At 38.8% G+C, this 129,501-nt stretch overlaps 1 protein-coding gene across 4 annotated transcripts; it reads left to right on the forward strand.

Moving 5' to 3' along the window:
• Positions 1 to 55,776: 55,776 nt before the first annotated feature.
• On the forward strand, positions 55,777 to 121,691 carry PPP1R1B (protein phosphatase 1 regulatory inhibitor subunit 1B). 4 transcript variants are annotated; one of them, XM_087713461.1, is made up of 9 exons: positions 55,777 to 56,126; positions 60,779 to 60,836; positions 65,469 to 65,488; positions 79,846 to 79,921; positions 104,387 to 104,554; positions 106,234 to 106,287; positions 107,276 to 107,347; positions 117,252 to 117,386; positions 120,548 to 121,691. In XM_087713461.1, exons 1-9 carry the CDS (start codon positions 56,046 to 56,048, stop codon positions 120,649 to 120,651), a joined length of 768 nt encoding a protein of 255 aa, XP_087569587.1. In that variant the 5' UTR covers positions 55,777 to 56,045; the 3' UTR covers positions 120,652 to 121,691. The 4 variants fall into 4 exon arrangements, with proteins under 4 accessions (XP_087569587.1, XP_087569585.1, XP_087569589.1 ...); XM_087713459.1 differs by having other exon boundaries at positions 55,799 to 56,126; positions 65,466 to 65,488; XM_087713462.1 differs by lacking the exon at positions 107,276 to 107,347 and having other exon boundaries at positions 55,811 to 56,126; positions 65,466 to 65,488.
• The last annotated feature ends 7,810 nt before the right edge of the window (positions 121,692 to 129,501 follow it).

Consider the following 129,501-nt stretch of genomic DNA (forward strand, 5'->3'; position numbering starts at 1 on the left):
TGAGGACCCAGGTTGTTGGGGGCAATAGGCTGACTCTGTAAACCGCTTAGAGAGGGCTGTAAAGCATTATGTAGCAATATATAAGTCTAAGTTCTAGTGGTACTGCTATTGCTAAAGTGGATTAGTATCAAAAGTACTAATTTCAAATACAGATTGATTGATGGATTATATTCAGGGTTAAAGACAGAAGTGGGTTCCTACTGGTTCGGACATGTTTAGCCAAACCGGTAGTGATTTAGTGGTCTGGGTCGCTGGAACTGGCAGCGACCCAGGCCTGCCATGCAAATAATTGCACAAATTTAATTTTTTCCCTTTAACATTTTGCATATGCACAGACCTATTTTTGTGCAAATGTGCATGCGCAAGGAGCAAAATTTTTGCGCGCACTGAACCAGGAGCAACCCACCTCTGATTAACAATCTTGGAGTTATAATGGGGTCAAGGAAAAGGGCCTTCTCTGCCACTGCCACGTTCCCACAAACATTTTGCGGAAATGTCTTGCCCTCACAGTTGAAGAAAGCTCCCAATTTCTTGCCCTCCTGCAAAGGGATTACAACCTGGTTGTGTAACCTTGTATGGGGACACAGAGCCTCACACAGCCATAGGGTTGGTTGGCCCCATGAGAACCCCACCCTCTACCTTTGTTAACAGCCCCTAGTCTCCCTCATCCTGGACTCTCTATTTTTGTAATTTTATAACGTTTTACATTTTTTAAAAATTTAATCCTAAATTATTTAGTTTTTAACATTGTATTATATTAATTAAATTGTACACCATTCAGAGCCTCTCTACAAGGGAGATGGGCATTTAAGAAGTTTGATAGATAGATAGATAGATAGATAGATAGATAGATAGATAGATAGATAGATAGATAGATGAAAGGATAACAAAATGAAGATTAATTTTGTATGTGGCAGAATGAAAAAAGGCAAATTTCATTCAGTATCATTAGGAAATGGAACGAAAATAAAAATGCCAACATTATGATGCCCTTGTACAAAAATATGATCCATCTGCATCTGGAGTACTGTCTACAATTCTGATAATCACATTTGAAACAGGATATAATAAAGCTGGAAGAAATGCAGAAGATGGCAATTAAAATTATTAGAGAGCCTGAACACTTTATGAATAAATTTTAGGATATTTGGAAGTCTTTATGCTGGCAAAATGATGGTGGGAAGGGATATGACTATAGTGTATCCAATGTAGAAAGAACGGGAGAAGTGCCTCACCCAAAAATATTAGAACTAGAGGCCATTCAAAGAATATTTAACACAATCAAAAGAAAAGGTTCCTCATACAACATTTCATTTCACTGAAATGATATAGGGTGATGGTCACTAATGAATGATTTTAGAAGTAAATAAATACATTTGACACAGGCATGTCAATGATTATTTATCTTGATGATTCAATGTTTCAGATTGGAAGCATCATGGATCCAAATAAGAGTTGCAGGGCAACAATAGTGGGAAGGAAATATCTATGCTTCCTACTTGCAAGCAAGCAAGCAAGCAAGCAGAGCTACTGGTTGGCTACTGTGAAAAACAAAATGAGAAATTGAGATGGATCTCAGCCTAATTCATTTGGGTTCTTATTCTGTTCCTATTCCTTATTATGTTTCTATTAGCACTTAGACATAAATCACTTCACAGTGCTTTACAGCCCTCTCAGTTTATAGAATCAGCATATTGCCCTCAACAATTTGGGTCCCCATTTTAGCCACCTTGGAAGGACGAAGGCTGAGTCAACCTTGACCTGATGAGATTTGAATTGCCAAATTGCAGTCAGCTGGCAGTCAGCAGAAGTAGCCTGCAGTACTGCACTCTAATCACTGCGCCACCATGGCTCTTGCAGCTTTTACAATCTAAGGATGGATAAATGATGAAGTGATTTAAGGAAATCCACTTTGGTCTAATGGTTAAGGCACCAGACTAGAAAGCAGGACACTGTGAGTTCTAGTCCCACCTTAGCTATGAAAGCCAGCTGGGTGACTTTGGGCCAGTCACTCTTTCTCAGCCCAACCCACCTGACAGGATTGTTGTTTTGTTTTATTTTTTAAATAAGAAATGTCAGATAGATGAGGCTTTGGACTTGAATAGTTCGAGATTAAGGGAAGACTCATCAGAGATTTTATGAGCTTGGCTGCATGGTAGGTATGAGTAACCTGAACAAGTTCTGTGTGTAAACATTCAGTGTTTCACAACAGAATGGCACCCTAATTTATTTGAGTATAGACCACAGGTCAGTCTATTTCCCCAACTGGAACATTCCAAATATGGAATTATAACTTCCCAAATTTGTACCAATATGATCAATGAAAGTAATTTCATATGTCCAAAACTTGTGCCAGACCTATCTCTTGTTGGAACCTCTACTGACATTGCTTATGATTTTCATTTACAACCTGTGAGTGGTTTTTGTCTGCTGCTTTGGAACCTGCAGTATCCCATCATTCTACATGAGGAGATAGGGATCCCACTCCTGGGAATCCATGGGAGATCCTAGCTAGATGGGTTTTCCTGTTTCAACCATTTCCTCCTGTCAACTTCCCCTGGCCTATAGTCATGATGATGGCATATTGCCCCTTCTTCCAAAACCACTTTGGGGAATTCTGTAGGCTTTTCATTTTCCTAAGTGTGGATTAATTAAGTAGCAATAAACACAAAGCCATGCATTATTGATGGTGAAGAGAAGAATGGGGGAAGGGAATAGAAGTGTTCAGGTGGATGTGATCATTGTAATTAGAGACAAACCAAATTCCAAAACTACATTTCTAGCCTGATGTACATAATCAATTAAAGCCTAGAGCATGGGAATTATTTTCTAGAAGGTGGTACTTCGTTCAGAAGTAACTGGGCTCTACAAAGATTTATTGCACTGATCTCCCACCCCTGCTTTTTCTGCCTACAAATAGGGTGATGAATTATTTGAAGCTATTTATATACAGCTTTCTGAATGCAGCTCCACTGTTCCTCAAAGTTCAGATATGGAGTGTGAGATTATGCTTTGAGATTTAGGTGGCCCAAGTAACTTTCTCCTCTTATCACCCATTTAAGTATCCACAGATAATGTGTCCTAGAAACTAATTCAATGTGTTGTAAATGTCTGGACATTTGTTAATGCAAAATGCAGTGGCACATTTGTTGACTTGGATTGGATACATCGAATATATATCTTGCCAATTTTTAATCAAGTGTCTTGGTGCCAGCTTTCTGAGCATAATTCAAATGGTTGGTTTTAAAACTTTAAAGCCTTAAATAACTTGGGACTAGAGTCCCTGAAGAATTTCCTCCTGCTGTATGGATATTAAGATTAACCTCCGAGGCCCTCTGTTTTCATTTGAGGCATCCTACAGAACAGCACTTATTTGTATAGCACATGATTAGGCTGTAGCTGCACAATGTTTACAGAAGTAATTGCTGGTGTCACAATTCAGAAAATCAAATTGAACGGAGATAACCTAATTTAACTTAATGTCACCACCTACATAATATCTTCAGTGAGATTTTATGGAAAGAAAGTATGTGTCCTATTGATATAAAAGCTACTTGAAACAGAGTAGACTGTTTTCATTTGAAAAAGTCAACAATATAAAAGATTAGACTTTTAATGCTGAATCCCATTTCCTAGATCTATCTTTAATTTTCTACTTCAACTGCCCAACTCCCAGCATGTACGCTGGTTGATAGGCAGCTGCATTACATCAATCCAAAAAGAGATGTCGCCAATTCTAGAATGGCCATTATTCCAGATACCCATATGGCTGAAGATTTTCTAAGGCAAAAAAGGGAATCTGTGGCTCTCTAGATTTTGCTGATGTATAAATCCCATCAGCCCCCATCAACATGTGTGGTTTTCAAAAAAGAAGTCATCATTGACAAAGAGGAAAATGCTCATTCTTAAAGAGTTCCATATAAAATGTAAATTAAAAGGAGAAAAAGGCAAATATTATTTAAAGTCTGAAGTGCAATTCTAGTCTAGGGTCAAAAGGTTGCACTAATGGAGTCAACTGTCACCTTCTTGCCACTTTCTCCAAGTAATGGACCAATTGTTTCCTTAACCTTTTTCTTGTTCCAACATGTTAAAAACAAGAAAAAGGTTAAGGAAACAATTGGTCCATTGCTGGGAGAAAGTGGCAAGAAGGTGACAAGAAACAGGGACTCATTTTTTGCATCTGTCTTTACACAAAGAGATAAAACAGTGCAAACTATCAAAAAGAGATCACAAAAATCAGATTAGGAACACAAATTGGAATAGGGAAGAAAATGGTAAGTGAGCACCTGTCTATCCTGGACGAGTTCAAATCACCAGGACCGGACGGATTACACCCCAGGGTTCTGAAGGAACTGGCAGATGAGATCTGAGAACCACTGAACTGTGTCTTTCAGAGATCGTGGAGCACCAGGGAACTGCCAGAGGACTGGAAAAGAGCTTATGTGGTTCCCATCTTCAAAAAAGGGGGGGGAAAATAGATCCAGAAAACTATAGCCCTATCAGCCGGACCAGGAAAGATTCTGGAAAAGATAATCAAGCAACAAATTAGTGAACACCTAGAAGTAAACAAAGTAATAGCCAAAAGCCAACATGGGTTTGTCAAAAACAGATCGTGCCAGACTAATTTTATTGCATTCTTTGACAAAGTGACAAAATTAGTGGACCAGAGGAATGCCGTTGGTATAGTTTACTTGGACTTCAGTAAGGCATTTGATAAGGTGGACCATAACCTACTACTAGGTAAAGTAGAAGAATGTGGGTTGGACAGCGTCACCACCAGATGGATTCGTAACTGGCTGACCAACCGCACTCAACGTGTAGTCCTCAATGGAACTGCATCTACATGGAGGGAAGTATACAGTAGAGTACTCCAAGGCGCTGTACTCTTCAATATCTTTATCAATGATTTGGATGAGGGAATAAATGGGGAACTCATCAAATTTGCAGATGACATCAAGCTGGCAGGGATAGCCAACACTCCAGAAGACAGGCTTAAGATACAGAAGAATCTTGACAAACTTGAACATTGGGCATTATCTAATAAAATGAAACTCACCCAGTTCCTGGAGACTATGCATATGAAAGCAGAAAACTAAGCTTAAGTTGAATTCTGTTCTTAGTCCCTGTGGATTTGGAAATCATCTGAGCCCAGAAATAGTCTGTTTCATTCTAGATACGGAATTTATTCCAGATAGCCCCAACTGAAGTGATTGCAATATGATGATCATCCTGGATCTCCAGCTCCTGTTTAAATAACAGGTCTTTCCCCTATCAAAGAGGAAAGAGGAACACAAATTAAGGCAGAATATCAGCAGATATCCAGAATCTGCAAAGGTGAAGTCAGGAAAGGCTCAGGATGAAAAGTCAAAAATAATTTTAAAAGTACCTTTCAATATATAAATAGCAAGGAAAAAAAGTCTAGAAAACAGTTGGTCACTAAAGAGAGAATATGGCAAGGAAGTAACAGAGAGAAAGCAGAGCTGCTTAACCCATTTTTTGCATCAGTCTTCACACAAAAAGAAACTATAGCCTTGCCTACCAAAAACATATATAAAAGACAGATCAGAAATAAAAATAAAAATAAACTTGAAAATGGTAAGAGAACACCTGTCTGATCTTGATGAATATAAATCACCATGATCTGATAGATTACATTTCAGAGTTCTGAAGGAATTGGCAGATGTTATCTCAGAACCATTGTACCAAAGCTTTTTAAAAAATCCTGGAGCACTAGGGAACAACCAGAGGATTGTAAAAGAACTGATCTTCAAAAAAAAAAAAAAAAAAAAAGGAGCGGGGAAACACAATCAGGAAACTACAGACCAATCAACCTAACATCAATACCTGGGAAGATACTTGAAAAAATAATTTTAAAACAGATCTGTGAATATCTAGCACAAATAATGTTAAAACTAGTAGCCAGCATAGGTTTGTTTAAAAAAAAGATCATGCCAAACTAATCTTACTTTATTCTTTGACCAAGTGACTAAGTTAGCAGACCAGCAAAATGCTGTAGGCATAGTAGTATACTTAGACTTCAGCAAGGCATTCGACAAAATGGACCACAACCTACTTCTTGATAAACTAGAAAAATATGGGATAGACAGCATCACAATCAGATGGATTTTTAAATGACTGACAAACCGTACTCAATGAGTAGTCCTTAATAATACTACATCCACATGGAAGAGGTTCACGGACAAATGCGCCCACGACAAATGCGCGCTGACAAAACCACGGCGAGAAAACCGCGATGTTGAAATTGTGCCCACAACAGCGCGCCGACAACAGCGCGCCAACAAAAGCGTGCCATCAACAAACAATGCGAAAACAACATAATAACCCTATCCCTATCCCTATCCCTATCCCTAACCATAAACCTGAACCTAAACCTAATCCTAATCCTAATCCTAATCCTAATCCTAATCCTAATCCTAAACCAAACCCTAACCCTAACCCTAACCCTAACCCTAACCCTAACCCTAACCCTAACCCTAACCCTAACCCTAACCCTAACCCTAACCCTAACCCTAACCCTAACCCTAACCCTAACCCTAACCCTTACCTTAACCATAATCGCGCTTTTGTGGGAGTGGTTTTGTCAGCGCGCTGTTGTGGGTGCGATTTTGACATCGTGGTTTTCTCGGCGCGGTGTCGTTGGCACGCTTTGGTCGGGCGCGCATTTGTTGGGTCACGCATGGAAGACAGTAAGCAGTGGGGTACCACAATGTTCCATCTTAGGCCCAGTACTCTTCAATATCTTTATAAATGGTTTAGATGAGGGAATAGAAAGGGAACTCATCAAATTTGCAGATGACACTAAGCTGGCAGGAATAGCCAACAACCCAGAAGACAAGCTTAGGATCAAAAAGAACTTGACAGACTTGAACAATGGGCCCTATCCAACGACTTGAAACTTAATGTGGAGAAAAGCAAGGTTTTATGCCTAGAAAAACCAAAAGTGCAAGTACAGATTAGGTGAAACCTGGCTCAAAAACAGTAACAGTGAGAGGGACCTTGGAGTCCTATTGGACAATCACTTAAACATGAGCCAATAGTGTGTGGCAGCAGCCAAAAAAGCTAATACAATACTTGATTGTATAAACAGAGGCATAGAATCAAAATCATGTGAAATATTAGCACCGGTTTATAAATCCTTAGTAAGACCCACACCTGAAATATTGCATCCAGTTTTGGTCACTACATTACAAAAAGATGTTGAGGCTTTGGAAAAAGTACAAAGAAGGGGAACTAAGATGATTAAGGGTCTGGAGACAAAAACATATGAAGAATGGTTGCAGGAATTGGGTATGGTTAGTCTAGAGAAAAGAAGAACTGGGGTGACATGATAGCAATATTCCTGTATTCTAGGGGCTGCCATATGGTCAATTTATTTTACAAAGCACCAGAAAGCAAGACAAGAAACAATGGATGGAAACTAAACAAGGAGAGAAGCAACCTGGAATTAAGGAGAAGCTTCCTAACAGTGAGGAAATTAGCCAGTAGAATAGCTTGCCTTCAGAAATTGAAGGTGCTTCATAATTGGAGGTTTTTAAGAAAAGATGAACAACCACCTATCTGAAATGATCTCCTACTTGAGCAAGGGGTTGGATTAGAAGACCTCCAAAGTCCCTTCCAGCTCTATTCTGATTGGATTGGGTTGGCATTTAGGGATGAAAAAATGCTGCTCACAAATTATGGTACATCAGACTGCTTGATTATTACTGTATTAAATGATTTTTAAAATCTTCTTATATTAATACCATAAGCTGTTCAGGCTCTCAAAATGAAGCAAGATATAAGTTATAAAAGTATGCAAATATTGGTTGAAAATGTGGTTTCTCTAGAATACTTTTAACCCAGTCACACATTCCATTTTACATCTAGATTTTTTTTTTAAAAAATCCTGAATACTTGCAAAAATATTGCATCAACCTAGGCAGATAAATATTAACCTTGAATCACATTCTGAGTGTGACCTCTTAAATCAGACTCTTATCTAGACTAGTATGCAGGATATGGTCAAGTAATTTGATTTATTTTTTCACAGTGACCAGGTTAAATTGGCAACACAGTAGATTAAGGTCACCACCCAGAAACCTACCACATGGATGGAAAATAATATTTTCAATCCTCCAGTGTTCTCATGCCTTCAATCTGACAAGGGTGCATTGTTGGGAGAAAAAAAATCAGATGCACTGCAAATGCTGAAAATGAGCTCTTTGAACCAGAGGTGGTATTCAACAGGTTCTGACCAGTTCTGGAGAACTGGTAGTGGAAATTTTAGAGTAGTTCGGAGAACCGGTAAATACTACCTCTGACTGGCTCCGCCCCCATCTGCTTCCCAAGTCCCAGCTGATCGGGAGGAAATGTGGATTTTGCAGTATCCTTCCCTGGAATGAGGTAGGGATGGAGATTTTATAGCATCCTTCACCTGCCATGCCCACCAAGCCATGCCTACAGAAATGGTAGTAAAAAAAATAATGAATCCCACCACTGCTTTGAACCCTGGTAGACCCCTGCATTGGGAATAATGTATTTCTACAGTTGTATCCCGACCTTAATTGTTCAAGTTGGAAAGACTGGCTCTTATCTGGGAATTACTACTTGCCAATCCACAGATTGCATCTGCAGCGGTCTGGAGGATCTGTCGTTCAGGTTTGCTTTCTTTGGGAGATAGATAAATTATGAATCCAATCAGCAGAACTGTAGTTGGGCTGCCACTGATCATTTTAGCATAGAAAGCCAGGCCTGGCTATTCAGTGAATCATCTGCCTGAGGAAGGAGGTATTACTGTGGGTCAGGCAGAAGGGCTCAGAAAATAAGGGCTCAGGATAAGACTTAGCCTTTATTGCTATCGTAGACTGGCCTGAAGAGAATTGATCGTCTTCCAATCTATTTGCTTTTTGTACTTGAAATTGGTGGGTAACAATGCTGTTTTGTCATTTGCTTTAGGTAGGAAATTATCATGGGGCAGCCCTAATACCAAATGGCTTTCCTCATGCATAATTAAACTGCGTGTTGTAATGAGAGAGTTGCTTCAGATCAGGGATCAAATTCAGCAGGTTTTGGAGAACCAGTAGCAGAAATTTTGAGTAGTTCAGAGAACAGGCAAATACCATCTCTGGCTGGCCCCAGAGTGGGGTGGGAATGGAGATTTTGCAATATCCTTCCTCTGGAATGGGGAGCGATGGGGATTTTGCAGTATCCTTCCCCTGCCATGCCCACCAAGCAGTGGTGGGTTTCTACCAGTTCGCATCTGATCAGGAGAACCGGATGGTGAAATGGACCCTGAAGTAACTTCCAGAACGCCTGCCCTGGCCTTGTCGCTCCACGCTCACCCCTGCCCGCTGGAGAGGTCCAGCGACACAATCCACCAGACAGCAGAGGCAAGCTCAGGAGTTTTCTCCTGGATTCCCCTCTGTCTTGCCTCCTCCAATCTCCCAAAATTCTTTCCCCAACATGTGATAGCTTTCTCCTGGATTCCTCTCTGTCCTGCCTTCTCTGATCTTCCTAATTTCGGCCCTTAATCCTTCAGTTGTCTATTTTTGAGAGGTTTTCCCCTCCCCCCCTTTCATAGGAGTTCCAAAAATTTTTGCCACATGGCTTGGGGGTGGTGGTCATGTGACTGAGTGTGCATGAGTGATGTCAAGTTGGCCAAACCTGCCCGGTCACATGACTGCCAAGCCACGGCCACAAAATAGGCCACACCCACCGGTTCTAAAAAAATTTGAAACCCACCTCTGCCACCAAGCCACGCCCACAGAAGTAAAAAAAAAATGAATTTCACCACTGCTTCAGATGGCAAAGTTAAGAAGCCACAAAGTGTGGAATATCATGTAAGCCATTCAATAAGATGGTTGACTTTTTAAAATTGTAGAATTACAGTTTGAAGTGGAAATCTGCAAAATGAAACATTCCAATGTCAATATCTAGAAAGGTAACATATCTGGGAGAAAGATGAAGACTTTCTTTGACTTGCAGACTTTTGTCCAAATAGACCTCTGACTTCCACAGCTATTGATCCATTGCAGCAGTGTTTTTCTTGGCACTATTAAGATGTTGATGAGGAATTCTGGAAATTGAAGTCCATGCATCTTAAAGGTGCTGAGGTTGTTTTTCCACATGTCCTTTCAAAGAAACAGGAACAGCATATGATGTGTCCTAAATTCAACCTGTAGTATGCCTTAGGAAACATTTCAAATATGAATTATCTCAGGGTTGAAATACATGAGATGAACAATATTTGACTTATGATATCCAGTTTCCACATAACAGTGCATTATAGTTTACCCTGGCCCTGTATAGGTTCTGTGGGGAAACTGATGCATCGTTCAAATTTCTTTGCCTCTGAATTATTTAATATGAAGTTAACTCTTTTTAACTGATGAGGAATTACTATCAGCCCTCATTCATGCAGAGGCTGGAAGTAAAGATACTCAGAACAAAAAGCACATCCCGTAAAGGGTTAGAAGAATCTTATTACTTTAGCATTTCTGTTTCAGAAAACCAACAGCATCAGCCATCAGATTAATGAACATCTTTCCATTTGTTATACTTCTATCCGTCTTGCTTACAAATCTTCAATTTCCTAAAGAAAGTTATTCAGTTCTGGGGGAATAATTCTAACCAGAGAATTGATGAGGAGGGGTGAAAGAAAGCCACATGTGTGCCCAAGAAAGAGCAGAGTTTTTAAAAAGGCAGCTCAATTAATCTGTTCCCATCCTAGTTCCCAGAGTGCCCTTCTTCTGAGCTAAGGGGTAGTGGAATTGGCAGCTGTTCGCTATTTATTAACCAGTCATGGTTAAATTGGTTTATAAATTAACAGATGTTTTAACTTTAGTCTTTCTTTGGGGACTGGAAGCTGCAAACTGGTTGGTGATTGTAAGTCAAGCATCAGGTTGGGACCAAGGGAGGAGAAGATGCAGGGAGGGAAGCCTCTGCCCTGGCTCCTTTCCGCAAGCCCTTGCCCATCAAGAGAGCTGTCTGTGGACAGCAGGTCGGTCCTGTGGGGTGACTCTGCCTGGTGTAGGCAGGCTGGCCGTAATGCATCATTAACTTTCCCCCTTTTAGTGCTCACATCTTCATCAGCCAAACATGGAACAGGATAAGAAGGAGTGCTACATTTTTGGGATATGGGATGCCCAGTTGAGATTCTTGCAGGAATCAGAGAATATTACTGACAGCCTTGTCACTCTTACAGAGAGATACAATCAATATTATTATGGGATTTGCAATAAATTTACTGAATTGGGTGATCATTCTAGGTTCTGGAAAACCCATATGTACATTTCAGAGAACAGTAATATTAATTAATAATCATTAAGTATGCCTTAGGTCTTTCAACAGTAATATCCCAAAGTTCCAGAATTTGTTTTGCTCTACAATACATCAGCAATGGGTTTTGCATTGATTTTGGCTTGGTTTCTATACCAGTTTCCTCATTAATTCTGTTTGCTTTCTAAGTCATTAGCGTCATGTGTTTTTTTTTTTTAAAAAAATCAAGATCTTTTCATTGGCTTAATTGTCAACAAAGAGTCATTGGAACCCCCCCCCTTACAATCCTTCTGAACTAACATGAAAAAAGTGGGGGGACGGACTCAAAAATTGTACAGATTTCTAAAGTTGGATGGAAAACTAAAAAACAAAACAAAAACAAGTTGGATGTCATTAATCCAAGTTGCGAAGTAGGTGGATAGAAATAGAGATCATACAGAAATAAAAAAGCACCCCTGAAAAGCATCTACAAGGCCTGTTTGATATCTTTAGATAAGAATAGGTCTTCTTTCAGTCTGTCCAATCTGTACTTAAAGAGCAAATTTGAAGGAGCAATGAAATAGTGAAATGTCACATTGGGTCATGGACATTGGGTCAGTGTTTCTCCGTTATTTTGTATGACAGTTCTCATAGCCTCTTCATATGACACAATGTCAGAATATTTGAAATCCGGGCTAACAAGAGGACATCAAAATGTTTCTCCCTGGTGTGTGGGGAAAATAGTCCTCTGAGCTCTGTGGGGACAAGCTCATCCATGCTACTATATCTTGGTACTATGGTAGATGAGAGAACCGAAGACATGCAAAGATACAGAAGCATCAAATAATGTGTTAAATAATTAGAAGTGTTATGTTGTGGGTCCAGCCTAATTATGTGGTACTATGGAATAACTGTTAATTGAGCAACTTTCACTGAATATAATCTGTATTGTAATGTGCCGACTACTATGGGATTTTTTTTATAGCAATTGTAACATCTTTAACACTATTTGATTGAGCTTCAAATAGAGGTGGGTTTCTGCTGGTTCACCCTGGATCGGGCAAACCGGTAGTGGTGGCAGCGGGAGGCTCCGCCCACCCATCCGACACTTCTCCACATGCACAGAACCTTCGTGAGCGCACGAGCAAACTGGTAGTAAAATAAATTGAAACCCACCACTGCTAACATATAGAAATTGGACCAGGGGTGGCTTTCTGCCAGTATTACTGCTGATTTGGTGCGCGCTTGATTTCAGTGTTCCACACGTATGCGCAGTTGCCTATAAATAGGTCTGTGCATGCACAGAACATTTAAAAAGGCCAAAAAAAAGAGATGTCATGGCGACCGTGGAACCAGTTCATGGGCATAGCAAGCATGCTGTCCCTACCGGTTCGGAGACCCAGTTGCCATTTCCACTACCGGTTCCACCAAACCGGTGCAAACCGGTAGGAACTCATCTCTGAATTGGACAGATACAAAGACCTTAGCAATGTCAATATATAGAGTACTTTCTATTTGAGGGGGCAACAACGAATACTTTTGACTTAATTGCATTCTAGGCACTTGTCTCTGAAGTGAGATATACTCAGCATTCTGTAGGGTATAGGAGTGGCCGAACCTGGGGGGGGGGGTGGGAATTAAAAGAGAAATCAGCCTGGAATCTCTAAGTAGCCACAAGCAGACTAAGTCCAACCCCTCTTGAATTCTGTTGAGCCTTATCTAACTCCTAGCAAATGCTAATCATTAGTTGAGAATATGCCTAAGCATAGGCATGAGTACCTGTAGCAGTAAATCAGTTTAATTGGACTTTGATGTGTAGACTTGAGTTTTAACACTTGACACACACTCCCTTATTACAAGCAAAGAACAGTATTAGAAGCAGTCCTTCAAAGAAACATATTGGCCACTATTGTCTCTTTCCTCAGGAAAAAGGAGCTTCTGGGAAATTTCCAAGGAATCCTAGTGCTGTGATGGAGAATATGCAGTATCTTACCAAACTACAGTCCCCACAATTCTTTGGGGGCAGCCTTGGCAGAAGACTGCTAGAAAAGTTGCTCCTGAGGCTACTCAGTCTTTGCCCCTCCATCGAAGCACAACATGAAGCTCCGTAGCCACGGCTGGCCTGTAAAAGCTTTGAGTGCAGCCCCTAGAGCCTTTCCAAGAGTTGCCATCATATGTAATTTTTAATGTAACAGAAGGGGGAGATGATTAAATACATGGAGAGTAATCATTTTTACTGTGTTTAATTTCATTTTAATTCACATTTAATTTAAATTAAATCAAGTTGGGTTTTGTCCTGGCCTGACCCATTTCTCTGTTCTGGCCCAAGCTGTCTTTGAAGTGCAGCCCACCGCCGTGCAAAAGTTGTATTGTACAAGCCGCATTTTAATTTTTTTGACACACTCTCGGGAACACACAGGCTTTTCTGTGTGTCCCATTCACAAAAGCTGAAGGAATGTAGTCGGGGAAGAGAATATTTACTTCTTTTGAGCTGTTATCTTTAAAAACAGGAATCACAGTATTTATTCCTGGCAGTTGTTTTTAATCTATTATTGAAATTGCACTGTGATTGCTCAATATCTGTTCTGGATTGTAAAAAAGTTTTCTATAAAATATCTGGGTTTTTTTCAGAACTCAAGTTTTAGAATAGAGGTTTGTGACCAAAATAGTGGAGTGAGTGGGGCAGGAAATATATCCCATATGTATTGCTAAATTAATAACGACCAAGAGGGCTTTGGTTCTTGTGCGGTGATGAGTTCGTGTAGCATCTGTCTGTGATCATACAATGCCTGTACAACAATGTCATAAAGTTGTATTGAAATCACAATATTACTATAAGGCTGACTGGCTTATCTGATCTATGATGGATGCAATATGATTGCGGATTACTTGGGGTGAAGGTCTGGACCACAATGTGTCCTTTTTACTCAAAGTCTATAAAATGGGGGGTCCATTAAATCTACACATTTTAATGTGAATTATATTATCAATTAAACAATTAATAAGGTGATTGCAGAGATGGGTTCCTACCGGTTCAGCCCAGTTCGGCCGAGTAGGTAGTAACTCAGCCTACCATGCCCCTGAACCAGTTGTATCGTCAGCACCACCATCTTGATTTTTACCTCCGCACATGCGCAGAACAATCTTCATTGCAAAAATGTAAATTTGTTTTCCTTTTCTAATGTTGTGCGCATGTGCAGACCTTTTTATGTGCAAATGCGCATGCGCAGGGAGTGCGCCCCCAAAAAATTTGCATGCCGAATGAGCAGTAATGCTGGCAGCATTACTGGGTGATCGGCATTCATAATGAATAACTAAAGGGATAGGCAAATCTGTCACATGCATCATTGCACACTTCAAAACTGTACCTTTTGGTAAATTGGAAGACTTACATATTGAACACTAATCACATACTATGAAAATTGCATTGCACTACTGTTCTCTTCACCTCCTCCCCACCCAAGTCAGATTTTCCTCTTTTGAGGAAAAAAGAACAGAAAGCATAGATGATGGCAAATAAATGTCATTTTCATACATGTTGTGTAAAAATGAATGGATAGATGGTTGAAGCACAAACTCCCCCCCCCCCCAAATGAAACATCTAGAATCGAAGCACCAGAAGTTAACCTGGGATTTATTTATTTTTAAAATGTACATAGGGTGGTGATCCAGTAAGTATCACCAACGTGTTTCCCTTTATAGGAGTTGATCATTCTGGTAAATCTGACATCCTCACTAAATGTGTAATACACATACCCACATTTACAAAATTTCTTTGGCTGATACTAGGGTTTCTTTTTGTTAACTAAAGGTTTTTTTAAAACAAAAGTCTTATAAGAAATAAAATGCAATTTTTTTCTCCACCTATATTTTAGCCAATGTCTCATTTTTTTTTTGTTATCCTTTTGTCTTTCATAAAAGTATTCCCTATTTATTTTAAATAAGTTTATACCCAGGGCAATAAATACTGGATTACGAACTTTTTGGTAGAAATAAGACCAAAAAATATAAGTTCATCAGGCTGGAAGGGACCTCAGAGGTCTTCCAGTCCAGCCTCCTCTCACAATAAGGGCAGGCACAACTGCTTTCCCTGGAGGAAGCTGAAACTCTCCCTGATTAGAAAAAGTAGATGGGCAGGAAGTAGATCAAACTGATGAAAAGAGAGAAAGGCAAGTAACACTTTTAAGTAAACACTAGAGAGATAGGAAACATTTAATTAGCACTCCAATATCTTAGATGTGGTAGTAGCACTTTAAAAATCCTACTATGGACGTTACTACAGAACATCTGATTATTTATATTCTTCTGCCAATCTCATTCTTCTTTGTTAATGAACGCAGTTCCTTTTGTCTGAGGCTTGCTTTAACTCACTCAGGAACAATATATAAGTCCTCCTTTAAACTTCTTTCCCATAGCAATGATGACTTCTATCACTGTTACTGCCTTTGACCATCCTCTTATAATTATTTTTTTAACTGCTCGTCTCAGTTTTTAAAGAACATTTTCCTAGCTCAGCTTCCCTAACCTGGTTAGGAATAGTGGGATTGTCCGTGTCAACATCCATGTGTGATAGGAGAATGAAGGCTGCTGTATTACTTATTACTGCTGTAATTTTACAAAACCCGAACATACTTTACCTTAGTTGAATTAAATCTTATTTAATAACTTAGGAAAAGAGAGAAGTGCTGTGTTGTCACAGTAGTAAAAAAAAAACCAGTGCAGATTTCAAATTCTGCTCTCTCTGCCCCCAGCACCTTCTCCACCCCACACACACACTGAAGCTGCTCAATCAGATTCCAGTGCAGTAGGGAGGTAAGTGAGCCTTAAAATGAGGGGGGGGGGTCAGCCTCTCAAGCTGATAGAGCTGGCAGCAACAGCCTACTTTTTAAAAAAAGTCTGCCGTTTAGGCCTCCTTCCCCCTTTTTTGTAAGCAAGCTGCACGCACACATGCACAAACCACACCCCTACACACATAAGCACTTGCTTTACATGCAGTGCTGTTGAGGGATTTGTGAAACCAACAGATGGGGCAAAAGCCCACTGGGGTGCCATTTAATCCCTCCTCCCCCCCTTGGCAAAAGCAGAGGATTTTCCTTCCCATGTCCCCTGTGCTCACCTTTAAATTCATCAAGAGTCAGAAAAGATCCACCGGGACCAGTCAACCCAAACCTTATTTTACAGTGCAGAGAAAGCAAAGAAGAATTGATGTGTTGGGCATTTGTTTTGTGTTGGATTTTTTGAAAAAAAGCTATGTATCTGTGCCATATGTATTCCTGTTCAGTAATTCCATGACTGTAGGATCCTATTTAGAATGAGATGGCAGGTATAGTAAAGATTTAGACTGCTGAAAAACACATTTTTTTAGCCTTTATAGTTACTTGCTCATTCCAGGAATGTATTATGTATTCTCCCTTCTTTCCTAAAGAAACAGTGTGAGATAAGCAGGGCTATTGATAATGGAGGGGGGGTGGGAAAGGAAGAAGCTTTAAAATTACCCCAAAAAGATCACATCCTATTTAGTTTGGGCTAACAATTTCTGCCCTGGTATTCCTGCCTGGTTTTCAATATGCACTTATTGTCTGTCTTTAATAGATATAAAAAGGCCAATATTTGTGTAGCCAACAAGAACTTGAAGAATATAGATAATCTTTTTTAAACACGCAGAGCATACTTTGCGGTGGGTGGAACAACTGTACATTGTTTGGAATATGGCCCTCCAAATTCATCCTCCAGTCTAGAAACTGCTTGGGTCATAGTTTGCAAATGTTGAGCAAGCTTCTATAGAAGCCACAAATTTTCTCAATGGCAGGAGTTCATTCTATTTTTATGCAGTGAAAAACTATGTGTGCCTCTTTCTTGTTCACATGTACAAAATCAAATTTGCAAATTCCATCAGGTTGATGTCTGAATCATAGATGTGTTAGATCTCAACAGCTTCCACCTCCTTTTTAAGTCAAAAGAAACCAGGATTTGATTCTAAAATGGCAGCCTGTATCCTAGAACGACATAGATTAACCCCATTTTACACTCTTAAAACTGCCTCTGTCTATATACCAATTCCTATATGTGTTGAAAACTGATGGCTTGGTTTCCTGCCATTTTAGATAACTCAATACCAAACAAACTTCACAAATGGATTTGAAATACAAAGGAAAACCTGAAAATACTAAGGGGGAGGAGACACAGAATCTTACACATGTGACGCAAACTCACCTATTCCAAATGAACAGCAGCTTCCAAACCCTTCCAAATATCCCATCCAATCATGGTATAGAACAAACTGGTGAAGTTTATGTATATTCAAGCTTCATACATCAGCCTCAGCCAGGGGGGTCAATTGGAACTGGGCGAGTTCCAGTCTAAAATATCTGGACTGGAAGACTGTAGCTTGAATAGAGTAACTTCTGTTCTATATCCATATATCTCTTTCCTTCCTGGCTGGGGAGCAAAATCCAGACACCCAGCTATGGTTGGAGACTACACAGGAATCTTCTCCTACTCCCACCTCCAATATCCTCTTCAATTAGGGCAGCCAATCTTCCACCCCCACCCCTCGATGAATCCTGCTACTCTGTTAATCTGAATATTTTCTGACCACATTGCATTCAAAGAAGGTAAGGATACAGAAATGGTAGAGGTGAAGCAAGGTTTGGGATTACCTTGCATTGCCATTTCTGACTGGTCCTTCAGGAACAGCTTTGTGTTTAAAAAGGGGGCCTTTAAGTAACAATACATGCACCTTTATATAAGGTCTCTTTGACCTCTAGACAAGGGCTGGCTCATCTCGGAATCCTCGCTGCACTGGGATCGGCTTTGTCTGCAGTTCCAGGCCTCCCTCGCTCCTCTCCCAGTAGGTTCCTTTCTTTGAGCTGTGCAGAAAAGAGAGAGCTGTTTGTGCAGGTTGAAGAGAAGAGGTCAAAGCCGCAGCTGACTCCATCTTGGGTTCTTGGCTGCCGTTCAAACTTGTCTGGCAGTGGCACAGGGGACTTGGCATATGGGGTGGCAAAGCAGGTCGCTCCTGCAAGGAGGCGGTGGGCCTGGCGCCGTTGCCCCATGCCCATGACACGTGCCAGGTCTTTCCCTTGGCTCAGCTCCCAAGTCCTGTCTGCTACTGATGGACCCAAAATCGGCTGCAAGCAACTGGGGTGGAATTGTGTGTGTGCGCTCGTGCATCCTGCGGGGACCGGGGGGGGGGGGGCGATTACAAAACACACAATTCTGCCATGCCAGACTGTTTTTTGCAAATGCCTTGCAATGCCACAGCAATTTGTTTTTGAGTTTCATACCCTTGATCTTATTATTCAAAGTTTACCAAAAAGCCCCAGCTCCATTTAAATAGCATTGGAAACACATAATCCTGACACTGTGCCCATTCTGAAGATTACAAAACAAGCACCATCACAATGAAATATTGCAAGTTTTAGCACTTAGGTTTCACTGGAAAATGATTCCCTGCTTTCCCCTCTGTGTTTTGAACATCTTTGCATATTTCCAAAGAATAATACTATTTTCTACTATGTTTGTGGTGTTTGAAAATGGTATCTTATACTGATGATATAAAATTACAAAATTGGGATCGGGTTGAACCTAAAAATGATGACAGTTTGAAATTGCATTTTATTTTCAAACAGATGTACTCTATTTTTTAAGATTATTAAATGGTTTTTTAAAAAAATATATCAGCATAAAAGAACATCACTCTAAGCAAGTCAGTCCAAACATCCCTGTCCAAAGGATCACGAAACCAAAAGCAAGTTATTTTAAAAATACTGGCTCACCTAAAGGATTTCCTTTGGCAGCAAGGATCACAAAGGAAAGGCTCTTTAAAATCTATTTTTCCTGAGCAGCTAACAAATTGGTAGATGCTGAGCAAAATATTCACACTAATTTATTGCCCCTTAACATATTTATTTTTAAAACCTCTTATTTTAGAATGGCTTAAAATGACTTTCAACATTTAAAACATGGGCAATATTTTGATAGCTCCTCCACCTCCCACGTTTCCCCCCAAAAAAGATTTATAGTATATCTGTTAAGGCCAAGTGCCATCCCCATGATTAAAAGAAATCTGGAGGCATTCAGAAATTGTGTGTTAGAGGCCACATCTTTCAAAATCACTGATGTATTGACAAGTATATCATTTTATTCTTCAGATCCTTCAAAAATTAAAAAAAAAAGATTTTCGGCAAGATTTTTTGATATTTGGGACATTTTAAAATCTGGCAATAATCCAATGATCTGACTGAAGATAAATATTGGCTGTCATACATGAGATTATATATGCAGATGAATAAGGCAACCCATCAATTTAGGTTTCTTCTAATGCAGTACTGGATGTAATAGTTTCTCCTCACACAAATATTCCTGGAATAACAACACTTTGGAGAAGAAAGATGTTTTTATAAATACATGAAAAAACAAGACCAGATTTTCTTATACTGATAATCCTATACTGATTCATTAATTCTGTTTTGAATTAAACCTACTGAAATGAATGTTTTGAAATGAGAATACCTTTTACATCTCTATCAACAAAGGAATTTTCCGGATGGATTATTCAGAAGGGTAGACAGTAAGACAAAGGGCAGCTTACTCCCACCCCCAAATCTCCAAACATATTTTGAAAATTCTATCCTGGAGAAGTTAATGTTTCCCATTCTGACCTCAAGACAAATTTGAAAGTTATTGTGTACTTGGCCTTTGGAATAATTGTGGACTTACTGTAACTTTTTCTTAGGATAGTTAATGATGTGATGGTGTCCACTGATAATTATCAGGGAAAAGAATGTACAATTTAAGTCTTGCCAACTTCCTTGTCCGCCTAGCAAATAATTCAGTGCACTTTGAAAGTTTGCATAAACCTTGTAGTAATTATTCTGAGAACAGTAGAAGAAATTGATGGAAATAATAGTATATCTTGAACAATAATTATAGCAACAAGAGCAATAATATTTGTTGAGGAAAGATAGAGGATTGTTATGGAATTCCAGAACTAGAGGTGAAAAAAGAAAGGAAGGAAGGAGGGAGGGAGGAAGACAATGGTGAATCCTTGCTGTATCATGCCAAGAAAAGGGAAAAAAAACCAAGTTATCAGCAGCTGAAGTCCATTAAAAAGAAATATTACTTTTATGCAAGGGCATAGAGCATGGCAGTGTTTCACAACCTTGGCATCATTTTGATGTGTGGATTCAACTTCCAGAGTTCCCCAGTCCTCCAATTCTGGGAATTTGAAAACTCACATCTTTTAAAATTGCCAAGATTGAGAGACATTATAATAGTGTACCATACATGTTTAGTATTAAAATCCAAGTATTCAGAATAGGTTTCCAAAATGAAATATGACTCTTAATAACCCTTTTATTTATTCCTCACAAACAGGTAGCTGCTACACTCCAGGATTAATCTTGGGAGTCATCCCCAAGAAACCCCTAAGTCAGCCTGCAGCTAATAGATGGGTAAGTAAAGAACTGTAGAGAAAGTAGCATCTAGGGTGGTAATTTCTTCTGCTGGAAAAGTCAATGGTTTATTCCTGACTTTGTTTAAACCAATTTCGTTGTATTTAAGTACAATGATGATAAAGATTATACTTATACATTATAATTAATGCACTAAATTATTTTCTGGGTTAACATAATGCATTGAACAAATTAGTTAGTTATTACCATAACTAACAAACTGGGTTTTCAACAAACAGAATAAACCACCAAAATTAATAAGAAAAAAACCCATCAAGCTTGCCTGTTGCATGAATATTAATTTTAACTGATGTAGTTAAACATAGTGCATTACATATACAACCACTGTATTTTCTTTGTTTCTGCAGAGATTCAGTATCTTGACTCTGTTTGTAAAAATGCCTATTCCATAGATATTCAAAATAAACCAAAGATTAAACTTGTAAAGATACATTGCATTATTCTGAAAGGCTAGTAGAGGGCGCCCTGTGATTGAATAATTCATTTACTAAACCTATTCAATGCAAATACAGTTGCTCCTGCACATACTTTGCATAAATCTCACAAATAACAAATAAAGTAAGTACAGTATGACTATGTCCATTATGTAAACAATTAATTTATTTAAAAGAGAGGAACTAAACGGTAGCTTCTCTGACACTGTTAATGAATTGTATCTAGAAAGACAATACTGCTTATATGATGTCATGTGTGACAATGTTTAATCCAAAAATACTATTTCCATGACCTTTATGGGCTGAAAATTAAATCACACCTAAAAATGGTCTTTCTTGACTTGTGCCTGCCTGATGTGTTAGATTACAACAATCATCTTTGTGTTGACTGCAGCAAGTGGGATTTGTAGCATAAGATAACTGGAGGAAAATCATAAGTTGAATGTTAGTCTAGGTAAAAAAAGCAAATACAACATGCCCTTTGGCCATAATCTGCATAGTGCAAATAATGCTGACATTGCCTTCAGAATACTGTTGTTTTATTTCAGCTTTCTTACAACCTGATATGCTCTAAATCTGCCAAAATTCAGCTCCCCAAACCCTCATACAACACCCATTGGCTATGTTGAATTATGATGTATCTGAAGGCCACTCAGTTTAGCAAGACTATTTTACTGATATTCAGGTAAAACTGGATAACACAAAATGTTAAATCACCTTATAGTTTGTTTGCATTTGTCCTAATTCGATATGTAATAGTTAAATATTATATTTGAATAAAGTAATTATGGAACCCTATTTTTTTAAAAAAAATCAGAGTTGAATGCCAGAGAAAGGTTATAGATAGACCAATAAAAATGAACCCCACTATCTATTCCTAACTAAACCTGTGTCAGTAATAGCCAGGGTGATCTACAATTTGAATACAAAGACTGAATATACAAATTGAAGAGCCAGTTGGGCCAATGATTAAGGCATCAGACTAGAAAGCAAGAGACTGTGAGTTCAAATCCCACCTTAGTCATGAAAGCCAGCTCAGGGTCATGAGGAAAATAGGAGGAGGAAAGTGTGTTGGGTACGTTCACAACTTTGAATTATTTATAAAAATAGTAAAGGTGGGATAAAAGTAAACTAACAAGCAAACAAATAATCCTGGGAACCTAGTCAATTGCAGGCTAGGAGGGAGTCAACTTCACCCTTTTAGTAGCCAAGATAAATTTGGGACTTTTATCAAATCTGGAGCTTAGTTCGTCATTAGAATTTGAAAGATTAAATCAACTTTCAGCTTGTGGCACTGAGATAGAAGATCAGAGGGAACCCACAAGATTGAGGTTACTCTCTGTGATGCTTTAGACTTTTTATTATTTTGCCTTCCAAAGACAGACAACCAAGATTTTGTGATGGCTCCATAATTGGTTTATCAAGGAACATTCTGATGACCAAATCTCTGCCTATCTCTGTTGAGAATTGCTAAACCATGATTGTGATATTGCCCAAGATAGTTACATCCAAAATGACTGGTGCATCCTTTGATCAGTTGTCTAGTTCTGAATAATTATAGTGTTAATGAGTGTGTGAGCATGTCATATATTTGTCAAAATGTGTGCTTCCATGTACCCATGGATGTGAATAGATATATGTGTGTTCAACCAAGCTCACAACTTACAATGGCCAGAAACAATTATCCTTGGCCAAAGCTGATTGTACTGTTAAATAGAACAAAGCTGACATTTCAGGTAGCTGCTTGGAGTATAATATTTATTCATTAATTTTGCTGTGAATGAGGAACATTATCTCTGGATATTTATAAATCAGGTCCTAACAACACTAGTTTGATTTTAAATGCCAGGCATTTGAGGGAGTGGGATATTTGTTGTTTTGACTTCAACAACCTTTGACCTTGACTTAGAAGCCCTTCCTATATTTGTGGATGAAATGATGTAGGAACAAAATGACGGATTTCTTACATTAAACTCAAAAGCATTTCTGAGTTTCCTTCTGGCTCAGGCAGAGTCCTGGTCTGAAAAAGACATTAGAAAGAGGTGTTTGTTCTGCTCTCCTTTGAATCCACAATTTGCCTATCTTAACGGGAAAACCCAAAGAAGGACCTTGATTGCCCAGCAAGGCTTGGCACAGCCTAGCAGGTTGCAATTTGCCAAATTCCGTCTAATCCAACCCTGTCTCCCATCCGCATCTCTGTCTGCCAAGGTCATTGATCTAATGCCCAGCTCTTAACTTGTGACATGGGGGCTCTGCCAAAAGCCAGATGCCTGCCTGTGTCCTGCCAACAAATCTGGCCACACAGTGACATCTGCTGGATGTCTGTGATAATGTGTATCCTTGGTATCTAGATGAGAAAACACATTGCAGGGAGACATGCAGTCTGTTCTTTGTGTAAACAAACTATAGCTCTGTTTCTACAAGGTCATCTAACTTAAAGGATCATGTTTGTGTCTGGAGCAGTGTAGTGTGTTGTGATATCACAAAAGGGGGTTAATTAACAGTCAATTAACCTATACAGCATTACATTTAATTCTCATCAGATCCAGTCATGTATATGATTGAACTGTTTTTACCCACTCAGAGAAAGTCTATAAACAGTCAACTTACTTTTTTACATACATCCACCAAAAACCCTAAAAACAAGAGATAGAGCCATTTTTTCCTACTGCAGATCTCATTTACCTGATCCAGCATCAGAGATCTCTGGGACATTGGTTGGCTACAGTGGCCAAGGTATGCTTATTGCCCCATGACAACTGTGAAGTGGCAAATGATGTATTGAAAGGACTTTAATGGTGCAAGACCTCATGTAACATTAGGCATCTCCTAGTTAAAGTCACAAGGAGCCTGTATTCTCCAAGTTATGGTGTTTGGTGCAATCAATGCGATGACAGGCTACAATGGCCATCAATAAGGAGCATTTGTTTAGGAATTCATATGAAATAACTTGTGATGGTTTCCATAATGTGATTATGTATCTGGTGGAAGCTTATTTCCAAACTTGTTGATGATTGTCTCAATTTTCTCTTCCAATGCCGTATTTAGAAGCCCCAAATATAAAACAATCTTCCCTTGACCTCAAAGGAAAGAATAGGCAAAAGACCCAACGGTGCTTTTACAGGAGGCAATTGGACTTTCTTTTTTCTTTTTAAACATTTGCTTCTCATCCAAGAAACTTCTTCAGCTCTGACAGGATAGTGGGGAATGGAATTCTATCCCCATTATTCATTCCTCACTATCCTGTCAGAGCTGAAGAAGTTTCTTGGAGTGAAGCTTTTTGGATGAGAAGCGAAACGTCTTCAAAAGAAAAAACAAGAAAGTCCAGTTGCCTCCTGAAAAAGCAGCTTTGGGACAACCATGACCTGGATAACTGAGAATCTCTACAAAATAAGCAAAAGAAAGTTCATCTGCCACCAGTATTGCATTGTCACTTCGTGTAAGACAATCCTTATATTTTAAAGAATGGTGAAGAATGGATGTCCTCTATTTTCATGTGCTTCTTTTTAGATTTGAGAGCCTTGTTTCCACAAAAATAAACTGTTGAGTGAGACTGCTACTTACCCTTTACTGACAAGAGGCGTGGTAGTGCAGTGGTTAGAGTACAGTACTGTAGGCTACTTCTGCTGGCTGTCAGCTGTCTGCAATTTGGCAGCTCGAATCTCACCAGGCTCAAGGTTGACTCAGCCTTCCATCCTTCCGAGGTGGGTAAAATGAGGACCCAGATTGTTGTGGGCAATAGGCTGACTCTGAAAAGCGCTTAGAGAGGACTGTAAAACACTGTGAAGCGGTATATAAGGCTAAGTGCCAATCCTATCTAAGGTCAGTATGAAGTTTTGCAGCCCAGCTGGCAATTCTGTTTTGCATGGAGAAACATTGGAACAAATCTGAAAGGGGACCCTGCCGCTATCCAAGACACCCCCCCCCCCAATTTCTTTCTACCATTCTTTTCTTTCTTTCCAGGACTGCCAACTCTTAATAAATGCATGAAATATGGCTTTTTAAATTAAGAAGAGGGAGACTTTAATTAACTCAAGAGCCTCATGAGCCTCATGAAGGCCCAGGATCACAGGGAACCATTCCCTGTAGTTTGGGACTGAAAACTATTGCATGTGTATTAACATGCAGCAATTGGCTTTGTCAGTGGAATAGGGAATGTGTTGATCCACAGATCTTGTTGGCTGTAATTATCATATTCCACTGGCCACAGCAGTTAGGATTGATGGGTGTTGGAGTTTACTAATATCTGGAAGAATACTCTCTGTGTTCTATCCAGCATTTGAAAATCTGTATATACTGACTAATAGTATATTCTATAGACTAATATTTGCATATCTCCTAGAAAGGTTAACTGAATACAAACCACCTTAATTTGATACATATAAGAGTCCTTGCTTGTGTGTATGTTTCAACTTGATATGAAGCTCATCAACTAAGGTGAAAAGTGGGAGGCTGGTTTTTAGAATGAGAGTCAAGTACATTTTTTTTTCCAAACTAAAATTTGAGACTCATTTCCGATTAGAACAAAGCAAACATTTTAGTCAATTCCAGGATGTAACAGCAGAGGGCAATCATGGCCCAAATACTATTTTACTTAGATTCTTTCCGATCCTGTAGAATGTTGAAAGAATTATATAAAGAATTAGGATATCGAGTCAGGAACTCTGTCTATAGTGTGGAGGATAACTCTCTTAAAATGCAACAGACTGTGTCAAAATTTGACACAGAAACCAGCAAAGGAGAATCTGAACTTGAAATGTAAGTAGTGGGCTTATGATCAATTGGTCTGCCATTTTGGTGATTAAATGATGATGCTGTTAAGCAGGTCATATGTGATTAACTCAATTTTATGACTATTGTTACCAAATCTAGTTTCTTCAACAGACTTTTCTTGTCAGAAGCTGGCTGAGAAGGTCGCAAATTGTGATTACATGATCACAAGACTCTGCAGCCATCATAAAGGTGAATCATACATTCCGGGACAGTTCATAGGTCATTTCCCCCCAAACCTCATATCTTCAAATCATTGTTAAACAAATGGTCCTAAGTCAAAGACTACCTATAGGCCAAATATAACTTAAGACTGGAAAGGGTGGGGGGAATAGAATATTTGTTCCAAAAATTTCCCTTCCCTATGGACAGGAAATTAGGAAACAAATCAGAATGTGCTCACTCTTCCATGCTAAGGCTCCCTCTCAATTCTCTCCTGACCGACGGCAGAAATAATATCTTCGCTGAAGATGGGCTCCATCTTCAGAAGACTAAATCTCTGATCCCAGTGAATGACCCACATTGAATCCTGCAACATCATCCTGGGGTACATGTACAATATTTGCCTTCATTCATGAAAAAGCACGAAGTCCACCCTGTGCTTCTCATTACACATATACATACCAACATATACAGATGTAGCATAAGGAGACAGCCATTGCTAGTAAAGGAGTTAGGAAGAATCCCAGAAACTACTCCTGTTTAATGTCCCCTATGTGATCTTCTTAATGGAGACATTTCTCAAATGATTCAGTTAGTTCAAGACAGCTATTCTTGATTCAGAACATGATTAAACTTGGTTGATGATAAAACTCTAGTAAGGTTAAGCCTAATTTAACTTGGATAGAGAAGACTAGGGAACTCCAAGTCTGTAGATTAGAGATGGAAATTGAAAAACTTCCTGACTCAGAAGAAGAAGATGGTAATTTACTAATTGTGAGATCAGACATACCGTAATTATTCATCTTCTAGATCCAAGTGGAGGGTCAACTAACTTAATCACATAGAAAGCCATTTGTTGACTATGTTCACATAGCAGATTTAATTAGATCATAACCAAAGTTACCATGTTGTATAAACACTATAACTGACTCAGCGTAGGATTTAGGGAGGTTAGCTTTATCCCCCAAAATCCAGGATTGCTTCAGGTTTGTCCTATCAAACATATCGCAAAGATAGTGAAGAGAAGATTAATGGAGGCTTAACACTTTTTTTCTGTCCCACTGGCAGAGATGATCCTAGAGTAACCTCATAAAATTTTGTGTACTCTAGGAATTCCCTTTCCTTGTCATTTTTTCAAGATAGAATAAAACATGGGATGAAAGGAGACATGGTGGATAAGTTTCCCAAACCAATCTCTGACTATGCTAATCAGAATCAGGCCACCATGGCTTTTAATCTTTTTTCTGAAGGTTTAATTTAAAAAGTGATGAAAAGTAGTAGTCATTCAATCAACTTTGTGGTGGTTTAAGAAGCCGTCAGATATAGCTGCTCTTCATTTGTCTAGAGATTCTCTCATCATATGTTACTGATGGATAGGATATACTTTGACCCAACTACACAGAATTATCTACTCAAATGTTTGCCTACCACACTGCACAAGCAAAGCCTGTGCATATGGTCTGTGCATATGACCTTTTACTCATGGATATTGACAAAGGGATGTGAGAAATAAGGGGAAACATCAACATGTGTGGAATGTGGGATGCAAATACTTGGTCCAGATGTTGGGGCACACATAATTGCATTCATGTTTGCAATTCTGTTGGCATTATGGTTTGATGTGCTGCTGGCTTTAATGTATCATGCAAACCTATAAAAATGAGTAATCATACTAAAGTTAACTACAGTAAGTATGTCATGCAAACACAACCACTCATTGAAGGTCATCTGTAAAGATGAGACAATTCAGGGATTTATGGAATAATGTGCAGCACTCTTCATTCAACAGTTGGGATTCTCAACTAGTTCTCCTAAAAGTGATAAGGGTTCAGTTGAGCCTCATTCTAAGTAAATCACTTTAATTTCCTGCTGCTTAGGAGTCTTAGATCTGAGTTGCAAAAATTCATAGAGTTGGAAGTTAAGAGGTTTCTCTGTACAGATAGTTTTTGACATATGACCAAAAGTGGCACTATAATTTCTGTTGCTAAGCAAGGTGATTTTTGCTATTGTTATTAAGCAAGTCACTGCAATTAAGTAGCTCATCGTATTTAACAAATACAGCTTCTCCTATTGACTTGTTGGCTACTGGTTGGGAAGGTTGCAAATGGCAATCACAGGACCTCAGCAGATTGAACAGTCATAAATACATGCCGGCTGCAAAGCACATAGATTTTGGTCATGTGACTTTAGGGATACTGTAGTGGTAGTAAGTGCGAGAACCAGTTATAAATAACTTTTTTCAGTGCCATTGCCATTTTGAACAGATACTAAACGAATGGTTGTAAGTTGAGCACTACATGTACCAGGTGGGATGTCAACTTCTACAATCCCAACAAGGAAGAGACTAAAAACGGATTCTTCAGTGTCTGGATGGAAGATGCAGAAGAAATTGGAAACTCAAGACAAAGTTGGTGTTATACAGGATGGGAAGGCTGGCAAAATCCTGTTGAATAATTATGTCTTCCCTTATTATGTGAAACCTGTTAATGAATCCCTTTATCACTGGCCTTGTACAATGTTTATAACTGGATGTTATATTCCTATTTTATTGTACTGTAAGTTGCCCAGTACAATAAATGGGATGTGGTGGCTCAATGGCTAAGACACTGAGCTTGTCAATCAAAAGGTTGGCAGTTCAGCAGTTCGAATCCCTAGTGCCACGTAATGGAGTGAGCTCCCGTTACTTGTCCCAGCTTCTGCCAAGCCCGCAGTTCGAAAGCATGTAAAAATGAAGTGGAAAAATAAGAACCACCTTTGGTGGGAAGGTAACAGCGTTCCATGCACTTTCGACATTTAGTCATGTTGGCCACATGACCATGGAGACGTCTTCGGATAGCACTAGCTCTTCAGCTTTGAAAGAGAAGAGCACCACCCCCTAGAGTCAAGAATGACTAGCACATATGTGCGAGGGGAACCTTTACCTAAAGTTGCCCAGAGTTGCTCTCAATAATGAGAAGGACAGTATATAAATTTAATAAACAAATGTGCTCCACTTTTATTTATCCAGTTTTGATTTAATTTGCTGTGTGAACCAGGATTCAGTACTGTAAACCATTGGTTAGGAATCTATCAAGTTGTAATTCATTCAAATCATGGTTAAGCAAACCTGTATTTAGTGGGCAGCACAAATTTATCATTTTCCTTCAAATCCTGCTGAATTCTTCCCAGCCCACACCTGGTTTTACCGTCTGATTAGCGCACTGACGTTAGACTGTTTCTTAACGGAAGGATTACAGAAAACCTACAGGTGACCTGGACACACCTTTTTTCCTGATTGGAAGCTATACAGATTATGTTTCATACTTTACAGGAACAATCTCCTATCTGAATATTTTATCTAGTTCAAATATTGTAACAAATATAAAAGACTTGAGTGATTCTGTTTAAATCAGAGCAATTATTTTCAAATTGGCATCTTTGTACATAAATCCCCATGAACATTGTTTACCCAGCTCTCCTTCACTCATTGTGTTTTAATTCGAAGATAAATTTCCTTTCCCCCTCCTTTTTTTCTAGCTGAGTAATATCTAAGTGGCCATCTTAAATAAAAACCAATCCTACTTAATGATTAATTTTGTGTCTGTACATGCATGTATGTGTGTTGTACACAGTGATCAGGGAAATAAAAATTGCACATGCCCAGAAATGCTTTCTAATATCTGTCTCACCTCTGCCCCCTTTTTCTTGCAAGACAGAAACGAAAGAAAAATCATATCCTGTTATGTCTAGGACAGTCTGTGTTTTTCAACCTTGGCAACTTGAAGATGTCCGGACTTCAACTCCCAGAATTCCCCAGCCAGCAAATGCTGGCTGGGGAATTCTGGGAGTTGAAGTCCGGACATCTTCAAGTTGCCAAGGTTGAAAAACACTAGGATACTTTTTCTATTGTTTATGAAAAAGTCTCAGCAAACATGAACAAAATATTATACTTCAGATATTATCGTTTTAATTGAAAGCACAGTCCTATAAGGCAGAATAATATATTGCGTTTACAAATCTTAAATGAGACAAACCATTTGGATGCCCACTTGCACTTCTGTGCATCTACCAAAACAATCTCTTGTGGTTGCTTGAGTGTACATTAAATCAAATGTCTAAAGAGCAAGATCAGGCTCTAATTAAGCTCTTGACAAAACTTTTGTTAAAAAGCAAAAAGTTGTGAAATGAACTGAAGCCAATAACCGGTGCCCTCCTGTGTTGCAAAGTCAATTCCTATTTAATATTTGCCATTAACAGCTGTTGTTTGGTTAACCCATGTGATATGTCCAAAACCCTGGATCCCATACTAGGGTAAATAAAATGTCACCTGGTAATTAATGTTCAGAATGTCCTGGCATTGCTTCTTTCTGCGTCAGCACCTGCCACAGATTAAAGTTTTGCATTGTAACAGTGTTAAATGAATTTTTAAGAAAGCACTTATTAATAGCTCAGTATGCCAACTTATTTTAGCAGAAGGCCCACCATCTTTGATGAATAGTGAAAGGGAGGAATAAATCTGTTTACAGGGTCTCTGGAGAAGATGTGAACTCTCCTTGACTGGGACCATTTAGAGAGGATCCACAAGATTTCTTGCCTTGTGGATTTAGCTTTCAACCCATTTAACTGTCTCGAGTACCCTCCCAATTCTGTGATACAGGAATGAAAACAGATGTAGCTGTGGAGACTAGCTACAGATGATCCTAAAACATGAAGCAGACCTCTTTCCTTCCAACCTCTGAAACCTGAAATTGTAATCTATTAGTTTGTCCAATAGAAGTGAATAGGAACCATTAAGAACAAAATCAATCACTCCCTCTGCTAGACAACTCTAGGGAAGAAGCATCAGCAGAAAAGAGACCAGGGATCCACAATTTTTTTTCCAGATGAATAGCTTACATTTTCTCATATGGCTTCTCAAAGGAAAAATACTTTTGAATGAAAACTGTTTCATGAAATAAGAACTTTCCATACCAGGAATTGGTGGTGTCTTTGGGGAAAGGAGTTTTAAAAGTTTAGACAATGAATACAACTATACAAATTGGACCTCTTATTTGTTGGTTCAACTTTTGCCTGTACTCTTCTCTAACTAGGGGTATTATCTCTTTATCTAAGTATCTGTCTATATCTAAACCCTTAATTTTGTCCCCTTTGTATAATTCTGTAAAAAAAAAAATCCCAGAATACCTTTTAAATCTCATCCTGTTGAAACACCTCCTTCCCTCTATAACACAATTTGGATACATTTCAAATTTTTCTTTTAATTTCCTCTTCCAATTCTTTTCGTTTTTGCCCTTGTTTATGTCTATGTATTTTGTTTATATTCATCAGTACTCCTCTCATATATGCTTTACTTGCATCCCCTACAAATTCCATGAATGTACCCTTATTCGTATTCAGAACAAAGTATTCAGATAGCAATTTTTTACAATCATTAATATACTTTTCATATATAAATAAACTCTCATTCGACCTCCAAGACCTTCTTGCCTGCACTACCCTTCCCAATTCCGTCCAGACTGGGTTATGATCCAAAAGGACCCTCACCGCAATCTTTGTCTTCTTCACCCTAGAAAATAAATCATTAGTGATTTGTATAAAATCAATCCTTGAAAGGGATTGATGTCCATCAGAAAAAGGGGTGAAGTCATATGCCTCTGCGTTTCTTCCTCGCCAAACATTTCTCAATTTGAAGTTGTCCATCAAGTCTTTTTCCCTTCTAGAATTAGGTCTAATGCGATATATCTTCCAAAGGGATCTGCTTCAATTAATTCAGCCTTAATGTCTTTTCTTAAGTATACAACTATACCATTTTTCTTTTCCGTAGCAGAGGTCACAAAATATTGACCAAGTTCGGGGTTGAACAAATATTTTTGATCAGTTGATTTGATATGAATTTCTTGCAGACAAATTATATCGTTCTTGAACTGTTTGAGATAGTGAAATATTTTCTTTCTCTTCTGTAAAGAGTTCAGACCACAACTCCTTGATCAATGGCCGATGATTATTGAGGTTGTTGCAATGTGCCTTGTTTTCCCATTCGTCTGGTAGTCATACGGCTAGATCTTTGTTCCCTGGTCCCTTGCCCTTCCGGAAGGAGGAAATGGTGCTTTTTGTCTGGTAGTTGTGTGATTTGCTGTTTATCTTGTCCTTCTCATGGTCTTTCTCCAGATCCAGATAATTCAGGGTGTCCCACCTTCAGGATCTTATGATAGAAATCTCGGGCTTCCCATACAGAGTTGAGACGATATTTTTGCTTATCAAATGTAATTATGATACCAAATGGCACATCCCATCTATACTGTATCTGACGGTTTCTGAGTTCTTCCACTAGAAAAGCATAATCTCTCCTGGCTCTTAGCATTTGGGGTGGTATTTCTTTCAAGACAATCAAGTCCTGTCCGCCAATTTGAAGCCTGGTATTATAAGACTCTTGTAGTATCATGTTTCTGAACTCTCTTGTAGTAAAGTATATAATTACATCTCGGGGGAGTTGCTTCTGTTTTGCCACCCAAGAGTTAGCGCGATAAATTTTTTCAATCTGCCAGTCAAAGTTGGACCCCGGTCTTTCCACCAGACGGTTAAAAGCCTCTGAGAAAATCTGCTTCAAGTTCTCCTGTTCGTCTTCGCGCAGCCCCCTGACTTAATGCAAGCTCCATCTGTCTGTACTGTATCATAACAATTTGTTTTTCAGCGTTTTCAACTTTTTGTTGCACCACTTCAATTTTGGATGTCAAGTTACTGTTGGCTTCATCAAGAACCTCTAGCTTATCTTCCATTCCAGAAACATATTCTGTCAATACAGTTACAAGTCCCACCATATCATCCTTTGTTTTGGCAATCCTAGTATCAAGCTTATCATATAAGTCTGCTTTAAATTTCTTTATCTCCTCTCTGAATTCTCTGAAAGTTTCTAAATTCTGCTCTCTAAATTCTCTAAAAGTTTCAAAAAAAAGTTCTTTCGTTAGCAAATCTCCAGTAGGGGGCATAGAGGGTGGAAGCTGCGACTTTGTGCCAAGTGCGTGAGATGTACTCCTAAGAAGAGGTCTCCCCGAATTTAATTTTGATGCCATTATATCTTTTCTTCAAACAATTATTCAACAATTATTCAAACTCTGCTGGCCCGCTGTGTAGCTTACGAGGAAAGAAAGTATTAAGTCCCCCCTTTATTTGTTCTTAGAGGTTTTTCAAAAGGTTTCAGAAAAGAGCATTGTAACAAAGCAGGTTTCAAAAGATTAGCATTGTAACGAAACAGTTCAGCATATTCATCTCTGTTTGGAATGTCTCTATATTAACAAGGAGTCTTTTAAAACTTTTAAAAGTTGATAAGAAAAAAGTCTTGTAAGCTCTTCAGAGAAATGAAACTAATTAGTAAGAGAATGCTATCTGGCTGTTCCTTTGATCTTTTTTATCACTGTTCTTTGCCAGATAGTTAGGAATGTGGCACAATCGCCATTTTAGGAGCTTATTTTTTAAGAAACCAAGTGCACAAAGAAAGCTCTTTCTTTTAAAAAAAAGGCAGATAAGGTTCTCGGGTACGGACTCTGCTTGTATTAATCTCAAATAAATATATCAAAAATTGTCCTAAGCGGGGGTTCCTTACTTTGCGCCGTAATGATTACAGCAGGAATTTCTGGCACGGAGATGTGATTCAGCTTGGCTGGCCCCCCTTCCATTCGCAGCAAAAAAAAGGCTGCAAACTTCAAAGAAAAGCTCTTACCAGCTGGATCTCTCTCTCACTCTTCTTTGCCTGAAGAATGAGGTATCTACCAGGTATTTAGGCAGATAACACGGCCAGGAACCCAGGGGCAGCTCGTTAAGCTGCCGCCATCAGCAAGGTCCCGCCCCGGAAGTCACAAATTGGACCTCTTATTATAGATGCTTCCTTTAATCTATAAACATCTTCTCTTCAAAAAATGCCTGACCATTCAACTCAATACAGCACACCCAAATCCTAGGAAGAATTACACTGCCATACATCAAGAATATCTCAGAAACCACCAACAGATTACAACAACCAAATGGATGTCAAGCGTAGCACACAAGCAACTAAAGCCCTTCAAAACATGCCAAGCAGACCAAAAGTCCCAACAGCCCTAGGAAAAAAATGAGTCATCTATAACATACAATGTAAGGGCTGCAACAACCACTATGTAGGACAACAAACAGGCAGAATGCATGCACAAACACCAACTAGCAGTCAGAAGACATGATGAAAATTCTTTAATTTCACAATAGATTTAAGCATATTTATTTGGGAACATGTGACAGTCCTACACCAAACCAAGTCCAAAAATGCCAGGGAATTTCTAGAAGCCTGGCACTCTGACAAATCAGCTATCATTAAACAATAGACATTAACAACATCTATAGACTATGCAAAAGAGACAATCAACCAGCCCAAAAGGAACAACAAGACCCAAGCACTTCTCCACCAGCAATCAACACCCAGATCAGCATAGATTAACTCCAAGGTTAACATCAAATCAACAATCAAGTAAACAATACTCCAATCAAGAAACCGCGGAAGAAGTCAACAGCAAATAGCCCAAACAAAGAATCTCTAAGACCACCCCTACCAACACTGACAGGCAAGCCACTAGAATAAACTGACAGCAAACTGCACTCTTTACTAGCACTGATGATGCCACGTCATTTAGAATAACTTAGAATAACTAACATTTGGGGTAAAGTTTGGGTAATGAAATGTCTACAAGAAAACAAACAAACAGAGCACCAAAGACTCCTCATCTCTTTTGCTGCTAGGTCTTTAATTGACCCATGTCAGCACCTACATAACCTAGGCATAAAGTCAAACCTCTGGCTGGTTATATAAATTGTATGGCAGGCTTCTTTCCCCTGATCAGACCTACCATACCTCTTCTCTCGGCAATCCTCTTTTTCCTTTTTTATCTAGTCCTACTTGGTCCCTGAAAATGGAGATCATATCAAGTAGAATTCTTTAACCAATTCAGTGGTGGCTCAGAATGTACTGTCTGTCTTAGCAGTGGGGAACATGCCAGTTCATAAGAAATTGGCCCTGCCAAATTATCACCAAGGCCAGACAACAAAACATGTGAATGCATACTCACAATTTACACTTTTCTTTTGGGAGCTGCTTATTTTAAGAAAACACAGATGGAGGACAGAAGAAACTGAAAATTAGTAAGATAGAACTTCAGCCTTCCAGGTCATACTTTATTCCCTTCTTTGTATATTGCTTTGATAGGTTGGGGTGCCCTTGATTCTCAATACTTTCCCGCCCCATCATTTCTCTTTCTTTTCACTAAAGTTAATGATTTTTTCTGAAACAAAAAGAAACACATTATGTCCTATCCCATCAAAATAACCTAAAGTCATAAAATATAATTTAATTCCCTGAGAAGGGTGAGGCTGTAAGTGGTAATTATCGCAAATGTTCTTCTATTTTTATGCACTGTCTTTCTCATTCTCTCTCCATGAGAAATTGCCATTATGGCAAAATGCAGCTTTTCCCACAGTTGCAGAAAAACACTCCTCAAATATCCCAGAGGCTATATGGATAATCGATGGGGGTCAAGCAGAACCATAACAAAGTGAAACAGAAGGAGATGGATAAATAGTTTAGATAGTGGAAGTGGACCTGGAAATTGCCCTTGCCTATTTATCATGACTTGGTCTTTAGAGTTTTTCTCAGATGAGGACCACAGGAGACATCTCAAAAGATATGTATACCTACTACTTCTTAACGAAGAGACTAAGACAGCAATTGGTCTCATCATTCCTACCTTGGTCCAGATTGTGGCAAGACCAGGGGCTTCAAAAGTGTTGGCCTCTAAAGACAGAAAAGCAAAAACAGAAAACTAGAGGAATGCTTGGCTTTGCTAAGGGGCAGATGGGGCTCACAAGGTTACTAAGGAATAACCTATATGAAGCTGGATCTAAACCAAGCTAGATATGAGCGAATGGAGTCTGGATCTCTTGATATGTAGGGCTTAGTATTTCACTGAAACATTGTCAACCTTTAAATTGGTCATCAAATTTTGCTTTAGAGTTTTTATATACAGAACGTTTGTTCTAGAAAATTGACTTGGTTTGTCTGGATTTCCTCTTATTCTCTGTAAAATACAGCCTGCTAAGGAGTCACAATTTTAATTATATACAAACTTGGACTTAATTTTTGACTTCAAGATAAATTTAAGAACTGCTCTGGTATTTAAGCCAGACAAACAACACAAAGTGGTTTAGTTGCTTCTTCCTTCTAAGTTTTCTACTGTTTCAATTCTCCTGATCTAATACCATAGTGGCAATCCTCCTTGGGTGCTCCTGGTTGACCAGGTAGATTGGTTTGTTTTCACAGTCACATCTGTCAAGGTGTCAGTTGGAAAGGACCTAAGTAACTGACCAGCCGGAGAGGCAATAGTCCAGGAAACATCACTCATATGCATGGTTTGCTTTGCTCATGGGATGAATGCTAAATTACTACAGTTCACTGCTGGAAAATTATCTAATAGCGTGAACCTTGCCACTTACAGAGAATGATGAGTTGTAGTCCAACACATCAGGAAGGTGCCAGGTTTGGAAAGGATGGTGTAATATGTCTATATAGGCTTCATTAAGGCATTCATTTACACCCAGGGATTTTAGAAACAGATTTGAAGAGCCAATTTCAAAAGGTTTCAGGGTTCAAGAGCTTCCACTGCCTGCCAACTCTCCCAACATTAACTCCACAGGTAAGCTTCTTGGTGGTAACAGAAGGATTAGTGGGAACCTGCAAAATGCCCTCAGTTTTAGATTTCCAGAATGCCCTGACATGTTGTCACTCTGGGACAAGTTGTCAGTTGGCTTTTGGTGTCTACCCAACGATGCCAGATGTTGGTAGAGGCCTTGGATGTAGAGTCAAGTTCAAGGGATTTAGAAGGAAAGAGGCTGAATGTGAAAAATGACAACTCATTTACCCACACATTAGCAATTTTTTTTTTTTAAAAAGCATCCCTAAAATATCGCCCAAGGACAAACAAAAATATTTTCTGAAGAAAGATCTAACAAAACAAGAAATAAGTAGATAGCACTGCACTGCAAGTAGGAGCCAAAATCCCATTGAAATTATTTGAGGGGATGCTAGGCAATCAACAAATTATTCAGGGAGCTGTTGTGATCACAGCTCCCATTTTTGGGATAGAAGAGAAGTGGGGGGAAGTCATGCTGCATACTTGTCAAGCAAAAATTTCTGTCAAAGCAAAGATGGGGGAGTAATCTTAGTGGAGAAGTTTTTCTGCATTTAAAAAAAATATCAGAGAAACATTATCTAATACTCCTTAAAATACATATGTGCGTGCATGTGCACCATTTGTTGCTATAACAACCATGCAGTCTGTTCTGTCTTCACCGGGCAAGAAGCATCTCAAGGTAGAGCTTGATTCAAAATGGGAGGAAAAGTTTTCTGACCTGTTTAATCAATCCTTGGTGATATTTATCCATATTTGACTACAGTAGTAACTCTTCCAATTTCATACGAGGTATAATTTTTCTAATCCCCAGTCTTCACCCTACCCATATTTCTTAAACTTATTTTTTCTCTATCACAGATATTTTGTTTTCTGCCCAAGCTAGTACCTCTAGTTTCTCATCCTTAGTGCCATCAACCAGGAGAGCTGGTTTGGTATAATGGTTAAGGCAGCAGGTTAGGAACTAGGATACTGTGAATTCTAGTTTCACCTTAAGAATGAAAGCCAGCTGGGTGACTCTGGGCCAGTCACTTTCTCTCAGCCCAACTCATCTCACAAGGTTGTTGTTGTTGTGGGGAAAATAAGAGGAGATTGCTAGATATTTTTGCTGCCTTGAGTTGCATATAAAAACAATAAAGGCAGGAGATAAAATAAATAAATCAAGAAGCAAAGGCTGGGATTTCGTCTACAGAATTCCATGTGAGCTTAGATGTCACGGTTCTCCTCAGTGACTCCACTCAGCCTGGCTAAAGTTTAATTTCTTCTTTCTCCTGAGGATGAGCTCCAGCACGAGTACAAAAGCTCAGAAGACTAACTCTCTGATCCCAGTGAATGACCTAGATTGGACCCTGAAACATTATCCTGGAACACGTATATTTGCCTTCATTTAATTTCTTCATTTGGTTTATGATCTCAGTTGAATTAAGGATGTCAAAGAGCACTTCAATGTCTACCTACCATATTCTTCACAGCAGTTTGAATGCCATCTCTAATAATTCTCATTTCTACCAATCAGAACAAAAGTACAGAGAACATCATCTGATCCTTGTCCATCCCTTGCCCCAAGCTACAATAGATCATAAGCCCCCTTACCTCCAATCCCTTCAAAATGTTTTTTTAAAACTTGCATGCCATCAGCCTGATCTTCATGTTGTGTGCATTTATCTGGTTGTATACACATACAAAAGCACAAATCCTTTGACTAAGAGTCACCTTTTCCCCTCAAAGAATGCCTAGGATGGCTGAAGAAGCTCAGGAGCTGGGATGAGGCAAGAGTTACCACAGATAAAGAAATGAACTTTTCCTACAGAAAAGACCTATTTTACTGCAGTATTAAGTATTGTATGTAAATGTGACTCCAGACTGCCCTACTTGGAGTTTTCTGTTTTGCTTGTGAAATTGCTAATTCCAAACTAAAATAGTACCAGTTTGTGGGCTTCAGACAGAGCAGGCCTAATAGCTGAGAATTTTTATTCTCCATTATTGGTTCTCACTTAATGGAAACAAAGGAATTTAAACTGTTGAATCAAATCAGTACCTTACAGCATGTTAAAGATCAGTACATTTAATATGTTACTAGCTGAATACCCGTGCTCTGCTACAAAACTATGTGATCGGGCTTAATAATCGACACTTACAATTAATGAGGAGTTACTTTCAGTTTCTCCTCTCCCCTTCTTTCCCTCAGGCTTGCCCCACAGAATCCTCCCCTATCTTATCACCTTCTCTCCCTCAGGCTCTTTTCCAAACTCCCAGCCTGCAGGCTGGATGAGTCACACGCTGGCCATGCCCATGTCCAAGTTTTCAGGTTGGGAGGGGGAGTAGAATGTCTAACTCCTTAGCATTGATGTGTGCTAATATGATACTGTATAAGGAATACTGATGATCTGATGATCATTTTGAAAAATCCTTTGTTAGCGAGCACCTAGAAGCCAAGAGGAACATGCATGCCACATTTCAAGTTTGTAGGCTTTACAGTTCTGGAGATTTCGTGATCCGGTGTGAGTGGTTTTCACTTTTATATATATAGATGTTTTTTTGAGAAGTCCGCATCATCAGATACACAAATTATCTCCTGCCTGATATTAAGAAAGTTACAAGCATCAACCCTGTTTACAAATACATGAAATAGTCTTAAAGTGATATAAGATTCCATTATTTTTAGCTATCAAGAAATGGCAAAAAACATTCAATGCAGCTCATCAGCAAATAGCTATGTTCTGCATCCAAGAATTTCCAGTCTCTTCATGTAGGAGAAACCAGGAGCACAGAAATAACAGGAAACAGGATGCAAAAATTGGAAAGTAAATATTAACATTGTGATGGGACAGAAGAAAGGGTGAGAAAGACATTCAAAATAATTCCCCTCTCTCCTTGATTCTCCTAGATCTAAGAGGATGAAGATGGAAATTATAACAAGTTGTCAAGATTCTTTTATTATAAAACTCACAATAATAAAGCATAGATCTAGTAATCCCTGCAGTGTTCTGGATCTTTATCTGACTTATTCAAAGAATCAGAAAAGACTGTGGTCCAAAAATTTAAACAGCTGCTGCCATTGGAATAGTCAATAATAGGCCATAGGGATCTAGAATCAGGTTCAATATAAAGAAGTATCCTATCTTATTTTGTACCTTAAACTGCTACCCGTGATTATGCTTGTCTATGTTGAGGAATATCTGTTTATATGTCTCAGAGACATAGAGGAATGAAACTCAGTATCAGTTAAATTGGGGTGCTAGAACTAAAATAAAATGTTCATGTACGAGCCACACCACACTAATAGGTACAGTAAATTAATACTTCTTATCTCCAATTCTCAGTTTTGTTGAAATATAGTATATCAGCAGTTGGTCCCAAAATAGTGTTTTTGTATATGCATAAATAAATCTGGCAACCAGTTGGGAAGGCTATCTGAGCTAGTTTTTTTTCACGTGGCATCATAATTTCTGTTCATAATTTTGTTTTCCTGGCATAACTACATTTGGCATGCATATATATAGTATATATTCGCTGGGTACCTGTGCTTTGCAACAAAACTATGTGATTGGGCAATGCAGGTGAAATCTGGTTCATTCCTGTACGTTCATTTGGTTCAGTTGTGGTCGGTAATTGAAACACATAAGAAAATATTGCTCCCGCTGCCTTGAGTCTTGAAGCAGTTCCATAGGTGGAAGGCATAGATAATTGCTCTAATTTGCTAGCCATATATTGCTTCAGCTAGATTCTCCATTCCAGAAACTGGAATTTGAGATACAACTAAAATGATAATGCAATGTGAAAATTAAAATCTCAGATTGAAATTTTATGATCATTTTTAATATCCTTTCCTCATGCTCAGACTTCAATCATCATTTGAAAAGCCTCTTTGGTTTAAAGATATATATCAACCTATAGAGGAAATAAAGAAAAAAGATGTGATTTATAAATTACATGATGAAGACTCCTCAGAAGAGTTCTCAGAAGAGGAAAACATATACACTTGAGCTAGCACAAAAGGAACATACGTGCCAAATTTCAAGTTTGTAGGCTTTATGGTTCTGGAGATTTTATGATGAGTGAAGCAGAAAATCTAAGCCATGTTTTGATTGGCATTTGACATGACTACTGATCAACATTTATTATACAATTATTTGCTTGCACCTTCCTTCCTGGAGTAGAATTGTGTGGTTTGTCCCCTTAGGTCAATAAACTTTATTTAAGTAGATTTGTGGTTGCCACTCGTAAATTGGGTCATGTGGAATTTTTCTTCTTCAAAATTTCAACACACTTGCTTTTTTCATTTAACAATAAAGTCCCCAAACTGGACGTGGGAACATGCTCTATTTTCTTCAAACTTGCTTTTCATTGATAAAATTAACATTAAGAAATGTTAATGTTGTATTATGCTACAGAAATGAGGGCCAGTTTGACCTGGTAGTTAAGGCAGCAACCTAGAAACCAGGTCCCAACTAGATAACTCTCTGTAGCTCAACTCACATGGTTATTGTGGGGAAAGTAGAGGAAATAGGTATGTTGGAACCTTTGAGTCATTTATGAAAACTATAAAGGCAGCATAAAAATAAAATAGGTAAGTAAATAGTCCCACCTATTTGGCCAGTGTCTTGGATAGAGACCAAAGCAGTCAAAATGGCTGAGGGAAAAGGGATGAGGGAAAAAGCCAAAAGCTATCTCCTTAAACTTCTGCGGTGATCAGTGATTGAAACACATAAGTGAAAATCATTCCTGCCGCCTTAAGTCCGGAAGCAGTTCAATAGGTGGAAGGCATTTTGATGAGGTACTGATGTTTAGTACTGTAAGGAGCCCCAGACCATTTCTGAGGGAAGGAGTGGAATGTCTGCCAGTTTGAACTGAAGTAACGGAATGTGAGGCAACTGGCAGTTGGAACAGAGTTCTATTCAGGTGGGGAGGGGGAATAAAATGTCTAACTTCAGAGCGTGTTAATCTCTCTACATAAATACTGTATAAGAAATACTAATGATCTGATGATGATTTCGAAAAATCCTTTCTTAGCGAGCACCTAGAAGCCAAGAAGAACAAACTTCAAGTTTGTAGGCTTTATGGTTCTGGATGTTTCGTGATGAGTGAGTGGTACTTGGCTTTTATATATAGAGAGATATAAAATAGCATAAAGATCAGATATATCTATATCTTTATAATTTTTATGCTACTTTTTTTCAGAGTATACAAACTTTAGTAAAGCATGAGAAAAAAGAGTGAAATGTAACAGACAAAATAAAGACAGCAGAGGAAAAGAAAGATTGGGAAATCTAACTAACTTTAGATGATTACATTTAACTATAATGCAATTGAAAAATTCCTTATATGATCAGCCCCACAATATAGAGTGATGAAACCATGCAGGTCCTCAAAATAAAGCCCTCACCTTTTCTTTTAGGATGATTCTTAAGATTTTTTAAGCTGCTGTCTTTACATTCTCAAGCTTTTCTGCAGACTCACAGGCTGTATTTATCAGACAGGAATAATCAGCAATCATTCCTTCCTTGGCCACCATTCTTGCACAACATGAAAGCAGAGTCTCATCTCCAGATAATTTCATACCTAAGTTATGACTGACCTCTTGCAAGCAAGATTGGTGTATATGTCCTTTAGGATCACTTTGAAAAATCTAACATTTTCTAAGAAGGTAACAGAAAAAACATGACAATAGATAGAATATAATATTTGATGCCTTGTGTGAATAGGTATAATCTACAAAAATTATACCATAATTAATGGATTGTTCTGAAAATGCCAGACTTATGCAAAGACCTTTTAGCAAGTATTTAAAATCTAATGCAGGAATGGATAACATTTGGGTTGGCCAGGGATCATACATAACATTTTTGAGGTACCAATGCAGCAAAGATTCCAAATGGACAAAACAAAATCATATACCTAAACAGCATCTTAATATTCTGTATTGTCCTTAATTACAATAGGGACTAAAACAGAGGTCCCTTTTAAAACTGTATATTGACCTTTTTAATGGTTCCCTTTAAAGTTTCCATGAGTTTCCTCCTCCCCTCATAAATAGTAGGAAACTATGCTACCAGTTTTCAGTTTTGGTGACCAGGGCACTTACTGGATGCTGTAAAATATATTCAGGGCCTTGGGTTGCTTATTCCTACTCTAAATTAGTTGATTTTCTGGCTCTTCATGAATTATTATGAAGTTGTAGGTGATGAGAAAGACTGATACTATATTTTAAAACCCTGTTCCCAAATTGCCTTTCAGATATGTTAAGATTGCATCCCTGAGAAATTCTTCCCAACACATAAGAGTGTGGGAGGTTATACTATAGAAGGCTGTTTCCTTTGTCAGTGAAAATAAAGATAGACTTTCATCTTAAAAGTCAACTATATTTATGCCTATCATTCAGCTACTAAAGATGCTGGACCTGGGAGTGAGGAAAGAAGGAATGTGATATGTGTGTGATATCTGTGATATAGTTGTGTGATATAGCAAAAAAATGAGCTGTAACCCTTTCTTTACCAAATAGTCTCAACAGAACCTGGTTCTTGCCATAAAGCCAACTTCAGAAAGCTGCCAGCATGATTGTGTATGATACTAATTCCTCTCTTACATATTTTACAGTTGGCACTATAGAACAACAAAACAGAACAAAACAGGATAAGTACCTGAATCATGTAGACAAGCCAGCATGGTAGAGACATGGTTTTTGAAGCCATTCTAATGATGCTTTAAATAGCTAACAAAAGCAAGCACTATGCCTAATAAAGAATCCATTATAACAGGTTATTTGAGGACTGAAATAAAAGCAAGAACTGAACAAAAAGCAGAGCTTCTGAAATGAACAAGAGAACATGAGTTATGACAAAAGGGCATCTAAATTAAAAAAATGAAACAAGGTCTTGGAGAAAAGATTAGACTCTTGTCCAGCTCAGATATTTTTTTATTTTTATGGTATATTGCACAGTCAGACAGATATTCAGGCTGGATTTGGCATTTTTGTCTACTTACCTGGGGTAGGCAGATGTGGATGGTTGATGGTGTTGCAGAATAGTCATAGGATGTACCGTAAATTGTTCTGAGTAAAGCTGCCTTTTGCAATTGACTGCTGGTGAATTTGTCAATGCCGATAGTGTCCAAGTGCTCCCATTATTTTGGGACTGTATCCAAGGCACCTATTACCATTGGTACTTTCTTTGCTTGCTTTTGCCACATTTGTTCCATTTCTAAGAAAATCATGTAAAACACAGGTCAAAAAAGTGAAAGCTACACATATATAGTGAATACAAATTGAAAGCTGGAAAAATGGAAAGTTTTTTCCAGGTGAAAGATAAGACTTCTGAGCCATTAAGGTCATCACTAAATAAAAACTACAGTCAGATATTTGCCCTAATGATGTCCTCAGAGAAAGTTCTCCAAAGATCCTAAGTTAGATATTTTGAGGTTCTAAAAGAATGCTGCTGGGTCTAGAAATGCCAGCAAAGATAATAAATATATTCTTATCACCAAACCTTTCTTGGCAAGCTTCATCTTTTCTGAAGACTGATTAAAGTAAACCATTATCACAGTAGCACCTTTGGATAAATGGTGAGAATGTGTTTTGAGAATGCTTATAAAACACCAAATGCACTTATTCATGAGTTGCCTTTTTGACCTCCTTGGGATATCTGAGGAAGGAGAAGCAGCTACATCTTGATTTAGTGCATGTGCTTGATTGCTCACAAACACCAAATGCCAAGGAAATAAACATAGTCTTGCATTATCTTCCCCAGTAATTGCCTATCTAGATACAGCTGTTGTAAGTGCCCATCTGATCTCTCCCAGGAGGTTATCACTGTGTGTTATTTGAGGCAACTCTTGCCCCACTCTCTTAACTTGCAAAAAATGTGGATAATGGTAGTGAGGACATTTTGTAGGAGCTATGAAGTTCCAAACTGACTGGGTGATGATTATAGGTGATTGCTTATTCATTTTCTTGTCCCAGTCCTAACGGAGAGCAAGAAAATTATTTTGTTGTGCTTCTCAAATATTTTAAAGTGTTTATAGGGATCTGATCTGCACATGAAATCTAGCATGGAAGCAATACAGGTAGTCCTCAACCTATGACCACAGTTGAGTCCAAACTTTCTGTTGCTAAGTGAAGCATTTTAAGTGAGTTTTGTCCCATTTTATGACTTTTCTTGCCATAGTTGTTAAGTGAATCGCTGCTGTTGGTAAATTAAGTAATGTTGCCAAGCATCTGAGTTTTGGTCACATGATTGTGGGGAGGCTGCAGTGGTCATAAGTGTTACAACATTTTCAGTGATGTTGTTACTTTGGTCTGTCATAAGTTGAGGACTATCTGTATATATTGACTACCTGCTGCAGAGTTTAAACTCCAGCTTCCTCTTGGCTTGTTTATTTTCAAATATACACACACATTTAAAAAAAACAACAACTAATAGTCTCTTCAAAAAAAATTGTGTCTGGTTTTAGGTTTCCTAGTGGTTTTAACCACCTTTTGTACTTCTCCCCTATTTGGCACCATGAAGTCAACTGAAGACAATCAAGTACAAGCTTCCTGTGAACAGGAAATGGATGGTTGTAGGGCAGCGAGACATCCAGGAGCACATCTAGGAGACCATGTCAGCAATGAGAAGCAGACAGATGTGACAAATGGATGACTGTTTCAAAAAAAACATTTTAATCTCACCATATCTCCTCCTTCCCCCAATTTCATTCAAAGGAAAAAAAATGAGCAAGACATTACAACCCTCAACTACTCAACAAGACAACCATCTGAATCAGAAACTTATCATTTTTTATAATTTGATTTCTTGTCCAGTTTTAGGCACAGTTAATAAAGCTGTAAAATTATTGCTGCTGGTTATCCAAAGATTAGAGTTCTGTTTGTCCCCAGAGGTAGAATTCTCCTATTAGATGTCTTGTCTGCACAATAAAGAACTCAGCAGCATTGTTTTCAAACTGAATATTAATTGCTGTCTTAGTAACACGAATCTGTCCCTGAGTGTCTTTAATTGAGCTACATCTGCCTGTCTATTAAGGTCCAAAAGCTAAACAATTTACCAGGCTGTTCGCCCTTCCCAATCATTCCACTTTAATGCAGGTCAAGGCAAATTCAACTTGAGAGAAAAGCAATTTGTTTTTCATTAATTTATTGGAATCCCCATAGATTGGCATGGTGTTATAATTGTTTGTGGCTTCTTGTAGCCAATGTTCAAGTTTGCTCAACTCCTTCCTCTGATATTTTCTTTCAGGGAAAGATGAGCAATAATGCTTTAAAGGCATTCTGAAACACAACACAGGATACCAGGTGAGACCCTGATTGCCCAGTCATGGATCTCACATTTTATATTTCATGCACCTAGTACATTCTGAATTTATTTTGTGTGTCATTGTGTTGGAGGATTAGGAGTGAATATTCTCATTTTTGTCCTGATTATCATTTGGAGTATCTCATAACAAAATCTCAATGGTTATAGCCAGAGCATGGTAGTATCATCCATTTTCCAATTCCTAATCATTAGTAAGCCAGTATTTTTCCAATTTAAAGGTAATCCTTCACTTACAATCATTCATTTAGTGACTATCTAATGTTATATGGGCACTGAAAAGAGTGACTTGTGACAGGTTCTTGCACTTATGAGTCTCACAGCATCCCCATCATGCAATGAAAATTTAAGCACTTGGCAACCAGCATATATTTATGAGGGTTGCAGCATCCTAGGGTCGTGTGACTTCATACAATCAAAGTCAATGGGGAAAGCTGGATTCACTTAATGACTATGTGATGCACTTTATAACTGCAGTAATTTACTTAACAACCATGGCAAAAAGGATTGTAAAATTGGGTGTGATTTACTTAATCATGGAAATTTTGGTTCCAGTTGTGGTCATAAGTTGAGGACTAGCTGTACCTCAGTTTTTCATGCCACAATTATATGGTTTCATATACAATGAAAATGTATGCTGATATACAAATTAATTGAATATATTTTCTTTTTTAAAAGTTATCCGAATGTTGACAATGTATTGTCCTAAATTGATGACTTCCAGCTATAAAAGACAACTTCCTTCACTCCCAACTGACTCAATGAAAAATATAATTCTGCACATCTAGTGGACATTCACTTTAGAAAGATCCAGTCAAAATGACTTAGGAGAAGATCAATTCTGGCAGCTGCTGCAAAATGTCGTATGATCACAGCTTTCAAATCTCTGCCAATCTTTGGGGTCTAGAGCCTGCCATGCATTTTTCATTCTGTTGAGGGAGCATTTAGGAGACGAAGACTTGAAACAGTGACTGGCTCCCTGTTCGTGGTCTCTGATGTTACTGCTATGCCATCAGAAAGGAACAAGGCAAATGGATCTTTCTGCAGGTGATAGGTGGGAATGCAAAGCCTGACTCTGCTCTCCTTGGGAGTTGGGACTTCTATTTCTTTGCCCTTGAGGTGAGATTTCAGTTTGTTCTATGAACGACATATACTATAGGAATGCACTGTAAGTGACGAAGAATTGCGGATGTATTTTCTTACTCAAAGGAACAAGACAGAGAAGTAACAGCATAGCAAGATTCATGGTATGGAATCCTCTTGGGATTGCCTACCTTTTTTTCTAAAAATATAATGAAGAGAACAGACAGATTTGTTCCCACACACAAATTTATTTTTTGTCAGTCATCCAGGTATAAGACAGAATGGAGCTGCTGGCTGGTCATTCTGTCAGGGTAAATATTTTCTTTCTTGCTAGAGCTTCTGGAAACAAGCCACAGAGGCAGATGAGTTGCCTTTAAATTTCACAAATTTTCAGTTGCTGAGGACTTCAGTCCTTTTCTTCTGAGCCGGGCAAAATATTCCATTTTGAACTGAATTCAGCAAAATCCAGGATTTTCTCACTTATACACAAGCCTCTTAGAAATACCTATGAGGCAATCAAACTATCCATGTACAGTGGCTCCTTACATATCGCCACAAAGAAGACATGGATTAAAATCTGTCTGAATATGTGCAAGCTGGAGCTGAGTGGGTGAGAAACAAAAACTAGCTGTCTATTTTTCTGTGTTAAGAGTGAGGAGAGAGCAAGGTTTAATAGCTTGCGCATAATAACAGCTTTTATTGTGTGTGTGTGTGTGTGCGCGCGCGCGTGCACACACACATGTATGCTATCATATACATAGAGGTAGTCCTTAACTTACAATCACAATTCAGCAGAACATTTCTGTTTTACAACCTTTCTTGCCACAGTTGTTAAGTGAATCACTGTCATTGTTAAGTTAGTAACATGGTTCTTAAGTGAATCTGGCTTTCCCATTGACTTTGTTTGTCAGAAGATCACAAAAGGTGATCCCATGACCCCGGGACACTGCAACTGTCATAAAGTTGAACCACTTGCCAAGCATCTGAATGATCATGCGGATGTTTGCAAAAGTTGTGACTGGGGAAAATGGTCATAAATTAATTTTTTGGGGTGCCATTGTAACATCAAGCAATCACTAAAGGAACTGTTATAAATCGAGGACTACCTATATATGAGTTCTTATCCTAGATCTCTTTAAATCAAGGCTGGTTTAAGATTAAAGAGTGTACAGAGATAATACCTGTTGCGCCTAAGATACTTGTAGACAGGGAGCATCTAAGTATGAGACTTCCATCCTGTATTGCCCAACTTTTCCAATGGGTTCACATATCATTGTAAACTATGGGTTACTTAATCACGATCAATTGAATATACCCCCAAATAGCAGGATTAATAGATTACCCTGAAATATAAAGCACAATTTACTGGCCACAATGGTCAGTAATTGCATAGGCTAAGCCTAGATGAGGCATCCATGTTATGGCTTAGAGCACTGGTTCCCAACGTGGGATCCACGACCCACAAGGGAACAATTTTATTTTGAATGGGGGCAATTTGAACCTTGTGTAAACCAAGTTAATGGCCTTTTAGTCTTCCTCTGAGTGAGTAGAGTTCACTTTTTGAGTAAAGTAAGAATTATATGTCACGGAGGAGAGGGGTGTCAGGATTTTAAAGATGCTTATATGGGGCATGGCCAAAAAAAGGTTGGGAACCACTGGTTTAGAGTAAGGCTTCCAAACTGTGAGGTCTACCTCCTTTGGGAAAATACAGACAGAAAACCAGGAGAGGTATGAAGGATTATTGAGTATCCCTTTGTGACCCTTTTTGGTGTTTATTTTTAGTAGGTGTCTACATTAAAGTTGCATTAAAAAATGTGTGATGGACAAATGTTTAGGAATCACTGGTCTAGTGAGATGTGTGAACCAAGTCTTTTTGGCAATTTGCTCCAGTAATCATTTCTTAGCATAGAGATGGAGAAGTTTGGTTGCTCTTTGGAAAATTTGCAAAACACTTACAAATCTTTTTGCTGCTAATTATTTGAATAACTAGGTTGCTGAGACAAGCAGGTAGGACTGTAACCTCATTTTTGTCAAACTTTTGTCCTGATCCATGTGTTCACTGCAGCTGGTTCCTTCTTTCTGCCATCTTAGGGCTACACGGATGTGGGTTGTAAATATCTGGATGATTGCTGGATAGGGCAAGAGACGTAACAAAATCAGACCTTGTTGCCATTTAATGGCCACTTGGAGTTCAACAGCTCAGTTTGATACCATTTGTTTCAACTCTGCTCCCAATTAGTGGAATTTGACATTTGAATAAAAAAATTAAACAAAAGCCTGAATTACGCTGAGAATATTTTGCCACTATAAAGTCACAGTACATCCTTGGGTCAGCAGAAATCCATAGTGCATTTCTCCTCTTGCTTTTCCCTTTGCTGATTCCAATCTTGCATCTGTTCCTAGTCACTGAAGTTATCTAACTTCCTTCCCAGTTAAAACTTGATTTAAAAAAATAAATAACTTTTGAATTCTGGCTTTAATAGAAGTCCAGTCCATTTCTGCATATTATAACAGCTGTACCATTATTATCCTCTCAAGAGAATTAAGAAGTTGATTTCTTAAAAAACCTGACACCCAACATTTCTATACATCTCAGTGTAAATAGCAACAGCACATAGACTTATATACCACTTCCCAGTGCTTTACAGCCTTCTCTAAGCAGTTTACATAGTCAGCATATTGCCCCGAACAATCTGGGTCTTCAAGCTCATTTTGAGCACCCGTTGAGGTTTCTCTCAGGTCCCGTAATAAATTCATAATTGTTATATATTTTGGGGGGAATAATGCATTGCTTTTGGTGGATCACATAATATTTGAGACCATCAGGTCGTTATAGTTAAAAACCACCAAAAATCATTTGTGCCTGTTTCTTTTCTGTTCTGGGTTCCCAGGAAACTCAGCAGTCCCGAATACCGTGGCAGTCTGACTGGTTTGCAGAATCGATGTTCTGTTTGTTCAAAAGAAAAGGGGATAATCAATTGGCTGTAAAAATAACAACATTTCCCAATTTATTGCCTTTATTCATTCACTGACTTCTCATGGCCAGCAAGAAAGTTTTCTTCTGGGTCCCACCCAATTCCCATTGCTTATTTATTCCATCAGAGACTTCCAGAATAAATATGCAGGCCAAACATATAATGATGTGGCTACTGGGTAAAAGGATTAACCTGGAGTCTGAAAGTTGCTAAACTTGTTTATGGAAGCAAGCTCTGAAATGAATATGTTACCAGTTGGCTGTGTACATTTTGCTTCCTGTAAGTCAACATGTCCTTAATTGCCCCCCACCCCATTCTAGGAATGACACTATTTCACAGGGACTTTGGGGCATTACATAGCAGTAGCACAATCTTGTGCATAGATGTAAGCATACACTGCACATAAGTGACTAAGTAAACATACATTGAATGCTACTTATGTCTTAATAAATATGTGTAGGAATGTGCTGACAGTCTCTGCTTCCCATAGGAAGGTTAAACTAAATTGTAGTAAAAAGGAGGTGATGGCAGGGGACAGATGGATAGGCCAAGGGATAGAAAAGATGTGGCAGTGCAGAATAATTGGAAAGCAAGCAGGGCTACTTCTGAAGTTATACTATAAACATTTAAAAAAATTTCACTAAACACAGCATTTAATATTCTATCTAAATTCTATTTTTACAATATTTTTGTATTTCAGGTAATTTCTATCCTACTACTCCCAACCTGATTTGATTAAGCACACCAACTATGCATGACTATTCAAAAATAATTCACATTGACTTCAACAAAGCTTACTCTTGGAAGTATATAGAGCAGGGGCCTCCAACCCTCGGTCCATGGACTGGCACTGGTTTGTGGCCTGTCAGAAACTGGGCAATGCAAACAAGCAAAGCCCCATCTGTGGGATGCAGGCAGCACATGAAACCCCTCCAGTCCATGGAAAAACCACTCTCTATGGAACCAGACTCTGGTGCCCAAAAGGTTGGGGGCCATTGATATAGAGCATCGCAACTCATTTCTCTTTTGAATTTCCATTTGACCTGCTGATTGCTCTCTCTCTCTCTCTCTCTGTGTGTGTGTGTGTGTGTGTGTGTGTGTGTGTGCGTATGTGTGTCAGTGGTGGGTTTCAAAATGTTTTAGAACCTCTCATGTAGGTGTGGCCTACTTTGAGTGGCTTGCTGGCCATGTGACTGGGTAGGAGTGGCTTGCCAGCCATGTGACCAAGCGGGAGTGGCTTGGCAGTCATGTAATTGGGTGGGCATGGCCAACTTGTAAAATGTGGTGAAACTCACTTAACAATGCTCTTGCTTAGCAACCAAAATGTTGGCTCAGGAATTCTGGCATTGAAGGGTGCAAGTCTTAAAGCTGTCAAGTTACAAGACCCTTGCACCCCTAACCCTTTAGAAAAAAAATCCCAGGGGTGTTCAAACATGACAGCTTTAAGACTTGTGGACTTCAACTCCCAGAATTCCTCCTCTCGCTCTTCATCTTGATGATGTGCAGACTGGTGGGGGGGAGGGAGCTGGAACAGGTTCTAAACGGCACTGTAGATTTGTGGAACCTCTTCTATAGAAGAGGTTAGAACTGGCAGGAACCCACCTCTGGTGTTTGTGTGGGGTATGTTTTCTACATTGAGAGCCAGTTTGATATGGTGGTAAAGACATCAAACTAGAAACTAGGAGACTGCAATTTTTAACCCTGCTTTAGTCACAAAACCAGTTGGGTGATGTTGTGCCAGTCACACTCTCTCAGTCTGGTGAAGGAGGCAATGGCAAACCACTTCTGAAAACTTCTGCCAAGAAAACTGCAGGGATTTACTCAAGTAGTCTCAAAATCAAGCACAAAGAAAAATAAATGTTTTATATGGAACACCTGCCTGATTTCCTAGTAATGTTTTGAATAAATAGGTAGCTTAAATGGGGCTATATTCCATTGCTAGACTTTCTTGAGCTTCATCCAATTACTAACCAGCAAATATGTATGATTGCTAATTAAAACACAGCAAACAGAACACAGTGTGGAACAGCAGTTTCTATAATCTTCAGACATGTAGATTTGGGATGATGAATTATATAGAGTAATATACCTTAAAACTACAATTCCATGTATAGCTTTGCTCTTACCCCTCCTGGTCTTTGGAAAAATGTTTAAAGTGTGTATTTTTTCTTAGTGAAAATTGTTTTTATACCATGGACACTAATAATAATATTTTGTATACTATTACAGAACACAAATGGAAATAGTTGCATTCAATAAGGTACTTGGTATATATGTACACACATATCTATGGGTGTGTGTGGGGAGTGGAGTGGTGTGTGTGTTTGTGTGCACACCAGAGGTGCAGCAGGTTCTGACCAGTTCTGGAGAATTTTGAGTAGTTTGGAGAACCGGTAAATACCACCTCTGACTGGCTCCGCCCCATCTATTCTCTACCTCCTGAGTCCCAGCTGATCAGGAGGAAATGAGAATTTTGCAGTAACCTTCCCCTGGAGTGGGGAAGGAATGGAGATTTTACAGTATCCTTTCCCTGCCACGCCCACCACGCATGCCATGCCCACCAAGCCACACCCACAGAACCAGTAGTAAAAAAAAATGAACCCCACCAGTGACATATACAGAGATAAATACATACATTTTCCCCTCCTGCTTTAATATGATTATGCCTTAACAATAAAAATATATTTGAGAAAGAAACTAAATAGCAGGAAGTGTGGCAGGAAGTTTACCTCAAAATGTAGATTATTTTCAGAAAACAAAAGTTATTCTGAAGAATAAACCATTTTTAATGATTGTAGAATGACTTGGAGATTTGAACCTTGCAAGACGTTACTGCAGTGCACGAGGCTTCCATCACTTCCTTGAGCAGATATTTTGCTCACTTTTGCTAGCATTCCTCAATTTATTGCAACTTCAGGTAATAGACAATACTGAAAGAGGTTTTTGGGTTTCTCTGGTTGTCCTACACAAAAGGGAAAGGAAATTTCAGTTCTGGTAGAAAATCCGATTTTTTACAGATATACCCTAACCAATACTTGAAAAGAACCTTGGAGAGATATATCTTAATACATCAGAAAGATTACTTGGAGCATCAAACAATCTGATTCTAAGCAGTTAAGGTCTTTGGAGGACAAGAACAATAGTCTGAATACTTTCTATATATATATGTCATTTAAGGAATTCTGGGAGCTGAAGCTCATACTTCTTAAAATTGCCAAGATTGAAAAAAACACTGTGCTAAAGTATTACTGTGGCTTAAGTTTCTATTTGTTTCAATAAATATGACAGCATTTAACTCAGATAACCTTGCATATGTGGCCAGACCAGGATATTGTGGGCTCATGTGCCAGCACAATATAATCCCATGCTGCTAATCAGCCTATTTGTCTCAAGAGGGAGAATGAATGGTGTTTCTTATTTTGAATGGAATAGTGGTTTCCGTTGTGTTCCTTGCTTGGTCGAGATGGGATTTATTTATTTTCAAATAAACAGAGCAAGTTGAAAAAAATCATGGGAGTATCTGCGTGATCCAATGAACAGACATCGATGGCCATGAATACTATTATCACATATTTTTATCTCTACCTTTTTGGATTTTGATAGTTAATGCAAAACTCATATTGAATTCTGCCTATTCAGAATTGGTTTTTAGAAACTCAGACCAAATTCAGATGTAATAAAAGAAAAATCTCCCAAATTTTCCTTGTGCCGTTTGCTTTTTTAGGAGCTATACATATTATCCCATCAGACAAATATCTGTATATTACTCTATTTTAACTCAGTTACCATAGTGGGGAATTTGCAAGGTGCTCAGAAAACAATGAAATCACATCAGATGAGGAATAAAAAATGCGATTGGAATCAGGAATGACACCAGGTCATCATGTGTATATTTTTCTCTTGCAAATTAGAGTCATTCAAATACCTTGCAGAATTTTCTTGAAGTTCAGCCTTAACAATATGAGAATTGCCAGTTTAACACAGAAAGCTCCACCAGATTCTCATCACAAGTGAATCTCAATTAAAGAAACTAAAATGTCCATTTTGGGAACATTTCCTGTCCAACTTTAGCTCAACAGGGTGAGATACTTGATTACAAGAACTGTACCATATATACCTCTGCTGGTTATGAAATATCTTATATTGACCAACATCCTAAATTTTGCCAGAGATACCCTGCTCCTGTACAACTTAGTCCTTATGTCTAAAAATGGAACTTTGAGGAACTTCCAGCCTTGGAGTTTTCTTTCATTGGGGCTGTTACTTGGAACCCTGACATCTTAATTTTCCAAAAGTTTAAATCTGTTCAAAAGCTATTGAACCAGAAAGGCCACATCGGACTTGGTAGAGGTAGGATATCCCATAGATATTCAGAGGTTCTCAGGACTCGTATATTAATTCATCTGGTTCCTTTTGGGGAAAAACAAGCTAAATTTGCTGTAGACAACCAAACTGAATATTAGCAATAGCAACATTGAAAAGCAGGGAAAAACACATCCCCTTTCCACGACTATTAGCCACTAGTCTTAAGATGGCGCTTCTTAAACAAAAAAATCTTAAACCAGTGATTCCTTGAAAGAGACTATCTTCATGAAGATAATTGTTTGAACAATAATTCATATTTTTGTTCATAAATGCAAATTGCATTGTCACCCAACAGCTATTCTGCAAAAAGCCACTGCTGTTTTCTTTTGACTTCACTGATCCTATTTTCACTTTTACAGAATTCAGGATATATAAATGCAGACATTTATGTAAAGTCACAGAAGCTGTAGTCCAGCACATCAAGGACTGGCTGGTAATCAAGTCGATGATTTCTGGTACAAGCATTGCTCCTCTTCAAAAGCTTCAAGATTCCTGGGCACAAACCAGGATCAGCAATAAGAGGTTCAAATTGCAACTACTTACATTTTAAGTTTAGGGAAAATCTTCCTGATTATAAAATCAGTCAAACAGTAGAAGACTATCAATTGAAGTTTTTGGCTGTCCATCCCTGGAGAATTATATTTTTTTTAAAAATGGACAGTCACTTCTCAGAATAGTTTTGTACACTAGTTTGGTACACTTTACAGAGAGTTGGACTAGCCCATACTGTCCCAGCCTTAGCAACTGTAAGACTGTGGACTTCAACTCCCAAAATTCTCCAGCTTACAGGCTGGCTGGGGAATTTTGGGAACTGAACTGAACTGTAACTTAAAATTGTCAGGATTGGAATGCATTGGAATAAGCAATTCCTCTGGTCCCTCCCAGCTCTACAGTTCTTGGTTGTTTATGATTTCAAATGTCTTGAATACAATTATTAATCTCCGGGGACTGAAACCTAAAGAAGAAGGGGGCCGGGGTGGGAGGCACTGGGCTTGGAGGGCAGGACAGAGAAAGAAAGATATGGGGTTTGATGAAGACTTGCCAAGAAAGCTACTGTTTCTTGATTAACTTTTCCCTCCCCTGACACTCTCCTGCTCTTCGGAATGGGCTAAGACGGGCAGCTACTGATCTCTTTTGAGTGGCGTCATTTTAATAGGCGTCCAGCTGAGGGCTTCTTAGGAACGAGTGTCCTGATGTCTACCTGCCTCCTCGGGAGGACTCAATAATTCAGGCGGCAGCTGGCAAGAGACCAAGCTTCCCTCCCCTCCCTTCCCCTCCCCTCCTCTCCCCCACTCTTGCCGCCTCCTCTTCGCCTGCCCTCCCATCGCTACCTCCAGCCTCCCCTAACGCAGCCATGAAGGAGAGTTGAGCTCTGCCACCTTCAGTTGCTTTTACAGCGCAGGAAGTTGGCACCGGGCAGCTCTTGCTGTTAACGGGATCCCGGGGGACTGAAAAGAGGCAAAGGCAAAGGGAGGGAATCCGGAGGGAGAGTTTTTCTTGTGGGAAGTAGGAGGCTGTCGGACTCCCGGACTTCGTGATGGACCCCAAGGAGCGGAAGAAAATCCAGTTTTCGGTACCTGCGCCGCCCAGCCAGCTGGATCCCCGTGCAGTGGAAATGGTAAGGAAGGACACATGGGGGGGAGGGCAGCGAAGGGAGGGATTCGAGGCGTGGAAAGAAGTTGGGAAAGTAGCAATGGTCAATCTCCTTCCCTTTCTTTCCCTTCTTTTGCGGAGTTTCTTCTCTGAAATATTTCTGTTTATTAGGCACAGAAGTACATCCAGTGAGTGCACTGACTGCTGTTTAAATGCAAACTTACACATACATGCCACTTGCGGGCACTGAGGTAACTTAGCAATGCTTAGAACCAGACTAAAATCATTGGGATTTCAGTTAAAGTTACCAACTGTGGATTTTCAAAGCATTAGCCCACAGAGGAAAAAACAAGATCTCCAGAAACTGTTTTGGACTTACTTCCAAATCGTCCTTTTATGTTCTCAAATAGTTTATATAAGGTGATTATTAAAATCATACATGTTCCTTATAAATAATGCCTGTTTGTGCTTATACCATACTCTGTGAATATTCTTGTTTACTTTCTAATTGGTTTTATTATATTGTTTAACTTTTAGTAAGTCACTTTGGGAAGATTTTTTTTTCAGGGATATATATGATTGTAAATATAACCAGGTAAATAAAAAAATTCATTGCTTAATACGTATTACATTTCTTAACACTATATGGGTCTTCATATTTGTGTAGCATTGGAATATATAAAGACACAGAAAGATAAATCTGTGAATGCATGTCAGAAAACTTCCATGAACTCAGAGAAAAAATACAGTACTCCTGTCTTTTGTAATAGTACATATAGTTAATAAACTGTATAGGTCTATATTGGTCACAACTGGATGCAAGATCTTTTCTGATATACGTGCAGAGGCAAGTTAATGGTAATTATGTATAGTCATCCATCTAAAGTCTGCACCTGCTCAAACTTTTTTACACAGTTATAAACCTCTTATATGCAAATTCTCACATCTGATGCAGACTCTTAGCTTTTCACACTTGCTAATGTGATCTGTATGATTCCTGAATAGATTTTCATACCAAGTGGTGAAAAATGCCTTGAAAAAATTGGCTCACCTCTTTTGTAATAAATGCATCATTCCTACCTCCTCAGTATGATAACATCTATATTATATTAAATCCCGATCACACCCCAGTCATCATTGAAGAAGTTACTATATCAGAAATTTGATTTCTGGTGAATTGCTATATGAAAAATATGGACATTAAGGAAGATATATTGCAACCAAAGCCCAGGAATCAAGGATCCAGCTTTGAAGCTCTTTTGGGTCCTGGCCTCCCCATAACAAACAGGAGATTTCTTAATTGGTCATGGATCTGCAACCTTCTGCAAAATATAAATAACTTATATTTTGGGTTTGTATAGAATTAAAATAGTAGAATTTGCATATTAGAAGAACAATAAAATCTAAGGTTTGTTTTTAGGGACATGGTGAGTTCATTGTATTGTATTGTATTTATTACATTTCTATGCCGCCCTATTCCCGGAGGGACTCAGGGCGGCTTACAAACCAAAGTAGGGAGAGGGAATACAAACAGGAGGGAAAGACAACGAACAAACAACTACAAACAATTTAAAATTCATGCTTTATCATTGGCTATTATGCAAATAATATCAATCATTATGTTATCTATGGAACTAAATATTCATTTACTCACTTATCTACCATAGTTGCAACATCACACTAGCTTAACTTAACTGTTAAAACTTGATTCAAACATTGTACTAAAGTATAAACCATAGTTATAATGCTGGGTTCAAATTAAGCTAACCCACCCACCCCACTTTATGACTGAATACAATATGTAACTCTGCAGAGAAAAAGGAGAGTAGGATGGTGAAAGACGCTAGCACTGTGAAATAAATTCAGGTATAATAATGTATCAGCACCCAATCAATAAAGACCAAGCATATATTGTCCATCACTGGTAAATACATACACACAGGAACATAGGGTCAGGGATGCCAAATTTGTAAAGAATGGTGTAAAAAGACCACACAATGTCAAAATGCTGTGTGCGTCTGTGTGTGTGTGTGTGTGTGTGTGTGTGTGTGTGTGTGTGTGTGTGTGTGTGTGTGTGGAGGCCTGGCAGTTTGATTTTTTTTCTCTCTCTCTAGCTTTGGTGCATAGGCTGTTTAAGGTAAAAAGTCAGAAGATAGCTAAAATAGATTTAACATCTAGGCTGCTAAATGAGGCTCAGTGCGCTGCTCAAAACAGCCTGGTAGTTGCAGTCATGCTAATATGCTGAACTTGGTTATTAAATTAGCTTATTGTCTAGCTCACTGAACCATAAATTCACCAAGCAGGATGGTTTTGCAGAACATAGTAAATAGCATAATAAAAACCCAAATTCTGTCTACACAAATTAAAAATAGTGAAGCTTAGTAGAGTGTATAAATTCCACCACTAGGTCTGTATCTCACTTGTTAAAGTGAGTTTATTTATTCTTTATTTAATTTCTATATTCATCTATCTCAATCAATGATTCTGGGCAGCTTACAATTCAAAAATATTCTGCAATTAAAACAAAAACACATTATAATAAAAACAATATATATAGCAGCTGAAATAATTTGTTGTGTGACTATGAGCCAGTTGTAAGGGAATATTTGATTCCAGGTTTACCAAGTGTTTTCAAAACAGACTGTCATTTAAATGAGCTGGAGGCCAGAACAACTGAAGGCTCTCGCCCATCACCTCTTTGATGCCTCCTAATTAAGTTTTCTCTTAAATCTTTTTCTGGGTAAGAAAGACTTTATGCCCCCTCACATTTCCAGGCAGCGCATTATAACTGCTTGTTTAAGATAAACCTGAGGAGAGAGCAGGAACAGGTAGACTGGTCTGGAAACACAGAGTACAGGCCTGCAAGGTAGGTATGCCTGGCAAGAGAAACTCAATAGTTGCCCCCTGAATGCTTACAAGGATATAGGTCACTCATTCTCTCTTCAGAGTCCCAGCTACCAAAATATGGCATCAGTGTGAAATTTGATCTCCAACATTTTCCATTGAGATATTTGATGGCAATCTTTGATATTTAACCTGAAAACAGATTTTATTGGAATAAAATAAGGCCAGGCAAGTATTGGGATTTTTGAAAACTTGTTAGGAATGCTCTCATAAAATGGCTGCCACAAAAGCGATTTGTCTAAACACAGCCTATTTGTATTAGGAGAAATGGCCCATAATAGCCATTTATATAAGACAATCCTTTGCCACATATTCCAGCTCTCCAGGATACATCCTACCATACATGGTTTACTTTTTGTTTGCATAAATGTGCACATTTAAAAATAAAGTACTAGACTGCACAGAGATTTTGTTTCAACATTCCATCTCTCTAGTTCTCTCTCTGATTCAGGAGAAAAGGAAATCTCATAGTACCAAGGAGACATCAAGAACACAAAACAACTTTCAATTGTCTATCCAAGCTTGAATAGTTAGTGGTCTGCCTTGTATAAGCCACTTTGCTTTCCATTTGAATCTGTGGGTTGCATAAATTGTCTCATAAACTATATATGAGAAGGATCCTCATCTCTCTTATCAGGCTCAAGACATATAGTACAGTGGTGGGATTAATTTTTTTTAACTACCGGATCTGTGGGCATGGCTTGGTGGGCTTGGCATGGCTTGGTGGGCATGGCAGGGGAAGGATACTGTAAAATCTCCTTTCCTTCCCTACTCCAGGGGAAGATTACTGCAAAATCCCCATTTCCTCCCGATCAGCTGGGACTCGGGTGGCAGAGAATAGATGGGGGTGGGGCCAGTCAGAGGTGGTATTTACCAGTTCTCTGAACTACTCAAAATTTCCATTACCGGTTCTCTAGAACTCATCAGAACCTGATGAATATCACCTCTAATGCAGTACATTAATTTTACTATGTATCATTTCAATAGCAATGATACTATAGATTTCCCCTCCTTGCAGCCTTCAAAGGATGCTTAAAGTTAAAGATTTCCCTTACTCCCAGGTAACCAAAAGTGCAGGTGAATGGAATTAAAACGTACAAATCTGGAAAAGCCTAGTTTGGAGAAGTTAGTCTGCTAAGTATTGTGGCTAAAGTCCATAGGCTGTCCCACCACCCTCCATCCCTCCACACTTTTTCATAAGTGGAGTAAAATCAACAACAGAAAGATAGTAACAGTGGAGCTGGAAGTCTTTTTCTGATTCCCATGCTCCATGTTTTCCTCCTCTCTGGACTGCTAATGAGATCAGTAAGTCAGATCCTCTGGCATAAAAGGGATACCCTTAATCCAACTATGCAGCTACTGGATGCTTCCCCCAATGCTGCAGGCTATAACTGTGTTCAAGCCATGAATATGGCACAAAGAGTTATAGCCATGGAATTCTGGCAATAGGAACTCCACACTCCTTTTTTCTTGTGATGGCTGATGTTGCTGGTGGAATGGAAAGGCACCCTGAAAGCAACACCTTAATTGTGCCCCACAAGCTGTAAGGTCTTGGAACAATGCTGGGCAGTTGATTTCAGTACAGAAAAGTGTTACCAATCACAGATTCCAAACAATCTACACGGACATCTGTTATTCATTTCTCCTGGAAAAACAATAGGGATAGAGAAGTCATAAATGTAGCCCCAAAGTATGAATTGACTCTTCCTCCATATTTCTCCAATCTCTTGTTATGAGAAGCAAAACAAAACTTCTATTTGATTTCTCTTCTAGATCCGTCGTCGGAGACCAACCCCAGCTTTGCTTTTCCAGCTTTCAGAAACCTCCCCTGGTGAGTCATGATTTTTTTTATTAAACCAGAAGAAAGGAATGGAGGGCTTGGGTGTGGGGAGTAAAGGTACAAGAATAAGCACTGATGCACTGAGCTGCACAAGAGAAGCAGTGGCTCTGTGGCTAAGACACTGAACTTGTCGATCAAAAAGGTCAGCAGTTCAGCAGTTCGAAACTCTAGTGCTGCATAGTGGAGTGAGCTCCCGTTACTTATCCCAGCTTCTGCCAACCTAACAGTTCAAAAGCATGTAAAAATGCAAGTGGAAAAATAGGGACCACCTTTGGTGGAAAGGTAACAGTGTTCCATGCATCTTCGGTATTTAGTCATGCTGGCCACATGACCACAGAGACATCTTCTGACAGCACTGGCTCTTCGGCTTTGTAACAGATTTTGATATTTTCTTCTGGGATTGTTTGATTATTGCATTTACAAAGACCATTTAAGAACATCTTGTTTATCAGCAACACCTACAATTTCTATGTAAAATTAGTTAATGCTCTTTGTCCCATATGGAATAACGTAGAAGAAAGATTGGCAGAGTCAAAGGGAAGAGTAAAAAGAGGAATCAGGCTACAATCCTTACATAGCCACAAACAAACTAAATCTATCCCTCCTTGTGTGCTATTGACCCTTATTTAACTATAATCAGGTGCTGATCATTAGTTGAGAGTATTCCTGTGCATAGGCTTTTAGAAAATAAATAAATAAAATAAATTGAACCTGAAGGTTCAATTGATTTTATCCACCTGTCAAATGTGTAAAAAATGGAAACCTCTACATTTCTGACAATTATTTCATAAGGTTGCAAATGTAAAGTGATCTGAGATTGCTCTTCTTTCACTAGTTCAGTATGGCTAGTTCAGTAAGGGGCATATTTGCATGCGTCCCTGCTTGTGAGTGAGTACACAGAGCTTATTTAGCAAAGCCTAGCAAGAAATTGAAACATGGGGGTTTGGCTTTGTCTGCCTGAAATAAACAGGGAACAAAGCTGAGGCTCCATTTAGCTTTTAATGGCTTCATTCTCTGGCTTCTTCCAGGCAAGCAAAGCCAGAATCCTGCATTTGTGCAATGTGCTAACTTGGTTAACAGGCCGTAGAGGAGCCAGCATGAATATAAGAAGAGCCCCCTTCGACCAGGCTATAGATCACCTTGTCCAGCACTATGTCATATATTATAATTGCCCACTGGATTCATTTTGGAATGATTCTCCTAATGTTGCTTTGCAGCAACCAATATTTCAGGCATGCTAACTGTAATTCAGGACAATGTAAATAGCAACCAGTATTACTGCTAGGGGCCATTGATCAGGAGGAGTCTGATAGCACCTTTTCAGACTAATACATTTTATTAAGAAAAAAAAGCATTTCTGAACCACAGCTCATTTAATCAGATCTATTGAGGGGCTAACTGATATAGGATTTAAATTGAGATGTGTGGGAAGACAATAAAAAGGGGAAGGCATATGCAAGCTACATGCAGAACATATTATAAATACATTATCAAGTGTCAATTATAAAGTGTTACAAGTCCATCGTATTTCTTAAAATCTTCTGAGATGGCTTCAAATCCTTTGATGTATGTGAGTTCAACAGTTTCTTGCTCAATTATCTTGGTGAAGTTTCCTTGTTCCAGGACAGCTGTTTTGAACATATACTGCTAGCCATCGGTAGCTTGAAAGTCCACAAAATCATTTAGTTCCTATTCAAAAGACACCCAGATAGGTTGCCATTATCAAAGCTGCTAGCAGCTATTCCATAGCTTCATTATGTACAATATAGATATGCATTTTCTTTTCTTGATCCTGAATCTCCCAATATTTAGTGGGAGTGGATGATCTTGAGTTCCAAACTGATTGTGCACAAGTACTTCTCTTTTCGCATTATTTGTGGCATACATGATTTTATATATTTTTCTCATGTCTCCAGTTATCCTTTTTTCCTAGGCTAAAAGAGCTCTCATTGGTATGGCCTTTCAATATAGGAGAGTTGTTCCAGCCCCATAATCATTTTTTTGCATTTTCTGCCCTTTTTTGCACCTGCAACTCTAAAGTCTTCTACAGGTAGCCCTTGTCTTATAACCATACTCTTTGTGATCGAAATTACAAAGGCAGTGAAAAAAGTGACCTATCACCAATCCTCACACTTATAACCATTGCCGCATTCCCCACATCACATTGTCAACATTCAGGCACTTGGCAACCTCCACATAATTACAATAGCTGCAGCATCATGAGGTCATATGATTGCCATTGTGGACCTTCCCAAGTGGCTTCCATCAAGCAAAATCAGTGGGGGAAATTGGATTCATTTAATGACCACATAAAACTCTTAACAAGTACAGTGATTTGCTTTAAAATGATGGCAAAAAGGCTGTAAAATCAGAAGCTTAACTCATTTAACTACCACCTTGCTTAGCAATGGAAATTCTAGTCCCAGTTATAATCATAAGTTGAGGCTACTTGCATTTGAGGAGAGATCAGAGTTTCGCACAGGGAATTTACTATAGATTTCCCTCACAACATACGATATTGGCACCTGTATTTAAACTCCCTTTCTAATCATCCCAAGTATGGGTTTTAACATTCACACACAAATGACATTTTCATTTTGCTGCCCGCCATTCCTATAAGACTCACTTCCTGATTATGCATCACCAGCTCAGAACCTTTTGTGCCAGTGTGCATGATTTTATATTGGCTTAAGTATCAGTATGTCCCTTCCCCAGTTTTATTGCTTAGCATGACAAGCAAAAAGAGTTTTAGATTCATGTTGTTTATTTGAATTTAGCTAAATGTATTGTGCAAAACCAGCCATGACTTTGGCTTTAGCTCACTGTGACTCTAGTAACAGTGATTTCCCACTAGTAAGCCCTTTGAGTCAATGGGATTCAATTTGTGAATATGTTTCTGCTGCCAAACCTGGGCCAAAGAGATACCAGTTCAGAAATAAAGCATTTCTATATTTGAAAAGAGAAAAATGAGAGAGAGAGATCTGCACAGGCAAGCATTTGCTCTCCTCCTACTCACTAAAACAACTTCTCCTCCTCCTTCTAGCAAAATGCATTCTTTTTTCAATAAAGCTTATCCCTGGAGTTTTTTATTTTCTTTCCTTCTTTTTTGTTCTGAAAGTTTAGCTCCAGGAACCAGGAAGGGTATCTTCTGTAGCCCTTCTCTGAACAATAGCCCTGCTGTTGTACACGGAAAGGCATGGTGTTCATAACAGGCCTTACCTATTCCACAGGCCTGCTTCCTCCCAGGGAGCATTCCTTAATGCTTTTTCCAGCAAAGTTTGTTTGGCTAAGAGATTTATACAGGCACAGGAGTGAATAAACAGTTTATTTTTTTTAACTTAATTTCAGCTGAATTTGCTTGCAGTTGGCTATGTTTCATATTTAAGAGTTGGGTGTTAAACGTGTGGCTTTTCACTGTGTGGGTGATACAGTGCTTTTCTTTCTTGTGAAGAAATTAGCAACCTACCACTTCAGGGCTACACTAGGAGACATGGCCTCTAAAAAACCCCACCTTATTTTATTTTATTTTGCACCTAAACAGTTAGTTGATCACAAATGCCATATATCAGTGATATAAATGCCCCCCCCCCAGCCCTCAAGCCATTCTGTGGGTATACCTGAAGCGGAGGGGGAGAGAGAGAGAGAAAGAGAGAGTTTTTTAAAACTTATTTATTTAGCTGGATACTGACTAGTCTATTTATGGTTTAGTTGCTTAATGGATCACATTCTTAACAGCTAAACACAGGTGCCTCCATGCTGCTTCCATGCTGCAAGGAATGGATTTAACCAAGTGATTATTAAACAGAAATTAACATTTAGCCTATCTAAGTGTTTGAATATAATGGTGTGAGGAAAATTCTTTGCAAATCACAAGTATAATTGGCTCCTCATGGTGCAGCTGAGACAATTCTACCCCTGACTGTGAATGTCCACTATATGAATATATACACATACATATAAATATTACCAAAAGTAACTGCCTATGTGGAGGCGTTCACTAAAATAATTGGCATGTTGTGTTGACTTGAAATAGTTACATTTGCAGAAACTATCAGCCCAGCTGCTTAGCTATGGAAATGAATTAAGTTATAACACCAATGCGAGTTTGGTACACCAAGTTTGGTCAATTATTTGTTTAGCGAGTGTTCAAAAGTTACAGAAGCACTGAAAGTAGTTTATAACTGGTCCTTGTGCTTACAATTGTTTCAGCATCCTTATGGTTATGTAATCAAAATTTGAACATCTGGCAACTGGCATGGATTTATGATGCTGGCTTCCCAGCCATCTTCTCACAAATACAATCAATGGGGGAAGCCAGTTTCCCTTAACAATCATATGATTCACTTAATAACTGTGGTGATTTACTTAACTGTGGCAGAAAAGGTTGTAAAATCAGGCATGACTCACTTAACAACCTCTTTGCTTAGCATTGGAAATTCTTGTTACAATTGTGGTTGTAAGTCAAGGACTATCTGTATAACATAGTCAAGAGCCATTGTTTTTATCTTTTGGACCTATGGTGTCAAAGAGAAGTATGCTTTATATTTGTTTTTCCTTTTTTACTCATAATGTTCTCTTTTTCTTTTGCCCTCCCTATACTCTTCACACTGCTTTGTACAGAAGATGAAGCATCCCCATATCAGGTCAGTATTGTGGATTATTTAAGATGCTATAAGCTAAGCTGCTGGACTTCACCATTCCCAAGACTGAATGGTCAAGGCTAGTGTAGTAGTGTAGGGTGTTGGACAAAATCAGGAGACCCAGGAGTAAGGCCATCTCCAACAATAGAAACTCATTGGATTTCTTCAGGACAATTCCTACCTGTTATCTCAATTTATTTCACAGGGTGATCATCGTGATTATTAAATTGAGAAAGGGAGTATTATGTATACTTGAGCTACTTGAAGGAAAGTTGTGATATAAATCTAAATGTATACTTAAATGCCACTATATTTTTCTTTACTATAGAGCTATCAACAGAATTACCATTAAACTGCCATTAAACCATCTTATCCCTAAACTGGAGCAACTGGTCAGATTTAACCACAAATTTGCAATTTAGACTTATATATCATCCCATAGCTTTATAGTACATTCTGGGCTGTTTACAATGTAGCAGCATCATTTGCAGATTGCCACCAACAATCTGGGTCCTCATTTTACTTTGGATGGAACAATACACCACCAGGGTTCATTGGAATAATAAATAGCACAAACAGAAGATGGGGAAAAACTGATTTGGCTGATAATGCTGCTTGCCTGCTGTTCCTTAGAATTCCTGAGACCCTATGTTGCTTTGGAAAGATCCTTTCTAACTTAATTCTTAGAGTTGGTGGCTCAGGTACCACTACAAGACATCATGATTCGAAGTAGCAGAGACGGCATGCATGGGACTTCTTCCGTCAAACATGCCATTATGTTGAATCTGTGAAACAGCATTCATAATTGAAATCCAAATGCCAGACCCTGTTAACCTTTTACACGGTTTCTAATTCTGGCTGGTCCACTAAGCATTTGGATCAGGAGATTAAGGGAACTCTGCTGGCAATGCAGCTTTTATTATTTTGAGTTAATGTTTAACCTCGGGTATCATAGGATGGGTGGTTGTTGTTGTTTTTTACTTTGTAGGTTGTCCCTTTTGTGAAAGGAGTGGCACTATAAATTATATAAATAAATAGGACTCACAGAGGCTATAGATCAGTGATGGCGAACCTTTTCGGCATGGAGTGGCCAAACTGGAATGCGTGTGCATGCGCGTGCACACACCAGCCAGCTGGCGTTCAGGTTTCCAACATACTCATATGCACCCGCCAGCTCGTCTTCGTGGAGCACTGAAAACTCAAAGACTAGCTGGCCAGTGCGTGCATGCCTGTTTTGGGGAAATTTTGGGGGTCGTTTTCATGCCATTTTTGGGGCCATTTTCACACTGTTTTTGGCCCCAAAACAGCCTGGAAATGGCCCCAAAATGACCCCCAAACCAGGCTGTTTTGGGGGCATTTTTGAGGCTGCTTTCTGGCGCTCTGCCATCCGTGAAGACCAGCCCACTAGAAACCAGAAGGGCAGCTGGTGACAGCATACGTGCCCACAGAGAGAGTTCTTTGTGCCACCTCTGGCACATTTGCCATAGGTTCACCATCACAGCTATAGGTAATAGCTTTTCTAATCAACAGATTGGTAGACAAAAGTATCTATAAGAGTTGGGGATGCAGAAACTATTCCCAATTGCAAAGATGCACATGTCAGACCTGTGCATGACTCAGTGCTCTTGGTTTATCTCCTTCCAACCTGGAAGCCTACTCAAGTCCATGATTCATTCTGGAGTGTAAGGGTTGTGAAACCTCCAAAGGCATGTAAAAGTTAGTCTTGTATATTCTCAGGCACTGTCATTTGGAGTGGAACAGTTGAGAGTTTATTCTGTTTTAATTAACAGAAAATATAGATCTGTGAGTCACAATCAAAGAAGGATAAAACTAGTTGTGAATTCCACAGAATACCATGTATCAGCTAGCCTTCAGATTGTTTTGAATAACAGTGAAGATGGGATGAGGTGATTTCTGAAGGAGGAAGAGTGACAGAACATGAGGACAGAGTTTAAAGGGGATCAGCCTAGAAAGTCTACATAGCCACAAGTGAACAAAATCCAACTCCTCTTGAATGCCTATTGATCCTTGAGAAGATTAATGTCAGGTGTGAAACATTAGGTCCGCAGTGAAGAGTCCAGTTAAACTGATTTAGTGCTAATCATGCTTATCCTGAGGAATCTTCTTAACTAAAGGTTAGAACCTGCACGGAATACAAGGGGAGGGTTAGACTTAGGCTGTTTGCGTCTACATAGGGATTTTAGGCTGATCTCTCTTTTAACTCCCTGCCCCCCCCCGCCAAGCTTCCGCCATTCCTCCTACAATTTCAGTCAAATAAAGGGAGAATTAAATCACCTCTCTAGCACCATAGTTTAGATGTTTCAAAAGAGCTTTTTTTCTTTTATATGTGTATAATCAGTGCCAACTAATGCATTTTGAAAATTATGGGATTTATATCCCATATATATGGGATTATGGGATTCCTACATTTGCAGGCGATATTAGATATAGGAAGATTGCCTAGTGTCTATTTAGCTGCATATTGACTTTAGTCCACTTACAATCCTGTTCATTAATGGCCCAAATTTTAAATAGCTAAACATGAAGACAGCTGCTTCTTTGCTGTACATAACAGATTTGACCAATTTATTGGTAGCAACCCATTTCATATATATTGTATTATAAGCTGTCCAGAGTCATTGAGGTGGGTAGCGATAGAAATTGAATAAATATTTATTTATTCTTTACACTACTTGAATGCAATTGGGTGGGGTGGGGGACAAATTTCATGCAACAAACAATTGCAAGGCAAAAATTGAAGACAGTTGTCAGTTGCCTACCAGCCTGCCTTCAGTCATTTGCTTTGAGATAAGCCATATTTCACAATTGTGAGGGTTGACCATGGTTCATATTATTCATGTTTATTTAATACAGAAAAAAGTTTTAGCAATCTTTACAGCAAATCTTTTTTCATCATTTAAAAACAAACGGATCACATTCGCTGTATATGATCTTTCTTGCCACTAATCTCAATTAAGGAAAAGCTTGCCTGTTTTTGTTTTTTTATGTGGTCACCTGCTGTGACCAAGAGAGAACCAGTAAAATCACATTCCTGTACAAAAACATTACCCTCCTTCTATGATAGTGAGTGTGGTCTAAATATCTTTCCGCAGATGTTTGCTGAGAATAGGGTTATCAGATGTCTGGAAAAAGGAGGAAATATCCTCATTTTTTCCTCTGTCCCACAGGATAGCCTTGAAATTAAATATTGTCTAGTTCAATAGACAATAGACAGGGGTCTCCAACCTTGGTAAGAGGTTGGCAAGAATTTCTCAGCAGTTTTGCTGGCTGAGGAATTCTGGGAGTGGAAGTCTACAAGTCTTAAAGTTGCCAAGGGTGGAGACCCCTGGTTTAGTTGCTTGAGAATCTTTTCCTGAGCACCTTTTCTTCATGGCAGGGAACATCTCTAATAAATGTTAACGTAAGTTTTCAAGCTCTGCTGTGTGACTTTGATTAGTTACCTTCCCAGGCTTGGGCTGCTGCCTGAAATTGATAAGATCTTAACCTCCTAACTGGTTCTAGCACATTCCTGTGATTGAAAAACCAGCCTTTCTGATGCTGGAAAAATTAATGTCATATTATATGCAGGACTAATTTCTAATGTCATATTATATGCAGGACTGGTTTCTAATTTTTTTAATGTTCTGGATGCCATGAAGGTTAAATGTGGGTCCTCTTTTCCCCCATTTGTCCTCTTTTCCTATTGTTTTTTCCTTTTTGCCTATTCAGATATTTGGTAACTCTGCTGTGTGTGTGTGTGTGTGTGTGTGTGTGTGTGTGTGTGTGTGTGTACGCGCGCCCGTGTCTGTCTGTGAAAGAGAGGGAGGGAGGGGGGGAAGAGGGAGAGGAGGATGAAGAGAGAGAGAGAAAGAGAGAGAGAGAGAGAGAGAGAGAGCGAATAGAACACAATTACAAAATGGAAGGGAGTTGATCTAACTTAGAGATATTACACTAAAGCTATTGAGCTTTATAAAGTTATAGCTTAACAAGTTATATAAATCTGGTCAACTAGAAATAAATCAGAATTTGACATGGTATGCAACCCCACTAATTAAATCTTTATCAGGGAGATGAAGGAATAAATGTTATTATAGCCGACTTCGAAAAGTAGCACCAGAACTAAAGGCTATATAGTGTGAATAGCAACTATTTTGCTTCTCAGTTTTCTCGGTATTCTCTGGCCTCTTCCCTTCACCGATAGCAAGCAGGGGTGAGAGAAGTCAGGGTCAGTAGATGAGAATTTTGCAGCTCTGCATTTCCTTACTCAAACAAAAGGCTTTACAGGCTACAGAATGCCCCTGCTACACTAAGAGACTTTGGAATTTACTAAAAAAGATTTTTTTTTGCTGTTAAAGCGCAGCTTCCCCACCTCCACCTGAGCCTCCCGCAGAGCAAATTTATTTTGGCCTGCATTTTTCCATGACTTTTGCTTCATCTTCAATCACATTAACGTAGCCTTTATTGAGTGTATAGTTTTCCTTAAGAGAACTCCCAGGTCTCTTTTTTGGGGTTATTTTTGGGGAGGATTGTGTGGGAGGGGGAAGAAGGAACCAAACATGCAGCACACTACATAAAAGTCACATCTAAAACAAGTATTATGTATAAAAATAAAAAGAACCAATAAACGAAGTCAGTATGCAGATTTTCAAAACAAATGGAGTTCAGTTTATTGGTAGGACTGAAGAGAACCTGGCTTTTAAAAACTGGTGTTTATTCTGTGATGCAGTCCATTCTACGGTCATGTTGCTGAATGATTCCTTTTTAATTCTCCAGTTGCGCCTAACCATAGCACAAACACTGGGGAATTTTTTTTTTCCCTGCTGTGTCCTCATGATGGTGCCTTTATCATGTCTCCAGCCCGTGGGTGAAACTCCTAGAATCATTTTTAGCATGTTAATGCAACCTTTTCCACTTGAGGCAAAAATGTAAAGTTATGCCCACAAGATGCAAAAACCCTATTTTACCTTATTCTTTTTCTGAGAAGTTAGGTAATCAGTAGGGAATGGGATAAAGAGAGGCATTTGCTGGTCATTTCTGATGCAAGCACAACATTGTTATCCCGTCCTGCCCCCCCCTCCACCCTGCCCCCCCCCCATTAAATCAGCTTCATTTGCTGTTCTTTATATAATTTTGCTGTTCTTTTTTTAAAAGAAGACACTGGAGAGTGGGAAAAATAAAGAGGACTGCCTGGGCTTGAAATAGTCTAGCAGTGAAATGCAGTAATAGGGTGAAATATCAGGAAAGGATCCCCTACCTCCAGAATAAAATACAGAAGAATCTGGAAATCAGCATATTCTGCCCAAATAAAGCATAGGAAGGAGGGGAGGGGGGTCTAAATAAAAGTACTGTAGTGACTCACTTCCTTTGGGGATTTTTTTTTAATTTAAAAAAACTGAATTCTATTTGAATTAAACAGAATGGGGTGTAGGAGGATGACTGGAGGAAGGAACATAGATATACTGGAGTCCTGCAGCCAGACCCACCCAATTTCTGAATCATAGTTATTCATGGATGGGTCTCCTCTTGACTAGACTATTGCAATGTACTTTTTATGGAGCTACTCCTGAAAATCAACAGAAAGTCAGAGTTGTTCTAAATAATACGACAGCTTGAGCAGTTCTGGTTGGTCACTTGGATGACCCACATAACATTGCTTATTGGAGAGCTGCAGAAGTTACCACTTGATTCCTGAGTGCAATTGAAGGTACTGGTTGTCACCTTAAAACCTATATGACTCATGACATGGATATCTATAGAAACACTTGTTTCCAGTGGCATTTGCCCATCTGATATCCTGGAAGGAAAGCCCTCTCTGGGTTCTTATTTCTGGGGGATGTTATCATCAAAGACTAGAATAGGCCTTCTCAGTTGTTGCTCCATTTCTATGGAACAGCATTCCCCCTGGAATTTTCTTCCAACCTTCTGAAGGTTTTGAAAACATATAAAAATAATTTTTGGCCTTTGGGGTAGACCTTCAGTTTTAATTGCTCTTGCAATAGGACCATTTGTTTCCGTTATTGGTCTATTGCTAAATAATGTGACTGTTTATATTATTACACAGTATGTTGTCATAATGTAAGCAATTTAGTGTCATGCATTTAGAATTGCATAAAAGTCCAAGTTTAAAAAAAAACATAAAAAGAAATAAAATTCCTGCTACAGTTGGCAGATGTGCTTCCTAAAAGTTGACTGTGTACAGAAAAGAGAGAGAAAGGGCAGTCAGGCAAGCTGAAGAAATAAAATCTGAAGAGTACCATTACGCACTTAATGCAACAGGGGCAGGACAGAATTGACAATGGAGGTCATAAATTTCCACACTTGAGGATGATAGATAGATTCAGCAGTAAGGTAAAGGCTCTGTCTCTCTCATTTGTCTTTTTTATTCTATTTTCCTTAAATTTCTTCAAATTCTTTCTTTTTATTTTTGGTATAGGATTTTTTATTAAAATTTTTAAAGAAGAAGATAAAAAGTAGCGACAAACTAATATAAAGTAAGGAAGAAAAAAAATTAAAAAAAACCCAAAAAGCATCAGAAGAGAAAATAGTGAAGAAAAATAAAAAAGAAAGAAAAATGTTCTTCCTGTTTCAAATTTTAATAAAGTTACTACTTTGTTGTAATTTTAGCAATTACATACTTATCATTAGTACAAAAATGCATTTCAAATTCTGGCTTACTTTGCTCCAACTGTCTCACTTAGCAACAGAAATTTTGAGCTCATTTGTGAATATAAGTCAAGAATTACCTGCAGTCCAGAATATCCAAATATTATTTCATAGTTGTATTATAGGTAAAAACTTGATCTTCACGAATAAATTCCTGTAAAGTGACTTCAGCCTTTAACAGTTTGTAATAAGTTTGTAATCAGCTTGTGAAAATCAAATCTTGTACTGGTTTTACTTTTACTGTAATCTGTTTTATATTTCAGGTGATGATGGAACCTTTTTGTTTTCCTTCATCAAATAATCTTTTAAATAGACCTATGTGCAAAAATAATTGATTCAGATAGTATTAACAGGTATTTTATATCTTTCATATCAGATTTTATACATGGGAAAATTGGGAAGTTGATCCACATCTTCATAGGTTTAGAACTCTTCCTGCTGCTTTCTATATTTTCTAATATGCCTAATGCTTTCAAAGTCACTTAAGAAAACATCCACTTGCATTATTTTAGCACACTTTTAAAAATGAACTAAAAACCTAATATAAATTCCACTGACACATCTGCTAAGATTCTGTGCTTCTCAATACATGTAACAGAGTTCTGTTAAATTACTGTGATCACCCTGAGGATTTAAGAAATGGTACATCGGTTAAAATTTCTTAACATAACTTTAACACTTGTCTTAATACCTTTATTTTCAAAATCTTGTTCTTGATCTAATGGAATGATAGCTGGCAGGTCTAATGTACTATCTTTACAGAATCTTATGACAGTTTTTCATTATTGGGTTAATATATGAAATGATTAAGTGCAGTTCAGATGCCATTGTTCTTATTAATAAGCTCTAAAAGACAACTCACTAAATCCAACAGTCCTTTAATCACAATTTTTCACATGTCCTTCAATCTTCACAGTTTGATATAAATACTTTCATTACTTCATTTAATATTTCAATCCACACAGCTGACCTACTTCTATTATGGATATTCCAAAATAGTTTTTCTAGTTGATACTGAAGTCTATAAACATATAAGGATGGAGCTGGAAGCCATCTGTGTCCTATAGCATTTAGCATATAGCATTTAGTTTTCAAGGGCTTAACATGTGAGTGGATTATTATCTTTAAACACAAAATTGGCTTCATAGAGATAATCATGAAATGTGTCCACTTCAATACCCTGGTGTGCAGCATTTCTTTGCAGATGTAGCAGATTGTTATCCCCTAGGATATTCTTGATATGAAATAGCACTAAAGCCACTCCACTTAATTCTCAAAGCCATTTTTAGACTTCTGTGACTATTTTCATCTTTTTGCCTTTCAAAGGTAAAACATGTTTGCGGCTAAGTTAAAATTACTTGAAATGATACTGGTAGTGAATAGGGCTTCTCAAAATATTTCAAATTCAAGTGGGAAACAGCATTTATAAGAGAGGAGCAGTGAAAGTGAATGAGATAAGAAATTACTGGAATCTGCTGTAGACATTTTTGGAGCTATAAATAGGAATAATCCGTAGGCAATACCTGAAGGTAGTTGAAACAATCCCCTCTTGGATCCACAGAAAATGGGACTCCTTTATTACAATCTATTAACAAGGGGGAAAGCTTTCCCTCCGTTTATGGGAATTAGGCAATCATTGAGATCATTAGTAAAAAATAAAGATAAAATGACAGAACTAAATCTGTGGGTAAAATCCTAAACCTGTTTCACAGGAATTGAATCATTCCAGAGCCAAGTTACGGTATGTCAATTCACTAATATATCATTCTGGTATCAGGCATGATGCCCAACCAGAAGGAGCCGAGAGAGAGAGAGAGAGAGAGAGAGAGAGGGAGGGAGGGAGGGAGGGAGGGAGGGAGGGAGAGAGAGAGAGAGAGAGAGAGAGAGAGAGAGAGAGAGAGAGAGAGAGAGAGAGAGAGAGAATTTGTCTTAGTGTCCTTCCCTGACAGCAAAAACTAAAGTTCAATTGCCATTAAACTCCTTTCCTATTACCTATTCTTTTTGAAATAATAGGGGTGGAGAAGAATTTGGAGGTCTCTTAGTTCAAGCAGGAGACCCGATACCTATATCTTTATGATTAAATAAAACAGTCTTTTCCTGAAAACCTTTAGTGATAGGACACTCACAACTTCTGGAGGAAAGCTGTTCTACTGATTAATTGTTCTTACTATCAGGAAATTTATCCTTAATTCTAGGTTGGATCTCTCTTTAATAGCCTTCCATCCCTTACTCCCATCCCCAGGTGCGTTAGAGAATAGGCCAACACCTTTTTCCTCTGTGAGAGCCCCTCAAGTATTAGAAGATTGCTATCACATTACCCTTAGTCTTTCTCTTTATTAGACTAGACATTCCCAGTTCCTGCAACTATTCATCATACAGTTTAGCCTACAGGCCCCTTATACCATCTTTGTGGCTCTTCTCTGCACTCTTTCTAGGGATATATCTTTTTTGTATCAAGGTAACCAGAATTGTTAATTCTGGTTTTTAATTCTTGTTTTAATTGGGGGACGCAGTGGCTCAGTGGCTAAGACGCTGAGCTTGTTGATCAGAAAGGTTGGCAGTTTGGCAGTTCAAATTCCTAGCGCTACATAACAGAGTGAGTTCCCGTTACTTGTCACAGCTTCTGCCAACCTAGCAGTTTGAAAGCATGTAAAAATGCAAGTAGAAAAATAGGGACCACTTTTGGTGGGAAGGTAACAGCGTTCTGTGCAGCTTTGGTGTGCACCTTGTCAGCCACATGACCACAGAGATGTCATCGGACAGCGCTGGCTCTTCGGCTTTGAAACGAGCACTGCCCCTAGAGTTGGAAACGGCTAGCACATATGTGTGAGTGGAACGTTTACCTTTAACCAGAATTGGATGCAGTATTTCAAGTGCGATCTCACCAGTGCAATATAATATGTTTTGTCTTGACTTTTTTGACTTCTCCTACCACTTTTTTTATTAACTTGTTACATTAAATTCCTGCTTTAACACAAAGGCAAACTACTTTACTGTAATGAAATTATTGGGACAGAGTTGGGAGCCAGAAGCTTAATGCCTTTGAAAAAGTCTGGCTGGTTTTCAAAGTCACCCCATGACTTGCCTGCTATTTTATCAGATTATCAGTCTAATTGTTCCCTTTGCTCAACCTCCCTAACTACCACACAGATTATTTTACAAAGCTAAAATCCTTAGCAGAGGTCAGATGGAAGGGGTCACTTTTTCACCTATTTCCCAATGGAGAGCAAAGGAACTGTGGACATTTTCCAAAACATCATTAAACATCAAACCATGGAGGTTTGCTAAGTAAGAGTGAGCACAAAAAAAAAGGAAGGCTGACTTAAATAGTTATCAGCCGTTGAACAGAATAATTAGTTCAATTAAAATATTTCTTTTTTAAAAATCAAATGCCAAATACCATGGCTTTTCAAGTTACCAAAATATCTGAGAGTCAGGAAAGTATGAAAATGTATGATTTAAAGGCAGTTTTTTTAAAAAAATAAACAAATAAAATCTATTTGTATTACAGTATCGCAAGAACAAAAATAGACTCAAAAATTAAAGTGTGAATTTCATTCTCAGCTCTGCTTTTTGAAGTTTTCAATCACCAATTAAACAACTAACACTTCAGTTGCTGAATTTACTTATTAAAGCTTGCAGCCTTACCAAGAGTGTTAAAAGAGCCTAATGATGTTGTTCTGTTGCTTTTGGCTACATCCAGATGCCCTTTTTCATAGGCCACTACATTGTTTTTTAGAATGTAGAATTTAAAAAATGGGGGGGGGGGTGTTAAAGAGGAATAAAGTATCATGCTGCCTCTTGAAATTACTGTAAGAAACAGTAATCTCAAAAGTCACTCTTTACCCTTTTTCCATTAATGATATAATCCATACAAGCAAAAAGAACAAGAACAGAGACCAGTCCTGTATATATTCCCTGCTTTTCCTTTCCTTTCCTTTCCTCTCCTTTCCCCTCCCTTTCCCTTTCCTTTTTAAAAATTGTTGTCTGCACAATATATTTCACACAACTGTGTCTCTTTTATTGATTTCACACTCAAGCCAGAATTTTAAAATACCAAAATGCCATTTTTGATATAATTAGTCCCCTAGTTCTATTTCTGTTTCCCTTTTTCTTTTCCTGAAACATTGTTCAGCGCAAGGCTCCTCACTCCATTTTTGGGTCTCCCTGAACGTGTTCTTCCTTCAGTTTTATTTTCAAAGCAAAGGGGGGAAAAAACCCAACCTGTCCACCTCTACTGTGCTATGGCAAAATCACTGCTCAGAGCAGCTAAGGAAGGTGAGAAAAACTCTTGCCTTGGAGGAAGGTGAGAAAAACTCTGCCTTGGAGGAAGAGCTGAGAGGCAGGAAAAAGCAGGAGATTCCACCTCTAAGCAACTGTCCTTCTGGCAGCACCAACTAGTTTTACAGTGTTTCTTTGGTGTAGGGATACTAGTTAATTAGATTAGCACCATGCTAATCCCATGTGACTTTAGATGAGGAAATAGCAATGAGATGCTAATATCAGAAGGAATTACAGGTAGTCTTTGACTTATAACAGTTCATTTAGGGACCATTTGAAGTTACAATGGCACTGAAAAATTGACTTATGACCATTGCAGCCTTCCTATGGTCACATGATCAAAATTCAGATGCTTGACGACAATTGCAGTGATCATGGCCTAACAAACAAAGTCAATGGGGATGCGCTGATTTACTTTGCATATGTGGTGAAAGGTTGCAAAACTCACTTAATAACTGTGTCACTTAGCCACAGAAATGTTGGACTACCTGTACAGGGTGGAATTGGTATACCACCACCAGTCCTGGCTAAAACAGGGATTTATTCGTTTAGTTATTTGGTTGCCCAATTCACACATAGATAACTCTGACTGACTTACAAAATTCTAAAAAATTAAAAAGTAATCCACCATACAATCAGAGCCATTAATCCTACCCCACCCACCCCCATACAACAACACATTCAAATCAGCCAGGATTGGCTCCATCTCTATTTGTAGTCTCCAAGCCTGTTGACAAGCCATGTTTTTAGGGCCTTTTGGAAAAGATGCAGGTTGGAGCTGGGTATACCTCGGGGAATGACGTTCCATAAAGAAGGGCCATCACCAAGAAGGCCCTTTTTGGTGGCCTCACCAGAGCACGATCCTTAATCAATGGAACCTGTGATATTTCTTGCCTTCCCATCCTGGTGGGCAATAGGAGAGAGGTAGTCTTTCAGATAACTTTTGATACCGATAATGGTTCCATGTGTTGTGGTCACTACACTTATTAAGCCATCAGGTGGCTTATTAAAGGGAACACAGTATTTGTGTTTTTTTTATACAGGGTTGGAGTTTAGCCTATTGTGCAAACCCATAACTTGACTTACTTTAATGGGACTTTGTAGGACAACGAGGATAATTCTATTGCTTCTTCTGAGAGACTCCGAAGAACTTGAAAGCATTTGTCATACTAACTACAAACAAGTATTTTTAAGGAAACTATTTATTTTCTCTCTGGGGCTAATATGAGAGATATTATCTCTTGAACAGTTTGGGGACATTCACCAATTTATTCTTCATTCCAAGATGGAGAGATAAGAAGTACAGCATAGTTCTGAAAGAAATATTGCAGTGAAAAGGTTTTAAGATGGCAATTCCTTCTTTGAGGACATAGCTTCTCCAACCTCTAAGTGGAAAACACAACTAATTGTCTGGTTCTTGGAGCACCTATCCGTATTTTACATTTCTTCCTGCAATTACATTTGCCTCCTGATTATAGAATGTAGAACTGCAGTATATGCATTCCAACTATATTCCTTCTGTACTACCCAGACATATTTCAAATGTTGTTTCAGCAAGATATGAAGGGTGTAAAGAATGTTTAGCTAAAACATGCAGAAGCACAAGCTAAACATATATTTAGGAAAAAGCTAACCTAGTTTCAAAGAAAATCTAAGGATAATGTTCTGTCTTCTCACTTTTCTTATGAAATTGTGACAGAATGTGTAAGGATCTTACTGAACCTATAAAAGCCCTCTTAGGCATCCTCAGGAATAGATTTCACTTATATTTGTCCAATAAACAGTCATAGCATCAGGGGAGAAATTTCATTCTGATCATCTTCTGTTATTACTATTCAGAAAGTAACAAAATGAGGTGTTTTAGTTATTTAAATAAATGTGTTCAAATTTTTTAATACACTTGTAGCTACAGTTGTGGATTGTTTTGCTTGCTTTAGTTTGGTTTTTGCTGCCTTAAAGTCAGTTTTGAATTCTGACTATCTGGACAAGTCCCTGAAGTATTCTTGGCAAGATTTTGGAAATGGTTTGCCCTTGCCTGCTTCCTAAGACAGAGGAAGAGAATGAGTGGCTCATGCATCATCCTGCTAAATTCGTGCCTAAGGCAGGACTAGAACTCATGGTCTCCTGATTTCCTTAACCACTACTATACATCAAACTGGCTCTTATCGTGTGGAATATACCAATTAATTCTCCCTCCCATATTGCATATGACTCACGAGGCTTTAAAAAAAATCACAGCTTGCTTAAGATAAACTATAACTTAATAGAAAGAGTTGTATTTGAATGGAGGATCAATAGTTTGCAGCTCAGTTTCTTATGTAGTATGCTATAATTCTTTCATAAAAGGGCTATGTTCTCTTTATTGTACACCTCCTTAATTCAACTCAGAACATTCATCTATACGTGACTCTAGGACATGGAAAATGTTTCAGACATGCTGGGTCTATTTTGCCTTTGGTTGGAATGCTGAGATCACCATGGCAGGAGCTGATGCCCATATAGATGCGGGATGATAATGAACACATTTACAGTTTTGTTCTGAGTATCATAAGAAAAAGAAGCTTGTAGTCTTTCACTGCTCAGGAGTGTAATTTGGATGGCGAAGAGTGGCTTTGTTATTGCTATTATCATGGCCTGTGGAGAGAGGTCAGATTTAGAGATATGTTGTAGTTTGCTTACAATTCTTTTTTGTAACCATTGCTTTTTTCCTGTATTTTCTTTGGGAGTTCAAGGGAACATTTTAATATTTTATTTATTATTTAATTCCCAACACAACCTGACTAAGAATGACTAACTCAAGATGTCCAGTGAGTTGTAGTCAAATGAGACCTTGGCTCAAGGTCTTCCCTGTTCCAATTCCAGGACCTTAACTACTGTTCTGTGTAACTAAGTTTGCATGGGTGACAAATAAATGTTCTGAAGATAAAATTGCTTAATTTGATTAATCAGAGCAACTAGGTTTTAACTGCCAAAGGATCATCATTGAATGAAATGGGCAGCTAGTAAAAACAATGTCAAAATCATAGACATTGAAACTCTTTAGAAGAGGCATCACCTTTTTTTTATGCGAGACCAATCTCCTAAGGTTATGAATGCATCAATTCAGTCATTCTCCAATCTGCACAAGTAGTTGCGATTTAAAAATAAATTTGTAGGGTTTTTTTTGTAGTCTACATATTTCAGAACCCTATTTTGTAGTTTTATGAAACAGTGATGGAAAACTAAGCAACAAATATGTGAAAAAATATACTGTACACAATCTAACTCTATATACAGTGCTATATATGCACAGAACATGCTCCCTGGATCAAAGTGAATACAAAACTCTAATTTAGCCATTTATATTATTATTTCATAGGAATTTTTAAGAAAGCTTTCACCTTCAAATCTCTTGTCTCTTTCTTCTTGATTTCCAGAGATCTCTGGGTGAAGGATACCACCTTAAAAACAAAAGGAATGCCCCCTGTGTCTACACCCCCCCTTCTCTTAAAGGTAAGATAGCTCTCTATTGTTCGCTATTCACACTGTAAATCCTAATGCAGAAACTCAGTTAAATTCTTCTCCCTGCTACCATAAAATTTGCTGCACTGGTTTCTGGATTTCATAGCAGCAATAGCTAAAGGGCAAGAACTGACACACCGGAAAAAATATTTGCGGTGCTTCCTGAGAATAGCATTATAGACTTGCTTTATAGATAAATACATAGTAAGGGTTGGGTTAATGGTATTTGCAGGCACAAAAGTACCCTTAAACATTGCTTTTAGTGTCCCCAAACCCCTACTTGACATGCATTTTTAAAAATATTCTTCTAAGAAAAAGAAATTAAACGTGAAGCTGGCAGGCTGCAAAGCTAAGCACCCCAGCCCCTAAACTTTATTTCTCTTTGGGTAATAACTCTAGGCTCCAGAAAGACCCTATTGGAGTTGTAGAAAGCAATGTGAAAGTCTAATTTGTCTTTTAAATGTATTCTTCTTATTGACCATTTATAGCAGCCATTGTGTGATTAAACAAGTCTCCCATTACATAATTTTGGGATGTGCCATTCACAGGTTCTCCAAAATTTAAAATAGACCTTTAGCCTCGAAAGATCAAAAGTTTACAGTTTTACTTGAAGATGGTGGAAAATTACAAACTTGATAGTTGAGGACTTATAGATGTTATATATTTTACTATATATTATTTATTTTCATTTTAAAAATGTTTATAAGTAGAAAATCCCTGTCTTTCTCAAAATAAGATACTGTTGACCTACTTTATATACCAACTATACCAATTCATAAGTTGCTTTGCTTTGTTTATCTTAGCACACAGAATGTAAATCTTGCTGTTGTAGTCTAGAAATCCTTATTTATTGTTATTTATGGTTTTAAACAGGTTATATAGACTAAGTAAAAAAATGATTTATTCAATATTCTATTATTTTACATATAATAGTAGTTGAACCTAGTCATTTTATATGGATGTCAGCCCTCAGACTGCCATCCAGGGGGAACATGTCCATCACCATGCCCGATCGGCCATGCTTACACGCCACTAACGCTGCCACGTTGATGTTGCCTCTCTGATGTCGATTGAGCTTGTAGCTGCATGTGGCTCTTCTATTTGGGTGCCTACTCTGATGTAACTCTCTTGCTTGGATGTGACTAACCAGGAAAGAGGCTATAATGACACTGAGTGGGGAAGTGGCTGAGGGTTTGGGTCATGGTGATTGGTGATGGTGGGTGGGTGTATATATGGGTGATGGTGTTAACTTTGTTAGAACTGTATTGGATTTGATCACCTTTGTATCATTGTCATTTAGTGCTGGTTATCACGTAGTTTCTTAGATAGAGATAAAAGTTTTTCACCAAACAAACTGAATCTCTGTTTGTATGCAACCTGAACGCTGGAACGTGACAATGGAAACAATATTTTATTTAAGGAGAGGGGGCCATTTAAGAACACTGGGTTTGAACTACATGAAGAGATGATGCATGGATGGATGAACAACAAAAAGATGACAAACTGACAGACATTTAAAAATTATTTTAATTTTTTTTGTTGCATGTATAGACTGACTTTCAGATTGTAGGAACAAGACTGGAGAGAAAATAATGTGCATATCATAATTTTTTGTCAAGATTTATCCTTTGTACACCTCATTTTTTAAGAGACGGTAAATAATTGTGGTTTAAATAGAAAAGCAGTGAAGGTGAGCTGAAGATATGCAGAAATCAAGGAGTCTTTTATTTGGCTTTGCAGCTCCAGCTATGGATTTGGGACCCGTGAGCGTTCCTTGGAGCACTGTTGTTTTTACCATTGTTTTATTGCAATGTTCCCATTAATTTATAAGAGATTCATTTAGATAAAACCAGCATATAAGTAAAGAAATACATATGTAAATATTGAATTTTTAACATTAGTAACCTCAAAGAATCTTGCCAGAGCTAAACTCATGTCACTTCCAGATTAGAGGATCACATTGAGGTTAACGCATTTAAGGTCCTTCCAGCCCCGTATCTCCAAATTTCTATTCTTTAAAAAAAATAATATATAGTGCTTTATAATCTCCATTTGAATTAATTGTTCCTCCCCTGTGCCCTCACATATCCAGAAAAACACACTCAAATATACTAAAACAAAACAGAAATGAAAAATTGATGCAATGTGTTTAAAATGTTCTTAGTTAATGACAGAATAAGACTTGTAACGCTGGAAAATTAGCTAATATTAACATTTGTGGACAGGACAGCTTAACTTCCAACTGAATGCAGTTCTTCTGAAAATGTTAACTGCAAATGCTCACATCTTCATCAACTGCTTTTTTCACACTTGCATAAAACTCCCGTACTGTTAATTTCTTTTCTAGGCTCCTAGAGAACTTGTAGTTTAAGGAAACAGACTCTTTTGCACTTAATTTGAATGTGATAACTGACCTTCTTGCACCTAACTTGAATTTTTATGTTTGATAAAAAGTTTAAATTCCATCTGTTTCAAAACTAACTATTTTGCAGAAATGAAGGTGACCTTAGGGGCATGGGAAAATGGTGGAGAAAACTGAATATGTGTGGGTGTTATATATGCATAAACTCTGTATTCGTTTGCATTAACTGTATTAATTCTGGATAGAAAGACTCAATTCTAGGGAGATGGGATGACTCATCTCTCTCTCTCTCCTATGCTTCCCATTCAACCTGCCTAATTTTTAAATGGGATAGAACATTTAATTCTAAGTTTCTTTCAACACTCTCAGTTAAGTACAGTTTGTTCAAAGCAACGTATTCACCTTGCAGATTTTAAGTGAATTACTTATGTTCACTGATAAAAAAAACCTGAGCTAAAAATGAACTCAAAAATCTTCTTACTGAACTGAGATGAGCATATAAGGATGTACAGTAAGTTGATTCAAATCCTTATTCAAATTGCTGATTGCAAGCATTAGCTTTAGTTAATATTAGTTTAGAAGGGAACACTTCTTCTTAAGTGATACCTGCCCAAATATCAATGATACCTGCATCAAACAAAAATGATACTTTCAATTATGACTGAGGACAGATTTGAATCTGGATTTCCCAGACAAGTTCAATACCTAAACCCCTATTCCCGTAATAGTGAACCTAAGGCACGCGAAGCCATTTTCCTGGCATGCATGACATGACCCATTCCTCTTCCAAGTTTCTGGTGTGCATGTGTGGGCGATGATCAGCTGGTCTTCATGTGTGCAGAAGTGCCAGAAACTGGAAGAGTTGGTCTTTCATTTTCCAGGGTGAGCATACACGCTGACCAGCTGATAGTCACACGCACATGCAAGCCAATAACCAGAAGACTAGCTGGTCACCACACAAGCGCGTGCTGGAAACCGGGAGTTCATTTTCCAATCCATGCATGCCCCCTGGGCAACTCCTCTTCCTAGATGTGGCCCCAATAAGCGCATGCACAGTTTTTGGCATTCAGTGCTGAAAGGTTTCGCAATTAATGCCCTATTCCGTTTAGTATTTCAATTTCTTCTGATGCAACCCTATCTTGGCTTAGTGCTATAGCCTGGCTCCCAGGTTGAACTTGCCCACTGAATCTTAATAGCCCTCCCCCTTCATTTAGTTATCCAAGTTACATCTTCTAATGAATGATTAGTTCATATTTTATTCATGGTTAACAATATATTTTGTTTTTGGTATCATAAGAGAAAAGAAAAATGTCCATATTTTTTCTCCACATGGTCAAAACTATTTGAAAGGCTGCATTTGAAAGAGAATTGAATTTGATTCTGATTCTTTCTCTTTTTCTCTAATTGTATAGATTACACAGAAATTATTGTAAACAATTCCACAAAGAGAAGTGTATGTTTCTTCATGCCAGAAAGCAAGAAACCAAATTCATTTCTTGTAAATACAATTATCCCTACTTAATTACTGAGAATGTCATATTTTCTAACACCAGGCTAATATATAAGGGACATGATTTCATTCGTAGTATCTTGCTGTACAATCTTGGCCACAATCAATAGGCTAATTAACAATTTTTAATTAATCTCTGGCCTTACTCTTCTTTTTCACACCTTTAAAACTTGCTAACCTGAAACATGCATTGATAAGCTAATATGTTGCAAACATATATGTAAAACAAATTGAAATGGGTTCTTTTTATTGTTTTAATTTTAAAACATTTATCTCTTTTCAAATGAAAAAGGTTTTTTGAAGGTGATACAGAATACCTTCAGTTTAACTAGTAAAGAACAGTCAGTAATTATTTCAAGTATTTTAATATTCCTCTTTCAAAATTAATAAATAGGCTTGTCAATGAAATATGAAACTTGCTTTAGATTTGTTCCTTCATGAAGCATCACCTTTAACTAAAAATGAAAATCTTGGAGAAAGAAGAATAAATGTGATTAACAATACACCCAGCTCATGAATTGTCACTTGAGATTTGCTCAAAATGCCAAGATAGATCTACTAGAAATTAGTGGGTTTTTTATGTCATCAAAATTATCCATGTCTCTTGGAAAATCAGTTAAAAACAACTCTATAATAATTAACTTTAATGGAAAATATTCGAGTCCACTAAAATGTTTTGTTGCTTTGAGGAAATAAGATGATGAGCTTCCTCAGTATTTCATAAACAAAAGACCACTGACCTGGTAGTTGAATCTTTCTCCAAAATTTGTAAAGGAAGACCATTCTCTCAGACGAGAGGCAGAGGTGGGGTCTAATCTATATCCTGTAGCACACAATCTATCCTCTTCTTCCCAGGATCACTTGTCAAGATTATAAAAAAGCTAATGGTTGGGTCAGCCCTGGAAATACCATTGACAAGATAATTCTTCATGCAAGAAAAAAATGAGCAAAATGATGAGATGAGAAGAGTAAAATCTATTAATAGCAAATTATTAATTTCATTGTTGGAATTTTTTTTAAAAAAACTCTTTGTTTGTCCTGTTAATCACAGTGTCCTTTTAACTCTGCAAGTGAATATCTTCTCTGCTTCCATTGGAAGCAGTGTGCACTTCTACTTCACAGTAGATTTTCCCAGTATTATAAGTCCCTAGGACAACCAAGCTGAATCCAAGAAGAAGAATGGTTTGAGTTGGGGAGGGGAGTAAAGAGAGAAGTGTGTCTAATTTGAATGGCATCTTGACGAGAGGAGTAAAGAGAAAAGTGGGTCTATTTCATTTGGCATTCTCTGATTCAGTAGTGGGTGATTTCAAAAACTTTGTGCAAATGATCATTGCCATTGGACCTATTGACAAGAGTGAGCTTTCTTTGTATTAGCAACTTGCAAGGTAGATGAGTGAAAGAAAGATGAGATAATGAGTTTACATGTAATGCTAGCCAGATAATATTAGCCATGAGTTATTCACACAAAACTATATTAAAAAGATCTGGACAAAAAGTCATTCCAAATGTTTCTGAAAAACATTTCGTGAAAAGCAACCATTTAACACTGAAGTTCTTCATTTGAAGAGAAACTAGCACAGACGTATCTAGGACTTGGGGGAAAAACAGGATTTTAATGAACTCAGAACAATGATAGGTAAGCTTTAACTGCAGGACAAGGAAATTGGAAAAGAATCTAAAACTGTGTGAGAATACCTAAAATTAGAGATCTTAAAAAAGTTCATTTGCAGATAACTTCAGTAAAGAAAAAAAATGGAGGAGAAGGAGAAGTCAATACAATCAAAACTGTATATGTTACTTTTGAAAAATACTGGAATTGTAAAATTGCCAGGTGACCAAAGAAAGATGGCAGACTTTATGTCAGGCATGGCAATAAATCTTGATTTTTTTCAAAAACATAATTCCAAATTCATTCATTAACTAAGAACAAAGCTTATAGATGTGATGTAACCAGATAGGCTGCTTTATTGCAGACAAGAAAGAAGTCATATATAGATGATTTGCAGAAATCAAATTAAATCCTAGATCTCAACATTTTACATTAATAGATATTTGGCCATCCCTCCCCCCCAAGATTTGAGAATGGGGAGATCTGCTCCATTTTTACTTAATGATTGTCCACCTGACCTTCCAGCTTTAGCCCTTAGAGAAAGATGTCCCTATCTTCAAAGTGTGTGTGTGTGTGTGTGTGTGTGTGTGTGTGTGTGTGTAGATTCTAAGAACCAAAGGCCAATCAGTCTGACATTAATACCTGAGAAAATTTTAGAAAGACCATAAAGAATTGTAGCTGTAAGCACATTGAAAACAATGTGATAATTAGCAGAAATCAGCATGGATTTGTCAGCATGGATTTTTTTATTGGGTATTTCATTAATAGATGTGGGAACATTGTAGACCCAATATATCTTAATTACTTGAGAAAATACTCCATGTCATTCCGATTAGAAATGCATTGCATAATATGACAAGTGTGTACATAGTAGGCTCAAAAATTATATTCAGAATGTGCCCAGTGATGGTTCCTTATTAAGCTGGAGTGATATCTCAAGTTTTAAGACCTCTTCAACATTTTTATTAATGACCTTAGTAAAATGAGCTCATTTGTTAAGTGTACTAGTGACACAAAATTAAATTAAATAGCTAATACTCTGGAAAGCAGAAATAGAAGTCAAAATAATTTTAATAAGTTGAATGTATACTACAATATTTTTCATTATGTTCCATCAAGTTGTTGGGACATAAGACATCAAGTTGTCTCAGGGACCTTATAGATTTTGTCCATGAAACATATGATTTACATATGAGTTCTTTGTATTGTGGCTTTTATATTAGAATTTGGTTTGCCACTCAGAATTGCTTTGGTGTGGATAAGGCTGGATATATAAATCTAAATAAATAGATTTATATATAACAGAATTAAATTTAACAGTGACAAAAGCAATGTTCTTCACTTAAGAAACAAAACTGAGATGCAGAGTTACTGAATGGAGGGTGCCTGGTTTAGCGGATGTGCTTGTGAAAAAGATCTTGGAATAGTAATTGATTATCAACCAAATATGAATCAGCAATGTGATGTCCTTGCAAAAATAAAAAAAGAGCAAATGCAGTTTTAAGCTGCAAAAACAGACGTATAGATTTCAAATCATTGGAAATAATAGATCCACTTTATTCTGATTTTATCAACCCCCCTCACTGGGCAGATGCCTTAAATAGATTTCAGGGGGAGAAAAGGGAAATTCAGAGAGCAAACAATAAATAGGTGACTAGGAATTAAGTCTGCTCAAGAGACACTAAAGGTCTTGGGAATGTTTAGCCCTGAACTAAAAAAAAAAATTACATTGGGGATAAAGTATAATAGCACTCTTCAGAAAAAGGGGACTCAGAATTTCTAGACCAGCTTGCTTTCATTCCAATCTGCAAATCACCCAAAAATGGGTTTAAGATACAGAAGGCATATTTTTAAACTCTCCAATCTGTAAAAACAGTTGGGAAAAGGAACTAGTCTGAGGGCTGAAGGAGATTGCCTTCACTAAGTGACATGTTGATACATAAATGGAACAGTCATCAATACATATTCCTTAATTTGGAGTGTTGCACTGATCAAAGGGAGGGGGGTTAATGATTCAAAGGCCCTCTCCTGGCTTTGGTTTGCGCTTGATGTCTGAAACTATGAGCCACAGTGACATTACAAGAGAAAAAGTATCTCATGATTTTATTTTATTGTCCAAATGATACAATTAGGTATTTGGGTCATCACATCTGACCCAAATATGTGTGTTATGTCCTTTGCCCAGAACATATCATCCTGCATTAATTGTCATTTGCCCTCTAAGGTAGGACTAGAACAATCGCCTGCTTTCTAGACTGGTTCCTTAACAACTAAACTAAACTGACTCTCCATTGCAGATAGGCCAATAATGGTGGAAGGTATGGTGATCATATGATGTTGGTGTTTTGAAGTGAATTGGAATGGTGTGACTATCTCCATCTGTGCTGGAAACGTGATGGGGTGGGTTCCAGCTGACATGGAAGTGTTTGATCTCTTTACTGCACCAGGAAATGTGGACTGTCTCACACTGCTTACCCTTTGCAATAGCATACCATTCATTTCCCGCCTCTTCCCAATGTAAAATTCAGATATCTGCCTCAGTGGCTTTCTATAAGGTTTTGAAAACCTTGAGCCAAATTGGGTCAAGGCATTGAACATTATGTAATCCTTTGGGGATTTGAAATATGTTTGTGATTTTGCCTCAGTTATGCTGTCTTACCTTGTGGCATTTTACTAGTAGTTACTATATTTTATACTTTAACCCTAAATTAGCTACTCAAAGAAAATATTTCTGTAGTAGGCAATTATAAAACAGTTTCAATCAATGCACTGATCAATTAATGAATGAGTCAACAATAAGTGATGCTGAGCACAGGAATACAGCAAAAAGATGGGCAATCTTTCTTCTATCAGAGGTTTCACATGACTCTATCAAGAGGCTCATTGCAAAAATGGGTGGGGCCGAAACAAACTATGGGTGTGGCCAGAACCAAAAGTGGCTATGTTTGTTTATTATAAGAATTTATGTCATCTCTCCTGTTCACTTTCTTCTATTTCATTTCTTTATGGTTTTATTTCTCTTTCTCTCACAAAGCAGATTGCCAGAAGGGGAACAAAAAAATTCACACTAAGTTTGTTTTTTCTCATAAATGGAATCTTTATTTTTAGTTGTGGCTGTGACAGTAACAGATGGGAGGGGCTTGATCATGAATAGAATTGGAAGGTGGGGGAAGTTCTTGGCCTGACTGCCATTAAATCTGTTTTATGGGTCATACTGGTAGTTTGCATGTATTTTATGCCTAAAGTGGCAAAAAGAGGAAGAGGAGGAAGGAAGAGGAGGAGGAGGAGAAGAAGAAGAAGGAGAAAGAGAAGGAGAAGAACTACTACTAACTACTACTACTACTACTACTACTACTACTACTACTACTACTACTACTACTACTTGGAGATCACATTCAGCCTAGTGACCAGAGATTTTCTACTTTTGTTTCACCGGACCTTGTACCAATCTTTGGATATTTTTTCCCCCAGTTTGGTAATGAAGAGATCAAGAATATTGGCTCCCCAGACATGAATGGCTAATGGCTAATGTAAAAGTATCAATTCTGTCCTGCCATCCAGACTTCTAAAGATGTGAATTTTTATTTGAGGAGCCGAGTTTAAAGCTGAGAATCCTGCTGTAACTGGACTCTCATTCTTAAAATGTCCCCCTTCACAGGAAACATTTGGCAGAAAATATTCTAATAATTGGTCTTTAAATAGTGCTTGTCAAACACATTTTGTCTCAAAGTGCCTTGGCTTTTCTAGAGTTTATTCCCAGATGCCATTGGATGACTCGAAGATATCTATTGCCCTTGACACCTATGCTAAAATTGGTGTTTGCAAATGAATAATTGGTGTGTGTGTGTGTATCTGTGTGCGTGCCTGCCTGCCTGCCTGCCTGCAAATTTCCCCTTGCTCTAGTACTGTTTTTCACTTTGGTGTCAATGTCTCCCTGAAAATTTAATTTTCCCCTTACCTACCTATTAAGGTATGGACTACCTGAGCAGCCTGATAGCAGAGTTGAAAAGATGTGGAAAATTGGTGGCACAAACACACAAACATATCTGAAACCCTCAAACATGAAGTCATATAATCCTGATCTAGGGGCTGACAGAGAAACAGCTGTGGGTTGCAGTTGGAATGAGGTTGAGTTTCAAAATGGGTGAGGAACACTTCCCCCTTCTTAGGCATGCATACCACAAGAGGCCCATTTCTTCCTTTTCCTGACATTAAACACTCATGTCACTTGCTCAGAACACTCATTCATTTCCCATCAACCTTTGCTTTCATCATCACTCCCCCGCACCTATTGTTCTCATCTGTCTCTTTGTATCTTTTTTTCTCTACCACTATTTCATCTTCTGAAGCTGAGTTGCACATTCTGCCTTCCCACACATGCCTGAAGCTTTTACCTTGTCCCATGGCTGTGCTTTTAAAGATGTTTTCCATCATGCACACAAACATACACCAACAAGATAGAATTGGGAAGAATCTGGAGCTAATGTGCGAGTAGCAAAACGGAGTTGTTCAAAAGCAGAATAGTTTTCTCCTTTGATTTTGCAAGGATGGGGGGGGGGAGGCATAGTTTTAAAGAAGGCTACAGGGCGTACCTGAAATAAGCAGTGGCAAGGTGTTTAAGAAATATAGATCTTACCTTGTGTGGGAAGTTAGCACCCATCCCTCTCCTAGAAAAATGAAATATTTTAGAAAATATTAAAAGGACAGAATATTTCCCCTAAAAGGGAGGCAGAAACTCAGCCCTCCCGCACCTTTGTCAATCGACCATTAAGGCCTGGGACAGTCTATTCTACATAACAAAGATCTACTTCCTTCATGCATAGCGATAGTAGGAATTGCCCAAAGCCTTTTCATTACATCATCACCCAGCAAGGCTCAACTAAGCTTGGGACTCAGGACAGCCTACAGAGTTGCCCCTGCATGGCCCCATGGGAGTCTGACAACCAATCAGAATACAAGCTCAAATTCAAAAGCTCAGAGAGGATATAAAACCCAGGCACTCTGTCCTTTTTTTCTTCGCCCAAGATCTTGAAGGATGTGATCCTGTCCACTATTAAAACCATCTTTCCAAACAGCCACCATTGTTTCCAGTATCTTTCTCCCCACTTGGAACCGAACCCAAATCAACATTTCTTCCAGTACTTCACCATCCAAGAATGCCTAGTGGTACATGACATTTGCTCAAAATATTCTTAATCAGTTTTTATATGTAGTTCCCAACTAGCTAGTTGATGATCTTAAAGAAAGCTAAGCATGGTGGGGACTACTTATTACTTGGATGTGAGATATCAGGAAATCCCAGTTACAAATTAGAGGAAAAATATCCCAGAAGATGGCAAAGGTACTTCACTTCTTGCAAAAAAATACAACTTGAAAGGTAATCACTAGGACCAAACATTTATTCGTGTATATTTTTACTTTTTCATCAAAACATATTCCTGGTAGATATTCCCCCCCCACTGACAGTGGTTTCCACCAAGGTCCTCTGTTCTGGCGGGAACAGAGGTTTAACCCCATTGACAGATCCTTTTAAAGGGGACTGCTGTCCAACCCTTCCTCAGCCGGATGTTTACCTTACTTGTAATAAAGATCTGTTATTACTGAAGCCTTTGTGGGCATTCTTTTACCCGATCTAACACGAGGATGGGATCAGAAGGCAACTAGGCAAACAAAAAGAGCAAAAGTGATTCTGCAAGTACATCCAGCCCAGAGGATCCTGTGCAGCATCGAGCAAGCCACCACTGCTGAATGGCAAAATTGAATCAGGATGGTTATGCACACCCCATCAACTCCATATGATCCAGCCACCGAGCACTGGGAATCATGCATGCTACAATTCAAGTATTTCCTCCAGGCAAACGACCTCACGAGTGTTCCAGAAGCCCGTAAGAAGAACATGTTCCTTGATTACTGTGGACAGGAAGTGTTCAAAATGGCGAAAAACCTCTTGGAACTGATCCCGCTCCAAGTGGTATTCTGGTCTGCACTACAACAGATGCTGAAGACCCACTACGCGCCTAAGCCATCCAAGTACGTTCGCCGGCATGAATTTAACATCCGAAACCAGATGGAGGGCAAATCAATCAATGAGTATGTGGCTGCACTCTGGAAAGCCGCGGTGTACTGTGAGTTCTGAGACCTGGAAGAGCTGATTCTGGACCCCATAATTTGCAGCGTGCGAGACATTATCCTGCAGAGGAGGCTGCTAACTAAATCTAATCAGATCTAATCAGATCGCACTAGATGAGGCTAGGGCATACAAATCAGCCGCCAAATTGATGGAGACCCTACAGCGCCAGAGCGCACCTCAAGACGTGTGGATAAGTACCCGTGTACATTGCAAGACTACCGAGCCCGAGGGCTCTGAAAGTGAGGAGGACAACAAGAGGATGACATGTGCAATAGCCGCACCAAGCTAGCACAAAAATTCAATTCTCAAGTTCCGCCCTGCGCCAGCTGTGGAGGAGACCATGCCTGACCGTCCCGCCATTTTCATGAAGCAACTTGCCAGCGGTGCAAGCGGAAGAGGCACATCGCCAAGGTGTGCCACAGCGATTTCCCTACCCCTATCAGACAGCCCAAAAATACACAAAGCCGTCAACAGAGTCCCAAACCAAGGGCCTGGCAGAAGTACCCATGGCAGTCTGAAGGCGATGATAAAATCGCCAATCATACATCTGTTAGACAAATCTGCTCTGGGCTCCCCAAAAAGGTGAATGTCACTGTCCCAGTTAGACAAATTCACTCCAGGTGCCCCAAAAAGCTGAAAGTCACTGTCCTCATCAAGGACTCTCCATGTGAGATGGAGATCGACACCGGATCATCACTGACCATAATGCCATGGTCAGTCCTCAAGCAAGCGATCCCGAAGCTACAAAAGTGGCACCTCCGAAACCCTGACATCCACCTGCACGATTACCAGGGAAACCAGGTACCCATGCACCGAGGTGGCGCAGTGGTTAAATGCAGCACTGCAGGCTACTTCAGCTGACTGCAGTTCTGCAGTTCGGCTGTTCAAATCTCAGGGTTGATTCAGCCTTCCAGCCTTCCTTCTGAGGTGGGTAAAATGAGGACCCAGATTGTTGTTGGGGGCAAAATGCTGACTCTGTAAACCTTAGCTTAGAGAGGGCTGAAAGCCCTATGAAGCGGTATATAAATCTAACTGCTATTGCTATTGCATCGTGGGCCAAGGCACCTTCCGGGTGAACTACAAACACTTCTGCGAAAACCTCCCCGTGACGGTGGTTAGCGGCAACCGTCAGAGACTCCTGGGGCTTGATTGGTTCCAAGCTTTGGGGATGGAAGTGACCAGAATCAACCCCATGAGGCGCTGAAGCCATCTTTAAGGAGTTCGAGGATGTTTTCGGCACCAGTCTGGGTAAGTACAAGTGAACCCCAATTTCCTTTAGCTTGGACCCCCGCTATAGCCCCAGTTAGGCTTAAACCTAGGAGAGTACCTTTAGCTCTCCGTCCTAAAATTGACAAAGAAATTGACAAGCTCGTGAGCCAGGGCATCCTAGAGCCAGGCGATCACGCACGCTGGGAGACGCCTATTGTGATACCAGTCAAGTCTGATGGGTCTGTCCGCATCTGTGCGGACTATAAATGCACAATTAATAAAGCGTTACAACAAAGTGCCTATCCTGTGCCCATTGTACAGCACCTACTACATTCTCTTGATCCAGGAAAAGTCTTTGCAAAATTGGACATGTTGCAGGCATACCAACAATTGCCAGTAGATGGTGCTGCCACGGAGGCCTAAACCATTGTGGTGCACAGGGGTGCATTAAAATTCCACCGCCTGCAATTCGGAGTTAGTATCGCCCCTGGACTGTTCCAAAACATCATGGAACAACTTTTGCAGGGGATTCTAGGAGTCATCCCCTATTTTTATGACATCTTGGTATCGGCTGCAAATGAGGTGCAACTTTTAAAGCACGTATGAACAGTTTTAGCCAGAATTAGAGATAAGGGTCTCTATCTCAAAAAAGAAAAATGTCAGATTAATGTACCAAAGGTTGAATTCCTCGAGTATCTGCTTGATGGGTCTGGAATACACCTGACCTCACAAAAAATTAAAGCTATTAAGGATGCCCCCACACCTCGCAATTTGACTGAACTGCAGGTATTCCTTGGGCTCCTTAATTTCTACAGCGTCTTTCTCAAACAGAAAGCCACTGTTGCTGAACCATTACATCACCTCCTAGCCAAAAACGTGAAATGGTCCTGGGGCAAAGCCAAGACCACCATGTTTGCTGCAGTAAAACAACTCTTGTCAGGGGATTCTTTCCTAGTACAATACAGCCAGACCCTGCCATTGGTGTTGACCTGTGATGCTTCCCCTTTTGGTGTCGGTGCTGTCCTCAGCCAACGCATGCCTAACGGCACCAAAGCCCCTATTGCATTCTACTCCAGGACCTTGTCTGCCGTTGAGTGGAACTACAGCCAATTGGACCGCGAGGCTTTGGCTGCAGTGGCTGGAGTAAAAAGGTTCCACGAATATCTCTACAGCTGGGATTTCAAACTGGTTATGGACCACAAGTCATTGTTGGACTTACTGGCTGGGGATCGCCCCACCCCAGTATCATTATCCCCTCGCATGAGCAGGTGGACTATTTTTCTGGCTGCCTACTCCTACCGTCTCATTCACCGACCCGGGTCCACTTTAGGGTACGCGGATGCATTGAGCCGCTGTCCATTGCCTGAAGTTCTAGCAGATCCCACACCCAAGATGCTGGTCCTTCTCATTGACTGCCTGGAAACTGGACCCATCTCATCTAATGACGTTGCACGCCACTCTGCAAAGGACTCCACAATAAAGCAAATTTTGAACTGGGTGTAGAGGGGGTGCCCCAAGGGGCCTGTTGGGGCTGATTTCAAAATGTATTTTGCCAAACGTGATGAACTGTCGGTTATTAACGGGTGTTTGCTGTGGGGGGACCGGGTAGTTATTCCCACCAAACTGTGCATTGCAGTATTAGAAGCATTACATGTAGGGCATCCTGGGATCATCAGGATGAAGTCTCTGGCAAGGAGTTACATATTTGATGGCCTAACATGGACAGGGAGATTGAAGAATGGGTGGCTATATGCACACCATGCCAGGAGTCCAGACCAACTCCCCCAGAGGCGCCTGCTAAGGAGTGGGAGGGACCACAAGCACCATGGTCCAGGGTGCACATTGACTTTGCTGACCCAGTACATGGCCAAACATTCTTCATAGTTGTGGATGCTTACTCAAAATGGTTAGAAGTAGTCCACTACAGCGGAAGTGGTCATCAAGGTTCTACGGAGACTTTTCTCCATGCATGGCCTGCCCGACATCTTGGTCTCTGACAACAGGCCCCAATTTATGGCCATACCATTCGAGACCTTCCTAGCATTGCAGGGAATCAGGCATGCCCTGGTCGCACCATTCCATCTGGCCTCCAATGGTCAGGTGGAGAGAATGGTGAGATCTGCAAAAGAGGCCCTTGCTAGGATGGGCCCAGGTGATTGGCAAACACGAATTGACCACTACTTACTGATCCAACACATCACACCCAGTGCTACTAATGGGAGAAGCCCCTCTGAACTTCTCATGGGGCGCCGCCTAAGTTCACACTTAGACCGGTTAGATCAAAATTATTCTACATCATCACCCCCAGAATCCACAAGCAAGGTTCAATCTTTTACCATAGGAGATTCGGTATATGCCCACAACTACACCGGGGGAATGCCGTGGATTCCTGCCACAGTAATAGGGATTACCGGTCCTTGATCATATCTGGTAGAGCTCGAGGACGGTAGGAATTGGAGAAGGCATATCGATCAACTCCATAGCCGCATTTCCAACTCCATGCTTAGACAACCAATAGTAACTCCTGCACGAGCTAGCCAAAGCCCTACCCAAACAAAACAAAACAGCAGTCCGTCCACGTCAAACTCAAGCCCGAGAATATCTGAAGATTTATCTGATTTTGATGCAGGCCCGCAGTGAGCTCCAAGTGTGTTAATTCCAGAAGCTCCAGCCACGACCTGTGAAACATTCCAGGAGTTTCCACCAGGCAGAGCAAAGAAGTCCGTCCGACTTGTCCAAGGAAACCACTCCCACTGAACTGCGCAGGTCAGGCAGAGCTACACAAAAGCCCGCCTACCTGTGTGACTACGTCACCAGTTGGATTGTTCTACCCTAGAGGGGAGGGGTGTTAGATATTCCCCACCCTGACAGTGGTTTCCACCAAGGTCCTCTGTTCCGGCGGGAACACAGATTTAACCCCATTGGTCAAAGAGTCTGACAGATGGCTTTAAAAAGGGCTGCTGTCCGACCCTTCCTCAGCCAGATGTTTACCTTGCTTGTAATAAAGAGCTGCTGTTACTGAAGCCTTTGTGTGCCTTCCTTTACCCGATCTAATAACTTCTTTTTTGTGTAGGGTAGAGATGACCACAAAATGTAGTTCAACATTTCTTCTCCTTGGTCATTTCAATGATTAATCATTTAGCCCAACATTTTACTGATTCTTTTCACTCTTTTTTTTTTAAAGAAAACAAGTTTATTTTACACAAACTTGCTAATGATATAATTTTCTATACATGTTAGGAAAACTTCATAGTTTGATTTCTTTGTGAGCTCCCATAGTAAAAAATGTGGGCATTTCTCTAAGTTGTGTCTTTCACCATTGCTTTGTTAACCTTTTTAATTAAAACTAGAAATTACTTGTGAATAGATTTTGCTTGGAATATTGCAAGCATCTGCATCTCAAAAAGGAATCAGCAGGCTTAACTGTGTGAAACAAGAGCTTTTTTTTAAGGAAAAAAGAATAACTATACTAGATCTTTTTTCTGCTAATGTTTTTCTTTCTAGTTGCATTTTGGAATGAATGGTATGCCAACTTTAGGTTTTTGAGGAAGATTCTTTAAAATTTGAAAGCCAGTTGAAACCCAGCTACGGATAGATGTAGATGTGATTCCCTTGATAGATTATTTATACCAAGAACTAATCAGGAGGAATGTGCCCTTGTTGGCTTTAGTATACCTCTCAATAATTTCATTTAAGATGTGCCCCAAACTCTCTGCTCCGTGTCTCATTATTACAGATTAGGTTGGTGGGAAAATGGGACAGGATCTTTTTGCATACTAGCTCCCCCAGCTACAGCTTTTCTTCGTAGGGAATTGATGTTATATTAATACAATTTTTTAAAAATCTGTATTTTCAAACAATTCCACTTTCTGTTTCTAACTATTTGCTTTTTTAAGTTTATTATTGATATTGTTTAATTTGTAATTCACTGGAGCTGAAAAGTGGTGCCTAAATTTTATACCTCAAAATAATACTGGTAATTCCTACATCTAAAAAATATCCAGAAATGTTAAAATGAACATTAAAATTCTACTTTAACCTATAAGCAAACATTCTTAACAGCAGTGGTGTCAAACTCGATTTCATTGAGCACCACATTGGGGTTGTGTTTCACCTTGGTGGAGCAAGTGGATATGGCTGGGTGGGCATGACTGGGTTGGCAAGGCCAGAGTCTGGGTGTCTGTGGTGGCGCAGGCAGAGCTTGGGGGATGCATTGCCTCCAGTGGAGGAGGGTGAGACCAGGGAGAGGGCTAAGCCATTGTCTTCTAGAAGAGTCTTGCCGTTCCTCTCAGGCCACATGGAAGATCCCTGGACAGCAGCTCAGGCTGTCCAGAGCCCTAGGCAGCGGAGGGCAAGCATCCAGACCGGCCCTCGAGCTCCCAGGCACCAGGACCTCACAACCCAGCCCAGTCTAGACCTGCTTCTCCAAGAGGGTGCTTGGCTGCGCTTACCTCCTTCTCAATGCTGCTGCTGTTGTGCTCACTTTTCTTGGCCAGGTTGCTTATTGTGTGTGTGGGATAGCAAAGTGTGTGGGTCAGAGAGAGGCCCACACCCTCTCCATTTGAGGAGACCCGGCTTTGTAACCAAAGCATCCTCTGCAATAGGTTGGGAGACCACCAGGAGAGGTCAGGAGCAGGAGACAAGGGGAAGGTGAAAGGGCAGCAGGGCTGCCGGTGGCCAAGTGCTAAGGCAGCAATGTCTCTCAACCTTATAAATTTTAAGATGTGTGGATATTATTAACACATAGAAATGTCCAGCCAGTGCATGCAAAAGCAAACAGTTTTAAGGCAAAAATTATGCCTAGTGTTTTACAATCTTGTAAACTTTAAGATATGTGGACTTCAGCACTCAAAGTTGCCTAGCAAGTGCATGCTGGCTAGGAGTTGAAGTCCACACGTCTTAAAGTTCATAAGGTTGAGAAAACCTGATTGCAGCTCTGCCTGCATGAGGACAACAGATATATACTGTACTTTGTTCAGACCAAATATATACTGTAAGAATAATGTTTAAAATACTTTGATGGGCTCCAAATATGCTAATGCAATTAATCAGGTCGTCCAGAAACACATAAAAGAACCAGCCACTTATCAGATTGGCTAAAGATAAATTTATGAAAAGTTCTCATACTCTTAATTCTGATAGACAAGTTCATATTGACTTGGAAGAAAAGCACAGCTACAGATTTACATTATTCACTTTTTTCAGCCGAATTCTGCCTCCACCATGTTATTAGAAAAGAGCCGAGGTGGCACAGTGATTAGGGTGCAGTACTGCAGGCCACTTCAGCTGACTGTTATCTGCAGTTCAGCAGTTCTAATCTCACCGGCTCAAGGTTGACTCAGCCTTCCATCCTTCCGAGGTGGGTGAAGTGAGGACCCAGACTGTGGGGGCGATATGCTGACTCTGTAAACCGCTTAGAGAGGGCTGAAAGCCCTATGAAGCGGTATATAAGTCTAACTGCTATTGCTATTGCTATTGCTAGAAAACATATCTGGAGATAAATCTGCGGTGCTGTTGTAACTTTGAATAATCACTAAACAATTGCTTGTAAGTCATGGACTACAGAAGTGGTATTCAGCCAGTTCTGGCAATAGCAATAGCAATAGCAGTTAGACTTATATACCGCTTCATAGGGCTTTCAGCCCTCTCTAAGTGGTTTACAGAGTCAGCATATTGCCCCCAACAACAATCCGGGTCCTCATTTTACCCACCTCGGAAGGATGGAAGGCTGAGTCAACCCTGAGCCGGTGAGATTTGAACAGCCGAACTGCTGAACTGCAGTCAGCTGAAGTAGCCTGCAGTGCTGCATTTAACCACTGCGCCACCTTGGCAGGTTCTGGAGAACCGGTAGCGGAAATTTTGAGCAGTTCAGAGAACCCCGCCCCCACTGCTTCCTGCCTCCCAGCTGATCTTCTTTTATTGCCCTGAAGAGGAGAATGGAGCTGGAAAGCAGGTTAGTGGGGTGGGAAGGGAATGGGGATTTTGCAGTAACCTTCCCCTGCCATGCCCCAAAAGCCACGCCCACAAAGCCATGCCACAAAGCCACGCCCACAAAGCCACGCTACATCCACAAAGCCACATCCACAAAACTGGTAGTAAAATATTTTGAATCCCACCACCTATATTATATCAGTGATTTTGGAGGAAATATAACAAAAATATTCCTCTGCAGGATCATCTCTGCCTCTGCCAGAAATTTCAACAGAATCATTTCCATCTGTTTTGTTATAATGGTTCTTGTAACAATTTTGGTATTCCACACTAACATTCTCATGTCAGAAAGCTGACTGATACATTTTCTGAAATAAGTAAGAAGATTGCCACATTTTGTAATTGTTGTAAGAAAGATTTGGATCTAATACTAGAATTGCATTCTTGAATTATTGTTCATGTGTATTGTCATGTCCCCCCTCCCCCACGATACCAATTGATTTTCTTCCAAAGCAATATTGTATGTATGTCTATTCATACCCTGCAATAGTTTTGTTATCTGACCATAAATTACAAACTACAACAGTGTTTCTCAACCTTGGCAACTTGAAGATGTCTGGACCTCAACTCCCAGAATTCTCCAGCCAGCATTCGCTGGCTGGGGAATTCTGGAAGTTGAAGTCCAGACATCTTCAAGTTGCCAAGGTTGAGAAACACTGAACTACAATTTGAAAAACACTGACCTAGTGTGGCATTTACCGTACTTATTTTATTTATGCAGATCTGAAAAGTCTGGATGGCCATAAAATGGCAGCAAAGCAGACAAATTTTAGCATCTCTTTGCTGCCATCTAAAGGTTATGCATAATATACTGCCCAGCCTGATAGCCCCAGTTTAATGCCATCTGACACCAGCTAACTAATATGGCTTAGGGCAGAGGTTCTCAATCTTTGCAAAACAGGGACCCTTTAAAATTATAGTGAAATAAATTATGAATAAAATGAAGGATTTTACTGAGGTCAAGGTTAGGTGAGAAAGAAATATCCCAATTACTTTAAATAATTACATGTTAATTGAACTACCACAGGGGTTCTCACTTTGCAGGCTTCTAACTGTTATGCAAATTTGCTTCTTGGTCTCTAAAACAGCAGCATCTTCTTGCAGTGTAGCTCAGGCATCTAAATTGCAGCTCATTTTGCTTTTTATAGTCAGCGCAATCCTGAATAATCATAGAAAAGCTAACATCTGCAATCTGTCTTGAAATCTCTGAGTAGATATACTACAGTGAATTCTATAAAACCGCAACTGATAAAGGAGAAGATTATGTAAACCAATCCAAGACAAGGTGTGTCTGCAAAGGAACTAGAACACATTAAAAAAAAAATGAACCTGCCTGCTTCTCCATTCCCCAAAACTTCTTATAACAAAAGACCTTGTCTTTCTGCCTTGCAATTCTTCTTCAAACCCATTTCTCACTGAGGACTAGATTCTTGCCAGGTTTGCTGGACAGAGAAAGTATTTGTGCAAACTTTTCAGTAGATCTCCGTTGTGTGGTAGTATGAGAAAAGTCCTGCCCTACCTTGAGCACTTCATTTTCTAAAGCCCCTAATCTCTTGTCTTTCAATAAACCTTTGTTCATGCTTCTTTCATCCTGTCAACTGAGATTTTGTCTGCCAAATCTTGTGTTATTATTGGGAGGTGTACATTTAATTTGGTTTCCTGTAGAGCTTCTGCAACTGCAGTCTTATGGTAAGTTTTAAATCCTGCTGATCAGACTTACAGTATCATGAAAGTTTAGAGGGTATTCTAATTACTTAAAAAGATGACTCACATATAGAAAAATAACTATACTAGTAACTATAATATCTAAGATTATTGGATGACAATATTGCACAATGTTTAAGGGGGGGGGATAATTGTGGATGTGTACTTTTGATAAGGATCTAGGGGAGAAATGGTTTTTCCTAGGATAAGAAACAGAATTTAAGTTTATGGTTCAAATTGTATCTGTATTTAAACTACAGATAATTCTTGCTTACAGACTGCTGCACTCAGTGACTGTTCAAAATTATGACAGTGCTGAAAGTAGGTTTATGACCGGTCCTCAAAGTTGTGGCTGTCACAGTATCCTCACCATTTGGTAGCTTTGCAGCTGGCATCTATTTAAAACAGTTGCAGCAACCCTAGTGACATGACTGCTATTTGCAAGCTTACAACGAGCAAAGTCAGTGGGGAAAGTTCTGGTCACATGATGCCACACTTAACAACCTACAGTAATTCACTAAATGACCATAGGGGAATTGTCACCGGCTTAGTCATGTCATGTTTCACTTAATGACCACATCATGTAGTGATAGAATTGCAGATCTCAATTGCAGTTTTTAAGTAAGAGCTACCTATTTAGAAATAATTTTTAAATGGACATCATTGGAAAAAATAAGATATGCCTATTTTATGCAACTCCTATGTCTTGTCCTCTTTTGCTAAAATTTTCAAATGAAGAGTTGTCAGCCCTAAGGCACCCTAAGCAAAATAGAAGTGGGGAAAGGGTTACAAATGTAGGGGGATTTACACCTATCAAGTCAAAGTCATGTCAGAACATGCTCTCATTCTCTGGACAAGCTTATAATTACACTCAACATATTTTCTCAGAAAAATAAAGGATAAACTTGCAAGAGATTTATAAGGATAAAAGATTGTTTATAACTTTGCTTTACAAAGAAAAATTCAGGAACAAAACCAAGAAAAACTTTACATGCATATTCTAAGAATATGTAAAACCCAACAGAATGTGTAAATTTATTTTAAAAAGGCAATTTGATTTCCGTATTTTCCACACGAATGTGAAAGGCAATGCATTAAAAGTTGAACCATTTGTATAGTGAAGTTTAGATGACAAATAAAATGAAAAGTGAGTTTTTGAAAAACAAAAGGACATCTAAAAGACAAGTTTCTGAAATAAATGATTGTCATGTATAATAAAGGATATATGGTCACTGGATGTATCACTAATCATTTTTGGATCTTACGAGATCATTCAGGCAAGTTAAAATGAAGAGTAAAAAAATGCCCTGATGTTTAGATCAAAAGGGCAAGGTAAGGAGCCAAGATAAAGTTTGAGCTGCAAGATCTGGAAGTTTTCTCTGTAGATAATGGCCTTGCTGGAGTGCCTTGTCAAAACAAGCAATTGGATATAAATGACAGAGGGCAAATCCGGAGGGAATGCCCTCGGGCACTGATCAAGAATACCTAATTTGAGTCCTTAATTATTAACTGGTTCATTTTCTGTCCCATTTTGCTGCTGCTGCTGCTTGTGACCAACATTGAAACAGATTTAAGCATACAAAGAAATTCTTTTCACACTTAATACTTCAATAAGATTGTCGAGTCAAAACCAGAAGATGAAATGAGCTGTTACTCTGGATCCTTTCACCATTTCCTGAAGGCTGTCAAATCAGATCCATCAAAGCAAGCAAAGTAGTTCAGGATTTAGTCCCACAAATGTAAAGTAGAGGAGTTCTTAGCAACTGGATTTCTTGTCCATCATTGAATTTTTTGTTCTTCTTAATATGGTTCAAACTGGCAGAAGATTCTCCTTCCGCTGCTTTCAGTCAAGGGTATTTATATTCTTTCAGTGATTTGAAACGATATATAGGCTATTAGTTTAATATATTGCGATAAATACATTGCAACATTTATTGCAAACTTTGGAAGAGTTGTATGTTTTCGTTTTAAAATTCTACTGGAATACTAGCGGTGAAATTTGAAGAATTATGTAGATTGACCATAGCTATTAGACCAATTCTCTTTGATTTTGCAGTTGTTGCAAATTGGACATTGCAAATTCTGAGTTCCGGCTGTAAGATTGCCAGTGTAGTAGTGATGGTGGGTATTCTGAATACATTGGCACCAGCTTCAAAATCATCAGGGTAGGCTTAAATTCTGAGGGAAAGAATGACCCAGGTTTTTATGCAATGAGGTTGTTTCCCCCAAATATTGACTTCAGGATTAATAGACTTCAGATTTTCAACTTTGTTAGCAAAAAAACTGGCAAAGAATTTTAAATTGTTCTTTAATGTTCTCAAATTATGTACATAACCCATCTTTCCTCTAGGAGTTCAAATTGTATGTTTGTGTTCTCCTTTTTTATTCACAAAACAGCACTCTAAAAACGGGTTAGGACAATTGAGACATAATTCCCCAGTGTGGTTCAATTTCTGGGTTGAGATTTGAACTCAGAGCTTTTCCTCACAGCAAAAGAGCCTTCCATTTAAATTTGAATTAACGAAAAACAATTATAATGCAAAATGTGCTCACCACACCCCACCCCATTAAAACAAAACTGGGAAAATCTACTTGGCTATCCCTATTCTGCCACAGGAATTTGCTCAAGCAAATGCTGCTGCTCTTAATTTCAGCACAACAGGGCAAGTTAAGTGTAAGGCAGGTGGATTCCCCCAGCTTTGTTTGCCTTCCTTCCCACCAAACATCGCCAGCTGGAAGAAACGCATCTACCAATCACCCTCTTTAATGTTGGGCATAGCTGAGTTTGGAGAGAAAGTGGGTTTTAACAGATGGCTAGACTAGTGTGTTGAACCATCTGCCAAAACTCGCTCTGGTTTTGCACAAATATTTTGTGCGGGTGTGTTCAGAAGAAGCTGTCAGGGTTGAAGTTAGCAAGATGGGAAGAAGGAAGATTGGAAGCAGAGAAATCTGTTATGAAAACACTGTGCAGATGGACATAATAGCCAAACTTAAGAAAAGTCCCTTTTTCTTGGGCTATCGTAAAGAAATCAAGATTTAACTCTGCATTACATCTTTATATAAAAACTTGTATGTGGCTTGGTAGAAACTGCTCTATTTTAGTTTGCTACAGCTATTGTAAAGGATGTTCATAGAGACATCTGATGCCCTAGATTCCCTGTGAGTGTGCTAAATTTCAAAGAGAATTATTTCAGGCATCTGAAGAGCTTTGACAGGAACTTCACTGTTAGTTGTTATCAGTGGTTAAAAATATTAGAACTATTCTAGCAGAGCACCAACCCCAAAACAGCCTGAACAAAAAACATATAGAATCAGGGAACGTTGTACCATGAAGCAGCAGAGAATAGACCAACTTCATGTGTCTCTGCTTCACTGTGTACTACCATTGCTCAGCTGCTGTTTGTCTGGTTCCCATTTCTGAGCCAGGAATCAATTTGGAGATCTGAAGAACAGAGGGACCAGAGTACAGTTTGAAAAAAAGAAATGAATTTTCTCATTGCCCAGTTTCAAAGAGTCTTGGAAGACAGTGCCCAGGCACCAGAGGTAGGGGCATGCCTGCACCAGCTTAAAATGACCAGCAGGTGCCAGACTGCTCCCACCAATCTGACAGTACTAAGGACACAATGACAGTAAAGTACATCAGATTATTTTCACCACAAAACCTTTCTTGGGAGAAGTGGGGTGGGGGATGAAGACAAATATAGTCCTGGTGCAGTTTAGGCTAGCTGAAATTTGCCTAAAGGTTTTTGGATTTTCATAAACATCATACAACTATTGCTTTAAGAGTGAGTTGGCTTTTTTGTTTGTTGTTGTTATTTATGCCTTTAGACCTTTTCTTAAAAGCATCTTTTAAAAAAATGTTTACACTCTAAAAAGCAAACTGAGTACCTCTGCCTTATAATATTTCTGCTTTGCCATCTTTTTTCCCCCTTTAATGATAGCTGTGCAACGCCTCGCACAAAGCCATCTGGAATCCAACAGTTCCTGGATGGATGAAGACTATGCTGAAGATGTTGAAGAAGGGGAAGAAGAAGAGGAGGAGGAAGAAGAAGATGCTCAAGATTCAGATGATACTGTGAGGGAGATGACTGGCTTGTATAAATCAGGAGGTAAGCCAGACAAAAACTGATTAGGAAAGAAGAGACCAACCAATGGGAAAACCAGACTTGCCAGGTTGAGTTTTGCAGTGCAGAGATAGGCACATTTTGAAAATGCTTCCTATTCCAAAATTGTTCTTACAAGTTTATTATTAATCAATCAAGTACCACTATTGACTGCTTTGCACTGACTGTGCTTGCTTACCCTGTTTGATTAACATGATAGAAATAATTTATTGTTCCTTTCTCAACCTCAGCAACTTAAGATTTGTGGATTTCAACTTTCAGAATTCAAGTGCTGGCTGGGGAATTCTGGGAATTGAAGTCCACATATCTTAAAGTTGATGAGGCTGAGAAACACTGGACTATTTAGCATATTTGCCTGCCTGTTTCTGTTCAGGAAGGGAAAGAGGGCAGGTTTCCTTGGCTATAAGACAGTATTCCTAAATAACTTTCAAAATACCATAAATCCCAGAATTCTCAGATGATATGCTATGTTTTCTGGGCATTATGGGAGTTACATCTGGAGAGTGATAAGAAGAAAAGGCTGTCTTGGTATTATTGCATTATTGGAGTCCACAATCGGAATATCCAAATGCATTTTTTGGAATTACATTGGCTTTGTCTTTGATGCAGAGAAAAAGTCTAGTATTTTGTTTTAAACAAATACTCCAAGAACCATTCAAGTGGGTTACAGAGGGAGGCCTTAGAAGCCCAAATAATACAATAATGCCTAGTTTCCTAGGCTACAGTTGAAATTATTTCATGTAACTGTAATAGTTGCATCGAATGCTGAATTTTTCCTTGTTGTGAAAAATAAATAATCCCTGTCTATGTTTGTGTGTGAGTTTTCAGTTCTTGCTTTCCAACCTTAACCAAATCACATGATCACTTGCAATAAATTTAAAAAAGGGGTGTTTGCTTGAACCTCGGATGATACCTCAAAAGGTATTGTGATGAATAGGGAAAGAGGAGGGTTGATTCCTGAGGTCAAGCAGTTTTAGGCAGGTGGGCTGTTACTGTAGTGACACACTTCTATTTAAAGGGCTTTTTTCCTGCTGTTACCTATGGATCCCACTCACTAGGGGCATACTGTATGTACTGAATATATTTCCCTTCGTTTAGCACCTTTGTCAGAGAAAATCTGTAACTGTCTCCCCCTCGCAGCACACACATACACGTACCTTCCTATCCTGGTTACAGGGAGCTGCCAGTCTCCTAGGAAACCAGCTTTCTCCTCAGCAGGAAGGAGCTGCAAGATGGGAGAGGTGGAATCTATAGAAGACATTTTTCTTTTTGCCACCCCCAGGCCCGCTGTCCATATATTTACTTTTTCTAACTATTCCAGAGCAAAGGTTTGAAACTTAACACTGGTTGCTGGTGCTCTAAAGCAGACTTTATGGGTTTCAGACTCTCATGAAATCTAACTGCATAATGCTGATTTTAATCAGCAGAAAGAATAGAGGTTGCACTTCTATTGGTGTGGGAATGCCACTAGGGGTTATGCAAATGTAACTGAAAGTGAGTGAGAGCCTATGGACTCTTAGGCTGAGCAATCATCAGTGTTGGAAATTTGTTTTATTAAAAACAAAGGAAAGCATAGAGTTGTGATGCAAGTCTACATGCCCACACACACACATAAAGCATCAAGAATGTGTTTCTGGTTCGTATTACTTTATTGTCTGTTACAGATTCCCAAGGGCAGGGTCCAGCTTCCAAGGGAAGACTGCTAAGACAGTGCACTGGTAAGATAAACCAGCATTTCTTCATGCCAGAAGTCATGACATACTGGTGTGTTTTTTGATTGCATGATTAAACTAATCAGCAGTAACACTGAAGAGCAACAAGAGGTAGTTCTCCCATATTTATCTTGAAGTAATGCAGATGAAGTATTTGCAAGTAGGGCTGCTTTTTCTCATTCTTCTGTAATAAATTATATATATAGTCCCAAGTTGAATGTCCTCCAGAAATGTACACTTCCTTAACCAGGGGAATGCCAGAAGATTTCAGGAGCTAATTCTGGGTGAAATAGTTACCAAGAGAATTAATCATTTCATCAGGCAAGAGGGATGTATTCTGTGTGAAAATTTAGGAAATTATTCCAGTAGGTAGAAAATAATATTCTGCTCCCATTTGCAGATAAATTCAAGACTATTTTGGAAGTCTGCTCAGAGTTACTAATGAAAATACTGTAGATAAGTGGATTCATTTGCAGTGTGACCTGACAATTGCGTGATAGATATGCGCGCTGACAAAATAGCGCAGATTAAAACATGACGTCAAAAGCGCAACGACAAAAGGGCGATGACAAGCACAATAAAATTGAAAAAAATACTGTTAGGGTTAGGGTTATAGTTTCTCTATAGTTTGTTGAGGACGCAATTTTGTCGGCGCGCATATGTCTATCACGCAATTGTCAAAAATCAATTAGCGATTTTGACGGCGCTCATTTGTCCGGTACGGTTTTGTCGGCGCACATATGTCTATCGCGCATTTGTCGGTGAACCATTTGCAGATAGAGAAGCAGTCCGAAACAATTGGTCTATAAAGGACTGCAGGCTAAACATAAGGGGAGAAGGAAAGAAATTGACACAGTATGAGAAAATTGCAGCTTTATCTTCTGAGGGATAATTTATTTCTCTCTCCTTCCTTCCTTCCTTCCTTCCTTCCTTCCTTCCTTCCTTCCTTCCTTCCTTCCTTCCTTCCTAATTATTGTCATAACTCCCCACAAAGTCTTGGAAAATAAGCCCAAGGAATCTGAGCATCCAGTCTGCCCATCTCTCTCCAAATCCCAGAAACGGAAAGGTAAATGTGGGTGTTACAATATAGAGTTAAGAGGGATTTATTGCTGGAGGACGTAATCAAAGGTATGAGTTTGGTCATAGTCATTCTCATTCTCTCTCTCTTTTTCTTTTTCTCTCTCTCTCTTCCATGGCCAAAAAGTTTTCACATGTCTTCGAAAGATAATAAAAACTTACAGAAAATTAGCAGTTCTCCTTTACAGGCAATCTGTCCCAATGCTTTTAATTGTTGTCCATTTTCAACTCTTGCCTTCACAGATGAAGGCACAATAGTAAATGTTCTGAGAGAGCAAGATGGAACTTGTGATACATATAAACATTTTAATGATCCCGATGATAACTTTAATTTCCTCTTCTATTGTGGTGAATATAAACTTGTGTTTCTGAAGTTCAGGAATTTTAAATTAGATGTACCGGGGAATTCTGGGATTTGAAGTTATACATTATATTACCCCATAAGTGTGCTTTTGTTTACTTGATGGTTAAAACAGTGTGATATGTGAATCTAGCAGTAAAAGCTTATAATACGGAGTGGCTGCCAGACCTCAAATTCAGTAGTTGCTATGTAGCAAGTTAGGAGATTCTGCAGAGCAGAAGAGTTTTCTCATCCAAAGCTTCCTGTCCTCATGAATAAAATATTTTAATTGTTTAGTAAAGATTCCCTGGGTATATTAGTATTCCACCATAATTTTTACCTAGAGTGGCAATTGGCCATCCAGGTTGGGAATTCTGGGAGTTATGGTAAAATACCCTACTTCTGAAAGACGCTCCATGTGGGCAAAGACTGATAAATTCCTTCAATAAGGTGCTTTCTTTTTGCTTTTTTTTTTTCTCAGGCTCCAGGGATATATTTTTATCTATTACAGTACTGGTTTTTCAAATGGTCATCTGTTAATTTACAAAAAATGGTGATGTGCCCATACAAAAATATGTTGGATTCTTCTAGCACTACAGATAACTTTTGGGAGAAATCACACTTGAATACATGTTTCTGGGTATCATTCATACTAATTCTCCAAGATAGCCTTAGGAGCCTTTCAGAAAAACAGAGCACCAGAAGTACTTATAGAGAGGGTACTGAATGGTTTATGTAAATACTGATGTGACCACTGAAAGAACTGTAGTTCTGGATGAAGGTCAAGGATTCAACCATGTTCTAGAAAATCTTAATGACAATACAGGGACAGAGCTGACTGTTAGTAGACAATATTTTTCCCAGAAATTGAATAGAATTTTCTTCCAATCTTGACAGCAAACATAGAGCTGTCGGATGGCAGAATGGGACAATTGACCAAGGCTGCCTGGCCATTTTCACATCACTCCAGGCCCCCTGCTACTGCCAATCCACCACAATCATTCATCCTAGGCTGGCCCTCCAGTAGGGTTGTCCCCACTACTGGTCCCCCACCCCCTTATTCTGGGTGATTCACAGAGGGACACTTGTCCCCAGCCACTTGGCTGTGAGGGATAATTAGACAGTTATCCTGGCAGGTAATCCATGCACCAAGAGGTGGGCCTCTATATTGTCATTGGATGTGGTGGTGCCAGGTGGGGTAAGCAGTAGACATGGGCGCCAGGGAGGTGAGGGACATGGCAGTTGCTGTGTAAGGCAACCAGACCATTCCTCTTTGACAGGGGTGCTTTCCCAGGAGCAGCACAGTGTCCTCCCAACCCCAAAAGGAAGACGTGCATCACAGAGGATCTGGGTGCAGAGCAGAGCTAGGAAGAATGCAACAAGTGGCAGCAGTGGCAGAAGCCACAGTGTGGAACTCTGGCCTTCCCTTTTGGAGATGGCAGGGTGCTGTGCTGCCCCCAGGAAGGCTTGCCTGGTGGAGAGGAGCAGCCCAGTTGCTCTGTACAGCAACTTCCATGTCCCCCATCTCCCCAATGCCTGAGGGCACTTCCTGCCCCACCCAGCAGCACCACGTCCAATGGAAAAACAGAGTCCCACTCCTTGGCACGTGGATCAGCTGCCAGGATGCTTGGCTAATTCTCTCTCACAGCCAATTGGCTGGGGACAAGCATCCCTCTGCAAATCAACCTGAGCAAGAGGGTGGGGGACTAGTGGAGGGGAATGCTCCTGGGTGTGTGTGTCAAGTGAAGATGAATGCTTGAGGTGGATTGGCTGTGGTGGGGGTCCCTGGGTGAAACAGGCAAGGCTGGTAGACCCAGAAAATTGTCCTAGACTCTTGGATGGAGGTACAATGATCCAAAATACAAAGTCAAAATTGTACCAAGATCTTGAATATGAAGAATGTTGTAACAGTGTAGAGCAGCAGATAGTAAAAAGGCAGAAAATCATAGCTGAATACAATAGAAATCAGAATCAACCCTGGAAATATATAATGTATCAGGCCATAATTGTCTCTGTGGATGATCAGTTCTATGAACACATAGGAAAGAAGTAAAGGCCAGCCCCAAGAAGACAACCTTAAATATGAAGAGAGGTAAGTCACTCATGGCTAAAGATTTGAATATTTATGGATCAAACATGACAAATATAAGTTAGCCTCTGCATTGGTTCAGCTCTCCTAACGAGGGAGTTTAATTGGAAAATCCTGTGAGGAAGTATTTTACATGAGGATGCAAAACTAATGAGTAAAAATCCATATGATAATTGCCACATTTACCTGTATAGAAAGGTCATTCCTTGGAACATAAGGATATAATTGTAAAAAGACTATTGATAAGGTCCACACAGATCAGAAACATGTGAAATTGGCTAATTGGCTCCATCCAAATGCAAAATTGTTTGCGTTACAACCAGAATACCCATCATCTCCTGTAAAAAAGAATTTAGTTCATAAACCATGTATTATTTGATGACATCAAAATGGAATATTTAGTCCTATTCTTATTCCCAAATATTAAAGTCTGATATCTGTGCAAGACTTGATAGTTGAAAAGGATTGAAGCCACAAGATGGTGGTGATATCAGAATGTATACCATATCTCCTTTGGAGAGCTGGTTAAGTAAGTTGGAAAGTGATGAATAGGAAAGACCATGTATAGTATCAGATCTACTCAAGAAAGGAGTAACACATAGTCTTGGATGCCATTTCTTTCTGTTTAGACTTGGCAGCAAGGGCCATTATTTGCTGTTAAAAAGATATCAATTAACTGGAGATTCCATTAGAGAAGTCCATGAATATCCCATGTCTAAAGATCCAGATAATACCTGAAAAGCAGGAGCATCTTGTAGAAGTGAGTTTGATAACACAGAATGGGGTGAAACTACTATCAGTCAATTGCCTAGTAAATATCACCTATAGATTAATTGTAAACAACCACTCTTGCTTAATTACATTCTGCTTCTCTCAACGTGTGTGGGTCTCATCTGTTTCTAAACAAAAGGAACCTTTGTCTTCAAATGGGAGATCTTCTGTATGTGACCTAACTTCCTATAACACAAATTGAAACTAAAGGCAAAAGAATCTACTTAAAGAAATATTTATGAGTATGGGAAGAAAAACTGTCTTTCGTTTTTCTTAAGGTAGATGAGGAAATAAAGAAGTACATTTATCACACAGAAAATGTGGATGGATTGCTAAGCAGGCCTTAAGCAGGTCTCCATATGAATTCAGTTTTCTTTCTTCCTCATCTACTGTGACAAAGTGTGGTTTAGTCTTAGATTTATTCTTTGTCATATCCACAACTGCCGAACTTGTTGAAAATAAAAATTGGCAATTCCCTCTCCCCCATTTGGAACTGATAGAAATTTTCTTGCTTTTTCAAGGTTGGTGGTATATCATCCAAAAGCTGCCACATTTTTTTTTCCTTACAAACAGAAGGAAAGCTGGAATATAATGATTACTACTACATAAGAGTTGATGTGGATAAACTGGAATAATATATAGAGTTACTGATATTATGTTGACTTCTAACCAGTAGAAGACGTTGCACAACCATTTTTAATTTTATTAGTACTTTTCAGACTTAGGTATTCTATATACAGTGACTGAATTGTCCCAATAAGGGAAAAAAACCTTGTTGTGTAGTGCCTCCTAATGGTCAGTAGCTAATATAATCTCTATAGCTACAAACTCCTAAGTATGAAAGCATGTAGAAAAAGCGGAGATGTAATTGCATAGCTTCTATGTGTTGATGAATTCGCTTTATGAAATTCAGGTCTTAACATCTCTCAAAATTGTAGAAACTAACTGTGCAGGATGTAATATTCTCAGGGAGAAAGTTGAAAAGATATGGTGGTTGTTCAAAATCCAGAAAGAAAATAACATATAAAGTAGCTAACTAATCTGGTTTCTTTATCAGGTCATTGGATGATAAAAGAAAGGTTAGTCTGAAAATGGGGGTTGGTGATAACCATGCAGGATTAGTGATAATCATGCAGATCTCAGCAATGCAATAAAAAGTCTTCACATGCAAAGAAGTCATCAGCATAATGAGAGATGAGTTGGGAGACTCTCTTAGTAGACAATATAATAAGCTTAAGATAGAACTCCTGATGCTCTAAGACCTAATACTGGAGTTAATGGTGATGATATAAAATGTTGTATATAAAATATACAAAGAAAATTGTTCTTTGAGAAGAATCCAAACACGTATGCTAATATGGTTATCTAAAGGAAATGGGGAAAACCATATCCAGAAACGTATCTTGCAAGTATGTACTTCCCATCAAAATATTTTCCTTGGCTGAAGAAGATTCCAGTGTGGGCTCCAAGCAAGTATGTGATTGCAGAGATCAGAAATAATTTCTCCATTCTGTGGCTCAACTCCCCTGAATTAAAGATTTAATTTCTACAGTTGCGAAATTATCTTCTGAAAAACATTAGCCAGAATACCAGTGGAGCTAAATGAATAGAATCTTTGGAGGGCAAACAAGACTTGTCATAATAGCTTCTATGAGAAGCCTATCTCTGCAAACGTCCCAGGGTGGTAGGGCTTACATGTTGATCTGCTAAGGCTGCTGGGCCTGAGAAGTTGAATTTAACAAATGCATCCTCAGCCACAAAAAAGTAGTTTTACCCCTAAGTTACAAAGGGATTTTTTTTTTGCCTGCTGAAAGCAAGATTTTAGAATAATTCTAATAATTATGACTATAGAACAGTATGCATGTCACTGGTTTCACATACTGTGCTACACATGATTTACCATGTATTACATGTAAGTCCATTTATGGATAAGCCGACTTCAATTTTTTTTATAAAAATACCGTGAAAATATATTACCCACAGATAAGCCAAACTCTCAAAGTGTTGGCATGTTTTAACATTCACAATTTATTTATATGCCATTTGCCCAAATTTTGTGGTATTTTGGTGAAAGATTCAAGGGCTGATTTATCTATGAATGGCTTACGGGCCAGCATATGTGGGACATAGGCAAATACCAGAATTATTATTTATACTCATGCATAAACTCAATCCAATTTTTGGGTGTATTTTGGCACCTATAATTCTAGACTTGTCTGTGAGCATATATAGTATATTTCGTCTATAATCTTATCACCGTCGACAGTTTAGTACATGGTTTTTGAGCAAATCTATTTCTATTTTAAACTCAAAACTGAACAGTTGGACTTTTTAAAAAAAATGTCATACCTGAATTTACTACTTGAAGATGTGATGATTCTGTGATTCCAGCATATTCCTTACTGCTTCCATACGACAAATGTAATATTATGCAAAGTAAATAAATGTAGCATTGCTTAATTTGCATAATTTATATATGTCATAGAATTCAGCTTCTGCACTGCAGAATGTGAACTATCTGGGTGTCTATCTTGTAAGTTATGCATTAGTCTAGGTACCCCCAGGTGAATTCAACTGATTCTCATAATCTCCTCAGAAACCAACACATTTGGATAGCACCGATTTGTTGTTTGTATTATTTATATGACAGGACAATATGTGTAATATCTTTATATGCATGTGTGGGAAACAATATGTAGTTGGACAAACATTGTGACCTTGGGGGTGGGGTGGGGGCTCCTGGTGACTTGGCATAATTTTGGAAGAGATTTGCCATTGCTTTCTTCCCAGGGCTGAGGGAAAGGTCAGCTGTCTTTGTGCCTAAAGCAAGAGTAGAACTCACAAGTCCCTTGTTTCTAGCCTGATGCATTTAATTACTACACCAAACAGGTTCTCCATCCTTCATATTATTGGTATAATATAATAGTGCAGCAATCCTTTAATCCTTCAAGTCCTCATGCCATTATCCATCAAATTCTCTGGCTTTTGCAGAGAGAACATTTGAGTCAATTGAACTGCAATAAGGTTCACTGAAATGCATTTTATGGCTTAACTGTCAGCAAGTGCAGCTGGTGTTTTGATTAATGTCACAGAAAGCAATGCACCAAATAGAGCAATTGCTTATTCTCCAATAGTTTGTACATAAAAATTGGGAGATGCTCATGATAATGTAGTTCTATGCTATGGATCACAATTACCACTCCCTTCACTATTATACCTTATATTAGTGTGGGCTTTTGGTGGTTTGTTGTATGCTCCATGTATTCCTGTCACCCAGCCAAGAAACAAGGTTATTTTTATTAAAGACAACCATTCCAACAGAATTCAGCAGCTTCAGTCTATCAAATGGCAGACAATAGGCCCTCCAATTTGTTGTAAAATTCATATTTGCGTGGAAGTAATTGAGTAATTGTTGCGATCCATTCTATTGCAAAGCACAAGGCTGGGAAGCCTGGGAACTGCATAGTTCTTAAGTGTTTGTCCACATGCATTTTCTGCTAGAGAAAATGCATACAACATGAAAAGAGAAGCAGAGATTGAACTTCACAAAGATTAGAGGATAATCTCTGAGGAACAATATTTTGGGCATAACTACACCAAGCTAAAATGTATTTCCTACAGCATCAAACAAAGTAAAAAGATTTCATGATGAAAATAAAAATTAAATTATGGTATAAAATATTTAATTATACACATTAAAGAATTAAAGCCTACGGCATGTTTTTAAAAAGAGCTCTAACTTTTCTGCTCCACCACAATTCTGTCTAAATATTCCCAGAATCCTTTATTCTGTAATTGACAAAATTACAAAAATAAGAACATTCCCATTGGCACTAAATAGCAATTATATCAGACAGAGGCAAAAAAAACAAAAAACAGGATTGGAGATAAAGTCTGAATTCCTATCCACATAAGGTCAGAACTACAACGATCAGAATCAAAGCCTTGTTGAGAAAGAAAGGTTAACTCCCACAACATAGCAAATGAGATATGTAAGTAGCAGTAGTTGTTCAGTCATTCACTCACTCCTTTTTGACCCAAGGGACATCATTTTGCCAGGATTTTCTGTCAGTAACTGCTTCTCTGAGCTCTTGCAAGCTCCTGCTTCGACAATTCTACTATTGTATAAAGTCTGAAAGTTCATTATAAAATCAAAAGAATTTGTCATATTGACAAGACATTCTACATGGAGAATATTCATGGTTGGGAATGAGAACAATACTTTCGTCTCCTTTCAAGTTTAGGAATCTCTTCGAGGCTTATCATTCTGTACATGTTTTCCTTTTGGCAGTTTACATTAAAAAATTAAGAATAATGCAGGCAGTTTTACTCTCACTTTTGTTGGTGACAATCTGTTGTGTAAATCCCATTATCACAAGATTTCCATGTTCCCACTTTAATCAGTAACTTAACAAAGAACAAATTATTCAGCATATTACTGAGGGTTCCCAGATGGAAATTGCATCCCCAAGGAAAGATGGCTGCAGAAAATACAGGTGGAAAAGGGAGACCTGCTGAGACTATGTTGTGTGAAGCGCTACTTCATGAATTTAAATATATTTGTGTGTGTTGTGAATGCATGTGAATAAAGGAGACCTGCCAGAACAATTCATTTGCATTAGCCACAATGCTTTTTACATCTCTGCTAGGATTTGCCGATTTTGAAAATATCAGTGGACCACAGCCCAGGTCACTGTATGCCTTCTGTCTCACCTTGAAATCCTCCCCTATTTCTGCTACCTTTTGAAGTAGTATAACAACAATAGCTTATCTGCAGTCAGCAGTTTCTGAATCACTGAACCAATTACAGGTTAGTCTTCATTTAGCAACTTCAATTGAGATCAGCATCTTGATCCTTAAAGCAATTGCTAAGTTAAACATCATGATTTTTCAATTTCAGTTCCCTTCCCTTGTATTAAATATCTACAAAAGCCATAAATGTAAGGATTGATCACAAAGTTACTTTTTCTTTACCATTGTAACTGTGAATGGTTGACAAATGAGGACTACCTGTGTGAAGATGAGAATAATACAGATCTTATATGTAGATTAAATTAAATACCTACAATGCGGCACTAATATAACTGCCCCCAAACATAGAAAAAGTATCTGAGTTTTTAAAATTGTGTATGTTGCTTTTGTGGAATTGAATAATTGTTTTACGTGCTACCTTTCTTTCAAACAGAAAGCGGATGATTTAACTCTAGATTGGATTATGACTGTCAGTGACGTGCGGTGACGGTTACCATTGGTGAGGCAAGACCGCAGCAGCGGCGAGAAGCAACGTCCCCGGCACTGTGTCCGACAGGCGTCTCGCATTTATGGCGGACATAAACGCGAGACGCCTGTCGGACACAGTGGCGGGGGTGTTGCTTCTCGTCGCCGTCGTGCTTCACCGCCTTGCCCCCCCCGCCTCCTCCAACAAACAATCCTGATGCCCCGGCCTGCAGCCAGCCCAGCAGCAAGCCTGGACTCACCGCTCTTCTACTCCTCCTCCTCCTCGTCCCCGCTCGGTGCTGGGCTGGCTGCAGGCCGGGGCATCAGGATTGTTTGTCGGAGGAGGCAGGGGCAGGGGCAGGGGCAAGGCGGTGGAGCGTGACGCTGGTGAGAAGCATCTCAGATGGAGCCAGGACACCCGGAAGACAAGCCAGCACTTAAAGGCATGCCAAAGTGCCAGCTTGCCTTCCGGGTGTCCCGGCTCCATCTGAGATGCTTCTCGCCACCGTCGTGCTCCACCGCCTTGCCCCCGCCCCCCACCTCCTCATACGGACAGTCACAATCCTGCTGCCCCAGCCTGCAGCCAGCCCGCCCGACATGCTCCCTGCCTGGACTCACCGCTCTCCTCCTCCTCCTCCTCCCGCTCGGTGCTGGGCTTTAAAGGGGTCTCCCCTCCCCAGCCAGCCAGCCCATTCAGCCAATTCCTACCACCACCACCACTGTGTCCAACAGGCCAGGTGTCTCGCATTTATGGCGGACATAAATGCGAGACGCCTGGCCTGTTGAAACACAGCAGCGAGAACATCCCTGCCACTTCCGTGCTCCGCCGCCTCACCCTCCTGCCTCCTCCGACCCCACCACTGTGAAGAAAGAAAAAAAAAACACACACACAAACCTCACAATAAAAAAATATTTTTTTTATTAAATTACAAATTACAAATTAAATTACAATAAATTTGAAAAAAAAAAACTCCCTCCGTCTGATCCACCTTTTCCAGCTGTGGAAACTCTCTCAACTCTCCTCTTGTCCGCCCAACGTAAGCGTGCTCAACGTAAGCTCTTAAGGCATGATTCGCTGCTCCCTGATCAGGAGGCGGGAGAATCAGTGCCTCTTTTGCATATGAAAGTGTTCGCTTGTTAACTCCGCCTTAACTTTTAAAAGGCGAACAATTCCTTAGGCAAAAGAGGCCCCGAGTTCTCTGGCCTCCTCCCATAGTTAACACTGAGAGCAGACACCAAGCCACTGTGACTTTGAATCTGGTAGCAACTACCCTGGCTTTAATTATTTTAAAAAAATTATTTAAAATTCTTCCTTTCCCTCAGGAGACTGGTGAGGCCCCGCCTCCCCTGCCTCTAGTGACTGCACGTCCCTGCTGAGTGTAAATATGTATTGAGTGTAACCCTCAGCTTTCTGAAGGAGCAGAAGCTTTTGTTTTCTTTTTCTTTTTTTGTGACAATGAAGTCTGGTCTCTTTAGGTGGGCAGAAAGTATCCTTTGCAGGATCTGTTGAGGAAGTCCCTACTGGATCAGAGAAGTCAGAAGAGGGTGATGCCCCAGAAGACGAGACAAATGTGAAAAAGGAAGAGGGAGAGGGAGATCCGCCATTAACAGGTAATGCACCTTGGATTGCAGTGCTTGCTAAATAGCACAATGTTAGGCCTTTTCTTCCCCGCCCCCAAACAATTTTTTAAATATTTTTTTTAATTTTTCAAAACAAATACAACACATAAAATCTTCTTTACATACTGTAGAAAGTGTATCAGTTGGTTACAAAAAGGCTTTCGTGAATCTCTTCCACAGTCATCGAACATAATTCAAATTAACTCAAGTATTTTAACTCAGATATTTATACATGTTACCATCATCATACCTCCATTTTCATTTGACTATAATTGTTTAAATGTCCTTCATCATAAAATATACCAAGGTTTAATAACCACATACTGGCATTTCATTTACTACTTCTAAAATCCTCCAATAACACTGAATCCTTATGTCCTATTCTAACTAAGCATCCATATTTAATAACAAAATTTTCTAATCTTCCTTTCCAAATCACTATTTACAATTTACATCCAGTTTCCTTATGTTGTACACATACATACATACATACATTGTTATCATTATCCTCCTTTATTTAACTATATTCTGTATCATAACATTTTCCCTCTAATAATCAAGACTTAACTGTATCTAACTTAGTTCTTTTTTATTAACCTTTAGATATAATCCAAAAGGATTTTTAATCTTCCTTTCATGGGTATCATTCAATATTCATATCCAATTATTACTTATCATAACACTACACATTGTATACATTATTATCATTATCAATTATTTATTTAATGATATCTATTGTCACCAAATTTCACTAAGTTTAACTAGTTTTAAATTATACTCTTCCATCTATCAATCTGTATTTTTCCACTAGCAAAACAGTCTCATGTCTTTTGCCATTTGTGGTGTCAGTCGTCTAATCATCTCCTTAATCAACTTTGTATGGACTCCTCTTAGCAATTCCTTGCTTATAAAACCTCTCATGTAATTTCGATGCCCTTCTTCTGTTTCCTTAATCAGCTTATCTTTGATTGTCAATAGTGTTATCAATGATGTTGCTAATAAAATTTATCTCTTTAAATCCATAAATTCTTTTGTTTTTTCTTCTTCTGTATCTTGCCATCTGGGGTAGGTTTCCCCTCCATTTAATTCCTCTTTCAGTATGCCACTCTTTCCATTTTCAGAGACAAACCAATCACCATAAATATCAGCAAATTTAATTTCTTTATATTCATTTCCCTCTTCGATTTTTAGGATTTTAACCACCACTTTTTCCACTTGATAAACATCTCCAACTTCTTCATCATATTTTACTGTTAGATGCTCTAAGTCTTCAAACTTCTTCTCTATCCTCTCATATGTGTTTGATAATTTCTGTATTTCTGAGAATATCTTTTGCAAGCTTAAAGTTTCTTTTTGCTGTTGAAATTGTGCCATTATATTCAGCTAACAAACACTGCTGCTCTAGCTTGGAAGGTTTTAACAAGATTAAGCATAGATTCATATGAAATTTTTATTTTCATTTTTCTCTGGTTAAAGATATACTTCAAAGAAACATCTGTATGCTTTTCTTCTTATCACTGTCTATAAACAAGCAGTGAGATCTTGGAGTGCCAAGCCAGGATAATTAGTGAGAAAAGTAAGAGTGTTTCCTTTCCAATACACAGACCTCCAGACTCCGAGTAGCAGTGTTATTGTTGTAATTTTCTTTGTGTTTTTTTGTATCTTTCTTGTATTTCAAGTTTTTTTAAAAAGTCCAATTCATGAATGAGTTAGAAGAACACCCACAGTAATGAAAGAGAATTTTAGTCCATAGGTTACAAAGAATAATAAAAGAAAAAAATAGAAGAAGAAAACTTAATCCATTCATTTTAAAAGGCTTGCATAAATTCCATCTATGAAGTTAGCATTTAAAAAGTAAGATAACCCACTGTCCAAAACCTTTCCAAACTTAATTCCACCGCTTATTTCTTCTGTTCTCCAATTTAAATTAATTTTAAGTTTTTTATAGGCAGTCTCTTTTAAAATGGTAAAAATTCCTCACCAGCTGGAAACACTTTCTCTTGCCATATCCTTCCCTTTTGGAGCTGCCCCGACTTCATCAGCCTAATGGCTGGATTTTTTGTTGCTGGCTTGAAGAACTTCTCTTGGATCAACCAGGGACTTTGCGATGTCCCTGAGATCAGCAAGACATAGTCTTCCTGTTCACCGTCTCTGCGGTACAGTTTAGGTCCGATTGGACCACCCAGCAGCAAAAGTATCAGCTGCGGTCTCGGAGCATTGAAGCACCATACCATCGCGATGTTGGCTCATCCTCCCTCCCCCCCAACAATTTGTTGCATATTTTCTTTTGCAAAGGACCCAATTGCATGTTTATCCCTTATGAAGGGGTTCTCGGTTGTTTCCATTTTTGCTTGATGGAAGGATAAGTAACTCAGTTCTTTGTTTTATGGGTCATAAAGCCAGGAAGACTGAGAAACAGGTGCAGCTCTAGGACATGTCTGCTCATAAGGAAAGAGGGCTTTTCTAAAGAGTTATAGACACTAAACTTCTAATCATTCTCTGAGGCCAAGATTGTGACTCTGTTGCAAGAGTGTCAAACTTGCGATTTCATGTTGTTGTCACATGACTTATCACGATTTCTCTCCCCTTCGCTAAAACAGGGGTGAGCGTGGCCAACACATAACGCATCGGCCCTTGGGCGGCAGGTTTGACACCCCTGCTCTTTAGAGTTTTACACTCTCTCTATATATACATCACACACCTCTTTAATATAATTAATATGCATTTTTCCTTCTAACAGAGAAATTGACTCAATTATTTGGCTGTCTGGAACTGTTTTCTTTCCAAATGTTTTATTTTTATTAATGCAACCCGTTTTTAAGTCATAAGGTAGTCTAGGAAATACAAATATTAGTCTGGATGGGAATTTGAGGAAAAAAAGAGAAACCTGATCTTTGTTGGAATTATGCATGACAATTATTTCATCCCTCTCAGTGTGGATTCTATGAACTAGCTTCTTCACCTTTCCAATTTATTTTTATGCTGTGATTCTCAAATAAACATCCTAGAATTTTTTTTAAAAAAGAACATTTTCACACTTTCATAAAACTTGATTCCCAAAATTCACAAGCCACCTTTATATTGATTTGAAATAATCATTTTTTTTAAAAAAAAATTGCCTCTCCCTAATCTTTCTTCCCTTTCCTTCACAGATCATGACATGGAACAGAGTCACTCTGACTGGAAAGAGAGACCTCCCTGTGCTGTTAAACTGGAAAACCGTTCTTCTCCACCCCCAATCCACACCACAACCTAGCATTGGAAGTGAAGGATAGTTTTGGGAGATAACCTATTTATGGCAATCTCTCATTTTTCACAAGACCAATTGGATTACTTCCTTTAACAACTATTTCCCCTCTTACTCTCTTTTCTGTTTTTGAATTTGTATCTTATTTGACAGTGTTTGGTTATGTTCAGTGAATTATTCAATAGAAGGGGTGAAGGGAAGGAGGGTGAACGGAAAGCTGCCTAGAAATGAACCTTCACGTTCAAAGGCAAGATATCTCTGATGTCCTGTTGTTCTGGACAGGTGGCAGGATGGCTGTTTTTATTGTGCCTTGCCAGTAGATTTCACTGCAAGGGGAGGAAAGAAGCCATCCCCACACTCATTGTTTGACCTTCAACCCTGAACTAGAGGCTCATTTGGTTAGATCTAGCATGATCATTCTGGTTTTTTTTTAAATGTTTCTGCTTACCCGTCCAGACCTGATAATTATATGATTATGACCATGGTTTGCAATTTTAATAATTATTTAAGGAAATCAGATTGCTGAGGTGCTTCCAGACAAATAGAGCCTTGTTCTAGTAATAAAGAAGTATCATATAACTATGTTAATTTTCATTATTAAAAAATGGAAACTATTGTGTGTTGATGGGAGGGAGAAATAGAAGAGATGTTATGCAGTAACTGGAAGCAATGTTCTACGTAAACCATGTAAAATTTCATCAAGGAGGTTGATTGCACAATAAATTCCTTGTCTGGCAGCACTTCTTCTCTGAAGATATTGCCATTTGATTTCTAAAAACCAAATGTGAAAATTTGGTATTTCATCAACTAGAATTTATAGCTGGATTCAGCTGAATTAGCTAAAGAAAGATCTTTAAGTCTATCTCCCACATCCATTGTTCTATTCAAGGCTCAGAGAGCTGTAATTTAAGATCCAATCTCTGAATAGTTGAATCTTTCTTCCTTCTTTCCTTTCTCCCACGCCTTTCTCCCTGTGCATTGGGCAATGCCATTCCATGTTTTTTTTCTGCTTTATTAAAGCTTTGTAAATAAATACTGCATTTAAAGAGTATTTTATGGAGAGAAGTGCCAACAACACAGTTTAAGCCAGTTCTTAATGAATAGCCAGGAACTTCAGAAGGAAAGGTTTCAGAGTTTTGGGGAGTTGACCTTCTGCAAACAATCACTATATACATAAACCAAAGTTCATTGGCAGTAGGTATATAAAAAAAAAAAAGGACAAATATGGGAGTGTGAAAAGGATGGACCTGCTATGATTCCTCCAATGTTTATCTCTAGGAAAACCTTAGGTTTGGCTTCTAAAAACAACCCAAGCAAACCAATTGTCAAATATTCAAGACTGTATTTTGTAATACAGAAATCAAAAACCAGCAAATATTTCCTTATATGTTCATTTATGTATTACTTCAACTTCTACACTGCTTCAATCATCATGACTTTAATCTGCAGTTAGTAGAGCTATTACAGTCTACCTCTCCTCTTTGTAGGACACTTTTTAATAGAGTTTAAGATCCATTTCTTTTGTTGTTTTTGTTGTTGTTGATGAGTAGTCACTAAGTCATGTCCAACTCTTTGTGACCACATGGACCCCAGCATGCAAAGACCCCCTGTCCTCCACTCCCTAAGCCTATCCAAACTCATGTCTACTGTGTCAATGATACTGTCTGACTATCTCATCCTCTGCCATTCCTTTCTCCTTTTGCTTTCCATTGTTCCCAACATCAGGATCTTCTTCAATGAGTTCTCAATTCTCATTTGGTAGCCAAAGTATTTGCACTTCAGTATCTGTGCTTTCAAAAAATAGTCAGGACTGGTTTCTTTTAGGATTGACTGATTTGATTTCCTTGGGATCCAAAGGATTCTCAAGAGTTTTCCCCCATACCACACTTTGAAAGCATCAATTCCTCAGTGCTCAGGCTTCCTTATGGTACAACTCTCACAGCCATACATTGCAACTCGGAAAACCATAGTTTGACTATACAGACCTTTGTTGGCAAGGTGATGTCTCTGCTTTTCAATATACTGTCTAGGTTTGCCATAATATTCTTCTCAAGGTGTAAGCATCTTTTAATTTCATGGTTGCAGTTGTTGTCTGCAGTGATCTTGAAGCCCAAGAAAATAAAACCTATCATTCCTTCTATTTGCGAGGTAGTGAAGGGACAAGATGCCATGATCTTAGATTTGTAATGTTAAGTTTCAAGCCAACTTTTGCACTCTCCTCTTTCACATTCATCAAGAACTCTTTAGTTCTTCTTCACTTTCTACCATTGGAATAGTATTGTGTGCATAGTTGAGATTGTTGGTATTTTTCCCAGCATGCTTCTGATTCATCAAGCCCGGTATTTTGCATGAGGTACTTTGCATATAAGTTAAATAAGTAGGGTGATAATATGCAGCCTGGTGGTGCTCCCTTCCCCATTTTGGAACCAATTAGTTGTTCCATGTCTGGTCCTAACTGTTGCTACTTGTTTGTTGTGATCTACACAATCAAAGGGTTTAATGTAGTCAATGAAGTATATGCTTTTCTGGAATTTCCTTGCTTTCTCCATAATCAGTGAATATTGGCAATTTGATCTCTGGCTTGTCTGTCTTTTTGAAACCCAACTTGCATTTCTGATAGTCCTCAGTTCACATATTGCTGAAGCCAGCGATGGGATTCACTTACCTTCCCTATCAGTTTGGAAATGTGAGTGCATGCACTGCGTCTGCGCCCCTCCTTCTGCGCATGCACAGTGCTCATGCATTACGTTAGGGCGGTGGGCAGAGTCTCACGCAGCCACCGCTACTGGTTCACCCAAACAGGAGAGAACCCGCTGAATACCACTTCTGGCTGAAGCCTAGCTTGCTGTATTTTGAGCATGACCTTGCTAGTGTGTGAAATGAGTGCAATTGAACAGTGCAATTGAACATCCCTTGGCATTGCCCTTCTTTAGGATTGGAATGTAAACTGACTTTTTCCAATTTTGTGGCCATTGATGAATTTTCAAAATTTACTGACATATTGAGTGCTGCACTTTAATAGCTTTGTCTTTAGATTTTTAAAAAGCTCTGATGGAATGCCATCAATTCTGCTACCTTTGTTGTGGGTAAGATCCAATTTAGTGCCCTTCAAATGTGCTGTATAATTTCCTGCAGTCAATATCTATATGAGACATCATATCAGAAATTTTAATGAAGCTATGAGATATCTCTATAGATCTCAGGGAAGTGAAACAGGTTCTCTGTAATACTAGCATTGTGATCTGTGTGCATCTCCCTCATGAAAGCAGTCAGAAAAGTGATGGTAGGCTAAGTTAGAGCTTTGGTGAATATTTCTTTGGGAGAGAGGATTATATTACTTGCCTTGAAGGAAGCAACAGTGCACCCATCCTTAAGAAGCAATCCTTTTACTTCAAAGGTGTTTGGTTTTTTTTCAAGAGGCAACACCCATTTTCTTTGCAAATGGGTGTGGAACCTTCTTGGAACTGCTGAAAGGACTCTGTTGATTCTACACCCATTTGTACTACTCAGGTGACCCTGAGAATGCAAATAAATCTCCAGTTGGCCTCAATGACCCTCTAAAAGAATGCAAACGATCAGCTATCTGCAAGGAATATAAGTACTTTCATTCCTCAACATCCAGTCAGAGCTAAAGAAGCTTCTTGGATGAGAAGTGAAATGTCTTAAAAGAAAAACAAGAAAGTCCACTTGCCTCTTGAAAAAAAGCATATTTTGGGACAACCATGACCTAGATGACTGAGAATCTCCATAGACCCAGCTTTATGGGTAATTAACATGCTGCCTCTAATTTTCTCTTTCTTGGAAAGATGATTGAGAAGGTAATGAATCAGTAGTTATAAAGAGCTATGGATGAAACAGATTATCTGAATGCTTTTAATTAGGATTCAGGCTGGAGTGAAAATTGTTGTGGAGCACCTTTGTGGGGACAGTAAGCACTAGTGCCACTTTCCTTAACTAATCTCCATGAATCTTGATACCATCAATTATGGTATACTGCTGAATTGTCTATCAGAATTGAAAGTTGGTAGCCTTCAGGTTTTAGAGTAAGCTGTCTTTGACTCAAAATGGGGCTCTGCACATTCATAGAGAATAGGTAAATACCTGAAGGTATTTCTTAACTCACAACTCCTGGAAATGAAGATGAAAGTAATGGTCAGGTTCAACTTATGCTCCATTTGTGTCACTCATGTCCTTATCACTTCACATCATCATTACACTCCTTCTTCTCTGAAAAAACTTAGCCCTAGAAACAGGGAAAGGTCCATTGTCTGTCTGAATTTTATGGAGCTACTAAAATCTGGCTCTTCCAGATTTTGGGTTTGGGGTATGAGAGTATTATTCTAAGATTGAGAAGGAGGCACCAGAGAGATAGATGGGGAAAGTTGTAATTGTGATACTTATATACTATTGATTTTGTGGTGGTTTGATTATTAAGCATTATTTTATTATTTTTAAACTAAATTAACTTTAAGAATTTGCTACCCTTCAGTGTCTGTGGATTGAAGCACATAAAAGCCTAATAAATAATCTAAATAAATGTAGGCTGCTTGCACCCCTTTCTAAGTATACGTTTTCTGATATATATTTCTAATCTTATATATTTACAATTCTTTATTTCCCTCAATCATGTCTAGTGTGTTTGAAAATTAGGTTTCATGGCTTTTCTTGCATGAATAGATCAAAATTATGAGTAGGTGATTATTTCAGTCTATTAAAGGTATACAAATAATTTCCTAAAACAGAAAAAGGCATAGATGAAAATTCATATTTTCAGAATTCTTGAAGCAAATTATTGCACTGTACTTAACCAAGCAAATTGCTTATTTGATTTGTACCACACCAACTAAGCTATGAAACATTTATTCGTATTTCTTTAAACTAACATCCTTGTTTCCCTCCACTCAAGTTATTGCTTTTGTAGGACTGTAGGCTTATAGAAAGTTTGGGAATTCTCTATCTAATCATTCTCGTCACTCCTTGACTCTCCCCTCAGTTTACAGGAAAAGTCTAATCTCTTCAGAGAGGTATCTTTGTATAACTACAGAACTGTCTTCTTAAAGCCAAATCCCAGATGGGATCATGTCTACAGCAAGAAACATTCTTGTTGCCAGAAAACCACTTACAACCAGCCAATTGGCCTTCTACAAGGAAATAAGTAAAACCAGCTGGCTCTTGCACCCTCCCCACTTGAGGATACAATACAATGGCTGTTTTCAGGCTTTCTCCACTGCTTCAGCCTTGTTTTTCTTAATCAATCCCTTTCTATCCAGGAGAGCTGTGCAGCTCATTGTAGTTCATCCTCAAATAATCTGTTCTGCGATAAGATCCAATGGCAAGATTTTGAGGATAGAATGTTATCCAAATGTTGGAATTTCATCAACACTATGATGATTACACCATTAGAGCCTAATGTCGACCCAATTTCTACTGACCATGTTCAATTGCATTATATATGCTCCCTCCACCACTCGAGTTATTGAGCATTATCCTCTTAAAGCCATTTTATGTTGCTGGGCTAAGAAGATATGTGGCTCCAACATGCCATTGCCCACGTTTCTAGGTTGGGATTTAATCAAAGACCTTACAAGTAGTCCTTGACTTACAACCACGATTGACCACAGAATTTATGTGAGAAATTTGTTAAGTGAGAAATTTGTTAAGTGAGTTTTACCCCATTTTATGACTTTTCTTGCCACATGTTAACTGAATCACTGCAGTTAAATTAGTAACACAGTTGTAAAGTGAATCTGGCTTCCCCAGTGGCTTTGCTTGTCAGACATCCAAAAAGATGATCATATGACTCTGGGATACTGTAACCATCATAAATATGAACCAGTTGTCAAGCATCTGAATGTAAATCACATGACCAAAGGAATGCTGCAAAGATTGTGTGAAAAATGGGCATAAGTCATGGCTTATAATGGCTTTTAGTGCATTGTAACTTTGGTCACTAAATGACCCGTAAGTCAAGAACTACCTGTATTAAATTGTATTTGCTATTCTTAAAAAATGATTAATGCTAGACCTCTTTAAAAATCATGTTAACCATTTGTGAGAGAGTTCTACAGAAAGCACTAACCTTCTCTTTTTAAAATAAAGGATATTTTTAAAAAATAGGCCTGGAGGAAGAGCAACTGCAAGATGAATACTGAGAGTAAGACTACCATGAAAATCATTCTCCATCATTGCTCCCATTATACACATTGCAGAAACAGCAACGCACATGCCTCTGAAATGCTAGACCTCACTTTTATAAGGAGGGAACAGCAATGAGATCATCCTATCAACAGCAACATCGTCATGAAGATTTCTCTTCACACTGTTACTGTTGAATGTACTGTAATGGGAACAGTGGTCAACATAAACCTTCACAACCATCTGTAAAAACAACCCAGCACCTGAAGATGAGATAAAAGCATGATGCAGTAGTTTACTATTGCCTTCTCCCTGCACCAGTGGTGGGATTCAAATAATTTAACAACCGGTTCTCTGCCCTAATGACTATCTGGATAGGTGGGGCTCAGTGGTCATGTGTCTGGGTGGGTTTGGCCAACTCAAGGTCACTCAGGTCGATGGGCGCTTCGCCTTAGCTGTTACAATGTAATAAGGTTTAACCGGAGAACCAGTTTCTGTAAGCAGGTCAAAAAAGATTAGGCTAGAAACAACACTAGAATGTTTCCTTCCTGCCTTCCTTACAGGATTAGCCCTGTAAAGTGAAAAAACCAAAAAAACAAAACAAAAGGAGATTTCTTCCAACAATCAGTTCTCTGAACTACTTAGAAAGTTACCAACCGGTTCTCCCGAATAGGTGCGAACTGGCTGAATCCCACCACTGCCCTGCACTATGAAATGATGCCTATCATTGTCACTGATCAGCTACTTCTAATATCTTCTTATATTACTATTGCTCAATATATAGTTGCCTGTGTGATTTAACTGGACTGCTGGAATAAACTTTATCTCTCTTGTAAATTCCAAGAATTCTTCATTCTCCCACTCAAAAGTAACAGCTCCTCCCTCTCAATAATGAAGCAGCACAGTACTTGAGGGAAAATATTTGCTTAAACATGGTACAGGTAAAACTAAAACCAAGCAAATCATAAATAGCTTTGGGAGGCAGGAAGCAGATGTGTGTATTTATTTTCCAGCAATACCTCCAACAGAAATGGACAGAAATCCTATTGCTGGTAGCTCTACACATAAAGAGCCTCTTTCTTTGCTTAAGACATAACCAAAATGTTTTTGACAAATGGTGAATATTATTGCATCTACTCCACAGAAATAATGTACTTTAAAAATTTCCTGATGGTATGTTTGATACACATTTAATAATGCTTTGTTTAATTCAGAAATAAACCAAATAAAGAGAAAAAACATTTAAATTAACAAAACCGCAAGCAATTCAGTTCACAGCTATTAAATATAACTGTAAACTGTCCGCATCTAAAGAATGATTGACAAGATGTTACAACATTAAATAGAACAAGTACTGGGAATTCCAAAATTTGATATCAAATTCAAATAAGTAAAATGGTCATTCACAAAAAGTGCAAAGAAACTCAGAAATCATGGAACAGGAAGATGTGCATTTTTATTAACTGATCAAAGAGCAAAAAACAGAATAGGAATAAATTGACAATTTTCAAATTGGAAAGTCATTCAAAGTATGAAATTATGAATGAGTACTGAAATAGGTAAGTTTGTTAATGATCCCATACTGTTCAAGCTAGTAAAGTCATAACAATATCAAAAGACCTTGAAGAGGTCCTTCCCAAACTTGGTATTTTCAGACCGAGAAGAGGGTGCCTTCAAACTAGTGTTGACACATAGTGACTCCCCTTGGACAAGTCCCTGTAGTTTTCTTGGTGCAATTTCAGAAATGATTTCTCATTACCTGCCTCCTAGGCAGGAGAGTGGCTGGCCCTAAGTCACCCAATCACCTTCGTGCCTAAGGCAGGATGAGAATTCATAGTCTCCCAAGTTTCTATCCTGATCCCATAACCACTCTACCAAACTGGACACCAAAATATCAAAAACAGTTCTATATAATCAAATTCAATTTTAAAAAAAAGCCTGCACACAGAGATAAATTCTTGGGATCATAGCTGGCAGTGAATAAGGAACGTAATTGGTGATTATACCAATGAAAGTGTCTATAAAAAGTTTCCTTTGGTTCTAATTTTGTACTTGGAAAAAAATAGAAACTCCACCATGTACAAACATCAAATATACTCTAGTGAGCCACCAGTATGATGCAACTACAAAAATGATTAATTTGCATATCATTGGCCCTACTGTAATCACTCCTCTCTATTGGGCATATTAATATTGAGAGCTAGTTTGATGTAGTAGCTAAGGTGCTAGCTTAAAAACTAGGATACTGTTATTCCAGGCCTCCTTTGGTCAGTCCTTCTCAAGCCTGCCTTCTGGGCTGTTATTGTAAGGAAAATACAAGACAAGAGGAGTAGGTGTCTGCTACCTTGAGTTATATCTATATATCTATATCTATCTATAAGCCAAATCCACTCACTCATCCCAAAATCTCCAGAACTGTAAACCCTACAAACTTGAAATTCGCTCCTCTTGGCTTCTAGGTGCTTGCTAAGAAAGGATTTTTCAAAATGACCATCAGATCATTAGTATTTCTCATACAGTATTTATATATATATAAATAATAATCTATATATAGATTAACGTGCTCTGATGCTAAGGTGTTAAACATTCTATTCTCCCTCCCCTGTTCCAACTGCCAGTTGCCTCAAATTCTGTTACCTCAGTTCAAACTGGCAGACATTCCACTCCTCACTCACCAATCACCAATCAGCCAATGGATTGTGAACCAAATTTCTCCTCCATAAT

This window comes from Thamnophis sirtalis, unplaced genomic scaffold (assembly GCF_051295495.1).
Source record: "Thamnophis sirtalis isolate CommonGarterSnake01/CBP01778 unplaced genomic scaffold, rThaSir2_p1.2 scaffold_4, whole genome shotgun sequence".
Lineage (NCBI taxonomy): Eukaryota > Metazoa > Chordata > Lepidosauria > Squamata > Natricidae > Thamnophis > Thamnophis sirtalis.

Bases quoted from the DNA above. Each gene is read 5' to 3' on its own strand.
- PPP1R1B (XM_087713459.1), top strand. From the start codon at position 56,046: ATGGACCCCAAGGAGCGGAAGAAAATCCAGTTTTCGGTACCTGCGCCG. The intron at 79,922-104,386 runs GTAAGATAGCTC...CTTTAATGATAG, and splicing joins CACCCCCCCTTCTCTTAAAG to CTGTGCAACGCCTCGCACAA. The intron at 107,348-117,251 runs GTAAATGTGGGT...TGGTCTCTTTAG, and splicing joins CAAATCCCAGAAACGGAAAG to GTGGGCAGAAAGTATCCTTT.